We start from the raw sequence: 144179 nt of genomic DNA on the forward strand, positions 1-144179 counted from the left end.
CATGCATTGCTTTTCTTATTTAATCAAAAGAAAAAGGCTATGGGAAGTCATCATTTGCAGGTAGAAATACATGTGAACACTCTCCATCAATTATAACACATGAGACATGGTTTTGACAATTTAAACGTGGCGATTTCAAAATGAAAGACAGTGCACACTCTTGGTAGACCACAAATGTGCGAAGACGAGCAATTGCAGGCATTACTGGATGAAACCGTTAATGCACAACGCTATCGCCAACAAATGATTAATTTAAATCACGCATTGATTGAAAGACGACCGGAATGGGCCCAAAGACATTGCAAAGTGATTTTGTTACACAACAATGCGCCGTCTCGCACAGCAAAACCAGTGAAAGACACCTTGAAATCACATGGATGGGACATAGTTCAGCATCCGCCATACTGCCCCGACCTAGCGCCATCTATCACCCCTTCGCATCAATGGGGCACACGCTCGCAGAGCAGCACTTGAGCAATTTAGAGGAAGTTGAAAAATGACTCGACAAATTGTTTGACACAAAAGAAAAGCAGTTTTTCTGGCATGATATTCATAACTTACCTGAAAGATGGGCGAAGTGTGTAGAAGCCGATGCCCAATATTTTGTATAAACCAAAACTGAATTTCCCTTGAAAATTATGCGTTTTCTTTACCACAAAAAACGGCAAAAACCTATGCATACACCTGGTACTTGTTATTAAATAGCTATATTTAGCTGATAGGTCTGAAGCAGAGAACATAAAAATGCAAGAGTGAGCCATGTCTCATACTGCAAATAGAGCGCCACATACTAATAATTTAAAATAATGGTAGCCTAAGGGAAGTCAGGTGCATCACACCAGTGTTTTGGTGGGTGTTCTGCAGTATGCACGAAACAATACGTGGAACTCTCGGAGCAATTTTAACTTGTCTGCTTCCTTCTTGAGAGTAGCTGGGAGAGACTGAAAGGAGCATGTGCTGTCATGTGTGACCATTGTGACCATTCAATTGAGAAGATAATAATATTCAGCTAATCAACGCTATAGAGCGATAATATGAATATTGTTAATTATTGAAGGAATAGCTGCTTCTATTAAGATTATGATACATTTCAGTCATATCCTGAATTGAGAACATCAAAAGTCTTGTTAGATTTGGAAAGATAATGATTTTAACACTGTTTTAATAATGACTGAACAGATTATGTGATATTTGTAAATGTTTTAATCTCATCACACAATAACTTGAGAAACATTCTGTGAATTAGCACACAAGAGATTTTAGAAAGATACAATACTCTATAACCACTAATATATAGGCTTAAAAATTTCACAGACAGTAATTTACTCTAACTTTGAATTAAAATAATATTCCTAATTATTTGAAGAATGCAAAGATATGTTCTAAAATTGTAAGTATGTATCATTACAACTTACTGATTATCATTAATCTCAAAATAGTTGCAGTTTTCTTGTCTTTCAATGCTGTTCACTTCAAACAATTAGACACTTAGAGTAATTGTTTAGGATAATTTTAGAATACATGAACATCTTTGCTCATTATGCCACTAGGCTATCATACCCGGCTCAAGGACAATGAACGCAGACTGTTGAATACACACACTCTCTCTTTACAAAGAAGAAGTTGGTAGTGGTGGTGGTGGAGGTAAGAAGGTACTGCGAGGTACTGTTAAGCAATCCTTCAATAAACCGAGAGAGGAAAATGAAAAAGCGATACAATATAAAGAACGACTTATTGGAGAATAATACCTTTCTGCAGTTAACATGAGCCTCATCTGGTCATTGGTAATACTCAACAGTGTTAAAAGAACATATCCGTCTTGCACTGTAATTCCCTTTGCTTTCTTCAATGTTTTGTCTGGCATTTATCCATTTTTCTTCTATAAAATGTTTAGGTTATGGCATTTTACTAACGAATATCAAGTTGGGATCTTCAAATAACTTTGGACCCTTCTGGAAACACATCACTTGTATAATTTGTTGGTTTATTAAGTACGCTTTTACACTCTTGTCCGTGTGTACAGTCAAGCAACATATAACACAGGCTTGAAAAATAACCAAATCACTTTGATTCTCAAACTGTAATACCAAACAAAACAATCAGTAATCTGCATTTGTACTTACAAATAGTTTTGCAAAGCTAGTCATCTGATTATCAAAGTCAACAATAACATCCCGATTTCTGATTGCCTCAAGAAAATGGCGTATGGCTTTCAGTGCCAGGAGTGTCCGAGGACATGTTCGGCTCGCCAACGAAGGTCTTTTGATTTGACTCCCGTAGGCGACCTGCACGTTGTGATGAGGATGAAATGATGATGAAGACAACACATACACACAGCCCCCATGCCAGAAAAATTAACCGATGATGGTTAAAATTCCCGACCCTGCCGGGAATCGAACCCGGGACCCCTGTGTCCAAAGGCCAGCACGCTAAGCATTTAGCCATGGAGCCGGACTGATTGCCTCAAGTTTTATTCATATTGTTTCCTAATATTTTCTTACCTTGCTTCTTGACCTTGACAGATGACGACGGTTCTCTACTCCCCTTCTCTCCAGAGTTTTTCACGAACTGTCAGAATGTGTCACATCGCTACTACACCAGATCGCGCTCTAAGACAGACCCTCTGGACGGCACAGAATAAAAAAAATTTTCCAAATAAGAATGAGAGGCAAGACGTTCTGATCTGATGTCCACCATCTTATAACAATGGAGTCACCAAAGAACTTTTACCAAACAGTCAACACAGCGATTTTTTCTTTATAACCTAAGAGTATTACTTGTGCTTGTTGTCCTAATGTTTTTTCATCTTAATTTTTTCTTTATACAGCTGATGATGACCACTAAGTGGTCGAAACATGTCCTGTAAGTGTTAATATATATTCTATTTTGCCTAAGGCATAAAATAAAGTATCGATTAGGTGGTTCTTTATATTAACTTCTTGATATCCAAGTTCTACTGTCTCTAGCATTTTTAGTAAAGTATATCATGGTGTGCTGGAAGAGAAGAATAAACTCTTATAAAGCAACACCCCGAACACTTGTTTTTACTCCATATCATAATCAGTTTGCAATCAATATTTTAAATAGAAACTGATAAACAGTCCACAACTGCCAGTTATTAGCAACTTTTAATTAAAGTTATCTGTAGCTATACTGTAACAAGCCATGTGCTTGTGCATTTGTAGAATTACTTATTTTTTTCTCAAAAATTGATTAACATCATCAGCTAGCTATGCAGAGGGTGACATAAAAGGAACTCAAAGCCAACGCAAAAGGACTGGAGTCGTATGACATGAATATACGTAATGAAAAGGGAACACAAAAATGTACAAGTGAGGAGTGTCTGTTCAAAAGGTGATATTTCCATCATAAGAAAGTTGTGGGAAAACCCAAGAAACATAAAATGAAAGGCACATGGAATGTACCCATGATCGGGTATGGTACAACTTTTAAGGCCTGGATTACTAATGACATTTGATAGTATTGAACTATTGCATTGCATGTGGAAAAAATACTTAATTAATAAAAGTGGAAATAACACCTTCTGAACAGACATTATTCAATTATGCATATTCAGACAGAAAGTGGAGGACATGCACAAGGATAGATACAATGACTGAACAGGATAAGTCCAATGACTTGACTATGAACATGGACATTCTCATAGTTTTAAATTTGGACACTTGTTATTAGTAGGCTGTGTACCTGATCTTGTTACTCATTTGTTATGTTTGTTATATTTTATTATGAAAGTTTACATTTGTTAACACTAGAACGGCCGCAGCGATCAATTTGACCGATGGAGAACTTTAATACTTTGCCATGTCCATGATTTTTATTCTTATGACCGGAGGTTTACGAAATGTTCATGTGGTGAGCTGTTCTTCTCGTTAACGTTTTATTTAGACTGAAAACTTCAAGCAGTAGTGTAAAAATCATAGACCTACCTAGAACGGCCGGAGCGGTCAAACTGACCGGGAATATTTTATAGATCGATGGATTCGTGTTTGAGCTACGATATTGTTATAGAATAATACAGATTTATACACAATAATGGAGCAATGCACTTTGTTAGAACTGTACAAATAAATAAGTCTGTTACGACAATGGTCTTGATCCTGCTCAAGATTAACACATCCATCCCATTCTTTTCATGCACTGGTGGTTGTGTACTGGGAGTAGTATGTCTCACCGTTCACGTGGGCTCAGTGAGCAGGAGATACTCCGTAGACTGCAAAATATTGCAGAAAATTAGTCTGGCCCTGAAGAATCCGATGATTCAGCAGACAGTGATGATCTGGAATACATTCCACGTACAGTTCACAGTGATTCCGAGAGTGAAAGTGCGGATAGTGATGATGTCATGGAGTGTGATAATGAAATTTATGCACCCCAAAATACAGGAAAATCAGATTAGTAAAAATCATGATGTAATATGTCGTGATTTTTTTGTTAGTGCAATTATATGATTATTTTGTTCTAGTTGTAGGGTTTCACATACGGCTTTCGTTGTTCTGTTAGTTATAGGACCTTATTTTCAGTAATATGAGGGGATTATCAAATTGCTAAAATAGTTCTTTCCCTTTTTCCAATTGAAAGTGCACTTCAGCAGTTGTCAGCTCTTCCTGAAGCTCCCTGTGAACAATGTCAACAATCAGTTGATTGCTCGTGATGGTTTACTATGGGATGTTATTGAAGTATGTGCTTCTTCGACATCAAAACGTACTGAGCAGAACATCTTACGTGAAGCTAGTGGTCCTACTGCATTAGCTAAACACAGTGTTTGTGATAATGTAGCGAGTGCTTTTCGGCTGCTGATTGACGAATCAATTCTTTGTCATATAAAAAAAATGTACTGAGGCAGAGGCTAGGAGGAGAATTCAAGAGAATATCTGGACCATTTCACTGGAAGAATTGGATGCATTTATTGCATTACTTTACGCTCGTGGTGTATATGGTGTGAAGGGAAAATCTGTCGATTTTCTTTGGTCGAAAGACTGGAACCCAGCTTTCTTTAGTGAGACAATGTCACGGCAAAAGTTCAAAAGTATTATGCGTTACCTGCGTTTCGACATGAAATCTACAAGGTCAGAGCGTCTGCAGAATGATAAGTTTGCGCTTATGTCAGAGGTCTGGAATAAGTTCATAGGTAACTGTCAACTATGCTACAAGCCAGATGCAAACATGTGCATTGATGAACAACTATTTCCTACTAAAAGCAGATGTAGATTCACCCAATTCATGGCAAACAAACCTGACAAGTTTGGCATCAAATTCTGGGTCAACGTGGATGTAAATTCGAAATATATCTTGAATGCGTTTCCTTAGCTCTGAAAGGAAGAAACGAAAGAATGTTATCATTTTGAGTACGGTGCATCCAAATGTAAGTGTAGACAGCAGTCACAAAAATAAGTTGCCTGAAACAAATAAGTATTACAATGCAACAAAATACGGAGTGGACGTAGTAGATCAAATGGCACGCTTTTACACAACAAAAGCACCATCCCGATGTTGGCCGGTTCAGGTTTTCTACAATATGCTAGATTTTGCAGGGATAAATGTCCGAGTACTCTATACAGGTATCACTGGAAAGAAAATTAGTCGAAGAACATTTGTGCTTCAGTTGGCTCAGGAACTAAGAGACTCGTACGTAAGGAAGAAACCACAAAAGGCAACAATCCATGATCCAGAAATGTCACGAGGCAACAAGGAAGAAGCTATTACAATGAAAAGGCGCCAGTGTCAGATAGCCCGTAGCAGAGAGGGGTAATGGCAACAAAACAATGGATGTGTGCTCATTATGTAACAAAGCTGTGTGCGGAAAATGTACGCACAAGGTCAAGAAAGAGTTTGTGTGTGTGAATTGTAATGTCAAGTAGCTAATCACAGCAAGAAAGACTTGTAGACCTACCCTGTAGGATGAAAGGATTTAATTCATATCAATAATGTTAAGTTCTATATTGTTGTATAATAACAGTAAATAAAGCACAGTGATGACATAGTTTGGAAATATTTCCTGAGAAATTGTGTTATTAAGATATGCCGTATAATCTTCCCAAACACTAAATTTCAATACAGCGGTCAAATTGACTGCCGCGGCCATTTTAGGAGTGCCAGATTGTTGGCCGTTCTAGTATTAATTAGTCTGTTGACAGTATTTTGTGCTTTGTGGATAAACCATAATATCTAACACGCATTTTTTTTTCTCAAAAGTTGTTACGTGGGATCCTGGTAAGATGTGGTGTAGTCTACGGAGTCAGTGTAGTACAGATGCTATGCTCATCCCCACTGTGGGTTGGTTTCAAGTTCTGACACAGAAACAAATTTTTTCCAGTTTTCTAATGCCTAGCTTCATTAACAGTAAATGCTCTAATTCCACTGTCACAACTTCAAACTGTTTGGTCTAAAAGATATAGCTCACTGATGATTTTAATACATTTTTGAGAGAAAATATATATATATTTTTTTTTGCTAGGGGCTTTACGTCGCACCGACACAGATAGGTCTTATGGCGACGATGGGATAGGAAAGGCCTAGGAGTTGGAAGGAAGCGGCCGTGGCCTTAATTAAGGTACAGCCCCAGCATTTGCCTGGTGTGAAAATGGGAAACCACGGAAAACCATCTTCAGGGCTGCCGATAGTGGGATTCGAACCTACTATCTCCCGGATGCAAGCTCACAGCCGCGCGCCTCTACGAGAGAGAGAAAATAAGCAAGAAATCTGTGGTACCTCACATGGTACAGAAGTTCATCTTGCATTCCTGTAAAAGTGGTTGGTGAGATGCCGCTAAAAGATTTCCAGTGCTAAATGACGGGGTGTGCAATATGCTGTACACAGAGTCACAAAAGTCTGATCAGCTAGCTGGAGAGGACAGAATCTGGACACTGTAACAGTTGCTTCAACTTACTGACTGGGTTTAAGAGTGTTGCATGAACACCATCACCACAAGTTACCATGGCATCTGTCCTCTTGTGGAACTTATTGGTGCAAATTGGATCTGCTGCTCAAAATTCATCAATGAACGTTGACCAAAACACCGCACGCTGTTCAATGACTATTTATAGTCCTCCATGATTTTCATGTAACACAACAATGGTCTGATATTCCAGGAAGAAAATACCATATAGTCAGGTCTAAATTTCCAGAATGTTCTGGACTGCTCCAACAAATGGGGCAACCCACAAAGTCATTCAAGCGGTTATGGGATGAAGAGGGGAGAGAGCTCTATTGGCACTCGCGATCCTATACCTATAAATGCTATAGTCAATGAGTAACTGTTGAGGCAAATGGCTTAATCTCTTTTGAGGTGTCTGTCCACAGTGGAACCAATGCTACAGCCAGTTAGTGGATTTAGCTGTTTAACAAAAGGGCTTATGTGATATTACATACTTACACAGAACTTTTGGACTGGAGTGTATGTTTTAACATATCATAAAATAATTATACATGGATTAGAAAAATATGTTCCTTCACAAATGCAACTACACAAATAAATAGAGAAGAGGAATAGAGGGAAAACTTTGAATAAAATCATCCAATTTAAAATGTAATGGTTATATATATATAGATGAGAAAAATGACAATATAACAAATAATTAAAACAGCATTTGTGAGATCAACTCCTCAATGGTAACAACTTTGCAAGGCAATAAAATAATATAAAGTGTGCTTCCTACCAACACTGCTCTAGTAGTAAGTCTTTGGTCCAGACATGAGGCACGTGAAACAATTATATACTCTATTGTAAAAAATAATAATCATTCTTTCATTTAAGTTCACATCTTTAATCCAAGTTGTTGTTGTTGTTATTATTATTATTATTATTATTATTATTATTATTATTATTATTATTATTATTATCAGTTTCGTTGTAAGAGTACATTCAAAGTGATACAATATTTTACATTTTGCCTCTCTTAAATCGTTGTCTTGCTTGGGCTTTGGTGTATCGATGACTTCGTTCATTTCTCACAGGTTCATTACAACTTCTCGGATCAGGTTCCTTCGGTTCTTCTGAAAGGAAGAAAATAAAACATAATGTAGGGGGAACACACAGGTGCAGACACCATTCTGAACAAAATACTAGTTCATGGTGAAGAAAACCTATTAACATGTACTTCATGTGCATAATTACTTTTGTACCCATTATTTTAGAGTTAAAAAATTGTATTAAAGGTGTGCATATTTTTTGCACCCACTTTTTCAAACCTCTTGTTCTAAAGATAGCCATGGATTACGAGACAAATATTTATGACTAGGGCCTGGATTTCAATGACTTTGCACATTTTTTCTGGTGATGCCAGGGTAATGCTCTGTTGAAAATAAACGTGACTCAATCCAAGAGGAATAAAATGAAACAATTTTTATAGGTAATTGTTTACCATTTTTCTTGGTCTGGATACATTTTTTTTACAGTTTATAAGCAATCTTACATCCATTTTAAAGAAAAATCAATGGTTTTATCATTTTTAGTTGCTTTTGATTCATCATCATAAAATATTAGGAAAAAATTAACTTTCATAATCTTTAAAATTCATTGATTCACAATTCTTGGATTTTCAAACTTGGACTGCTCTAACTGCAAGTACGTGAAAGACAAGTGTCTTCGGTTGAGTGGTGAGGCTACTTCCTATTGTGCCATGTTTCATTTCCTTCACATTCCATTCTGCATAAGTGCATTTTCCGTTCAGTGTTTCACAAGTCTTATGTCTGTTCAGTAGTGTTCAATTTTAACTCCAACATGCCGAAAGTAACACAAAGTACTTCTACAAATGTAAAACAGCTTGTTGCCTAGTATGGTAATGTATCTTTTCAAGTGTTAGTAGTATTCTCTAATGCAAAATTTGCGACATGAAAGATGCAGCAGAGAAAAGATTCACAAATGAACAACATGTAGATAGAGATAAACACAAGCGAGGCCTTGAAGCACAAGATGCAGAAAGAAAGCAAGAGATGCTTCTTGGACAGTGAGTAGTGCAAGTACAGTCAACACATAATTTTAAGATGATCTATGTGAGACTATTTTTTTTCAACAAACAATCTATTTAATAAATTAAATAACAATGTATTATAAGGTTCTCTGAAGAAGTACACCAGAAAGTCTATTCCAGCCAAATCAACAATACAGAAAAATTATACTGAACAGTGTTATGACAAGACAATACACAATATCAGAACAAATCTGGACAACTACTAATAAAAAAACAAAGTAAAGTTTATAATCAATTTGCCCATTGTAGTGGTAGCATTTTTCTTTGGGTTTTGGTTTGTCTGTAAAAAGGCTTCATTTTCATTGCATTACTCTTCTCATTATGGTAATCTTCATTCTTTTTGAAGAAAATATCAATAGGAAAATGTTTTAACTTAGGAAAAATAACTGTACATGCAAAGAAATCGAGAATGGTCAGGAAGTCTAAAAGTCAGTCAGAGACTAAGAAAAAGCTTCCTGAATATCACACTCATATAAAATCATCAAATTTGCAGTCCAAATGAGCATGTCACTTCATTTAGGATTGTGAATATCATGCTCTTAGTAGATCTGAAGAGGACATCAATAGAGAACGATTGTGAACGAAATTTTCTGCACTATTCTGCTGCCTAATTCTGATAGAGACCACCACATGGCTTTTGATTGAAAACAGCATGCTCTACACAAGTTCACCAGGTCTGGTTCTGATAGAGAATGGTGTTTGATTTAGATCGCGAACATCATTATCTAAACCGTTCTATGAAGTACAATTCTGTTAGAGAACAACATCTGGCCTTAGAACGTAAATAGCTTGCTCTAAAAGGTATTCAATTCTGATAGACAAAGATGTTTGGTGTTAGACTGTGAATGACATACTCTGTATAGATCATTGGAGATGATACAATAACAATTGTATGGCCTCTGTTACCATGTGCAGACATTTTATGTCATCTGGCTGTCTACTTGTTAAATTTGACGTTCCGTTTTACTCTACGTCTACTAGATGGCAGAGTAAACCAAATTTTTCTTGGGCGTCTATGGCTAACTAAAACTATTTCAACACACAGAAAATCATACTTTAGCTAGATCTCCTGCAACTACAGAAAAACATGAATTAAACTGTAAGCCATTTGTGAAGGTCTTACCATTCCAATTACAAAAACTAAACTGTCAACAACAGGTATACAACAGTTAGTATATATTATGCGTGCAAGTAGTCTAACCTGGTAATAAATCTACAGGTGGCTCCAAGAGTGCTGTTCTTTGACACTTGACATAGTATCGAAATCCACGTGCCATGCCATAACCAATCATGGCTACAGCAATTGTCAGCAATGCCATCAATAGGGGGTGCTGGACAAAAAAGAAAAAGACAGCATTAGAGGTTGTGTAATCTGATACTCAAGTACCACAAACAGAGAAAGGTTCACTTACATAAATCACTTTTCTGAATGTAGTAGAATTCTAGGCACAATGACTAGTGTTCCCTATGATGTAAAAGGAAATTGAATTATTTTCTATTATTATTTAAGCGTATGGCTTTTACTGCCGGGAGTGTCCAACGACATGTTTGGCTAGCCTGGTGCAGATCTATTTTCATCTGGGTATGAGATGATGATGATGATGATCTGTTGAATAACAAGAGGTCTGCTCAAGGCTGAATATCCCCATCCGATGGGCAAAACACCATCAACAGTGTCATATGCCCTCTCTCCGTACTAACACTGGTGAGAGGTTTGGTATTGAATCCAGACTTTTGGAACGCAATCTAGTGATGGAAAATTGTATACCACCACCTCTCCTACCCTGCCAGCCAACCAATATTCTGATGGTGAAATATTTTCCACCAACGGGACTCGAACCGGCTAACAAAAGTATAAGACCACATAGCCTTAATGATCGTGGCCACTAGACAGGAAGGAAATGGTATTTTCTATTAAGCATTAAAAATGGATATTCTGAAATCACAGATAATCATAAAACATAGACATTATTGTAAATATGTAACACATTATTGCAAGATTATATAAATTGTAGCTGAATACACAGAAAGATCCCAAAAGTGATTCCTAGTATTAAGTCAAGATGTCCCATACCGGAGTTGGCCAACACTTCTGCATGTACCAAGTTCCTTCACAATGTGCTGTTAACTGTCAGGTATCATGAGCAGCTTATTTCCATGAGGTACCAAATCCAAAAGTAAAATTTTACAGGAGAGGGAAAATGCTTAGAGTGTAAAATTTCTAATGAAAATTCATTTTCGTGTTCAGATGGAATACATGCATTATTATATTAAGTATTTCTGTTAAAAATTTTGCAGTTTAAGGAATTTTCCAGAAAAAAAAAGATGGATTTATTACTTCTTTGCACTTTAACTCTGGAAGTGATCTTTAGGCCAGTTCACCCCGTGGGATTTGGTACTTTTTGGTATCAACTGTGATTTTCAACACACTGTTTGACATGGATTTAGGCCATTTTAGCATAATTATTTCTTTTTCTTTCATATTATGGAGCTTCCTACCAATGTATGTTTTCCATCATGTCAATTTTGAATGTTTTGGATTTGGTACCTTTTGGAAACAAGCTGCTGAAATGTGCACTCACTTACCCTCTCAACTGCTTCCTCCTTTCCATGACTTTGGTATGGCATCTTTATTTGTATTTTTTCATCTTATCTCACTACACTCTTCCTTAGTCTTTTTCTTAGCATTGTCCCACAGGTCCAGGGTCCAATCCTTAATAATGTTGTTTCTTTACGTCCCAATAACTACCTTTTAACACTTTTGGAGATGCCGAGGTACCAGAATTTTGTCCCGCAGGAGCTCTTTTACGTGCCAGTAAATCTACTGACACGAGGCTGACATATTTAAGCCCTTTCAAATACCACCGGACTGAGCCAGGATCGAACCTACCAAGTTGGGGCCAGAGGGCCAGCGCCTCAACCGTCTGAGCCAAACAGTCTGGCGGTCCAATCTTTGAGCCCTAAAACACCATTTTGCACAGTTGTGAGCAGACCTCATTTCTGCTTTTACCTTATCCTGCCAATGATTTTGGTTGCCCAGTCACATTGAATAGTGAGGTGGCAATTATGTCAGGTGCTGCAAGTAGAACATCACCATACCATCAGAGGCACCTTTCCCACATTTTCTCCGAATTTGCCGTGATTCACATTTGCTGCCGAATTGTGTCATTCCAGCTGTGGTGAATTAAGGAAATGCCTATTAACCAGCAGAGCATTTGCATTTCCACAGCATGAAATTGGCATTCAGTGACTTTGTTGGATAACTGGCATTCAGAACTATACAGCACAACTGGATGTACTGTTGTTCAATACATCTTCAACTTTAGGCAAAAAGGTATTCTTTTGTCACAAGTACAAAAGTGACTTCCCTCCACCGCATCCAAGTCGCATTTATCCTGGCTTGAATTTCATAGTTAACCACAGTCATTCTGCAGGTGAGACTCCAGGTAGCTGAAACTATCTTCTCTGACTGGTGCCATCAATTTGATTAGTTTCTAGGTATTCCATCTTCCTGGTGTTCAGGTGGAGAGGAATATGATTGAAAGTCTTCTCAAGATTGAGGAAGTAATATGAGGTGTGTCTATACGAGCATTTGAACTGCAAAAATAGCATCAGTTGTCCCAGCAAACAAAACGAAAGTCGAAGTAGTTGGTATTAATTTTGGTGTTTTCATGTATGCAAGGTATGCAATAGGAGGCGGATTGGGCAGTAGTTCAATCTGCCAGGTCACATTTGTTTTGAGGCAAACTACGAGGCAGCCTGGAAATTATTGCAAAGGCGTTACTAAAACAAACCCTCAAGACTCACAATTATTTTAGACTAAAGGCTGCCAGAAATGTTCAAGGATGCACAATATCTTGCTACATTTTGAAAACAGTGCAGACAACAGGAAGCAAGATCACTCTGAAAGTGAATTTTGTAAATAAAAAAAAAACAGTGTGCCTCATCGTTGTGCAATGTATTTAAAACTGTACAAGGGTATTTGCGTGCATTACAAGAATTAGATAAGCCGACTGAATCTTGGGACAATTTATTACTGTAATTTATTCAATTGCAGATACAGTAAAACTGACTTGCACACAAAAGGAGGCTGGGAAAAGCAGCAGATAAATGAGGATGGAATAGCAACTGTTGATGCAATCATGGCATTTTTAGAAGAGCCGTTTCAGTTATTGGAAAAAAAATTACAAATTAAGTAAAGTTTCAAATGATCAAACTCATTCTCAGAACTCCAGAAAACAACACTACTGCATTTGGAAAAAAAGGCATTTTTAACCCATGCATCAACTGTAAAGGTAAGCTACCCACTATGCAATCAATAATGTGAACTTTTTCATGCAAAACTTTTCTAGACTTACAAGCACACACATAGGTTTTACAAGTAAAATGGCATAAAAGATGTTTAAATTGCTTGTGAACAGGTCACATATCGATTAACTGTAAATCTAAAGGCTGCTGCAAATGTTCAAGGACGGAAAATACCTTGCTACATTTTGAAAACAGTGCAGACAACAGGAAGCAAGATCACTCTGAAATTGAAGCTCCCTGCATATGAATGCACGGCATTATTACTCGTAAATTTAGGACTCCAATCCAACTTTCTATCTACAAAATTGAGTCAAAAATTAAAATTAAATACAACAAAAATCAATCTCTACGTTTCAAGGTGAATCAATCAAAGCATACTATTTCAGAATCAATGAATGCCACTATCAAATCATTAAATATCAAATTAAATGCAACTTTACCACTTTTGTTACTGCCTAATATTATTCCAGACCTTCACAGTGAGCTTTCAGAAGTAAAGAAGCTTCAAATTCCTGAAGGTATCATCTTGGACGATCCAGAGATTTACCGATCTAAAAGGATAGTGGATTTATTTTGGGATCTGCTGTGTCATAAGTCTACATTACAACCTTATTTACATGAGCCAAAGTTTGGTTATGTTGTATCTGGGAGAATACTGTACCTCGACATGATCCTTCAAGGCAAACCACTGTTTGCATTGTAGCAAACCTTTTCACCATTTCAGATCTAATACAGGAATTCTAGGAAATTGAAGAGGGGTCTCAAACAAGAAAATTAATCTGGAGAAGAAAGAGACTGTTAATGGAATTTTGTACAAAACACAAAAGGGGAGTGCTGATCGTTGCTTTATCATTGAAATCCCTTTTAAGGGTTCATTAGAATCTTTGAGAGACTAAAGGGAACAAGCAGAACACTGATTTACTGCCCTAATGAAAATTGCAGCACAAAAAAGCACTGAGAGAAAGATACATTTGAGTTTATTCAACAGTATGAATGGTTAGGTCACATGTCAAAGGTTATTGAAAACCAACCTCCTATAGTTCTATTAAAACAAAGTGCGTGTTCTGACAGTTCCCAGCGTGGAAGTAAGAGGTGGCAGTTACTATGGCAACTGGCACACGCCTCCCGTTTAAGCCAATCCCAGCTATGCGCGTGCTCTCCCTTTTCCTATCCCCTCTGTCTCAAAGCTCCATGAAGCGGACGGTCCGAGTTCCAAGTTGCCAATCAGTACACTGTAACAGTGTCTACTTTGAGTGATATCATTATTATCTGTATAATGCGTTTCTGAAATCAGCTAAATATGTAGAGTACTACTGTGTTCATGTTAATATGTGTATTGTTATCCAGACTGGCATTTTAGTATCCAGTAGTGAAAATTATGGACAAAGCATGTGAAATTTTAGAAATCAAGAATCACGACCTGTAGTTAAAATACATAAAGTTTCTTTTGTGCTTCGAATTTCAACAAAAAGAGGTCGCATGTCTAATGATTGCGAGTTTAAAAGCATTCGAAACGAGAGATGAAAGTCGGACTTTCACCTATCGCAACTCTCATTTCAATATTATAGCTGGCACTAAAATTTGCCGACGCCTATGATAGGGTCCGACCGATTTCTCCTCTTCATACACAAAACTCTTAAGATATTTTTCCCATCCTCACCCGAATTTGAACCCCAGAGTGTTGAGCAGGCCAGTCAAAGTGCCATTCTGCTGCTGAAATCTACTTGAAAATGAAATCAATCGTCCGAGACAGGCTGATAAAAGCCTATGAAGAAGGGGAACGGAGAGTATGTCTTACTATATTTGAGCTGATAAAATTACTGTTGAGCCACTTTGGAATAGCAACAATATTTAATGTTATTCTAATGCTCTCATGATCCCCATACATGGATATTGTTTTCTGCAGCACCTAGCACAGAGCGAGAGGCTTTAATTGATCGTGTGGCAACACAGCGCTCCCACTCCTTTGCTCGGTGCCACGTGCTGCGAGAACATGCACGTTGTTTTAATAGCACTATAAATATGTCTATTATTTACCACATCTATATATATAAAATAAGAGTTTTGTCTGTACATTGCTCAGAATTTGAAAATAATGGTATTTCTGCATCGGTCATGTCCATAGTAACAAGAAAATGCACTTTTTACTTTTCCGTAATTTCTGTCTGTCTGTCTGTATGTACACGCATCACGAGAAAACGGTTGAAGAGAATTTAATGAAAATCGATATGTGAAGTCGGGGGATGAGCCTCTACAATCTAGGCTATAAATCATTTTACTCACGCTGAGTGAAATGGTAGTTTAGGGGAAGGCCTGAAATTGAATTCTCAACTATTTATGTTATTAGTGGTCTAATGAAAATCGGTATGTGAAGTCGGGGTATGATCCTCTACAATCTAGGCTATAAATCATTTTACTCACGCTGAGTGAAATGGTAGTTTAGGGGAAGACCTAAAATAGAATTCTCAACTATTTATGTTATTAGTGGTTGTATTTTAAAGAAAATAGGTATGCAAAGTTGGGGAATAAATTGCTACCACCTAGGCTGTCAATAATTGTATTCACGCTGAGAAAAATGGTAGTTTAGGGGAAGGCCTAAAATGTAATTCTCAAATATTTCTTTTTAGAGGTGTAATCGATGAATGCTACATAACTAAGGTTATATAGTATTCAATTTCCTATTATTCATGTCTTATACATTGTTACCATACTGGCTATGATCACAAAGATATTCATGAATTTGGATTTTTGTTACTACTGTAAGTCCATATCAGCGCCAAGTAACGAGGAAATGGGTAAACAGTATTTAATGAAAATCGGTATGTAAAGTCGGAGAATAAGAAACTACAGTTTACGGTATAAAATATTTTACAAATCACAGAGTCGAAAAAAAACTAAATGTGTAGGCCTACAATATAGAAACCTCATAACATTGATCAACAATAACATTACATTGACCATTGTTTGTCGTGATGTGCTTTGTGTCTCCTGTTGCCCCTCATCTCCGGTAGATAGAATTACTGCTGCGTACAGAGTATTTTTTATTTGATTTACCTTGCACCAACATAGATAGGTTTTATGGCGACGATGGGATAGGAAAGGGCTAGGAGTGCCTTAGGCCTTAATTAAGGTACAGACCCAGCATTTGACGGGTGTGAAAGTGGGAAACCACGGAATACCATCTTCAGCGCTGCCGACAATGGGGTTCGAATCCACTATCTCCCGGATGCAAGTTCACAGCTGCGCACCGCTAACCACACGGTCAACTCGCCCAGTCGTACAGAGTGTAACAGCCTGCCTGAATATTGATGGGAAGTAGCTGGGGAGTTAGATAACTTTCTTCTTTAGCATGCCATTCCCCTGGTTTATAAATTTTCTGATACTACTGGTACGTAACACACTGCATCATCATAGCATTTGGGCTATTCAAACCCTACTCTGAGGTACTGATTGGAATGAACAATGTGCATATTTAGCGGAATAATGGCAGATGAGTGTTCGTGGCAATCTGCGACCTGGTCATCCCAGCTCTGGAACTTTGGACTATTAGATTGGCACCGCAATCTAACCGCTGCAATGTTCGTTAAAAGTGATAAAACGTGCGGCTTTACATTTGATCGAGTATTTTATATGATAGCATTGCTTTTAATTGCTACATTCATAGTTACGTTTTTGTAATGACCTATGTCGATTTCAGTTAGGAAAACCACAAAGTCAGTCTTTCTGAGAATCCCGTAGCGAAGCACGGGTACATCAGCTAGTCATCGAATAAGGAAGAAAGTTTAACAACAAAGTTATGATTTACAGTATGTTTGACGATTCAACACCAACAAGTACGGGAGTGTCCATAAATGAATTTCACATGGTGGGTCCCACAATACAAGATCTTCAATCTATACTACTGCATTTTCATCAGTATTCTGTGGGAGGAGCAGATGTTTCTATGATGTACCGTTAAATTCTCGTCAATCCTCTATAAAGAACATTGCAACAAATTTTCTGGACACTTACCCTAATGGAGCCAACTGAAATGTTCAAACTAAACACTGTAATGTATGGGTTAGCTTCCAGCTCATTTTTAGCTGTAAGATGTTGGTCTTAAATCGCCAAAGAAAATAACTGTTGCACCCCAGGATCGCAAAAATCATTAAAATTAACTTGTACGTTGATGACTTGCTATATGAAGCAGTGTATAAGAAGCAGTAGAAATTCGAAAGGATATTTCAAATATTCTGTATTCTGGTGGATTTCAGGTGTGAAAATGAATTTCAAATGAATGAAAATTCTTTGATTATTTAAAATTTCACAGGAAGATTTAACATGTCCAACTATAAAAATGGGGGAAAAAGGAGATAGCCACGATAATCGGTCTATTTTTGGTCATGCTGTAGAGATGAACTAATATATGACATAAGCGTGAAACTAGACTGGGAATGTTGCTTGAAACGTAGAATTTTATCAATGATAGCTTGCATATATGACCCACAGGGACTTTTAAGTCTATGAGTCATCACTGCAAAGGTTATGTTACAGAAATTATGGGTTCAAATGTCATTTTTGGATGAGCCATTGTCCTTAAACTGTGACTCGAATGTCAAGCTTTTGCATGCAATCTCTTAGCATTGAAGAAATTACACATTGCACAGCAGACTTTTTGTGAATCACCAGTACAAATTGAAATTCACTTTCTCTCTGACGCAAGTGCAACAGCACATGGAGCCTGTATTTTTGTAAATTTACTGTATGCAAAAATCTACAGTAAACTATCACTTTACCCAAGTTAGAGCTATATGCTGCGACGGTGTCAGTGAGAATTGTCTCAAAGATTAAGAATGTACTAGATACACCAATTAATCATAAATGTATTGGTGTGATTCAACTACAGTTTTAAACTGGTTAAATTTGGAACCAAATTCACTAAAAACCATTGTAATTGCGTGTCCGAAATACAATCATCATCAAACTCAGAATATCAGAGAAACACCATCACAAGAAAATCCTACAGACTTGAATTCCAGACACATCAGTCCAATATCTTTGCAAGATTCAATTTTGTGGTGGAAAGGTCCCTCCCTCATGGTTATCATTACCTAAATAGGAAGCATCACCTGTACTTGAAAAAGTATATGATTTGCCTGAAATAAATTATACAATGCAAACAACTGCACTGACTGAGTGCCATACAAAATTCATTTTGTTTGAAAAATATTCTGATTTATCAAGGCTAGAAAGAATAATAATGTTATTTGCTTTACATCCCGCTAACTACTTTTACGGTTTTCGGAGATGCTGAGGTGCCGGAATTTAGTCCCGCAGGAGTTCTTTTATGTGCTAGTAAATCTACCGACACGAGGCTGACGTATCTGAGCACCTCCAAGGCTAGAAAGAGTCCTTGCTTATTATTTGCGCTTCATCAACAATCTGAAAGGGTCTAAAGGTGAACAAAATTTCCAGCCAATTAATAATGAAGAAATCTGCAATGGCAGGAATTCTCTCATAATATTTTGCAACATCAGTTCTTTCTATAAGAAATCAATAGCCATTCTCAAGGATTTGATATCAGATGTAACAGCAAAATCACATCCAATGATACTCACCTCTAAGAACCATCTGACAAAATTAATTTTAGTTCGAGAGCATCTGAGACTGCTGCATGCAAGTCCACAAGCTTTACTTTCTTGTGTAAGATATATGTACTGGGCCAATCTCTTGGAGAAATTTAGCACATAAAACAGTTCACAAGTGCATCACATGTTTCAAGGCCAAGCAAAAGACTTTATTCCATTAAAGGAAAATTTGCCCCATGACTGTGTAATTCCAATCCTGCCATCTTACATCACAGGGGTTGATTTTGCAGGTCCATTCCTCATAAAAGTTAAGAAAGGACATGGAAGCAAAACTTTCAAATGTTATGTCAACTTTGTTCATATAATACGCAACAAGTGGCATTCACCTTGAGCTTGCCTCGATTTAACATCCGACTGTTTTATTTCAGTTTTCCATAGATTTTTTCTTCTCATTTGGGAATGCTGACCACATTATACTCTGACAATGGAACTAACTTCATTGGTGAAAATTCAGAGCTAAAAGAACTGACCCATTTCTTTTGGATAATCAAAATTGTTTGAGCGACCAGTTCACGAAAGAGCTTTTTAATTGGAAATTCATTCCATCCTATTCACCCCCTTTTTGGCAACCTTTGGGAAGCAGGGATTAAATCCACTAAGTTTCGATTACGCCGCATAATAGGAAAGACATTATTAACTTTCGAAGAATTATATTAGCTTGCTTACACAAATATTAGCCAACTTAAATCCCGGCCATTGGCCCCATTGTCTTCTGACCCTTTAGACTTACACCCCTTGACATCAGCTCATTTCCTTATTGGAAGATCACTGACATCCATTCCTAATCCAGATGTCACTCATCTACCTGAGTCACATTTGTCCAAATATCAATGAATCCAACAGATGCAGCACCATTTATTGGCACGCTGGTCCAAAGACTTTATCTTAGAACTTCAATGTCGAACAAAGTGAAAATCATCCCAAAGTGCCATAAAGGAAGGTACACTTGTGGTGAAGCATGACAGTCTACCACCCATAAAGTGGCAATTGGAACGTAACAGAACTTCATCCTGGAAAGGAATTCAATAGTGCAAGTGGTCTCATTACAGACTGGAAAAGGGGTAATGCATAGGGCAGTGACTCTGTTACATCCTCTTCCCATCCTGGCTTCTGCTTCAGGTGCTAATTAATATGAAATGTAAGATTATACAGCGGGTGACATGTTCATTTGTATTACCTACTGTTGTTCCGGCCTAGCTATGGCTAGACCACCTAGTTGCTCGCTATCACTTTCTAGGACAGATAGCAGCACCCTTCAGCACCCAGCTGGAAGTGGTGTGGACGGAAGGGGACGAGAGACGGTTATGCTTGGGTGCCTCGTGCGAGAGGAGACGGGAACATGTGACTGACTGTTATCGAGGGCATCTGCCCATCAATACGCAGTATTATGTATTTATAATGTGTTATATTAGTGTCTTAAATGTAATAAATGTTGTTATTTAATCAAGTGAGTGAATTATGTTCAAAACATGGTCCAATTACCGGGCCGGATTATCTACACCACGAGGACCTCGTGAAAGCAGCGTGGCGTGTAGTATGGATGACTAGTTTCTACAGTAACATGGAAATACTTGGAAGTTCACTTTAATGACATCATCTGGCAGTCCCAGGTTCGATGTTCCAGCACCAGAGGTAAACTAAACTGAGAAGGCAGGTCAGTACTATTCATTTAAGGCTCTCCTTTTCTCCTTGTTATTGTCTTACCCCCTCCATCATGGAATCCTCAACAAGGCAAAAGCTTCTTAAGCAGAGGTCGCGATTTAAAGCGCAACTTACCCGCTCGGAAACCTTCGTTGAGAATTTCATCGCTCAACAACATTCGAATTCGCATGAAATTAAACTGCGATACGAAGACATGAGTGCATTAATGTCTTCGTTTGATGACGTACAGTCAGAATTAGAATTAGGAGACGTTGAAAACGAGCAAGCTCATGATCAGGCGCGTGCCGAATTCGAAACCAAATACTAAAGGTAAAGGGCGAAATGAGTAAAATAATAGCGAAACTTGAAGAGTCATCACGCGACACGGTAGATTCAGGAAGAACTCAGGTCAGCAGTGTCGCGAGTTTAAAGTTACCGGCTATTAACATTCCACATTTCGATGGAAAATACGAAAACTGGCTCTCATTCGCAGACAGTTTTCAAGTTATGATTCATAACAACAATAATCTGCCAAGTGTCCAGAAATTTCACTACTTAGCATCTGTTCTCAAGGGCCCAGCCAGCCAATTAATTCAAAATTTACCCATCACAGAGGCAAATTATGAGGTAGCGTGGAAAATGTTGAAGGACAGATTTGAGAACAAGAAACTAATAGCAGCTACTCATGTTAAGGCATTCTTAACTTTAAAATCAGTCTCCAGTGAAACAGCCACAGAACTGTTAAGGTACTCTAACACTTTTAATAGTCATTTGAATGCACTCAAGGCCCTAGAACTTAACATTCCACTGCATGAAGTTATTTTGACTCAACTGTATGCTCAAGGACTTGATGCTTGCACTAGACGAGACTGGGAATTATCACAGGCAGACACTCGGGTTCCATCATTTGATGACTTGTCGTCATTTGTTGAGCACAAACGGCAAGCTCTGGAGAACTTCCCATCATGTTTTGAACGTAATTCACTCACTTGATTAAATAACAACATTTATTACATTTAAGACACTAATATAACGCATTATAAATACATAATACTGCGTATTGATGGGCAGATGCCCTCGATAACAGTCAGTCACATGTTCCCGTCTCCTCTCGCACGAGGCACCCAAGCATAACTGTCTCTCATCCCCTTCCGTCCACACCACTTCCGGCTGGGTGCTGAAGGGTGCTGCTATCTGTCCTAGAAAGTGATAGCGAGCAACTAGGTGGTCTAGCCATAGCTAGGCCGGAACAACTGTTAATGATTTATTTACTTTCTTGCAAAACTTAAACTGATAGTTTCCAACAATATTTCTACAGTTATCATCATCTGTTAACGAGCCCGTTTATGTCTAGTTATCCATAGTACAGTTACTGATTTCACAACCTCTTCTGTGCAAATTGTTAAAACAGAAAGAGTGAGGGCTGGAAGAGAAAACCAAAACTGGAACTGTAAGGAGTTTTGTGGTGGAAAGAACAGTGAGGTTTAATCAGCTTTAAAACTTCTCATGGTGAGCGATCTCTGATGTGACAAAAGAACAACAACTTGCTGAGAAAACAGAAGATGATGATTTAGTAACAACAGAAGGATGGTTTTATCATTGGAAGAAGCGAGAGAACATTGTGTACAAACAAATGCATGGTGAACAGAAGGATGCTGAATTCTCTGGTGCTGAAAGATTGATAGAAGATGAGTGACCAAAAATTATTTCTGAATACTCTCCGGTTTGTGTGCTTAATGCAGATGAGACCAGACTGTATTATCACACCTTGCCTGAGTGTTTGGTTTCTGTAGGACTGTATATAATTAACAATACCTGAAAACTTTGAAACTTTAATGTTAACTTTTAATGCATAGCTTGAACAATATTTTGTGACTGATAACACAGACATCTTTACATGCAATGAACAATGAGAAGAATTGAGGGTGCTAACATTGGTACATGATCCAAAGAAAATCACAACATATAGGTATAACTAAGCGTAAACATAAACTTGAAAAGTACATTTTTCAATATAAACTAAATATATAGATATGAACAACTGAACAATTTGCACAGAAGAGGTTGTGAAATTAGTAACTGTACTGCTGCACTGCATTGACTCATTTTTAGCAATTTGTGGTAGCATTCATGATTTAAAGTTTTTCTTTACAGTTTAAAATATTCACATTTATTCTCCACACTAGTCATAATTTCACTGCAATAATGTAAACTTCAGAATGTAAAAGCTGTAGCTATACTGAAGTGTTGAACCTAGGTTTATTTTTTGAAAGTGAAAACTTAATAAGCGAATAGCCAATTGCAACTCCTTCTACATCGCCCTTCAGAACTTCTGAACACTATAAACAGAGAGAAGGGTTGCAGACAGTGTAACTCATTTTGTGAATGCAGAACAGTCACAGATGTTCTCAAACAACAGCTTCACAAAGCAAAAGTGTGAAAAAAAACTGAAATACTGATTACAATAAAAAACATCGTTTTATTGTTTTAATATTTGTCTGGACAGTGATAAGAATATCGGAATGATAACACTATCCATGATCATAATAAGTAGTGTACACTGTAATAAGGCTCCATTCAAGTATTTGACTCAAGGAAGTGGGGTTTAAAAAAAAGAGAGTGAGAGAGCTACACTAATGATGGTTGAGCACCAAAATTAAAGTCTGCCATCTTCAAACAACTACAGCTATTTAAATCTGGACAGTGCCAGTAAAAGATAGAATTTCATCATTTACAAACAAATATTATTAATAGTACTTACCCCTAATGTTGGTTTGTGGGTTAATATATGATCTGCAATGACAATTATCACTCCCATTATAATTCCCACTCCAGCACCTAACCAAGGAATTTGATCATCAGCTGAAAAGTAAATCACGTATTTCAGTACCCAGGGAGAAAACAACTGACTTTTACAAGAGACATAGTTATAAGCTTTCATCATTCTTAAACACGCAAACATATTAAGATAACATTTTCCTGTTTCTCAAAGAAAGCTGACATCTGATAAGCTGGATGTGCTTTCCCATTAAATGAATGTTCAAACAGCATTTCATTCTACACAGTTATCAATGTACTATATATGCAATGCTAAATGGTGAAGACAACATATCAATCATGCTTCTATTTACCACATAATGGTCTAACAATGGCTACTGAGGGTAGAGTTCATTTTACATCCCGTAAAATACAGGATTGTCCTATATTTCAAAACTCTGTCCTATGTCCCAAACAATTTTGTCGGAATACCAAAATGTTCATACTTTGTTAAGCATGTTAGATAACAGTTTTGAATATACTACAACCTCTATTTATAAAATGTGAAGGATTTGTCTGTTTATATTCAGAGGTTGGCAGAACATGTCTATCCAGAAGTTACCACACTACGATGACTAACAAGACACTTTATTTCTCTGTTTGAGATTTGTAGTCTATATATGTAAATGTTAGTGTTGTTTTGTGGTGTAACGAATCCAGCCACAGAACACATAGCATCACGTGGATACAGATAATAATAATAATCTTCATCTCCTACAGGATGTGTCCGTGATGATGTTACAAACTTTGAACGATTATGGACGATGGCAAATGGATCAATTTGAGATAAAGAAGCATATTCCAGTAACGATAGAGTCAAAAGTTAAGCAAAATTCTACTCATTTAAGTCTGTTTACCTCCAGCTGCTCCATTTACAACAAATATTTGAAATGGCATCCTTCTGCGTCAATGCAGGCATGGCATCATCGCACAAAGTTCTGCCGTACCCGTTCGGATATCCCGGTGTCGTTTGAACAGCGTTGCAGGCACCGAGAATTCTTGTCAAGTGATCCTATTCAGTCACGACAGGTGTCTCACCCACAAGGTTTTTCACATGGCCCCACAAGAAGAAATCAAGTGGAGTGAGATCAGGTGAACAAGCGGGCCATGAAACAGACCTCCTCTTCCTATCCACTTTGCAGGGAATGTCTGATCCAGGTGTTCACGAACCCTCATCCAAAGTGAGGTGGGGCTCCATCATGTTGTAACCACATCCGTTGAAAAAGGCCAGGTGGGATATGCTCCAGGAATGTGGGTAGTACATCTCTGAGCACCACTGTGTACACTGCTGCATTTGGGCAGGGAGGAAGAAGAAACAGGCCTACTACATAATCACTGATTATGCCTGCCCACACATTAACTGAAAGTTTGTGCTGATGGCTCTTCACAACTATAGTGGGGACTCTCATCGGCCCAAACATGACTACTGTGACTATTTAGCACTCCATTTCTGGTAAAACAGGCTTCATCTGTGAAAAGCATATATGCAGGAAAGTGAGGATCGACTGCAAGGCACTGCATGACCCTTTGGCTGAACACGACTTGAGGTGCGATCAGTAGGACTCAAAGCCTGCACTTTCTGTGGATAGTAGGGATGTAGCTTGCATTTCTCGTAATACCACCACACAGTCATATGCGAAACATTCATTTTACATGCAACTGCTCGAGTGCCAATTGCAGGCGTAACCGGGTACAACTCCAACTGGATGGGGCCGATCTTCGTACCACTTCAACCCGTAAACATAAGACTGAAGCCTACAGTACAGACATCGCACACTGATCACATCAGTACACAGTATGCCATCTGCATTGGAGTCGTTGAGTTATTATCCTAGCCTCCTCTGTTCGTCGGGATTGTCTCCTCTATTGTACTATTAACAAAATATCGTGTACAGTACAGTCGAAGGTATCAGACTGACTTTTGCTTTAATGTTTAACTGCCGGCCACAATGGTGTAGTAGATACAGCGTTGGTCTAATAATCCCAAGTTAACAGGTTCAAAGATGAGTAAGGTTGGTGACTTTTAGGGGCGTTTAAAGGTGACAACCCCATGTCGTTGGCTTCTGGCACATTAAAGAACTACTATGGGACGAAATTCTGACATCCCAGCATCTGCTAAGAATGGACAGATGTTAAACAACTTGGATTATTAATATCTTTTGACACAAATGTTTCCGGACAACAGTTCTTTATCTCAAATTGATCCATTTGCTGTCCTCCATCATCCCTGAAAGTTTGTATCATCATGGATATACTCTGTACCTGCTGTACCTGTGTATGCCTTGCCCAGTTTCCCAGATGTTGGTGATCAATATGCATGGTATCCTATCATCAACAACACGAATTGTGCGATGGTTTGTATTCCAGTCTTGAATATTCTTGAGACATGATGTTCTTTATCTACCTACTCCTCACTATCCTTCAAGTTTGCCTTTTAAAATGAAATGCAATACTGAATCATCTTTCACCTAATAACACATGCCTAGAGGCAAGTTTTTTTTGCAATAATTTATTTTCTAGTTTGCAAAAAGGAAACAAGTTTTTATGTTATTTTGCAAAATAGGACTTGACCCATCGCTTGAATTTCACTGTAATCATTTTCTATAATAATAATGTTATTGGCTTTATATCCCACTTAAGGTTTTTGGAGACGCCGAGGTGCCAGAATTTAGTCCTGCAGGAATTCTTTTATGTGCCAGAAAATCTACCGACACGAGGATTAGGTATTTGAGCACCTTCAAATACTACCAGACTGAACCAGGACTGGACCTGCCAAGTTGGGGTCAGAAGGCCAGTGCCTCAACTGGCTGAGCCACTGAGCCCGGCTAATAATTTTCTAAAATTATTTATAAAAAATCTCGTTCATGCGATTTGTGAATTATTTATGTAAAAAATAGATATTTAAAGAGAAACAATATTGATAATCATTCATTATTCCTTATGTAATCTTGATTAGGACTATAATACAGTCTTTAACAAATTACCCTTTTGCCCTATATGGCCATACCATTAAGGGATTTCCTAGAATATTAGAACTTACAGGTACATTATTTTTGTCAAATCGATAAATCCTAATTCTGTCTTCCAATTGTCTTCACACAGGTAATATTGAAATACAATTTCAAGCTCGTTATTTTCCATGAATTTCACTGCAGTTTTGCACTTATCACAAAATAAGTAAACACTGCTAACTTTAATTTGTTGTAATTCACCAAAACAAAATCACTATTCTCTTAACCAGAATCATAAATTTTGTTAAGATATGTCAGAATTGCATCAAATTGTTTGTCGCGTTTATCATTAATGCGAATAATCATGCATCTACACATGCCCCAGGTACGCACTTTTTTTGCATTTGGTAGTAGTAAGCAGTTCTCTTTTAGAGTTTGCTCTCTGCAATATTTGTTCATTAGAGACATGCTCTATCCAGGAGACTTAACATTCATCTATGAAACCACATTTCGAGAGCTTCCAGCCTTTTATTTTATGGTGGCCGTTTTCAAGTCCAAGCTTCATAAAGCAAAACTGACCAAACATAACATTTAACCATGCACTGTTTCAGTTTTAAATCTGACCCATTAGCGCCCACTGATACCATATGATATCAGAGTGCAGTAGAAGTTTAACCGAGCTGGTACTAGTTTGAGTTGCAAGAACGGTTTAGTCGGGGTCTTATACGTTCTTAGGCTTGAAGTGACGCACACGTCTGAGGAAGCTTCTAACACTTACAAGTTGTTTGTTAACTGGAGCAATCACGCAAATTCAGGGGTGATTCTCAGGAGTGATAATCATGGACTTCGATATGTGTAAGTAAAATATTCCCCGTGATACCCATTATTTCTTTCTGATCGGTATATTATAATATTAACAATGAATCAAAGAAACCTTGTGTAATATTTGAATTTCAACAATCTTAATGGTGACAATACAATAACATCCGTAAGTTCATGATACCATATGGCATCACTGGACGTTTATAATATCAAGCCATTGATAAAAGTAATTTTACCGGGCGAGTTGGCCATGCGCGTAGAGGCACGCGGCTGTGAGCTTGCATCCGGGAGATAGTAGGTTCGAATCCCCCTATCGGCAGCCCTGAAGATGGTTTTCCGTGGTTTCCCATTTTCACACCAGGCAAATGCTGGGGCTGTACCTTAATTAAGGCCACGGCCGCTTCCTTCCCACTCCTAGCCCTTTCCTGTCCCATCGTCGCCGTAAGACCTATCTGTGTTGGTGCGATGTAAAACAACTAGCAAAAAAAAAAAGTAATTTTTAAATATTATACCTGATTTGTTATATTGTACACTCAAAGACTGCATATGTAGTAAGTGTATTTGGTTACAATTTTTTAAATTTATTTTTTATTATTCCAGGGGTGGATTGACCTTATCAGTAATGGATACAAGAAGCAGAAGATGAGTTAGGACATCAAATTGAGGATACATATATTGAACCACCGGATGGTAATGTTGACACAGATGAAGATTCAGTCAACGAAGAAATTATGACAATATTTAGAGGCGCAAACAACGCTGAACATTACTCCTGATGTCAACAAAATATCTCTTTAACGACTAACACGAAATTTATCTCGCTAGCCAGCAATTCATTCCGCTAGAAAAACGAGGAAATGATTCAGTATTGCTGACATGAGTGCATATCAACACTTCAGACTGATATCAGAAGGAAAACTGGCGACTAAATATATATGGCTCAGCTGAGACATACGTGTGGCCGGCCGCTGAGTACATAGCAGCTAGCACAAGACAGCGGGTTTATGATGCTACTTTGGCAATGATTTACACTAGATTAGTGCAACATGTTATTATACAAACTATTTCATGATTATGACCGGACATTTCTCCTTTGATTGATTCATAATTAGCACATTTCGATAAATAATAATTTGATTATCAAAATAAAATAAAGAGCATGTCAAAACGCCTGATATCAGGCACTGCCACTGGGCAAATTCATAAAACGCCTGATATCAGGCGTTTGCCACTTTGAGGGTTAACAGTGGTACATCTTTACTGAAGATGTCAGAAGAGACTAGTGATGAAATTAGGACAACTGCTTGTCCTCCTTTCGTTCAGCCATCTGTCAATTACCACTTTCATTGACATCACCATTAACGATAATGAATGGTTCAGTTTCCATTGTCTCCTCACTAGGGTGTAACTTGGTAAATGAACACTCCGTCGATGGTGAGCCATTTGATCGGGAACAGCGGACTTTCTTCTTGAGAGAACTGGGTTCCCCAGAAAGAGACCAAGAGGCCCTCTTGCTCTTGTTCAACATTTCTGCACACTTTGGATGAGATCCAGTGGGTGGTTGGCCAAATTCCTTTGAGGATGCGGTGACCCACGATTGGGTTGGAGTAGACTTCAACTTTTTTTAAAATTCTTTTCATTCTGGGCATTGGTAGGAGGACTCGAAAATTGTTCAGCCCTAGTTAGAGAAGTCTCCCCCATCCTGATAGGGTCAGACTTCCCAGCCAAAGATGCCTGTTATCTTCCCAGGAGGTATGATACTTTCCTGGGATCTCCAGTTTCCTCACTCAATTTTTTTGGTGGTTCGGACTTTTCCTGGTAACTGGTACAAAGCTTTGTGGTGAAATCTGTAGTAGTGCGATCTTTTCAGCAAGGGAGATGGAGAACTCCGGCACAGCCAGAGATTTGAACTTTCTTGGGACATTCCTTGGAGATTGGAGCATGCACACCTGGGTAGTTAACACACACACAGGTGGTGGTGTGCAGTCTACACCAGCACACTCTCATTTCCCACACACCTTACAGGTTGCCGAACCTTGACATCACAATGAGGTGTGACCAAATTTATGACAGTAGTGACATCTCAGTGGAGCTGGAATATATGTGCATAGTCAAATGGTAAATTGCTACCTTCATTTGTTTGGGCAAGGTCTGGGCTTCGAAGGTCAGGATGATATTGCCCGTATCAAGCGGATCACACACATGCATCTTTAACCTCCTCACGTTGGTTACACCCCAACGAGCAAGGTTTCTGATGATGTAATCATCGGAAGCCTTTACCAAATCTCTGCAGGAGTTCAGAGATTTGTGCTTCTCTATGTTAACATCAACCTTCCTGAATAATTTGGCATTAAAGTAGCCATCTATACTGTTCAGCTGACAACATCTTGATCAGTACAGATTCATCACAAAGCTTACACATCTTCTCGGCTTCACCACCAATTTCTTCCACAGAATTACTGATTAAGAAAGCACTTCTTCAATAAAACTCTCTCCATCAACCCTGGAAGCAACCAGAAATTGAGAGAGTTTTTCGACACTTTCATAATCTATGGGAACTGGGGTGTATTTCTTTAGTTTCTTGCCTATCTTGGACGCTGTTTTGAGGGTGCTACCTAGTTTTGAAAATGAAGAAGAGGGTTCCATTTTTGGTTCCACAAGTAGTTAGAGATATAAATAGTTAATGCTCAACTGAGCCCCACATACCAAGGTAAGGCTTAATACTTCAGAGGGCACCTGGTATCTGGAGGCGGGGTTCTAGCGACTATTCTACCAGTAGCCATTCAACACCTCATCACGACCGGAAACTTGTGATTGGTGGAGAAAGATACCTCCGTACAACCTTATTACCCGAGGCAGAAAAGCTGACCAGACAGTAAGAAAAATGAAAATTAAGGAGCTGAGGATATGAGGCCAATCCAGCATCAGTAACCCTGAGCTGGCACAGCCCTCGGGATCTACGAACATACAAGCCCCCATACCAACGTCAAGGTCCTGGTGTCCCTACAGGGGTTTGGTCTTAGGGCGTTGGGTTCAATTCCCAGCTGGGTTGTGGGATTTTAATTATAAACCTATTTCCCCTGGTTAGGAGACTGGGTGTTTGTGCTCCCCCAAACATTCCTGTAACTCAGTGGCTCCCACATCTTCCTGTCCACAGACCCCTTGGAAAAAATTAAATCACGGACCTCCTCTCAGTTTTGAAATATAACAAACGTAAATATGTACTCTTATATTTCAATTGATAAGCCAAAATCACCGACATCAAGTACTGTTTAAAATGAACTATGAAGCTGCTTTTGTACAATTACCTCTGCAATGTTGGGTTTAATGTCCGATAATTTCTATGTTAAATCGCTCTCAACTTTGAGTTTATTACTTAGATTTCAAGTATATGAGGTGGGAAAATGTAGTTTCACACAAATAAGTAGTGAGGAACACAGGTAAGCTCCTCAGAGCTTTTCTCAAGAGTTCAGGATAGTCAGTCACGATATAAAACCAAAGATCAGGCAACTGTAACAGTGAAAACTGAAATTTGATTAAAACTGCCAGTTTGAAAATTCTGCCAAAGACACTCCCTTTCTTGCAGCATAAAAGAGATTTTGGTTGATAGCTCATCAGTAAATGGATTCCTTACCCAAATATCACTTTCATCCATCACCAGTAAATACTCTCAGCAGTAAATTCAGCTGCTTCAAATGTGACTTAATAACTTGGAGGAACTCCTATGGAATATTTTCTCCAAACATGTGAATTAAATTGTCACTGTAAAGGCCAAGAATGCTTTAGATTTTAATATTGGGAAAATGGCTGTATATTCTATTTTTCTTAAGAGGTCTGTGAACACCTTGAAACACTGCCGCCTATGCTGCAACTCGTACACTATACAGAGTTTCCTGTTCATGGCAGATACTGTCCACCCTTGTCAGAGGGTCTGTGTCTCAAAGGCTGCAGCAGGTTAGCAACAGTTATTCATAGCACCCTCACCATTACGGCGTGGAATGACATTAGTAGACAAATGAGTTTGAATGGCGTTTATAAAAGTAGGAAAGATCACAATATGAAGATAAGTTGGAATTCAAGAGGACAAACTGGGGCAAATATTCATTTATAGGAAGGGGAGTTAGGGATTGGAATAACTTACCAAGGGAGATGTTCAATAAATTTCCAATTTCTTTGAAATCATTTAGGAAAAGGCTAGGAAAGCAACAGATAGGGAATCTGCCACCTGGGCAACTGCCCTAAATGCAGATCAGTATTGACTGATTGATTGATTATCCTTGGGAGTACCTCCACTCAGACCCAATTCCATTAAACAGGCTAAGGATTCCGTAGAACAATTTTGCAGACGATATATAATTCATTGAGGATGGATCAAAATCAAAGGAACTTATGCAAAAAAAAAATAAATAAATAAATAAAAAAAAAAAAATCATCAAACTTCATCTTCAACATACGTAATATTCTGTTTCAATGGTGATATGTTTTCAACTGAATGCACGTGCCATCAATATGTAACAGACATTTTCAGTGGCACATGTTTGACATTTCTTGAAGTACCAACAGAACATGTTGCAAATTTACTTGAGGAGTACATTTATATTTGATACTGACCACTTAATTCTACATCATTGTTGAAGAGTGGTGGTGTTGCAAATGCCATAAATTGGGTGACATCTGTGTCACACACTCATTGCAAATTTATAATTATTAAAAATATTTAAATCAGTCTTCAGCTTTTGAATGATTTTGATTCAAAACTACAGTTTTCCAAAAGGAATTACAGCAGTTCCACATGTGGCATACATTATTCATCCCCATCTCGTACTCATTTCCAAGAATACAAATTCTCCTGCTTACAATCCACTAGCCTCAACACTGTTTGTGCTTGTATTTCTGATGACTGAACAAGCCAATTTTAGCATGAAACATGCTTCCACACACATTGCATTCAACGGATGGGGGAGGATGAGGCTGCATCTGACCGAGTATGCATAACTGTCGTTTAACCCCTTCATGGCTAAGAAGCTCTTGCTCAAACAGTTAAACGTCATTAGACGTGGTTTGGTGGCAAAGTGAGCAATTCTTGACAAGTATGCCAAGAGTTTGAGGGTTGATGTGTGTGACCTTCATGGTTTGTTTAAGCTAGTCTTTATAACTCTTCAGAGGGGCACCATGGTATCTTGTTCACCATAAAATAAAATAAAAACTGACAAGAAAGTCTGGTGTCATTCATACAGCATACATGCCCAGTCCACGGAAGCCGATGGCCATTGATAGAGGCTTCTACACTGTTAATGCACACTTTCTCAAGAACTGCAATATTTGAGACATGGTTCACCCATTTGATATTTAATAGGTCTTATGATGACAATGGAATAGGGAAGGGCTAGGAATGGGAAGGAAGCAGCCATGGCCTTAATTAAGGTACAGCCCAAACATATGACTGGTGTGAAAATGGGAAACCATAGAGAACCATTTTCAGGACTGTCAACAGTGGAGTTCAAATCCATTGTCTTCCAAATGCACGTTCACAGCTGCGTGCCCCTAACCGCACGGCCAACTTGCTTGGTACATTCAAATTTCTTGATGTCCTGGCGGTACAGGGTCCAGGTTTTACATCAAGAGTGTAACGTGATGATGACTGCTTTATACACCATGAGTTCGGTACAAACGGTTAGGTCTTTATTCCTAAAGACTCGCTTGGTTAAGATGACCAAATGAGCACCAAAGAGTAGTTTTCCACATCCTCCTCTGAGGTGCATCGTTTAGACAAGATGTTCCTAATGTATGAGAAGATATTATAATAATAATAATAATAATAATAATAATAATAATAATAATAATAATAATAATAATAATAATAACAGACTAAAAACTAAAGGACAAGAAAGCATCTAATAGTTTAATTTCCCATTTTAAATCTTAAGTTGAATTATAATTTGCCTTGAAGAATTTTAATAATAATAGTTAATGTTATTAGTTTTACTGAAGAACTTCACTTCGGATAACTTCTCATTGCACAATGTTTTAAGTGTGATGATTGAACTATGTATATGGCAGTTACCACTGAATTATTTATGTATACAAATGAAACATTTTTTTCAATGTAACCTTTCAATACATAACAATTCCATCATTAGATGGAATAATAAAATTCAAACATGTTTCGACTCGTTTCGATAGAGTGATCGAGGGGGCAAAGAAGAGTGCAAACTTCTAAATGAGTTTCATATAGTTTGTGGTTCAGAAGAGATTTCTTCTTATGCAGAAATTTGATTTCATCTTTAATCCAAATGTTAACAGTTTTAAGCTGAATTGCACAAGTTTTTGCTGTGTTCCTATGAGTTTTCTTCGTGAGTTTTAAAAATTTGGGGGTTAAGTTATTGATCAAGCATTTTTTCAAAAAATGTAAGTCTTGCCCTAATTTGGCAAACTTTATTTTGAGATTGCAATAAAGGTTGTATTTTTTGCCTGCCTGGATGGCATTATTAATGTGTTGATCCAAAGAATCTAACACAATGAAGAATCCCTTAAAACAGGATGAAACATGTATATGTAAGTATTACTAGCTGATGTCCCCGTGCTTCGCTACGGGATTCTCAGGAAGACTTACTTTGTGGTTTTCCTAACTGAAGTCAATATAGGACATTACAAAAATGTCAGTGTAGCGATTAAAAGCAATGTTATTATTTAAAATACTCTATCAAATGAAAAACCGCACATTTTCTCACTTAATGAACAGTACTACGGTGCCGATCTAACAGTCCAAAGTTCCAGAGCTGGAATGACCAGACCACATACAGCCGTGAACACTTCTCTGCCAATATTCCATTAAATATGCACACTTCTCATTCGAATCAATGCCTCAGGGTAGGGATTGAATGGCTCGAATGCTATGATGAACCAGTGTGTTACGTACAGTAGTATCGGAAAATTTATGAAACAGAGGAATGGCATGCTAAAGAAGAAAGTTACCTAACTCCCCAGCTACTTCCCGCTATTATTCAGGCAGACTGTTACACTCGTACGATCGGGAGAGTTGGCCATGTGGTTAGGGGGCGCGCAGCTATGAGCTTGCATCCGGGAGATAGTGCATTCAAACCCCATTGTCGGCAGCCTTGAAGATGTTATTCCATGGATTCCCATTTTCACACCAGGCAAATGCTGGGGCTATACCTTAATTAAGGCCAAGGCCGCTTCCTTCACACTCATAGCCCTTTCCTATCCCATCATCGCCATAAGACCTATATGTGTCGGTGTGACGTACGGAAAATTTAATTAAAATACTTGATATGCAGCAGTAATCCTATCTATCGGAGATGAATGACAACAGAAGACAAAGCACATCACAACAAACAATGGTAATTTGTAATGTTTATTGTTGAACAATTTTATGAGCTTTCTTTTTATGAGCCTTCACATATAATTTTCTTTCGACTCTGTGATATTGGGGCATCTTATAAAATTATTTATAGCATAAACTGTAGTTCCTTATTCTCTGACATTACATACCGATTTTCATAAAATCCTGTCTACCCATTTCCTCGTGACTTGGTGCTGATAAGGACTTAGTAACAGTAACAAAAATCCAAATTTATGAATATCTCTGATCATAGCCGGTATGGTAACAATGTATAAGACATAAATGGTCAGAAATATAATACTATATAACTTTACTTATGTAGTATTTACCGATTCGACCACTAATAACAATTATTTGGGAATTAAATTTTAGGCCTACCCCTTAACTCCCATTTCATTCAGCGCGAATAAAATTATTTATGGCCTAGATTATAGCGACTTATTCCCTGACTTTGCATACCGATTTTAAGATAGGACCACTAATAACAAATATCTGAGAATTCCATTGTAAGCCTTCCCCTAAATCACCATTTTCTCAGCGTGAATACAATTATTTATAGCGACTTATTCTTTGACTTCCCCTACCGATTCTCGTTACGATACGACCATTCAAAACAAATATTTGAGAATTAAATTTTAGGCCTTCCCCTAAACTACCATTTAACTCACCATGAGTAAAATTATTGATGGCCTAGATTATAGCGACTTATTCCCTGACTTTGTATACCGATTTTCATTAAGATATGACCAATAATAACAAATATTTGCGAATTAAATTTTGGCCTTCCCCTAAACTACCATTTCAGTCAGCGTGAATAAAATTATTTATGGCTTAGATTGTAGCGAATTATTACCCTACTTTGTATACTGATTTTCTTTAAATCTCTTAAGACGTTTTCTCGTGATGCGTGTACATACATACATACATACATACATACATACATACATACATACAAAGAGACAGACAGGCAGACAGAAATTATGGAAAAGTAAAAAGTGCATTTCCTTGTTACTGTGGGCACAACTGATACAGAAATACCATCCTCTTTAAATTCTGAGCAATGTACAGACAAAACTCGCATTTTATATATATAGATATATAATGCCTTTGCTGGCAAGATGTAGTGTTTACAGTGCACTATGTCTTCTGGTATGGGCTATATCAAATTTGTTACTTTCATTGACCTGTCCCAGTCTCATCCTTGGCTTTGACAATATGAAAGTGACTGAGGTATGAGTGATGCTAGTAATACCATTCCTTACGCAGCCAGTCCCTGTTATGAATGGTGTGAAAATATCGCTCATAGGATCGGTTGTTGCATGCATTTCAGTGGGCTTGGCAGACTGATATGTCATAGCAACGGCTGGTTCGGTGAGGAAAGCAACGGGAAACTACCTCACTCCTCATTTCCCTAGTACGCCTCTTCAGTGACGCCTAGGCTATTTATGACAGCTGTTGGCGGAGTTGCAGAGGATCAAACCAGCCTTCGGGCTGAATACCCAACATACAACATAGATATATAGATGTAATAAATCATATTGATTGGCTGTTTAATATTAACTTTTATTTAAGACTAGCTATTATACCAGTTTTTGACAGGTCAGCCATATCCGTGGTTCATGCAAATGGAGAAAAGCAATCTAATTCATAGCTGTAAACTTCCCATTCCTATCAGCACTTCCATAGTCTGGACTAAATAGCTCAAATACTCTGATGGACCAGTGTACCAGTAGTTTTCCAAAATATGTATGATCCAGAGGAATGGCAGGATCAAAAAAAAAAAAAAAAAAAAAAGAAGTTATCTAACTCCACAGCTTCGACCTACCTCACACGTCATGCAGACAACCACTAAACGGTCTGCTTTGGGGCAGAATACATTCAAGTATCGGGACCGGTAACTTTTCTACTACTACTACTACTACTACTTAATATATGAGGCATGGAAGATCAAAATTTACTATTCCTCCTGTTTTTTGTTACAAAGTATTTTACGGTAAGATTAACATTAACAGCAAAAGACTCAGAATCTTTCAAAAATTATTACTTATTATTATTATTTAATAATTATTCATACTAGAATGAATTCGTTCAATGCATAAGACTGAAATTTTATTTTCTGTTTTGTAGCATTTATCAACAAGATCAGTGTTATATTATATCAATATAAATGGTCCGTTATTGGACATTATAAATTTTCCAGCTAACTCATTCCTGGTTGCCAGCGTTTCACCCCCGTGAGCTAGGTTGGGCTCGTTAGTTGGTACCTAGCACACCAACCAAGACGCATGGCTAGTGCATACCGTGGAGGCCACTGCGTAGGCTACTTGAAGCCACCGGCAGTGCCAACGCACTATGAGAGACTTTGTCTCACTACCAAAAATTGATGCCTGCTTGGCCATCAGATGATATAGATGCACTAGACCTTAGGGAGGAGCTCTGCCTTGGAAACCACCACTACCACAACTGCTGCACAGCCAACCAATCAGGAACAAGCCAGGTGTGTAAGGCAAGCCGGATGAGCTCAAGTATGTTCTCAGTCTGATTTGAGGGTCAGTTGAGCAGAGCAGTGCAGTGCATGTCCTGTCTGTGGAACCAAGTTTGTCATTGAGAAGTTTAGTCTCTTATGTCCAGCAGCTGTAAAGTGAACATTATGTGTCTGGTGCTGGTGTGGGAGAGTTCGACAAGGGATCTGCAAGGGACAATGAATGAAGACTGTTGTGTCTAGACAAGTGTACAATGTACAGAACTAAGTGGCTGAGATAGTGTACAGCAAGTATTTGTGAAACTGCTTTAGAGTGTAAGTGACAGTAGTGGAACAATGTGTAGTGTACTATGTAGCTAGCGTGATTGTGTTTCTTTGTAAGTGGTAGAGTAAACAATCAGTATGAGTGAATTAGCAAAAGTAGAGAGTGTGCAAACTTGTGTAGTGTGTAAGAATTAGCAGTAACTAATAAATTTTAGTCATAGAATTTAAATTCTATTCAGCTGTTTCCTTGTGATTCACATAATACATTACATACAAAGGATATGAGAGAAACTTAAAAATTGCACTTCTTTCTCATTCTGTACGTGACCAACCTACCAATACCAATTTTTAAAATTCTGACCAAATTACAGAAAAAAAACTTCTTCTTCGTGGCTACTTTCCCAATTTATTGGGGTCAGCAGACAAAACTTATTTCATTTAAATAGGAAAATCAAGTGAACACATTATAGAACCTAGAGAATTGCTGGATACTGGAAGGAATATTTTGAAATCATGTTCTCAATGCTGATAATTGGGCCACAATAGGAACTGATAATAGAATGGGTTCTTGGTTGAAAGTAGTTACAAGGGTTAGACAAGAATGTGGTTCTCAAAGCCTTGAAAGGTTCGTTGTTAATGATGAGGCATCATCTGAACAGTTATTAATAATGAATCTGTATATTTTGTCCTCATGGGCATCCTCCTCATGGAGAAGTGTTTATTCTCTCAATAAATGTATGTATAAGCAATGTAACCATTAATGCAGTGAATTACAAGAAAGGAAACATTAAAAACAAGAATTGTTCATAGTTGTCACGTATAGCACACTGCCCCCTGCCCGATTACAACATAATATTATTATTATTATTATTATTATTATTATTATTATTATTATTATTATTACAGACATGAATGTGGACTGGATAACATCAAGGTGATAGGCCTCATAATTGGTGCAAGAGGAACAATACCCAAGTTGTTTGAAGAAAATTCCACTTAATATTCTACCTACCAGTATCATTGACATAGAATGTGGTTCTCAAAGCCTTGAAAGGTTCATTGTTAAAGAAAATATTAAAAAGAAGAATAGATGCATACGACTACACCAGATATTGTATAAAAAAAATTGAGGAAGTGAACGGGAGAGTGCATAGGTACATTCCTTTTGCATCTTGATACTCTGAGCAAAATAACTGAGATTTAAGAAACCCAATTTAAAATAAGACAAACATACTGTAATTACCTAACTGAATTTACAAATAAGAGTGGTATTTAAAAGGTTAGCTTATCTGGTGACATGAACTTCATAATTCAGAAGAAACTGTCAAAAAAGGTTCATTTTAACAAAAATGCACTGAAAGAGAAAAGGCCTGGAGAGTGGTCCAAGAAATTAGAATTACTTTACATTATGATACAAAGCTTAAAAGTCATTACATCTTACCTAAGGTTCAGCTAAGGCTCCCAGTGGAGCAGGTGGTTCAAGGAGCACCTCCACCTCCTTCAAGATCCACCCCAAGAAGTGATGCATCAGGAAAGTGCTTGCTAGCGTGAGGCAGGAAATCCAGAGTCAGCAGATCTGGCTGAGGGCCAATAGAATTACACAGTTTAAACCAGGCTCTTTTCTCTACCAATGAAACTCAAATCTACTTCCACTGCTCTAGAATGTTCAGTGTTTCACCTGCACTGTTGCCTGAAAGGCGATGTGAAATCACACAAGGGAATGTGGTGTCCCAAAATTTTATGCGTTAGTGCACAATGCTGTGTCAAACTTGTCGAAACCTGATACAACACAGATCATTTACTGAAAGGTATTAAATGGCCAGGTGTGATTCAAGTAAATGGAAATGTAGTAAGCAGTTTTGCTTATGGTGACAACTTGGTCTTAATGGTAGGCCATGGTGTAAGGCTGTAATCTAATATCTTGGAGATTGAAGAGAAACAGAAGTTTGACAGAAAAATTAGCATTTTCAAGACTAAAATGATATCAGTAGGAAAGAAATCTAAGAAGACTGAATGTAAGATATGGAATAAAAAATTGGAGCATGTGGATTTCAAGTATTTAGGATGTATTAATAAGGGGTATGTCCAACCTTAAACTTTATTACAACTTGAACTCTGCATGGGAGACTGTCTACCAGGAGTTAGAATGTATCCACGAGAATGGCAGACTATTCTTCCAGCAGTGCTATAGTAAGAGTAGTTAGTGATGTGGGTGGTTGGAGTCTGTAGCACAGTCGCCATTCTAGTTCTTCCCAGAGGTCGAAGACTCAACACTGGTAAGTCATTTTTCAGAACCTTATTGCCCACAAACCACTCACAGACTATGTTTTACGGCAGGGAGTATTATCATGCTGAAAGACATTCTACAATAGACATGCAGCTGGTCAAAATGTCTTAACACAATGGTGACTGTCTCGGAATAGAGGCTGCTACCCCCTGTTGACAGGATAGTTCAAGTTTGTAGGACCAAAATTACGCTGCTGCACTCGAACTACTGTGACTCAGAAAGTATTCAAGATATTGACCTCAAATGCAGAAATGTTCTCACCAGGCTACTTAGTAGTTCTGTATTTCAAAGCAGTACCCTTGGAGAGGACGGACCTACATACCTATGTTGACTTCTTCATCAGCTGCTTCTGAGTCACTGTTGTATTTCAACATACAAAATTGCTGTCCACGATTTGATGCCGAAGTTCCTAATTCACTTTCAGAATCACTAACATCATTAGAAATATCCAATTCACTGTCACTCTGTAGATCTGATAACCGGTCTGTACATAATTCATCACAAACAGCTGCATGCACAGCGCTATGTTGACCCAGGAATTATTTTGTTAACTACATGAAAGGATAAAAAAAAAGAGAGATGCAGCAATAGCTGCCTTACACTCTATATTCTATGACTACACCACTTGAAACTTATAATCCTGTCACAGGAGGGATCACAAAAATGTGAGGTGCATAAAAACAAGATTTCTCAGGGCTTGGCACCAACTGTTCATGAGCGTACTGCAAGATTTCTTGGGACCTGTCACCAATGTATTAATATCTTTCTGCCTTCAACATGCTCTATAGTATTACGTCCCTTCCATGAAAAACAACATCCCACCCCTGCTAAATTTCAGTGTGGGCACTGTACTGGCTCGCTTGTATTGTTTGCCTGGGATTCATCACACAAAGACCCTCTCATCTCACTGCTACACAGCATAGCATGATTCATCGCTCCAAATCATGTGTTTCCAGTCGTTCACAGACCAGTGGTAGTACTTGTTAAGCCACCACATGCAATGCTCATCGTTCACCAGCGAAATGTGCAGGTGCCTGAGTCTTGAACCCCAGTCTTTGCATCCCGTAGCAAAGAGTCATGGTGCCAGCAGCACAATTAATGGCATTTCATGATGTTACACAATTCTTCCCGTACAACCTTCAATACTTGAAGGTCCCTGTCATTCAACACATGTAGCCTGTCTAACCATGATTTTTGTTATGGCTTTGTCTTCCAGTTTCCACTGATTCTCCTTTGTTATTTCATGACATCGGTAAGTGTGTCAAAGGGGAGATCCTGTGCTTGCATCGATCATTGAGGCTCTTTCTTCCGGGGAACATGCTATCCTGTATGTGGTGTCTTGTGTTGTCCTTCCCGTCATCTAGTTTATGTGTACATGTCCAGATATTTCCAATCAGACAGTGTATGTTTATGTACAGTATGTGCATAAGGTTTGAAATTATATTCAAGACTTCCTGCAACTAATGATCACTATCTGCTACTCACATGCATCACCACCTCAAAGGCAAATTTCCTGGAGGCTTGAGTGCTTGAATGGCTCTTAGACCTATACCTATGGGAATACGAGCTCCTGGAAAGGCCAGTCATGCCAGATACGTCTAAGGAGATGAACCAGTCTAAGAGTGATACCTTGGTCCCAGGTCCTCCACATAGGGGTTGGGCTGACAATTCTATACTATAAAAAACCTGTCGAGGACTACACACATACTATAAATGGAAAAGACTGAGCTATTTTCATGCACAGAAAGTGAGAAGTGTTTACCAGGCTGGAACAAGCAAAAATATTGCAGGAGAAGTTACTCAAAAGTGAAAGAATGGACAGAGTGGCACAGCAAGAGATAAGATGAAGAGAGACTGAGGTGTGTGGCCCCCTCTGCTATCAAGATGAATATGGTATGTGGTTGTGTTAGTCCAGCCTATGTTATTCTTCTCTCATACCCATGGCAGGATTGGGCACGATGAGCACCGAGGAATAAATAACCGGAAAACACAACACATACCCAGGCAGAAAGATATCAAAAAATAAAAACAAAATAATCAGTGGAAGTTCAAATCAAACAGAGCTAATGGGGTGAAAAATAAATACTTACCTATCATAGTTTGCACGGATCGGATCAAAATGATCAGAAACAAAAGTCATGAACTGAACTTGAGCCTATTAAATCAAGAGGGGAAGATTTAAAAGGCTGCCCCTTCTACTCCTACAATAACAACACTGAGTAGAAAACAAAGTTTATTAGATAAACATAAGATCAAATAATATCAATGGCCACACAAAAATCAAGAACAAATAAAATAATGAAAGAAACCGGTCCAACAGTTTCAACCTTCATAAAATAAAAATATACAAAATTTAGGGAAATAACTTGTTACCTTAGGAACAAAATAACCTTGTTGCATAACGCAGACCTCGGCCCAAAGCAATATAATAATACCAATATAAATGGTCCGTTATTGGACATTATAAATTTTCCAGCTAGCTCATTCTTGGTTGCCAGCGTTTCACCCTCGTGTGCTAGGGTGGGCTCATCAGTTGGTACCTAGCACACCTACCAATACGCTGGCTAGTGCATACCGTGGAGGCCACTGCGTAGGCTAACTGGAGCCACCGGCAGTGCCAATGCACTAAGAGACTTTGTCTCATCACTAAAAATTGATGCCTGCTTGGCCATCACATGATATAGATGTTGATTCCCATAGGGAATTTGAAATATTTGTCCTGAATGAGCAAATTTATAATACCAATATAAATGGTCCGTTATTGGACATTATAAATTTTCCAGCTAGCTCATTCTTGGTTGCCAGCGTTTCGCCCTCGTGTGCTAGGGTGGGCTCATCAGTTGGTACCTAGCACACCTACCAATACGCTGGCTAGTGCATACCGTGGAGGCCACTGCGTAGGCTAACTGGAGCCACCAACGCTGGCAACCAAGAATGAGCTAGCTGGAAAATTTATAATGTCCAATAACGGACCATTTATATTGGTATTATAAATTTGCTCATTCAGGACAAATATTTCAAATTCCCTATGGGAATCAACATCTATATCATGTGATGGCCAAGCAGGCATCAATTTTTAGTGATGAGACAAAGTCTCTTAGTGCATTGGCACTGCCGGTGGCTCCAGTTAGCCTACGCAGTGGCCTCCACGGTATGCACTAGCCAGCGTATTGGTAGGTGTGCTAGGTACCAACTGATGAGCCCACCCTAGCACACGAGGGCGAAACGCTGGCAACCAAGAATGAGCTAGCTGGAAAATTTATAATGTCCAATAACGGACCATTGATATTGGTATTATAAATTTGCTCATTCAGGACAAATATTTCAAATTCCCTATGGGAATCAACATCTATATCATGTGATGGCCAAGCAGGCATCAATTTTTAGTGATGAGACAAAGTCTCTTAGTGCATTGGCACTGCCGGTGGCTCCAGTTAGCCTACGCAGTGGCCTCCACGGTATGCACTAGCCAGCGTATTGGTAGGTGTGCTAGGTACCAACTGATGAGCCCACCCTAGCACACGAGGGCGAAACGCTGGCAACCAAGAATGAGCTAGCTGGAAAATTTATAATGTCCAATAACGGACCATTTATATTGGTATTATAAATTTGCTCATTCAGGACAAATATTTCAAATTCCCTATGGGAATCAACATCTATACCAAAGCAATATACCATTTGATATCCATAACAACAGATTGAGTATTTATAGATCGTGACATATAGTCATAAAAATAAAATGCAATTCACAACAATGGTTTCCAACAAACTTCAACAAAAGATGGAAAGATAAAATATGGCCAGACCAACGATCAAAACAAAGGGAGGGTCATGTGCAAGTATGGCGCCCGGGATCAGGGATAAACAAGGCACTGTTAAGGGGAAAAAAAAAAAAAACAACACACACACAAAAAAGCAAGTGGCCAAGAAAATGCAAAGATAAGAACGACACAACTAGGCAATATGATATGCGTCCTACATATCTCACATTCAAACTCTCACGCAATAGGATGAAAGGGTCCAAGGAACAGGGAACGTATAATGAGCACAGCGGTCAGAAAAAAATGCAAAAATGTATAAGTACGGTTCATAAATAATGCCTCATGAGGATATGCAAAGCCAAACCCACACAAGATCGGAGGCCCAATTCACATCATCTAAACGTCTCTCATATACAACTCAAACGCCAATACAGCACAAGCCTTCTGATACAGAACTATATAGTGGGGACATCAGAGAGCAAATTGGTACGCGAGTAATAAGATAGAGACCTCCACAACATGAACCGAAGAATAAAGTCATTGTAACACACATCCAAAGTGCAACAGAACTCATGGGCGCAGAGGGTGTCTGTATTGCGTGATGTAAAACCTGAAATTTTATTTGTCATTGATCAGTACAACATTATTTTATCTATCAACATTTCATCACTCCACCATTTCATATGTACATTATCGCATTACATACACAGTTCACTCTTTTAATTTTTATTTCCACAATGTAATTTTGTTTTAGGACATTGGCAAAACCATAAGTGTATCTTAGTTAGGCTGATGATGACCCACATAGGGTCGAAACTAGTCCCTTGATAACATATTGTAATGTATTTATAGACATTGCAATTATTGTACAGTATTGAGTAGGTGGAATAAACTTTGTAAATTATATGTATTGGCAGATATAGCAGGGGTTCCTTTTCACCCACATGAACAGTCCTTACATGAAGGTACCACCACCACTAGCTGAGCGGTAACCTACTGGCAAGAGGAACTCATTGTCTCATGTGCTGGGTGACGCACTCGTACCCAATCATTGTTGTGTACCAACTGGTACCTCGACTCATGTGTCCAAGCGGCCTTATCAAAAAATTCTAAAGGCGGAGTTCCTTTGCCCATGTCAGCCATGCTTTCTGATGTGCGGTGAGCAAAGGTACTCCTGTGGGATGGTTACTCCTGTACCCAACTGTGAAGAGAAAGTTCTGGATAGTATGGCTGCTGACACTTTGTTGTTGTTCAAGATTAAATTCGCCACGTCATCCCTATATTCCCAGTGTACACTGATGAGCAATTGAATTAGAGACAGCTGGTGTTCTGGCAAAATGGCGCTGTGGTGAACCTCCACTGTCCACAGAGATAAAGAATCTCTCCATTATGTCATCCAGAACTCCTTCATTTTCCCAGGCTTCCTCAATAACTCTGTTCACATGATTCACTGCAAGTGCTCACCTTTCAGCTGTTATGTTCACCTATTCTTGATTCATTATATTTTCTCTCTCTCTTAAACGGTAAGTTTTATTGTTTCAGGCCTTGAAATCTTTGCCCTGAGCCCAAATGAGATCAACAGCATTGAAACAGGCAGAGTTCGAAGTCTGTCGTTTCACTCAAACTCCCATAAAAAATATACTTCAAACACGCATACCAATTCCATAGCTCAAAATACTGCAATACAAAAACTACACAGCTGACCAACAGAAAAAGAATCAATAATGAAGATAACAATGAATAGAATGTGCAGATATAGCCTAATGAGAAATGCAAAATCAAAACCTTACTACAATTAATTAACCTAACATTACTCGCTAATAAAACTGAATAAAAGCACTGGTAATGGACGTGAAATAGGGAAAGTGATGTTACATAGCAACCCTCAAGAGATATTTGATGTACAAATGTTTAAAAAAAGGCTTCAAAAGAATAGAGTGAAACATAATTTTTCAAGAGTCCAATTCCCACAGCTAAAGCATGTGGTGTAAATAAATTCACGTCATGTACATTTTCAGATGTTGTGAAGTCAAACTTGCCATGTAGTCCCACTGTATTACATTGCTAAGGCAGGTTGTGTTTAACACGTTGGGTGCCACGTGCCACCATATGGCGTCATGCTGGTCTTCAAATTTGAGATGGCGTAACGCCATATGGCGGCACAGTAGAGTTTCAGGCAATGCGCCGTAGATAATCAGCTGCGACATCTATGCGCGTAAAATTGGTACTACGTGAAGAGTGAACTTCAGGATCTATTCCAGCTATGTATTTCTACCGTGTGCCACCATGCGGCGCCATAGTATTCTTCCGAAGTCACTCACTGGCCAGAGGTCATTGTCACAAGTGAAAGCGCACCAGGCATTGTTTATTCCTCGTTTACGTACGTATTATCACTCAGTTTGTATAGTTGTGCAAAAATATAAAAAATGGAAGACAATGGTAATAATCTTAGTAGAAATGGTAAGCAACTTGCAAAGAAGAGAATTAGTGAAGTGGTTATTTGTGAATTACTGATGGATTCTGATGGAGAGGAAGATGTAAGTGTTGACGGCAGTGAATATAATGCTAGTGATGATGAGTGCAGTGACAATGACAGCATGACGGATGTATGGAGTGATGCGGAAGACGATGGCGATACCGATAGCAATATTATAGGTGGGGACGGTGCTGGTGCAAATGGTGTAGACAATCATGTGAACAATGATGCCTGGGGTCCTTGTGTAGGGGCACAGAAAGATATTCGATTTACAAGCCAGGAGCATCTAAATCTTCAAATTGATACTTCAACAGCCACACCATGGGAGTTTTACCGACTGTTCCTAACAGACAAAGTTCTTGATTTTATGGTACTACAAACAAATATCAATGCAAATCAAACACTAGCGTCTATGCATATTAAGCGGTCTAGTCGTTTGAAGGAGTGGGTAGACACTACAAAGGAGGAAATGAAAGTTTTTATACGTTTGAGATTGTGGATGGGTCTTGTAAGAACGCCTTCATTATTAAATTACTGGAGCCAGTTTTCTGCACATGGAAATAGTGTAGCTGGTAAGGCAATACCAAGAAATCATTTTCAGTTACTACTTTGATTCTGGCATTTTGGTCCCAACGATGCTTTAGCTGGAAAGTTGCACAAGATTCAGCCACTGTTAGGTATAATGCACATGAACAGCAAGAGTGTCAAAACTCCAGGTGAAAACCTCGTAGTTGATGAATCAATGATTCCGTGGAGGGGTCGTTTATCATTCCAGCAATTTATGCCTGGTAAGGCACACAGGTACGGTGTTAAACAATTTAAGCTGTGCGACAACATGGGCTACACCTACAAAACTGAAGTATACACTGGTAAAGGTACCTTGAATGCTCAGAATACACTGAGCATGGCTACTCAAGTTGTAATGCAACTTATGGACACGTATCTGGACAGTGGTCGCTTTCTCTGCACCGACAATTATTACTCATTAATTGAGCTGAGGTGCTACTGGATCGTAAGACACATTTTATTGGCACACTTAGAAAAAATCAAAAAGGTTTACCAAAGGATGTTGTAAATGCAAAGCTTAAGAAGGGAGAACTCATTGCAATGGAGAATGGAAATGGATTGACAGTGATGAAGTGGAGAGATCAGAGGGACGTGCTGATTATGTCAACCAAATGTTCTAATGATGTAATTGCTACGGGCAAAAAGAACACGAAACACGAAGATGTGGTTAAACTGAAAATGGTAATAACGTACAATAAAATGAAAGGAGGAATTGATATTGCAGACACACTTTCTTCGTATCACACTGCAATGAGGAAAACCATCCGATGGCATCATAAAATTACAGATGACATTCTTTTTGGTACTGCCGTTGTAAATACACTGCTTCTGTACAATAAGACGCAAGTTACTGGACATTGGAAAATGTCTCTTGCGGAGTTTCAAAGGAACGTGGTCAGCACACTACTTTGTCTAACTAGCAACCCTGTTAGACGTACTCCTAAGAGGGAGAACCACTACCTTGGGGAAGCCAACAAGATGGAAGAACAGAAACGTACCAGGTAAGTGTTATCAAGTTCATTATTGCACTTCTGAAGGATGTCAATACTAATTATAAAATTATTTTTTATTTCTTCCTTTCAATATTGCAGGAAAGCTCTAGGTCAGTGTTGACGCTGCTATTAGCAACTATGCTAGGTCATGGGCAGAAAGGCTGCTGCTTCTGCCACAAAAAGGGTGTCAACTGTCTGCACAACCTGTCCTGACACACCTTTCCTTTGTCTGAAGTGCTTTGAATTATTTCACAACAAAGAGTGACTTAAGGTTAATTGTTGTTGAAAGTCTAATGCTTATGTTGCAATGCATCACTGCCTGCCAATTGTGCCGAGACTCATATTTTCCATTGTTTCAAGTATGTTCACAACAATATGTAATGTAATATAAGCACTTGTTTTGCATTTTACTAGGTTTTCATAAATATTGCGTTAATTTGAATTAGCAAATAAATCTCCCGTATTTGAAATTCATATTACACATTCCGGTGTCACGCTATATTTCATCTTTCATAAAAATTGATGTGACACCATATGGCGTCACACATGACCTTGGTATGGTGAGATAAAATTTACTTAGGACATCATATAAATACATTCCAAGATTACATAAACAGCCTACAACACGTACAATTGCTTTGGCACCAGCGGAATACTATTCAAATACATGCCTGGCACCAGTGGAATAGTGTGCTACAATCGGCTCAGCACTCAATGTGTTAACCCTCTGTCGGTCGCACTCTAATTTTGACACGATAAGTCGCCCAGCATCTAGAATGTGCCACTGTGTTCTTAGTTTCGAAAATACGTTTCCTGTAGACATGTTTGGATATCATTGAGTTAAATATGTGACATTCCTTTTACTCTTATTTCCATTGTTAACAGCAACAATAAAGTCCTGCAGGTTGTTTTATCTCGTCTCAAATATTACAAGAATACTCAGTGTCATATCTCTTAAGTAGTTTTTATTTCACACACAATAATATACCCAACAACAGTATTCAGTATTCGGGAGATAGTAGGTTCGAACCCCACTGAAGATGGTTTTCCGAGGTTTCCCATTTTCACACCAGGCAAATGCTGGGGCTGTACCTTAATTAAGGCCATGGCCACTTCCTTCCCATTCCTAGGCCTTTCTTGTACCATCGTCGCCATAAGACCTATCTGTGTCAGTGCGGCGTAAAGCAAATAGCAAAAAAAACCTCAAACTCATACTATTTTAGCTATTAAGATGGTTCAATTTAAGAATATCGTGATCCCGATAACATTTGATTCTGAGGAGGAAAATTAGGCTGAAGATGCCCACAACTAGGGCGAAACATGTCCCAATTTGAGTGGCATGTATAAATTATAAACATTCTTTTGAATGTATTGTATTGAATAGGCTGACCATTTAATAAACTTAATTATTTTAAGATAATATACTCAGCAAGTACCTGATGACCTGAAGAATGTTACTAGCATCAGCATATTCAAGAAAGGTGATCGCAGTATGTGTGGCAACTATCGCAGTATATCCCTGTTGTTCACAGCTGGCAAACTTCTTGCAAGGATTCTATTTAGCCGTCTCCAGGTTGTCTCTGAGAAAATTTTCCCTGAGTCTCAGTGTAGTTTCCGTACCTGAAGAGGCACAATTGACATGATTTGTGCCCATCAGCTCACAGAGAAATGCAGAGAATAGCAGCAACCTCTCTACTTTGTGTTTTATGATCTGGAAAAAGCCTTTGACTCTGTCCCGAGGCCTGCTATGTGGGCAGTAATGAGACACTTTGGTTGCCCTGAAGGCTTTGTTGCCTTGGTTCAAATGCTCCATGATGATATGCCTGGACAGGTTCTCCATCAGAAAAACATCTCCAATGCTTTTCCTATCACACATGGACTGAAGCAAGGGCTTGTACTTGGCTGAACACTCTTTGCTCTGTATGTGGCTGCTATGCTTTGTGATTCATCATGTACCAACACCTCTGGCAATGATTTAAAATATTGTGTTGTTGGAAGTCTCTTCAACTTAACAAGACTTCATTCATGTCACTTAACTCATATGACTCATATAACTGAATTGCAGTACGTAATGCTGTTGATACTACATCACTGGCTCTTACCCCCGAGGACCTGGAGCAGTCAATAGTTTCAAGACTGCATATGATAGTTTTGGCTTCACCATCAAAACCAAGGTCCTTGCCCAACCTCCTCTGCTGCCAGCAAACAGCGACAGTGCTGCCGCTGGTGGAAGGACCACCACTCTCTTCAGTCTGCTTATATGTGAAAGGAGAAGAGCGCACACTTTTCCTTCTATACACTATGACGGAACGTCGAAACTGACAAGCAAGCAGCCAGATGGCATCAAATTAAAATGCTTGGATACGGTAGCTAAGGCCTTACAATAATAATAATAATAATAATAATAATAATAATAATAATAATAATAATAATAATAATAATAATAATGCAGTAAAGTGTCTGAAAATGAAAATACAATTGAGAATACAATTTGTGAATCAGACTATTAGTGAAGGAACTTTAGAATTCAGATGAAGAGCCGTATTTCATGTCAACCAAAAATTCAAACAGAAAAAATATATTCAGACGTAGACAGCTTTTCTAGTATGTTCGAGAGTTCAAGTAGTGTTATAAAGTGGAACTTGAAGAAAGGGAAAAATAAAAAATAATAATAATTGCAGTTTCCAGTTAATTGTGTCCAGGTTCCATCTAGTCAATATAATTCAGAATGTATTATTATTTAAACTATCATTTATATATACACTTACAAACACAGGTACATGTTTTGAGAAAACAAAGTCTCTTCTTCAGCTTCTTAGTAAAATCACACGTATCAAAGATCTTATTTATAATGAACTATGTGCTGATAGATTGCGGACAAAATGACAATACAACAATGTTAGAAAATTCAAACTGAAAATCCTTTCATATTATATCCCAATTCTATGAAATGTCTGTGTATGTTAAAAATTCAAATATGAGAATCTTTCATTTTAAAATACAGCTGGTTGACTGTTGACTAATTGTATTTAAATGTGGCATTATTATGGTCTTTCATAGTCCCACAGTTTGGTGTTGAGACTGTCTGCTATCATTACAATATCTTAACGGAAAGTAAATCTGTTAATATGTACTGTAGATCAAGCCTGCCAGGTTAAAATGGACTTTTTATTTGTATGTAAGAAAAAAGAAAAGAACTTTTTTTTTTTGCTAGTTGTTTTATGTCGCACCGACACAGATAGGTCTTATGGCGACGATGGGACAGGAAAGGGCTAGGAGTGGGAAGGAAGCAGCCGTGGCCTTAATTAAGGTACAGCCCCAGCATTTGCCTGCTGTGAAAATGGGAAACCACAGAAAACCATTTTCAGGGCTGCCGACAGTGGGGTTTGAACCTACTATCTCCCGAATACTGGATACTGGCCGCACTTAAGCGACTGCAGCTATCGAGCTCGGTAAGAAAAGAACTAAAATGTAATGGTATTAAAGGCAAACATGACGGGCTGAGAAACCAACGCTGAAATAGAAAGTAACTTTAAGATGCAGAGGTCTTGCAGGTGTGTGGGCACTATGAGTTCAAACAGCAGACTGACTAGCTAGTGAGTTGAACGACTGGAGGAGGGGGGAGACCCGGAACATTGACAATACATACATTCTGAATTGTATTGACTAGGCAGAACCTGGACACAATTAACTGTTATAATTAAGTCAATATCGACCATTAGTGGCCATCATGGTCAAGTTAATAGATATTGCAGTTATCAATCGAAATCAGAATCCTTTCAACAATTTAAATGAAGAAGTTATAGAAGATTCAGATATTGCACAACAGAATGAAAAGAGAAGGATGCGAACATCACAACCCAGCAAGTGGTTGAAAAATAAGTCAAAAAATCTTAAACATTTGGGCAAGTCCAATGTCTGAGCTTCAAAATAAAAGAAAGTCTATCCTAAGAAGGAGATGAAACCACTGTGTGGATTGAAATGTAGGCTTCAGTGCTCCTCAAAAATATTTTTACTAAATAATGGGAACTGGGAAGCTTCCAGCACCAAGGAATTTTATTGCTTCCCACGTGCAATTCATACAACCCCCTTATTGTTAGAAAAAAAAAAAAAAGATAAAATAAAGGTATCTTTAGAGTTCATTTTTTTTTAAATCAATGGTCAACGTACTTATGTATGCAAGGATTAATTCAAAAGCACGCTAGATAGTACTGACAGACCAATAATGACTTAAGGAGAAGAGAAGAGACTGGAAGATTTGTGGCAGACGCTCTGCATGGAAAGTGCAACAATTGCACGAGTTGATGAAAGTATAAAAGAAGGAATCGTAGACATATTGAATCAATACCGAGAACTAAGTCACTGCTCCACTGCACAGATGGAGGGAAATTGATAAGTAACTTATACAGTGATTATGACAATGGGTGCAAAAATCCTCCAGATGGCAATGAGCACCCATATGGTAACTTTGTGATGTATCCCAGAACATTTATTCAGGAATTTAACATATCATTATTCACACCCGAGTGAGTTGTGTCAAGCCTTCACTACTGATGAAGGTGCTGATAAAGAGGAACTGAAAGAACAATTTGAAAATCACATTACTGAGAAAGATTTATCATGCACAGAGAAAGGTAAAGATAAGAACAGGTAAATCAAAAGTCAATTGTTGCATGTTACGACGCATGAAGCGTCAGTGTTAAAAATTATAAATCTAAACTAAATAAGTTTAATTTCACAATCTGTGAGCTGAACAATGATTCAGTGTCTTGCTATGTTTGGTATGAGAGGAAAGGTTATCGTGGTTCCTCTGAAATTGATTCTTGTGTACTTAAATTCATCGAAGAGAAAATGCTGAATGCAGAGAGTGATAATGAGATAGTATTCTATTGGATAATTAACTTGTTGTGGGCAAGTATGCTGTCTAAGATAAAATTCTCAAAAGAATTTAATTGTATAAAGTTCACCTGTTCAATACGCGTTTGCCATTTGATAAAGGGTCTGTCTAAAAAGCTACACAGGACACGTTTCAACCTAGCCTAGAGGTCATCATCAGCTAAAATAACACAAAGAAGAAAGACATATACAAAAATAGTGATACACAAAAACTTGAGATAAAATACAATCACCAAATGCAATGAAAATCTATGTTTAAAATGTTCATAGCTTCAATCTTGGACGAATTTAGTTGTAACAGGCGTGGGTCCATCCGTATTTAACACAACTATTGGTTGGCTGGAGGAATACTTTTAAACTTGTGAAGACTGTTAAATGTTGTTCTATTTGTCATGCTTCTGGAAACAGAGTGAAGTTTTAAAATCCATAAAATTTCTTCATGGAGAATACAAGTATAGCCAGGATCTAAAAATGAAACGAAACAGCCAAATGTGAGGACGAAGAAACGAAGCAGAAGTAAGAGATAATACGAAGAGTCACAAAATATTACTCACTTTCTCTTTCCTCCAGCCCTGTGCTTGTATACTACAGATCATGTTGGGTCGGTGTTGACCTTGACACTGACTGGCAACTGTTCTGACGTGTTGGATGGAGGAAACAACGGGTGAGGGGAGGGAGAGCGAGTGGAAGGATGGGAGGATGGAGCAATATCGCATGTTGCAACAGACTTAATTGAGAGTTGCTTCAGATCTTTATCGATTATTGTGTCAACTAGAATGTCTGCTTTTTTTTTTTTTTAATTATAGATGGGATTGGGTTTTTGATTGAGGTTTATATAAATATTTTCTAAAATGTTTAATAAAGATCCCTTTCTGGTTATATGTAGAATATCTAGATCTTTATCTATGGTGGACAAGCGATTGTGATCTTTCATATATTCACTCACAGCGGAAAATCTTCTGTATTTAGCTGCATTAAAATGTTCTTTGTAGCGGATTTGAAAGTTCCTACCAGTCTGTCCGACATAACTTGCGTCGCACTGGTTACACGTCAACTTGAGACCCCTGATTGCAAATATTTCTTAGATTTTTTAATTGTGTTTGTGTTATAGAAAAGTTTAGAAGTAGTGTTGTTAGTTCTAAAGGCGACATTGAGATTCTGTTTGTTTAAAAATGTTCGAGATTTAGTATAGGTTATTGCTGTTGAAAGTGAAGGTGACAAAGTCAGTATTCTCTTTCTTTTGCTTTTTAAGTGTGGTGGTGGTGGGGGGGGGGGGTGGTTCATTTGTTATTTTATTGAGAATTCTGCAAACAAAATTGCTATTAAACCCATTAATGTGTGCTAAAGTGTGAATGGTGTTAATTTCTTTCTTATAAGCTTTCTTGGACATAGGAATGTTCAAGGCTCTATATATCATAGTATAAAAAGAGGCCTTTTTGTGAGAGCCTGGGTGCAGTGAATCTTGTCTGATCATGTTGGCTGTTAGGGTGGGTATTCTGAAGACTTCAAATTTTAGATGGCTGTCACTTCTCCTAATTTTAAGATCTAGAAAATTTAAAGATCTATCTGTTTCCGATTCAACTGTGAATTTTATGTAGGAGGGTTGTACTGTCAGTATACATTGATCAATAATGGTGAAAATATCATTTACGTATCTTGACCAATGGAATATACCTGGTGAATTGCTGAGTATCTTGGTTTTTTCCAGACTGTTTATATAAATTTCTGCCAAAATTCCAGAAATAGGGGATCCCACAGGGAGTCCTCTCTGCAGATAAATTACGTCATTAAATGCTTTAAAAAAATAATTAATGAGAACAAACTTCAGAATATGTAAAAATTCTTCTTTTTCAAGTTTACTTAAAAGGTTGTTTAGGTTATCTTTAACTAGGTTTATGGTTACAGCTATGGGAATATTAGTGTACATATTTGTAATATCGAAAGAATGCACAGTATAATTTGAATTTTAGTCCATTTGTGATGTTACTGAATTCTACAGAATTTTTGACAGAGGATCTACTGGGAAATGTATAATATTTAGCCAAGAAGTTTTGTATGAAATGAGAAACATTGTAACAAGAACTACTTTTGAAATTAATGATTGGTCTGATTGGAACATTGGTCTTATGAACCTTTGGTAAGGATCTAGCTGTGACGAGTTTGGGATTCATTAAAGTAAGTTTGGAAATTTGTTGTTCATTGAAAAAGATTACAATATTATTTAAAATTCCTTTAAGGCTTTTTTTAATTTTATTGGTGGAATCTTTAGTTATGACAGTGAAACTCTTACCGGAAAAAGAAAAGTTCTGTTTTACTGACGTAATCATTCTTATTCATTAGAACCGTGGTGTTTCCCTTATCTGCCTTTGTAACTATTACTATTAACTCCATCCACACTTTAGCACGCCTTAATGGGTTTAATAGCAATTCAATGGCAGAATTCTCAATAAGATAAAAAATAAACCCACCACCACTTAAAAAACAAAAGAAAGAGAATACAGACTTTGTCACCTTCACTTTCAACAGCAATAACCCATACCAAATCTCGAACATTTAAAAAAAACCTCAATGTCGCGATTAGAACTAACAACACTACTAAACTTTTCTATAACACAAATACACTTAATAAATCTAACAAACATTTGCAATCAGGGGTCTACAAGTTGACGTGTAACCAGTGCGATGCCAGTTATTTCGGACAGACTGGGAGGAACTTTCAAATCCGCTACAAAGAATCCGCTATGAGTGAACACACAAAAGATCACAATCACTCTTTCTCCACCATAGATAACTAGATATCCTATATATAACCAAAAAGGGAACTTTATTAAACATTTTAGAAAATATATAAACCTCGGTCAAAAATCCAACCCCATCTATAATCTTAATGAAATCCAAGAAAAAACATCCTGGTTGACTCAATAATCGAGAAAGATCTAAAGCAATACTCAATTAAGTCTGACGCAACACGCATTATTGCTCTGTCCTCCCATCCTTACCCTCACCCGCTGTTTCCTCCACCCAACACATCAGAACGGTTGCCATTCAGTGTCGAGGTCAACACCGACCTAACCTGATCTATACAAGTACAGGGCTGGAGGAAAGAGGAAGTGAATAATATTTTGCGACTCTTCATGTTATCTTTACTTCTACTTCATTTTTTCGTTCTCACACTCGGCTGTTTGGTTTCACTTTTAGATCCTGGCTACACTTGTATTCTCCATGCAGAAATTTTACGGATTTTAAAGCTTCACTCCGTTTCCAGAAACATGACAAATAGAACAACATTTAACAGTCTTCACAAGTTTAAAAGTATTCTACCAGCCAACCAATAGTTGTGTTAAATATGGTTGGACCCACGCCTGTTACAACTAAATTCATCCAAGATTGAAGCTATGAACATTTTAAACAGATTTTTATTACATTTGTTGATTGTATTTTATTTCAAGGTTTTTATGTATCACTTTTTTTTGCATATGTCATTCATCTTTGCATTATTTTAGCTGCTTATGATCTCTAGACTACGTTGAAACATGTCCTGTGTAGCTTTTTAGACAGACCATTTATCAAATGGCAAAAGTGAATTGAACAGGTGGACTTTATACAATTAAATTCTTTTAGAATTTTATCTTAGATATTTAAAGGAACTGGAATGAAGTTCATTACTTGTATGCTGTGCTAAACTTCTGGTGAAGGCAGTAATTAACAAGTTCTTAATCAAAGGGCAGAGCCAGAATAAGGGAGATAATGTTCATTCCATTTTAGAAAGACCAGTAATCTTTGAAATGAGGGTGATAATCTGCATGGCAAAGAAGAACGGCAATCCATATAAAAGGTATGAACTGATCCATAACTTGAAGGAATTCGGCTGTCACATAAGAAATAACTTTCAGAACAGTGAAAATGAATGACATTTATGTAATAAGAGTGAAAAAAGAAGACCCTTTCACCCTGATGTACAAACTTTCACACCAAGAGAGTCATTTTTTCAGCCTGAGAAACAAGAACAAGTTTCAAGAACCAGAAGGTCTGAAGGAAAAACACAAGCATTCGTAAACCAATGCTCAAACATAAGTTGCAAGCATCTATATATATGACTTCCCGCAGCTGAAAGGAAGTCTAGACTTGCTGAAAAACATATCCCAAAATCATGTCAGAGTTTTCTGAGCTTGTAGACCGTAGTCCAGGAGCATGTGATGGCCCAACGTTTCAAAGACTGTGTCCGGCTCCATGGCTAAATGGTTAGTGTGCTGGCCTTTGGTACAGGGGTCCGGGTTCGATTCCCGGCAGGGTCGGGAATTTTAACTATCATTGGTTAATTTCGCTGGCATGGGGGCTGGGTGTACGTATGTGTCGTCTTCATCATAATTTCATCCTCATCACAACGCGCAGGTCACCTACGGGCGCCAAATCAAAAGACCTGCACCTGGCGAGCCAAATATGTCCTTGGACACACTCGGCACTAAAAGCCATACACCATTTCACTTCATTTTTCATCGAAGACTGCGCTCGGCATTAGCCTGGTTTCCAGTCCTGAAAGCTTTAAATCCTGGAGGACACAATGGCTGCGGCAGACCAGAAAAAGCAACAGGTGATCAATTGCCTGTCTCCACCAAGGCAGGTCAACATACATCGGGCTCCTAATGCTTCAATCATTGGCCGAAAAACAGCCAATCAGTGACTGCCCGTCCAACATGGCGGACCAATAGGCGAGCAGCGCATTGTAGCCTGCATTATATAATGAGGTGGAGTTGCAAAACATTCCATTCACTGTGAGCTTTGCTGCAATCGAAGTATCAGGTGAAAGTGTTTTAATAGGCCTATATTGTAATAACAAAGTAAGTCAGAACCCTTGATAATACCAAGCGCAGTCTTCGGTGAAACGTCGGGACTTTCAGAATATGTGATCTTCACGCTCGTCATTTGCCACGTAGTTGTTGTTCACTGTCAACATATTAGCGCTTCTATACGTAACTTCAAGGCACTGTATTACCATAGTCTATAATGTAGTAAAAACTCCTGTACTACTGCTTAGAAGCCAGGAAAACACTGACATGATTTGTAACACCGGCTGTGAAAGCCTCAATTGCTATATATCCCAAAATATTTTCTTAACTTTATGAATCATTATTTTTCCACAAACTAATCATTGTAGAGGAAGTTGTACCAAACCTGAATTGTATCTTCCCAGCAGTTCACTTCATATTTTCACAATTACTTTCCTGTTTGACATGATAGAATATGTGTAATACTGAACCAATTTATTTTGTAACTTTATGTTTATTTCTCATTATGTCACAATACCTTTAATGTGGTTTTTTTATTTTTCTCCTTTCATATTTAACAGTATAACACTGAATCCTTATTCTGCAGACATCTAAATCCAAATGTTAATCCAATGTGTGTTAGTTTCTTAATAATATAAAAGAAGTACTACTTTTGTTCCTAATAATTATGGTGTATAAGCACTTGTTGACTTTGAACACTGAATTATTGTGCCTTAAGTGTTAGTAATTAATGTTCTTTTCTATACTGCATAGCTATGCCAATGAACAATTTATTATTTTGTGAAGGGATGTTTGCACATCATAACTTCAATGTCTCCATATTGTACCATTCTAGTAAATTTCAAATAAAAAATTAAATTAAATCCAGTTGTAAACTGAAATATCTGAAATTTTCTTTCAATGATCCAATGAATTTTTGGGAAAAACTACATAGGGGTAAGCCAAAACAATAAGTTTCATTCATGAGGAACAAAGTATTAAAGAGGACTCAACAACACATATTTCACATCTGATATGATTTTAACTTATACAGTTTGTAAATTCTGCTGTGTGTAAGTTACGAGTACACTGTAATTTTTCTAAATCTTATTTCTGCTTTCTTGTAAACTTGCTGTATTTTGACTAGGGTCACTTTTCTCGCAAAGGGACAATATTTCACACTGTATGTAGTACATTGTGGTTTCTCTTAGTAGGGTGATTGCGGTAGTGATATTTGTTTTATGAGGAGTACAATTACACATGTACAGTATGAAGTGTATTTTATAAGTTTTTCAACAATATCAGGTGAAAATGAATTTAGGTTTCAATTCAATTCAGACATAATTCAAGTAATCTTCACGCTGGTCATTTGCCACGTAGTTGCTATTCACTGTCAACATACTAGCGCTTTTATATGTAACTTCAAGGCACTGTATTACCATAGTCTATGATGTAGTAAAAACTGTATACATATAGAGTTGTGACTTTGAAGAAGAAAGAGACTGGAAGATTTAACTCCACCAATGCTGTGTCTAAAGCCAGATCTAATAGGATGGGAAGCTTTGCAAGAATGCAAAGTACTAAAATATATGCAATGATATTTGACTAAACTATACATTTTAAAAACAGCAGTCAATCTGTCATGTGTCAACAACATGAACAAATTTGAGCGAGAAGAGGACAGAAAATATCCTATATAGCAGGCAGGGCCAGCCACCCCTAGAACTCATCCTCAAGACTACGCTTCCATTCTCGCTTCACTGAAATGAAAAGGTTAAGGTTTTACGCCGAGTATAGTTCTAACACTGCCCATTGGAAATTTTTGAGGCAGTAAATTCCCTAGCATCAATGAAAGAGCACCCACGAGAGAGTCTTAAAGAGGCAAATTTACCGTTAGTTTCAAGAATGTACTGGTTACTAAGACCTCTAGAAGAAAATAAAGCTTTTGCATGGTTTTTAGCACTGTTATTAACTTGTAACAGTAATTTGATATTCAAAGAACATGGATTCTTTTTAAGTTTTATGGTGAGAATGGGATAGGAAAGCGAAGGAAGCGACTATGGCATTAATCAAAGTACAAGCCAGCATAAACCATGGAAAACCATCTTCAGGGCTGCCAACAGTGGGGTTCGAACCCACTATCTCCCGAATGCAAGCTGACAGCTATGTGATCCAAACATTTGCTTGGTCCATGGAATTTTCAACAAGGCTCTTGTGTTAAAACAAACTGAGGCAAAAAAGTGAGACAAAATATATATTGTATTGTGAGAATGAAATTACTTAATCGTTAGCTGAAGATGCTGCACAAATATTCATAATATAGTAAAGGAATTAATAATGTACAAAGAACAATCAAATTTTAAGACTAGCTCAATGGGTAATTTGTTAGGTTACCTTACAGTATTGTTAAGTTGCACACAATGCCTATTTTGTCAAGTGAGGGGGAAAGAGTTTCAGTAAAACATATGACACTTGATGAACAAAAATATTATGAGCCCTTGTTATATATTTTTCAAATTTTTCAAATTTTTTTGCTAGTGGCTTTACGTCGCACCAACACAGATAGGTCTAATGGCGATGATGGGATAGGACTAGGAGTTGGAAGGAAGCGGCCGTGGCCTTAATTAAGGTACAGCCCTAGCATTTGTCTGGTGTGAAAATGGGAAACCACGGAAAACCATATTCAGGGCTGCCGACAGTGGAATTCGAACCCACTCTCCCGGATGAAAGCCCACAGCCGCGCGCCCCTAACTGCACCCGGTCCAGTGTTATTTAATGATGCAAACTGTCCTACAGGGATTTTCTTAAATCTGTTAAAGAGACAGGATAATACAAAAGACAAAAGAAACAAAGATTCTCCATGTTGGGGGACACACCTTTGCAGCAGTAGACAGCTTCATATATCTCAGCTTGGTTGTAACATCAGACAACAAAGTGGAGGCATATATAACTAATCACATTAAGGCCACCAATAGAGCATTGTGCTCCCTGCTTAATATATGGCAGTAAGGTATGGGTACTGACAGGCAATGAAGAAGAAATTGAATGTCTGGGAAAATAAAGTGTTTAGAAAGATATTTGACCCAGTGAAAACAGGACAGATATGGAGGATTAGAAACGATGAAATAAGTCTTACATAAAGAATTTGACACGGTAGCCTCAGTCAAAAACGGAAGAATAAGATGGTTAGAACATGTACAACGGATGGAAGGAGAAAGACACCCAAAGGAGGACCTAACGGCAGAAGAAATGAGAGGTCTACCCTGTGTGAGATGGCTGGTTGGACTGAGAGCTCCTGGAGTGAGAAGATGGCATAGAAGATAAAGTCTCTACTGGAAATCTGTGATCAAGGAGGCCAACGTCCTCAGAGGACCATAGCACCATGGAGTAAGTTAAAAAAAAAAAAAAAAGGACATTATGCTGCAATGGATCCTGCAAGATCAGTCATGATCACCACCAGGCATGTTTATGTTCATGTAATTGACTTCCAACCTGGAGGTGCTGAACATAACTTTGACAAGTCATTATATTTCATATTCCTTTAAATTTTAATGTTGCACCCTGTTTAATCTTGAAACTACTTGAATGAGTTAACTTCATGTAGAATAAACCTCCCACATTATTATTATTATGTTTTGTTTTGTGAGGGTATTACAGCCAGATGCAACCCTTATAAGGCAGGCCCTCCAACATAGTGCGGGCAGCATCTGCCATGTATTGCAAACTGCATGTTGGTGTGGTGAAGGATAGTTTTGTGTGTGGTGTGCAAGTTGCAGAAATGTTGGGAACAGCACAAACACCTAATCCCTGAATCAAGGGAATTAACCGTTTATGATTAAAAGCCCACAACTCAGCCAGAAATTGAACCCAGGCCCCAAGGACCAAATGCCAAGAAAATGACCAATCAGCCATGGAGCTGGCTCCAGATCAGTGTAAAGTATATACTCATCGTTAAGTAAAATAGTGAGAAATTATGTTGTCAAGTCACTGAATTATAACTAGGGCCCGGATTTTTAGGTGGCATACTTTAGGTTTCTTGTATTCTCAAAATAGGTTATTTTAGGTTTTGCCTCCAGGATCAATACAGGCAGCAATAATTTTCTGTTTTCGTAGTTCTGTAAAATTTATTTATGTAATTATTTCACAAAAGTTTACATTGTCATATTCATATTCATATTAACACACAGAGAATTCACTTTCCTGTTTCCTTTGTAAGTTCTTTTTTGGCACTGCAGTAAATAACAACGTACATATTGTAAATTGTCTGGCGTAAATGATTTCCTGTTGTCACGTAACACATTCTTATATGACGAAAAAGTTCTTTCAACGGAACATGACGTCATTAGAGCGTAGTACATAGATTCTAATGCAGCAGGTTGTAGGGGTAATTTTCCTGAATACTTTTCTCCCTGTAATACTGAATTGATGACTTTCATATCTTCAAAACCAGGATTGCATTGAAGAATCTTCTGCAGCTTCGAAGAACATGCTACTACCAATAGCCCAGGTATTTATCTTCTGGAAACATTGCCAATGATATCCAGGGAATCTTTGAGTGGCAAGGTTGCACTTTCCAACTGGAGAATAGCTTCTGGTATAAAACGAAAATGTGTCTTAATATATGCTAGAGAAGCGACGAGGGATGGGCACTCGAGCGATTTCTTGGCCTTGGCGATGCAGGAAGCTTTTGTTTCATCCAAGTCGTTGACGATATTTTTTATTCCTTCTAGGTGCTTAGCATAGTAAATAGCAGCAGACAGCCAAGTTCCCCAGCGGGTAAGTATCGGCTCAGGTAGAAGAGGTATTGTTGGTAGTTTCTCTTTGAACAACTGTATACGTGTTGGAGCATTTAAGAAAACTTTCTTGACTGAAGAAACCACGCTGTTCACGTCACTGAAGTTGCTTCTAATCTCTTCCGCAAGGCGGTGCAGGCCATGGGCCAAGCACGTAACGTGTAGCATACTCAGGTAGAAGGACTGTAGAACCTGCCCTGCCTTCAACATGTAGGCAGCTCTGTCTGTCACTAACAAAAGGAACTTACTATCTTGATTCTCTGATGGCCACAATATGCGTAAAGCATCCCTCACTCTGCAGGCTATTGTGCTGTTGTTAGTTTGTTCAATTTCTTTACAAAGAATTAGATGAGGATTACCTGGTTCATTTTGATCCAGCTTACCTACTACCACATTCACAATGAAGCGACCGCAACTGTCAGATGTTTCGACAGAAGACCAAATATAGTGATCGCCTATATCTTCTCTTATTTCATCTAATGTCTTCTGGTAAACAGGATGCAAATAATTCTTCCTCCCATTCACATACCATTTAACTGAACTTATTTATGCCTTGGTGTACCATTTATTATCATTACTTTATGTTATTACTGACACTGAAAAAGCATGCTTTACAGCAATTTAATGAGAAGAAATATCCAAACTACTGTCAGATGTACTTTGTGAAGTCTTTATGTGTATGGTAGATCATAAAATAGTCATATACATGCAGCACCACCTTGCACCAGTGGCATTCAAATGAAGATTCCTTCCTCAGACCCCATGTCGCACATACTTTGCATCTCCGTGATGGTATAACCTTCATTGTTGGGGTTATTTTGGTTGGAAAGAGTCCCCAGCGCTTCCCCTGAAGTCTCAGGGGTGTATCTCCAGATCTTGGGCATCCTCATTTTGGATAGTCAGGCAAGGTCACACTTGCCAACAGCTGTTCGGCCAAATTGATCTGGAAGTTGGTAAAGCCTACTCGCTTCTTGTCAGGGTTGAGGCGGCGATGAATGATGGAATTCCGAGTGTCATGTCTAGCAGTAGAAGTATACTTTTTTGTATCGTTTTACATACTTCCTCCTCAAGAGGAATGATGCGAGTGTCTGGTCATGGGAATCAACACCACCTATTTCACAGTTGTATTCAACAAGATTGGGTCTGAATTTCTCTTTTCCATCATACTTTACCACTTCAAGGTAATCTGGCCTTGATTTCATCCACAGATACAGGAAACCAGTGTTCCTTTTCATATGATGCTACGGTACCCTATTTATTTCCTCGGCAGCTGATACAAGACATTTACTTGCATAAGCATTTGTCTCATTGGTTAGATGTTCCCAAAAGTCTGCTGCTAGAAATTCGTTCACAACTTGGAGTTCGTTCGGGCATTGTCCTAGGCACCTTTGAACAACACTATTTATTTAACCAGTTGCAATGCATGAATGATACTCTGGAGTATCACTTACATGTTCCCAGTTCCATTCCCTATCGCATAAAATATAATTAGAAGCCGTTGGTTTGGCATCAGTCGTATGCCTAAAATTCAGTGACATATCTGACGGCAAAACAGCCCTTTGTTCACCCCTACCAGCGCTCACATCACTATCACACGAACTACTTTCACTACTTTCATTTCCACTCAATTCTTTGTCGCTTATTTCTATATCAGTATCATTCTTTTCTAAAAATTCCCTTATAATCGCTTCGTCACTCAACTTGCAGTCAGCCATGATTTCGATTACGATGAGGTTGCTACGATACTGGTTATTCTTTCCACGGAATAACTGCACAGAAGTGTTTATCGAATAGATCAATGGATTAAAACAGTTCTTCCATCTGTCAAGAGGTTACCTTACTAATATCAAATCCTTTTACAAAGGAAACCGGCTTGAAGCGGGTCCAGAAATAAACACTATGCGCGGACGGAGATATCCGTCTTCATACCGGAGTGCAGTCGAGAGCCAGGACAGACACATCCGTCAAAGTACGTCAAGTGAAGTGGATTCATTAGGTATACTGCGGCCGCTGACATCTCCTAAGAATGTTTTCATGGTCGGGTTACTTAGCACGTTCCATGGGACGTTTGCAGACACTAATGCCTGACATAGGCGAATGTTAATCTTCAGGCTTGCCAACTGTGGAAGAAATAAACGTTTACTTACTGTTGCTGCTGGACTTCTCCTTGCTACGCTAGCCATATGAACAGCTGCACATTTATGCTGCTCAAGATGGGATTTCTGCTCGCATTTAACCTGAAGTGAAGAATCCAAATCCTAAGCAAGCAAGCTAAGGTATTGTAATACAGGTTTTAGATCAGTTACGGGGAACTTACTTCTTTGGAGCATGCCTGACAGAAGACTACTCTACCATCTGTAGTGAAGTGTCCATCTGCAGTAATCCATTTTCTCAATAAGTGCGATTTAGGCATTGTTTTGCTATATAACAATTATGGTTAGAAAATACTGCAGGAACCATTCACCACACACTCTGCCGGCTGTACTCTCTGTGGACGACTGGAGGCAAAACTGTTTACGTTCCTCCTGACCTTCTATCAGATGCATCAAGGAGCCACCAGATATCACGTGTAGAGGGAAGCATGGGACGTGCTGCATTTAACAGTAGTAACCTGAACTATCTCCGTCCTACTGCTTGTAGTGTTGATAAACTTAACCATAATAGGTATTATGTTTGATCCTGTATTGGCTTGTCTGAATCTATTAAAGAACTGATGAAGGGAATGGATGATTTTCCCAAAACATGTATGGTAAAATAAATAGTTTTCTATCATTATAAGGTGTATTGACAAGGCGGACTCAAGTAAAAACAATTTTAAATAGTTCTTTAATAGATTGTACTGCTTGTATCACGGTGGAAACCATTTTACAATGCAGGGAAATAACATTCTTTACTTGAAGAAGGTAAAACAGCTATTTAGGTTATTTTAAGTGTCGACCCCTCATTTAGGTTTTTATAAGTGCAATGAAATTCATATATTCTGTTCCAGGAAGTGTGAAACGAACAAATATATTGAAATTTTTTAAACAAATAGCGAAGAAAAAAAAACAGGTTAAAACTTAATAATCCGGGCCCTAATTAAAACATTTGCTGTGAAATGAAGAGTTTTAAGAATGCAGTCTCCTTCACTAAACTTTTCTCTGACTGCACATTGTACGTAAGATAAACACTTTATGCTGTACAAATCCTGTAACCAAACAACAGTCTCCTATTACTGATTGAACATTTTAAATCACCAAAAGAATAGAATGCAATATTACAACTAGTAAATGAAATTTAATTCCTCTACTAGTTCAGATATATCAGTATTTCAGGTTGTGACAATGTCATGTATAAACTGTCAGGTACCATTGGTGAGAAAACATATTATTCTAAATAACATCAACAGAATAGCTCAATGTGTCTCCCTAAAATTGTAAGATGTAGCCTAAAGACCTATAACATAAAAATTTCACAAAACACCAGAGAGAAGAAAAATTCCTTCAACCTCAACTGCTCTTTTACTCACTCTAAGGGTGCATGCATACTGCTAGCAGAGACAAGCTGGGCTGGCCCGAGCTGACCTGTGTGAGTAGCACAAGCCAACACGTTTAGATGGAGCTGTTCACATTGACCGTTGGACCAAGCGATAGAGCCAAGTTGAACAGAGCAGGTATCCAAAGCTCACACAAGTTAGTGTTTTCCGCTTCAAACTTTGATATCACAGAGTTTCATTTCATTTCCAAAGATGTGAAAATTAACACAGAAATGCTGTTTAATTTATCAAGATTCCACCTGGCTACTCAGGATCAGAATATTAAGTACCGGTACTACCATAATAGAGACAAAACTTCAAAAATGTGGAAAGAAGTGGCACAAAATGCATTTCAACAAGCAGGTGCACTTTAACAAACATTTATTTTATATGGTTTACAACAGAAACTGGCAGCATATAGAAAATAATAATTTTGTGTGGCTATTTCTAGCAGAGTGCAGCACTTGTAAGGCAGACCCTCCGATGAGGGTGGGCGGCATCTGCCATGTGTAGGTAACTGCGTGTTATTGTGGTGGAGGATAGGGACAGCACAGACACCCAGTCCTCGAGCCAGGGGAATTAACCATTTAAGGTTAAAATCTCCGTCCCAGCCAGGAATCGAACCCGGGACCCTCTGCACCAAAGGCCAGTATGCTAACCATTTAGCCATGGAGTTGGACAGCATATACATAGGTAAACATCACGAGTACATAATATACTTTTCCTACCCTTCCTGGAGATACTTAATCTCCAAGCGAAGACACTTTCCAGTTGATAACTAATATAGTATAGCATTTGAAGATGTCATTTTTGTAATATTCACTTTAGAACTAACCACACAGCAGATTCTCCACTTGCAGTGTGAAAACTTTCCCTTCAACTAGTCTCCATTTCTCTTGGGTCAGCCCAGCCCAACTTGTCACAGCCTGCAGTGTGAATGCAGCCTAATAAATATTATAGAATATTCTTTAAATACCCTTTCTATCCTTTTGTCTCTCTTGGCTTGCTCTGAGCATTGCTTCCATAATACTTGGATCTTTTGGCTGCAACTGAAGAGCATGGCCATAAGACAACAGAGCATCAGAAAAATGAAATGTTGAAAACTCCACCTCAGCTTTCCGAAAATAGCCCTGCAACAAACACAAGAATGTAAATAAGGATGGAGTAAACTACATTTCCCAGAATACTTACATAAGCTGAATATGGAAGTTAAGGCAGTTATAACTTTAAAAGCTTTTCAGTCAGTCGAAAAAAATAAGTAAACACTATAAATTAACTGTAAAAAATGCACACACACTAATAGACAAAGAATGAAACCACTTTAAATCATGTATATACAGTAAAACTTGCTCAAAGCGGAACTTGAATAAAGCAGAAACTTGTCCACTACAGATTTTTTCTTGGCCCCGGCGAAGCTTATGGCGTTCTAATATTTTTACTTTCGTATAATGCAGAATCTCCTCAACGTGGAAACCGAAATGAATAATGAACTAATGTACTCAGCTCAGGGCTGCTTACAGAAAGACATGATTAGAAAGAAGAGGAAACAAGGTTCTTAGCTTAGTGTTGTGAAGTACTGTATAGTGTGTTGTGATTGAAATACATTTAAAGAGCGTACATCCAGAGTTGTGGTAGCGTCAAAATTACGTAGCATGTATCAAGCTGTATGTAATAATAAGGCACAGTAATAATAATAAACAAATCAGTGTACTACAGTACCACACACATCAATCTGGACAGCCGAGCATCATGTGTAGGCAGATACAGGTAAGCTCTAAATATTATTATTTAAAAATACCTACTGTATACTGTATCATGTTTTGTGTAGCAGTGGTGGTGATTGGTGTTTTAACCTGTTAGGACACACGTATGGGTAAAAATTACCCATCGGAAATTGAAATGTATATTTCAGTTATTTCTAACTGAAAAGACATGGCTTCAAATATCACCAAGTCAGTCTAGCATCTCGTCTCCCTACTCCCAAGTCTTCCCAGTCCAAAGTTTGCAACATTGTCATAACACTACTCTTTTGTCAGAAATCACCCAGAATAAATCGTACTGCTCTCCTTTGGATCTTTTCCAGTTCTCATATCAAGTAGTCCTGGTGTGGGAGGGTCCCATACACTGGAACCATACTCTAATTGGGGTCTTACCGGAGACTTAAAAGCTCTCTTCTTTAAATCCTTACTACAACAGCTAAATACCCTCATAACTAGTAAGAGACCTTTCTTCAAAATATCCTTAATGTGATTATCCCAATGAAGAGCATTACTTATATTAATACCTAGGCACTTACAGTATTCCCATGAGGTACTATCAACCCCATCAACATAGTAATTAAAACTGAAAGGACTCTTGGTGAAACAACCTGATTTTTCATCCCGTTTACCATCATACCATTGTCTGCTGTCCATCTCGCAAATTTGTCTAGGCCATTTTGTAGTTGCTCACAATCCTGTGACTTATTTATTACTCCATACAGTATAACATCATCTGCAAACAGCCTCATTTCTATTTAACAAAACTAAATTCTAAAGTTTGAACTTATTAAAACAATATCTTTATGTGAATGTTGAGATTTTAATTCCTACCCACAGTTAACTAGCAATATTACTATCTACGAAATATTCCGTATCAGTGTTGAGTTTTGTAGAATGTTTCACAAATGACTAATTATTAGAGAGAGCCTGCTAGTAAGCAATGAGTGATGCATGATGATGTGCAGAATAGTGCACGATACTTGTAAAATCTTATTCGTCTTATACAGGGTTATTCACCTAACATGTTACACAGAAATAACTTCTAAACCATTAAAGATATCGGCATTCTGTTTTCATATTCATAAATAGTACCCAGGGCCTTGTAAAATAACGTGTTACTTAGTCTCATGGGGTGATTAATAACAGAGATATTGATACTAACTCCATATTTTTAAATGGAACGGCACAAATTCGTCCAGCTGGCCTTGATCAACTGCTTACAAGTTCAAATATGTAAGTATTTTCAAAATCAGACAATTACTTTTTGAGATATAAATAAGAACAGCATGCACGGTTTTGCTGCCGCATCAGACGGCGTGAAGTCGGGCAAGGACATATTGAGGCGCAAGCTGCTTCCTCGCCTTGATTCCAGCAACAGAACAGATACCAGGCATATACTGTAAACATAATGTGATGTACCATAACATACCCTGGGTGTGCAACGCTACTGTATGACTAGCGAACACACAACGGGGAAGGGAGATAAAGTTGTATCGTTTTGTTTTGACATGTAATAGGTTGCGCTCAGTTGAGCATTTTTTCTCATGGATGGAAATGGGAAGGATTTGGAAAGGAAGTCGGCCATGGCCTGTCACAAAGGTACCCATCCGGTATTTTCCTGGTGTTGAACATGGGACACCATGAAAATCACTTTCAGGTTGGGCGAGACAGGACTCAAACCTACGCTCTCCCGAATGCATGCTACTACAGTCGCGCTGGAGCTCTGTGGAGATTAATGCGTGTAAAATAAAACATAAATAATAGTGTTGCTGCCATCTCACCACAATCAGCTCCGAACATTTGCTTTTCTAGAAGGTCTTCCGGTGTTTTGTGTTATGTTTATTTCTCAACTCATAGAGTAGTATGAGCTGTACACTAAAACCAGTGACAATTATAGCTTTCGTTATGTTCCTTTCAAGGCAAAGTACTTACTTTATTCCTTTTAAACACATCAACCCTTTCTGTTCTGTCATGCGTTTGTCTGTCATATACACTTTGCAAACCCATCACATGTGTACGAGGTGCTTACATGCCTGGTATCCATTCTGTGGCTGAACTCACTCCCAGGAAACTGCTTGCGCCTCAATATGTTCTTGCCCGACTTCACGCCGCCTGATGCGGCATGCAAAACAGCGCATGCTGTTCTTACTTATATCTCAAAAAGTAATTGTCTGATTTTGAAAATACTTGTACGTAGATGAACTTTTATATCAGCTGTATGAATTTGTGCCGTTCCATTTAAAAATATGGAGTTAGTATCAATATCTCGGTTGTCAATCACCCCATGAGACTAAGTAGCACATTATTTTACAAGACCCGGCGTACCATTTACGAATATGAAAACAGAATGCTGATATCTTTAATGGTTTAGAAGTTATTTCCGTGTAACATGTTAGGTGAATAACCCTGTATATAGGCTTACCATATATATTTTGAGTCTAACCCAGGGCACATTTGTGATTTGTCTTGTTGCTGCTGAATTTACTTTCAATTTCTTTTAAAAGCTCATAATGACTGTTCCTGAAGAAGAGAATTTTTATTCTCGAAACATGTACTAATATATATATATTTTTTTTTTTTTTTTGCTAGGGGCTTTACGTCGCGCCGACACAGATAGGTCTTATGGCGACGATGGGATAGGAAAGGCCTAGGAGTAGGAAGGAAGCGGCCGTGGCCTTAATTAAGGTACAGCCCCAGCATTTGCCTGGTGTGAAAATGGGAAACCACGGAAAACCATTTTCAGGGCTGCCGATAGTGGGATTCGAACCTACTATCTCCCGGATGCAAGCTCACAGCCGCGCGCCTCTACGCGCACGGCACTAATATATATTTATGTATTTGATGGTTTAGTATATACTGTATACTAGATTTTGAATTGTAATGACAAGGCGGACCTTGACATATAATTAATAACAGCTCTGGCAGTGCGGAATACTTTAAATCAGGACGTTGAAAGCAACATCATCGAGCTAGTCAACTACACCTTCGACGTGTTGAACTCGAGGGCACCTAAATATGAAAAGAATCCTGTTAGAAGTGGATATGGCTTAATCTTAAGAAGCCAGGAAAATACTCTGAAGCACTTTCTGAAGATGATTTCACAAGTAAGAGTTGGTAAATGGAAAACTTGACTTTGTTTCAAAAGGGGTTCGTAATTTCTATAAACTCTCTCTTGGGACTTTTTGAAGACATGAACAATGCAAGTATGTCTTATATTTTATCTGCCAGATTAAACAAAGTATGCTTGGAGAATTTTTTTCACATACCTGTGGCCTAGGAACTTTTAATAGCAATCCGTCCCCTTTTGAAGGTCGTAACAGAATTCACTTCTATTACTTACAGACAGTAATGAAATCCCTCTCTCCAGCAGTGTGTCAGTGGAAGCTGAAAATTATCCATCGCTTAGTGATATGGGTAGTTTTCATCCTCATGCTGATAATGAAGATGATTTCTTTAACTTCATAAGCAATGATGCCAAAAAGTTATGCAGTTTGAGGTACTGTTTGGCAGTTTCCAAGGGCTTTAAAGAATGACAGATTTTGACTTCTGTACTTAAATTATGCATAGATGTTTTTGAGAGACTTTTACATTGAAGACATAAACCAGGACGCACTTAAATATCTTGCAGGCTACCTGGCATTCAAATGTTGCTCTGTAGATGACAGCTTGGGTAAATAATGGCATGAGGTCTCGGGTAGGCCTCGTGCAGGTATTTCAAGTTGACACTATATGGGCGACCTGCGCGTCTGTGAGGATAGGGCTCTACCAAAGATTAATGTTGAAGATGGCACAAACACACAGCCCGCAAACCATAGGAATGAACTTGTTGTTGTTGTTGTTTGAGTCACCAGTCTACAGACTGGTTTGATGCAGCTCTCCGTGTCACCCTATCCCGTGCTAACCTTTCCATTTCTACGTAACTATTGCATCCTACATCTGCTCTAATCTGCTTGCCATATTCATACCTTGGTCTACCCCTACCGTTCTTACCACCTACACTTCCTTCAAAAACTAACTGAACAAGTCCTGGTGTCTTAAGATGTGTCCTATCATTCTATCTCTTCTTCTCGTCAAATTGATATCCTCTCGCCAATTCGATTCAGTATCTCTTCATTTGTGATTTGATCTATCCGTCTCACCTTCAGCATTCTTCTGTAACACCACATTTCAAAAGCTTCTATTCTCTTTCTTTCTGATCAAGTTATCGTCCATGTTTCACTTCCATACAATGCCACGTTCCACACGAAAGTCTTCAAAAACATCTTTCTAATTCCTATATCAATGTTTGAAGTGAGCAAATTCCTTTTCTTAAGAAAGCTCTTCCTTGCTTGTGCTAATCTGCATTTTATGTCCTCCTTACTTCTGCCATCGTTAGTTATTTTACTACCCAAGTAACAATATTCATCTACTTCCTCTAAGACTTCATTTCCTAATTTAATATTTCCTGCATCACCTGCCTTCGTTCGACTGCACTCCATTACTTTTGTTTTGGACTTATTTATTTTCATCTTGTACTCCTTACCCAAGACTTCGTCCATACCATTCAGCAGCTTCTCGAGATCTGCAGTCTCAGATAATATAAAAATATCATCAGCAAATCTCAAGGTTTTGATTTCCTCTCCTTGGATTGTGATTCCTTTTCCAAATTCCTCTTTGATTTCCTTTACTGCATTTTCTATGTAAACATTGAAAAGGAGGGGGGACAAGCTGCAGCCTTGCCTCCCTCCTTTCTTGATTGCCGTTTCTTTTTCAAAGCCCTCGATTCTTATCACTGCAGACTGATTTTTATACAAATTGTAGATAATTCTTTGTTCTCGGTATCTGATCCCAATCGCCTTCAGAATCTTAAATAGCTTGGTCCAATCAACATTATCGAATGCCTTTTCTAGATCTACGAATGCCATATACGTGGGCTTGTCCTTATTGATTCAATCCTCTAAAATCAGACGTAAAGTCAGGATAGCTTCACGTGTTCCTACATTTCTTCTGAAGCCAAATTGATCTTCTCCCAACTCAGCTTCAACTTGTTTTTCCATTCTTCTGTAAATAATACGTGTTAAAATTTTGCAGGCATGAGATACTAAATTAATGGTGCGATAGTTTTCATACCTGTCAGCACTGGCTTTCTTGGGAATAGGTATAACAACATTCTGCCGAAAATCGGATGGACTTCTCCTGTCTTGTACATCTTACACACTAAATGAAATAACGTTGCCATGCTGGTTTCTCCTAAGGCAGTCAGTAATTCAGAGGGAATGTCATCAATTCCAGGTGCCTTGTTCCTATTTAGATCGCTCACAGCTCTGTCAAACTCTGACCTCAAAATTGGGTCTCCCATTTCATCAGCATCAACAGCCTCTTCTTGTTCCAGAACCAAATTATCTACATCTTCACCTTGACACAACTGTTGGATGTGTTCCTGCCATCTTTCTGCTTTGTTTTCTTTCCCTAGAAGTGGCTTTCCATCTGAGCTCTTAATATTCATACACCTAGATTTTCTTTCTCCAAAGATTTCCTTGATTTTCCTGTATGCAGCATCTACCTTTCCTAGGACCATACAACCTTCGACATCCTTGCACTTCTCCTTCAGCCAGTCTTCCTTAGCTACCTTGCACTTTCTATCCACTTGATTATTTAATCGCCTGTATTATTTTCTGCCCTCTTCATTTCTAGCATTCTTGTATTTTTGTCGTTCATCAATCAGGTCTAGTATCTCCTGAGTTATCCAGTGATTCTTAGTTGATCTTTTCTTCCTTCCTAACAGTTCTTCAGCAGCCCTGCTGACTTCATTTTTCATGACTATACACTCTTCCTCTATTGTGTTTCCTTCAGCCTTTCCATTTAGTCCTTGAAACAATCACTCCTTTTTTTTTTTTTTTCAACTTGTCTAGATCCCATCTTTTTGCATTCTTTCCTTTCTACAATTTCTTCAACTTCAGATGGCATTTCATGACCAAGTTGTGGTCAGTGTCCACGTCTGCTCCTGGGAAAGTTTTGCAATCCAACACCTCGTTTCTGAATCTCTGCCTAATCATAATGAAGTCTATTTGATACCTTCCAGTGTCTCCAGGTCTCGTCCAGGTATAAAGCCGTCATTTGTGGTGTTTGAACCAAGTATTGGCAAGGACTAAATTATGATCAGTGCAGAATTCCGCCAGCCGACTTCCTCTTTCGTTCCTTTGTCCCAATCTGAATTCTCCTACTGTATTACCTTCTCTTCCTTGGCCTACCACTGCATTCCAGTCTCCCATCACAATTCGTTTTTTTTTTTTTTTTTTTTTTTTTTTGCTATTTGTTTTACGTCGCACCGACACAGATATGTCTTATGGCGACGATGGGATGGGAAAGGCCTAGGAAGTGGAAGGAAGCGGCCGTGGCCTTAATTAAGGTACAGCCCCGGCATTCGCCTGGTGTGAAAATGGGAAACCACGGAAAACCATCTTCAGGGCTGCCGACAGTGGGGCTCGAACCCATCACAATTAGATTCTCATCACCGTTTACATATTGTATTAAATCTTCTATCTCTTCATATGTTCTTTCGATTTCTTCATCATCCGCTGAGCTAGTAGGCATATAGACCTGCACTATTTTGGTGGGCATTGATTTGGTGCCTATCTTGACGACAATAATTCTTTCACTATGCTGGTTGTAGTAGCTTACTCGCTGCCCTATTTTCTTATTCATTATTAAACTAACTCCTGCATTTCCTCTGTTTGATTTTGTGTTGATAATTCGGTAGTCGCCTGATCAAAAATCCTGTTCCTCCTGCCAACGTACTTCACTTATACCAACTACATCTAACTTTAGTCTATCCATCTCGCGATTCAGATTCTCTAATCTACCACAGCGATTAAAACTTCTAACATTCCACGCTCCGACTAGCAGAATGTCAGTATCCATCTTCCTGATGATCGCCCCTTCTCGTGTAGTCCCCACCCGGAGATCCGAATGGGGGACTAGTTTACCTCTGGACTGTTTTACCCGGGACATCATTCGTACAGAGAGAGAGAGCTGCATGTCCTTGGGAGTTAGCTACGGCTGTAGTTTCCCATAGCTTTCAGCTGTGTAGCAGTATCAACAGAATTAACTTATGAAAGTTAAAATCCTCGAGCCGGCCGGGAATCGAACCTGGGACCTCTTGGATCAAAGACTAGCACGCTAACCATTTAGCCATGGAGCCGGACACAGCTTGGGTGATAAAGGTAAAGTGTTTGCATTGCCATGGGAAGTGCCACAAAAATGGTTATCAATTGTTTCAAAGGGAGACCTTATTCGTCCTACCGAACAATGTTGTCAAAAAGTTGTGTAGTTTGCAATTTTCATGGGCTTTATGTTTATAAATGTGAAAGAGTGATGCAGATTTTGAATTCTGTACTTAAATCAAAATTTCCTGAACTTGACGAGAATATTATCTCTCTGTACGTCAGATCTAGGACTTTCATTAGAATACACCACCTCAACAAAAAACATCGAACAGATGCTGTGAATGATGTATTCAGTGAAAAAGAGTCGACTGTGGGCACCTTCGGCTTCTTCAGTAACTTCTTAAGTCATCAAACTGTGAGTTCTAAACCAACAACTACTCCAGTGTTTCTATGTATGTACTGAACTTAGTCATCTTTTAAGATGTAATTACTTATTCTTCTATTATTTATCTACAGTATCATGACTGATTCCAGCAGGTGTGTAAAGTAACACTTTACTTTAACTTTTTATTTATTAAAGTTGAATTTATTTTTCTTAATTACCGACGTTTATGCTGCATGCAGGCGCACCCTTCTAGCCTTCCAGTCTCCGTAACGCGTGGTCGACCAATGACAGTGCTATGAGCGGGAATGGCCTACCTAATATACTCTATCTACCTTGGGGGTGAGAGTACCTCATGGAGATTGCTATATAAGTATCTATGTGTTAACATAAGAAATAAATAAAGGTTACAGATCTCTTCACATGGTTGTAAGGGTATTTAGGGTTTGTAAAGGAGACGGTTCATACGGTTCTGGAAAGAACCCAATTAGAGTATGGTTCCATTGTTATAAGACCCACGCCAGGACCTGCTATTTGCTTTACGTCGCACCGACACACACAGGTCTTATGGCGACAATGCGATAGGAAAGGCCTAGGAATGGGAAGAAAGCGGCCGTGGCCTTAATTAAGGTGGGTTCGAACACCACTATCGGCAGCCCGGAAGATGGTTTTCCACGGTTTCCCATTTTCACACCAGGCAAATGCTGGGGCTGTACCTTAATTAAGGCCACGGCCATTTCCTTCCCACTCCTAGCCCCTTCCTATCACATCGTCGCCATATGACTTATCTGTCTTGGTGCGACGTAAAGCAAAAAATATCAATACACCTCACTTCACAAGTGAAAATATCCAATATAAAAACATATTAAACATATCCTGGAACATGTTTCGTCTCATTTGAGACTTCATCAGCTATAACGTCTCGTAGTATTTTACAAAACTCATTGCTGCTGTCTAGTAATTGAAAAAAAATGGAAGAACCCATGTCCTTAAAGAACTATTTGAGAATACACTAAAGATAAAATATACAAATTATTTACACAAATTATCATCACTTCTTGAAAAAAAATTTTTTTATCTTCATTGTTAAAATTTGAAACACTTCTTGAAACATGATATGCCAGCCATAACGTCTCGTAACATAATACAATGTTCATTGTTGCTGTCTAGTAATATAAAACCATAAGAACCCATGTCCTTTACGAACTGTTGAGAATAACTAAAGACAAATATACACACTATTTACAATAAAATAGTTCAACACTTGCAAAAAATCTTTCCACAATGTTCAATTTTGAAAATTTTGAAAAGCTACAAGACTGGAAGCTTGTGGCTTAATGAAGGACAGAAGGACTTGGATTCGGCTGGGATTTCAGACATTTCAGAAGATTGTTCCAAATTTTGTGCTATGGTACAGTCTTGGACCCCACCACCTAGAGTCCCTAGAAGTCGGAAGCCCCTTTCACAGGAGAGAAAGGAGAAATTATCAGCAAGGCTCAAGAGATATTGGGAACGAAGAAGAGCAGCGACGAAGAACTGGTCATCAGCGCTCCTTAGTGGGATTAAATCAATAATAATTTGAATGACCTTTCTTGAAAATAGTACATGCAGTGCTGGTAGCTGGTAGTTTCAATTACTAGACAGCAACAATGAGTTTTGTAAAATACCACGAGACGTTATGGCTGATGAAGTCTCAAATGAGACTAAACATGTTCCAGGATATGTTTAATGTGTTTTTATATTAAATATTTTCACTTGTAAAGTGAGGTGTATTGACTGGGTGGCATGGGTGCCCATATGGTTTTCAGGAGGGGGGCCTATTCCACAAAAGTATGGTCTTGTAGATTACAAGTAAATTCTCCAGTAACTAGTACAAATACCAGATTTTCTGTTCCACAAAAGAATTTTCTACAGTTGTACTTTACTACTCCATACTTACATATTACCATATTTTTATGGATGTGTTCCATGGAAGTACTAGTACTTGTAACTTACTAGTGAATTGGGAAGTATTCTTTACCAGAGAAAGGACATTAATACGTAAATGTACTAGTGCTATTTAAATATGCTTATTTCAGATACATTTTGATAAATATGTGTTCTAGCAGTAGTGATAGTGATGGCGATGAAAATGAAAACTACCATCTGTAGAGGGAAAGAATAAACTTAACAGTTTAACACTGTATTTCAATACAATGAATGTTTTAGGTTAAGCATAATACAAGTGGAAGAACTTTTGATAGATATTGGGCATAGGTTAAAACATCCTACGAACAGAAATAAATCTCTCTCTGCTAAACAACAGTTACTAAAAAATCTTCGGTCTGTAGGACAATACATTCTGTGGTAGCTGCAATAAATGATGTAAAATTTCCTCAAATTGTTCGTTGGCCTGAAAATACTGAACAAACATGTTCCAAGAAGGATATTCCTGGAATCATTAATGAGCAGAATATCTCTTACATACGCCCAACTTTTCCCCTCAAAAGCTCCATGAGCTTTTCCCAAGTCAAATATTTCCATCCAACCATTTATTTTGTCTTGTTTTTTCAGAATCTCGCTGAATGCACCGAAATGAATATCTTTCCTTTTTTCTATTTCCTTCAAAATGAATAACTTCGTTTTTCTTGACATCATTTTAACAATTCATGCAGAGTTTGCAATTTCGTAACAATTAAGTTTGGCGGCCGAATATCGTTATTAGCGGCAAGGCAACTGATTCCTAATGACAGACCAAGGTTATGTCAGACTATCGTGGAACATATGCGAGGATCACGGAAGAACAGGATGGGTGATAATAATGGAGTAATTTTGTATCATCAAAGAAATAAACTGAAAAATGTTGTAGCATTAAGAAATTCACAGGAATATTATTTCTTTGAATCTTTGCTGCATAAGTTACCTTAAAATACGATATTACGATAAATGCGGCAAGCATAACCTAATTCAACGAATGGAATACGATGATAAACAGCTGATTCATGCTATGACGTAGTGTGTTTATTGATATGTCGTCACTTGTAAAACTTGTAACAATTCACTGGTAATATACAAGAGACTTTCAGTCGTTTGCGGAACAGAAATGTACAACTCCATACATTACAAGAACCCACACTAGTAACTTGTAATGTACAAGACCATACTCTTGTGGAATAGGCCCCAGGGTGTATGTAGTATTTTTAATATTTGGCAGATGGATGGCGACTTGTATTCCGCAGTAAAATAACACCCACAGTATCCCCCGCCTATTGGTGGAGGCGGTATTACCACTTCTACGTAATACAGACTTTTAAATAATTTTCTTGAAAGAAAAACACCTGACTACATTACAACTTTTCCTTTTCCTGAGAGCTTGCCCCCGGGTACGGGCGCCCTTGTTGGGTGGACCATTGAACCTAACATTGTTTCTTATTTTAAGTGTATCAATATGGATCTACCGGTATATGATGAAGTTTGTAAAAGTGACATTAACAGACGAATAAACATGAGTAGAGCTTTTAAAAGTAGGAAATGTCAAAATATTAAAGTAGAGTTGCAATTCAAGATAACAAATTAGGGCAAATATCCATTTATAGGACGAGGAGTAAGGGACTGGAATAATCTATCATGGGAAATGATCAATAAATTTTGAAGTTCTTTGCAAACATTTATGAAAAGGCTAGGTAAACAACTGATAGGGAATCTACCACATGGACGACAGTCCTAAATGCAGATCATTGATGAATGACTAACAACGATCAGGTTTTACATTAAAGTATTTTCAAACAAAAAGGAATGAAAGCACAAAGAAGCCACAGTGCCAACAGCAAATAGAGCATTATGGAGGACCTTAGTAGTTCATTCTCAGGCTTAGTCTGAACGTTGGAAGTCGTCACACACCTAACAAAAAAACACACTACTTTTAATATACATCTGACTGCTCACCATTTTTTTATATAACTGAAACTCATGTCAGACAAACAGTCTGAAATTGGAGCATCTAAAGGCTAGAGAAAACTTCAGCACATCAATCAATTTTAATTGGTTATGCCTGAATGAAAAGTCAACTTCAAACTGATTCTGCAAAAAATCCTTTGTAGCCATGTCAGTGACAAGAAACAAATGTCAGGGAATACATTCATCCTAAGACCTAGCAAGTCTCCTGTTTCTCATTAAATCTTTAGCTGTTTCAACAAAATGAGAAAGAAACCTAAGGTAAAGAATTAACCACATGATAGGCTAATTATCATTTGTCATAATGGATTCTATTATTGTGCACAAATCCTATTTCAGGGCATTGTAAACATATAGGTCTACCCAAAAAACCATGGATACAGTACGAGTTAAAAGTAGCTTTCATATTTGAAATAATATATGCAAGTGGAATTCTCAAACAAATGACATACTTTGGCCCAATCAGGTTTCAATCTTATAGTTTGTTTAGCATCTTCCATTGCTAGGTAGAACTGCTGCATCTTCAGAAAGGCCAGAGATCTGTTGCTGTATAAAGAATAGTTTTCTGGATCTAATTTTATCCCATGACTGTAGTGTAAGACAGCTTCTGCATAGTTTTCATTTTTGAAACAAGTGTTTCCTTTCATTTTTAATTCCTGTACCTGCAAATAAAAATAATAAATAAATAATCAGACAGAAATGAATATTGGGCAAAGCTAATTGAATGGCACAAAACTTACCTCCGCACTTATATCCATTTTGACGACAAACTAACAAACTGATTTTACAGAGGATCACTATCATTACAGTCCTTTCTTCTCAGTCTAATTTACAAAAGTTGCAATTTCTGACAGCTTCAAAAGAGGGGTGATTTGACACACACAAATTCCTGTAAAGAGCAATGTCATGCCTTCACTTTACCGGTTCACCCTACTTAACCTGAACCAAAGAGGATGTGTAGCTGAACATTCTTGGTTCAGTTCAAGGATCATGTAAGAGAAGTTCAGTTCGTCCCAAACTAGAGCTGGCGTGTTGGGACTTGGGCTAGAGCAAAGCCTACTGGATTAGCGTAGGCAACGGCTAGAGTAGGGTCAGAGTCGTTCAAAGAATGGAGCACGCTCTTTGGCTCCGCTCTCCAGATGGAGTCAGGTCCGGGGAGTCGTTCGAAGGAGCGGTTTGCTCCAAACATCGCACGGATCGAAGAGCCTTCAAGTGTATTGTATTTACCTGTATTCAGTCTGTGCTTAACAAATTTGCCTCCATATTTCCTCCGCTTATTGTGTTCCGTAGATAATGCAAAGCATATTAGATAATATAATTAGATAGTAATTGTGGTATTAGTTTGACATATAATCCCATTTTAGATGGTAGGTATTCATGTTTTACAATATTTAAAGGAATTTAATAAATTTTTACATAAATGTGTACTACAAATGCCACGAAAACTGTCTAATGCATGGCAGTTCTTTGACATTACTGATGACAAAAATAAGTAAAATGCAAATTTTGCGGCCGCATTTACGCGACAGGTGGTGGTATAACAAATTTGTGGGATCATATCAAGAGGCATCACAAGGATGAATTAAGCAGGTCAGCTTCTGCAGCAGAAAACAACATTGTTGTATTAAGCAAAACAGTTATGTTTTGAGAAAAGGCCATTGAATAGACGGGTGAAATACCTTTACGTTGTCATACCAATAACTAGCGCTGTGAAGAGGAGGCGGACCTCCTGTTGATTGAATCGGATAATACGATTACAGCGCTCCTCCGGAGACCTCCGGTAGTCCTCCGATTGAATTCACTGGCGGAAAATTCAAACGCTTTGATGTGGGCAATGTTGCAACGGTGATCTTAGGAGGAATTACAATTTAGATTTCAGTACTAATTCCACAGATGTATGTGTTCCCCTACGTTTGTCATTCAAATGATGTAGTCGTTTCAAGATCGCCGCATTATTTGTTACGTTATGAATAACAGATTTTGATCTGCTGACGTTCAGTTTGCAATAGGTGCAGGTGTACAGAATACTGTAGATTGAATATTGGCATATATTATACTGTTGCAAATGCGTTAACAATATTATTAATACTGGTAGTAAAATAGTTTAAGTGGTAATTATATTCCATTGCATGTAAACATGTATTATATACGATGTTCTTACATTAATTATACTCGTAGCTCATTTATTACGGAACAGTACATCCGGCTCCATGGCTAAATGGTTAGCGTGTTGGCCTTTGGTCACAGGGATCCCGGGTTCGATTCCCGGCAGGTTCGGGAATTTTGACCTTAATTGGCTAATTTCGCTGGCGCTGGAACTAAGTGTATGTGTCGTCTTCATCATCATTTCATCCACATCACAACGCGCAGATCGCCTAAAGACGTCAAATGAAAGGACCTGCATCTAGTGAGCCGAACTTGTCCTCAGACACTCTCGGCACTAAGTCATACGCCATTTCAATTTTTACTGAAGAGTACGAACTGATTGAAACTGGTTATATGCTGTACCGGGCTGAGTAGTTCAGACGGTAGAGCGCTGGCCTTCTGAGCTCAAGCTTGCGGTTTCGATTCCGACTTTGCTCGGCGGTACCTGAAGGTGGTCAGGTGTACCGGCAGTAGCGGCGATTGGGAATTAGAAGTAGGGGGGGGGGGAATGTAAAGACAACAAAGTACCCCAGTTTGTGGGATATAGCGGGGGGGGGGTATATACGTTATACATTAAAACTGAAAAAAAGCTACTAAATGGAATTTCGACAGAGAGGTAAAGATTCTCAGCCTACCAACTTACCTGTGTTGATAATATTTATTTGAGATTTTGATTCAATACTATACAATAAAACTTTCACGAGAGGAACAATATTACACACGTATTACAATTAAATAGACGTACGGCGTGATTATATAATTAAAATCATTTAGTATTTGACTACAAACTAAAAAAAAAACTAACTGACACTAAATAGACTGCCAGACTAACGAATGCACGCGTACCCTTCCTCACAGCACATACAAAGTCTCCACTACAGTACTCGCTGTGGCGCTATACAAATCGGTTAACCGCGTGAATGACTTTGTTGCGTATTTCCGGCTAATAATTTCGTTATTAATTAAAGCAAATAATAATGTACATGGCTTGTACAAATTGCTTGTTTTAATAATTCCTATAATACCTTGTTTCATCCAGCTAAAATGGAATACAAATGCAAAGTTTTCTCCACAAAGTAGGGGGGCGAGACTGTCCCCTCTCGCCCCCCCTAATCGCCGCTACTGTACCGGCACATGAAAGAACTCCTGTGGGACAAAATGTCGGCACCTTAACGTCACAGAAAACCACAGAAGTGGTTATGGGAGTACAACAACAATAATAATAATAATAATAATAATAATAATAATAATAATAATAATAATAATCCTTCCATCAATTTACCCTCCAGGGTTGGGTGTTCCCTCGGACGCAGAGAGGGATCCCACCTATACCGCCTCAAGGACAGTGTCCTGGAGCGTGAGACTTTGGGTTTTGTTTTATGTCGCACCGACACAGGTAAGTCTTATGGCGACGATGGCATAGGGAAGGTTTGGGAGTGGGAACGAAGCGGCCGTGGCCTTCAGTTAGGTACCATCCCGGCATTTTCCTGGAGGAGAAGTGGGAAACCACGGAAAACCATCTTCAAGGCTGCCGACAGTGGGATTCTATCCCACTATCTTCCGGATGAAAGTGGGTTCGAACCCCACTGTCGGCAGCTCTGAAGATGGTTTTACGTCGTTTTCCATTTTCACGCCTAGAAATTACTCTCCTTAGCCGTTCCTATCACATCGTCGTCATAAGACGGCATGACGTAAAGCAAATTTTTACAAAAGTAATCGACAAATGAAACACGAACGATAAATGAGAATGTATATATTTCCTATATTCTCCTTCGTCATACTTATAAAGCAGTATTTACTATGTCGCTAGCACATCCGTTGCGCACCACGGATGGAACGGCAAGCGAGGCACACATTCAGTACTGTTGCTCCGTCCTCCGCTCGCCCTCCGCTCGCGTGCCGAAGCACCGATTGGTTTCCCAGCAACAATTTACTACCGGAGAATACCGGAGGGAGCGCTCACTCGCACTACCGATTGCAATCATAGGAGCAACTGCTCCGTTCCCAACTCTATTCGCAACAGTAGCTCCGAGTGTAAGGACTTAGTGGGCTGTAATTTCAAACGTCCATGAATGTAGGCGCCCTATAAAAATCGTTACCTACATAAACAAAAATTGATCTATATCACCGATATTCCATACAATACCCCTTAACAAAGAACGTATAGTCATTCTAAATAATTAATGCATCCTCTCAGTTGTTATCAAGAAAATGCAATTATATCGACATGTAATACATACCCCATATACCTGTAGGTATAAACCCTGTAGATACAACAAACAATATATCTTAATAGGTTCAGTTGTTCCTCAGAAAAGTACAGGCCCTACCTGTGCAGAACTTACACAGTGGTTCGTTCATTATTATTATCATTATTATGGAAATATTCCCATTATATTGGCGCTAGAATACAGTAATTTCAAGTTAAATTAGAATTCGTTTTTAATTTCTGGACATACGTAAAACACGTGAAAGACGTGGCAGAAGTAAGGGATGATTATTTACGAGCGGAGGGAGGAGTTCAAGCGGTTCAAATCTGTAAATGCTGCTCTGTAAAACATGGCACAAATGACTCCTAACCACTGGTCTTGCGGTGTAGGTGGCAACGCGTCCGCCTGTCACCCGGCGGCCCCGGGTTCGATTCCCGGCCAGGTCAGTTTTTTAATTGTACATTATTAATATCCCTGGCCTGGGGACTGGGTGTTTGTATCATCCTTAACGTTCCTTTCCTCGCATTCAACACTTTACCCTACCGCCATTTGCATAATACACGCAGGTTTCCTCATATATGGTGCAAATAGGGGCAAAGGATCTTCATAGGTTGATGTCCCGAACAAATAGCATTAAAAGAAGTTAAAGAAGGAGTGTAGTTTCACGCAAAAACAGCGACGTCATAAATTCCTGTGAAAATGCTCGTTCATTCCTCCCGTATGAAGTTCACACTACGCGCTTGTCATTCAATGTTTTTTTTTTCTTTGCTAGTTGTTTTACGTCGCACCGACACAGATAGGTCTTATGCGACGATGGGATAGGAAAGGTCTAGGAAGTGGAAGGAAGCGGCCGTGGCTTTAATTAAGGTACAGTCCCGGCATTTGCCTGGAGTGAAAATGGGAAACCACGGAGAACCATCGTCAGGGATGCCGACAGTGGGGCTCGAACCCATCATCTCCCGAATACCATCTTCAGGGTTGCCGCCAATGGGGTTCGAATCCACTATCTCCCGGATGCAATCTCACAGCTGCGCGCCCCTAACCACACGGCCAACTCGCTTGGTCGTACCGACTGTAACAGCCTGCCTGTATATTGGTGGGAAGTAGCTGGGGGGTAAGATAACTTTCTTCTTTAGCATGCCATTCCTCTGGTTCATACATTTTCTGATATATCTGGTACGTAACACACTGGTTCATCATTGTATTCGAGCTATAAAATCCCTACTCTGAGCCACTGATTGGAATGAGTAGTGTGCATATTTAACGAAATAATGACAGAGGAGTGGTCACGGCAGTCTGCGACCTGGTTATTCCAGTTCTGGAACTTTGGACTCTTAGATCGGCACCGTAGTACTGTTCGTTGAAAGTGAGAAAGTGTGCGGTTTTTCATTTGATCGAGTATTTTATATGATAACACTGCTTTCAATCGCTACATTTCTACTGACGTTTTTGTAATGACCTATGTTGAATTCAGTTAGGAAAACCACCAAGTCAGTCTTTCTGAGAATCCCGTAGCGAAGCACGGGTACATCAGCTAGTAATAATAATAATAATAATAATAATAATAATAATAATAATAATAATAATAATAATAATAATATTGGCTTTACGTCCCACTAACTACTTATAAGGTTTTCGGGGACGCCGTGATGCCAGAATTTGGTTACGCAGGAGTTCTTTTACGTGTAATTAAATCTACCAACACGAGGCAGACGAATTTGAGCATCTTCAAATATCACCGGACTGAGCCAGAATCGAACCTGCGAAGTTGGGGTCAGAAAGCCAATGCCTCAAACGTCCGAGCCACTCAGCCCGGCATGCAATGATAATAGTATTAATTATTTCATAACGAAGTAATTTACAGTCACGGACAAGGCCTAAATTATAACATGTTTATATTTAAGAAAATACATAATTATGTTTATACGTAAGAATGCTATGTGCAATATCGATAAATAGTTAAGGTATTAACTGAGGAGCCTAGTTTCGCACAATAGTAGCGACAAGTTTTAAATTCCTGAGAAAATGCTCTTCCATTTCTCCCGTACCAAGTTCACACTACGCGCTTGTCATTCAATCGGAGGTTCTGTTACATAATTATTATGTCTGTACGTAAGAATGCTAGGCCTATTTGTAAAATCGCCAAATAACTGAAGTATTAACGGAGGGGCGTAGTTTTTCACATTAATAGCGACAAGTTATAAATTCCTGTACAAATGCTCGTTCATTTCTCCCGTGCCAAGTTCAAACTACGCGCTTGCAATTCAATCGGAGGTTCTCCGGAGGCAAACGATTGAAAGCGCCCGGAGCCTCCGCTCCGTAAACAACCGCTCCGTTAACAGCGCTACCAATAACGTGTTTAAACGTGCCGCTGCAGTATATTCACTCGGTAGTTCACTCGGTACAACTGGGTGATGACGTCACAACAACTGCACCGCTCCGTCCCCACCATCAGCCCAGCCAAGACCAACACCAATACTCAGACCTAAAGGCAGGTTTCGATAGTGATGGGCTGCGAATGGACTCGCGAACAATCGAGTCTGGGACAGTAAAACTCGAGGTACTCGAGTCCGGACTCGAAGCCGAGGACGCTGGCAGGATTATCTGCGAGCTGTGTATGGAAACAACACGATGCATAATATTGTAGGTAGGCCAAGGACAAGTATTTGTTCCGTTTCCTAATAATGCACAGTGATATAACGTAAAAACGAATGTTGAGATGCGGTAATGAACATCACTTTAAAGAAGTGTGTACACAGTCATCCTCTGAAGCAGTCGTTAATCCCGTAGCATACATACAGCACGTTATCGAAAAGATAAGTACGATATTATACGGCAGGACAAAATCCCGGAGGTGGAAACAATATAATTATGTTATTCTTGGATACCTCACCAAATGCTCAGAGCATTCCTTCAATCAATTGAACGTTGTGGACGTTGAACTAGGGCAAATGTTGTTCTACTGCACAACAAGATATACAGCCGAACATTTACATTACGCCATATTTACATGAATGTATAGGCCTACGTCCACCTCTGTGGTGTAGTGGTTAGTGTGATTAGCTGCCACCCCTGGAGGCCCGGGTTCGATTCTCGGCTCTGCCACGAAATTTGAAAAGTGGTACGAGGGCTGGAACGGGGTCCACTCAGCCTCGGGAGGTCAACTGAGTAGAGGTGGGTTCGATTCCCACCTCAGCCATCCTGGAAGTGGTTTTCCGTGGTTTCCCACTTCTCCTTCAGGCAAATGACGGGATGGTTCCTAACTGAAGGCCGGGGGCCGATGACCTAGATGTTAAGCTCCTTTAAACAACAAGCATCAACTTAAGGCCATGGCCGCTTCCTTCCCTCTTCCAATCTTCCCATCCCCCGCAAGGCCCCTGTTCAGTATAGCAGGTGAGGCCGCCTGGGCGAGTACTGGTCATTCTCCCCAGTTGTATCCCCGACCCAGAGTCTGAAGCTCCAGGACACTGCCCTTGAGGCGGTAGAGGTGGGATCCCTCGCGGAGACCGAGGGAAAAACCAACCATGTAGGGTAAACAGATTTAGAGGAAGAGAGAGAGAGAGAGAGGTACAACAAAACCTTATTGTAACGTAAACTAAGAAACGTGTGGACACAGGTGCTTATGTATGCTTATCTCCGGCGCACAGTCCAGTTCCATGTCTAAATGGTTAGCGTGCTGGTCGCGGCAAGGTGGCGGGGGCTGGGTGTGTGTGTCGTCTTCATCATAATTTCATCCTCATTACGACGCGCAGGTCGCCTACGGTGGTCAAATCGAAAGACCTGCATCTGGTGAGCTGAACATGTCCTCGGACACTCCCGGCACTAAAAGTCATACGCCATTTCATTTTACTGATCAGGTAGGACAAAAGTTCATTTTCGACTAATCTATTTCTATTATAAAGGGCATTATTTTACGCTCTTGACTTCCTTTGGCCAATACCTTTATTCTTCGACGTTTCGGATCCCTTCCATTTTTTCTCCCTGATTATTGTTATATAGAGGATGATTGCCTAGTTGTACTTCCTCTTAAAACAATCACCACCACCACCACCACCACCACCACCACCCTGAGGGAAGAATGTAATACCTACAATTAATAGTTAAATTATGTTCCTAATCTTCATTCCGTATCTCAAATTACCAAAGGCTAATCTAATGGGCGATATAATGCAAAAATGCAAACTCATATGTCCTCATACCGAGGTGGTGCAGCACATTTCAGGAAAACCCCCATTGCAGGTGAGCTGCACGTACCATTTCAACCACATACCAGTCCTCCTGACATTCTAAAATTTCTGGCAGTACCGGGAATCGAACCCAAGCCCCCAAGGATGGGAGCTAATAACACTAACCGTTCCGCTACAGAGGCGTTGTAATGAAGGAGCCCAACTAAATACACACGAAGGAGAAAAAGAAGAATGACATTGTGTGACGAACTAAACGAATGGCATTTCGAAACAAATATGTTACGGTCTTACGCTCGCGTGTTTCACGTTGTGGTCAAGTAAATGTACTTAGCTGTTGTAATAGTACTTAATGATTGGGGTATTTATTCTGACTGCTCCGCAACAGGTCGCAGTTACGGATCGTGACGTCACAGTGGAGACTCGAGTACTTCGCACGGCTTACTCGGAGAGGCTCGGACCAGAGTCCTGCAGAGTGGCCCAGCCCTTGAGCTGCTTCGGCAGTAGACTGCAATGGGCGGCAATGGGCTTTGAAAGGTTCGAACATACGAAGCTCGTGACGTCATCGCACGGGCCGGTCTGGGCAGCGCTCTGTCATTCGTACGCGGTGAGCCAAGGATAGCGCTGTGGTAGTTCTATGGGCTTGACTGCTTTAATGTGTACAGTGTATTGCGTGTCAGCGAAGTGTGTTGCATTATGGTTGAGTGGAGCCGATCAAATTTGCTGTGGTTTTCAGTTTGACTTCTCCGTCTATCCTGTTATCGGAAACGAATTTGGACTGTTGTTCCAAAAGAAAAGAAACCGTGGCAAAAAAATCGTGAATTAGAGAAAATAAGCAACAAACGAACTAAAAACCGCACAATACAAGACTTCTGAACAGGATCCTAATCTTAAAAGTCGTATTTGTTTGGTATTCAAGCCTGCAATTGACGGCGATAGGAAAGACGTTTATTTTGTGAGCTGTACGATCTGCGGTGAACTTTATGTACACACTAGCAGTTACCCGCGGCTTCTCGCGTGGATTTCGTAATTTGATAAAGGTAATCGTTCCTCGGCACTGTACTAAGACATTATCTGAAAATGCCTGAAGTATAAAACGTCACTGAAAAACTGAATTTCATTTACCCCAGAAACTCTTTGTAAACCAAGTTGGTAGTATTGCCTTTTGGAGCTGAGATGACCATGCGACATAGAACTGTACACATGAGAAAGTCTTCTCTCAAGTAAAAAAAAAGTTGCTTTATTTTTAAAGGAGATTACAAATACATATTTCCACATCTGTAACATCTTCAGGTTTTGAGATATAAGTATCCGCATAAAAATAATTCAACCCCTTTATCAGCCCTTCCTCCACCCCCACCTACGTGGATTTTCCGAAAACAAAAAAGAGAGACAGGTTTCTTCATTTTTAAAGGACATTCCAAGTACCAAGTTCCATGTCTGTAACATATAAAGTTTTTGACATACGCTGTAGATATACCGGTAGTCATTTTAAAAATTCACCTGCTTTTTCAATTCTTTCCTTTCTCTTAAGTGGTTTTCCGAAAACAAAAAATACGTGTTTATTGATAAAGGAGTTGCCAAATACCAGTTATTACGACTGTAACATCTTCAGTTCTTGAGAGATTTGTATCCTCAACCCCCCCCCCCCCGGAGTTAATTTTACCACCAAAAAATGAGTGTTCTTTTATTTCTATTTTCACTTCTGAAACATCTTTAGGTTTTTAAGATATAAGTATCCTCATACAAATAATTCAACTAATATTTCAGTCCTTTCATCCCCCTTAAGTGGATTTTCCAAAACCAAAAGAATACATATTTCTTTCTTTTTAAAGTAGACCCTAAATACCAATTTTTACGTCTGTAACAACTTCAGTTTTTGAGATATCAGTACCCTAATAAAATTAATTCAACCCCCTTTTCAGTCCCTTTTACCCCCACGTTGTGGTTCTTCAAAAAGTAAAATAATACCTTTTTATTTTTAAAATATTAAAAATATCAGTGTTCACATCTGTAACATGTTGAATGTTTGAGAGATATTCTGTAGATATGCTCAACTTATAAATTCACGCCAACCCACATTTCAGTCCTTTTTAACCCCCCCAAGTGTCTTTTCCGAATACAAAATAATACATGTCCCTTTATTTTTTAAAGATATTATAAATACCGCTTCACGTCTGTAACATGTTAAGTTTTTGAGATATATTGCAGATATGCTCAGGGATTATGTGTAAATATTTTGGTTGGCAGCTATGCCCAAACGTACACGCATAATCTCGCTGCTGTAGAATCCTGGAGCTGGCGTTGTCATGGTTACGACAGTTCATTTCCTTATCCGATTCCGAGAGCAGGGGTAGTGTGGTGCCAATATCTCCATAACGGTCCGTTTTAGGGCCTTAAAACATGGTTCTCGGGCCCGTAGGGCTTACCGAGATTTGTTCTTTGGGTCAAGGGGCTTAAAATGAGCTTAGTCTCGTCCTTGCACGACAAATTCGATATTTCGCCTATATTAGCCTATTATTTTTATATCTCCCCCGTCGCACCCCACTTCGAATTGTTTTGAAAATAAAATGCAGCCCATGTCCCTCAGGGATAATATATATTTACATTAGTAAAAGGATTTTTAGAATCGGTCCAGTAGTTTCTGAGATTAGCCTCCAGATATACACAAACTAACAACATTCGCGCTCTCTATTATATTAGTATATATTAAAGGAGTCGAAATGATTTTGTCTTTTTATGATTAAATAAAAACTTACGATGAACGAATATGAAAATGCTTCGTGGTATTTAGATTCACTTTGAGTTAACTCGATGCCAGTTACAAACGAATATAGTTTATAATAAAGTTTCTGTTTGTTTTCAATTATTATTATTATTATTATTATTATTATTATTATTATTATTATTATTATTATTATTATTATTATTATTATTATTATTATTATTATTATTATTATTATTACAGTGCAGGAGAATATAATTTTAACTGGCCATATGTACTTACAGCAAAGTTACAGACTGATAGTTTGGAAGGAATGTTTGGAACCTGTAGAAGGTTAAGTCGGTGTGCTTATAATGTTTCAGTTGAACATATTCTTGAGTCGGAAAGAAAATTGAAAGTGCTCAGAGTACTAAAAATGCAATCTGGTAAATTTGGTGAATTAACACTCGCAGATTTTTTAACTGAACTACACAAAGTCCAGAAGAATCAAGTTCAGAATTTAGACAAGATAGTTGACATAGAGTGTGTAACAATCCCACCCAACTCACAGAGGATTCTCTCTTGTATTGCCAGCTATACTAGTATGAAGGTCATTGAGAAGCTTAAGAAGTATAACAACTATGCTGATTGTGTTGAGATGCTACAGTCCGAAGAAGAAATGGTGATACACTGTTATGTTGATCAAATACTCTCATATTTTAGGCAGTTAAACAGAGGTGGCTTGAAGTTCCCATCACCGATCATGGTTTCTATGTGTCGTAAAACATTCATGCTCTTTCAGGCCCTCATAAGTAGTGCTTATAAAGCAGAATTTTCAAAATTAGAAAACCAAAGGGATGCAATAGTTGCTTTACGAGTTGAAGCCTTTGAAAGTAATATTGATAATGCAAGTGATGTGTGCAAGTGTGGCTTTCCTTTGACCAGAATTTAGAAGAAGTGTGTGAACATTCTGGCCAATATCTTTATTAACAATTACACAAAGATCTTAGATGAAAAGAAAATATCCCAAGAAATTACCAAGAAACTTTAAAAGCAGGGTGCCAAGAAAAATAGTGATAAAACAACTCTCGGTCAGAAACAGCACATTAGGAAAGAGTTGAAACTAAGCAGCAAGTAACTTTAAGGTAATAAATTAATTAATTTTGAGTCATTAACTAATGTTTACTTTCTGGAGTTGAAACGTTTTTTAAAATCTTTTGTTGGGTATGCACAGTGCTAGTTTTGTTCGACTGCAATATTTTGGTGAAGGGTGAATAATGAGCTAATGTGTATGTTATGCTAGTAAATAAGTTAGGAGGAAAACTGATTTTTTCTTCGATTGGTAACAAGTATTTGAGCTGGTCTTCAGTAAATTACGTTTTCTACGTTAAGTAGGCTAGCTAGGTGTACCTTGTTTCGAATTTAGGTTTAGGAAATACTTTAGGTAATAATATTAATAGGTAATAATATTAACTTTAAAAATATTTGTAAATATCAGTAGGTTCGTTGGTGTTATGACAGTAAATGTGGTACTTCGGTGAGCACGAGAAACACAGGGCGTGTACCAATCTGTTGAAGTGCATACAGAGGGAGAGGGTTTATTTTAGAGAAAATCTTTCAAACATTTCTTTCCTGACTTTATTAATGAGTTCAAAATCATGTCACCTTTGTACAAAAGACAAGTAGAAAGTGTTTCTTGCCCTAGGGTTGGCGATGTCCTTGGATTCCGACAGCTCCTCTCTTTTCCATACCAGTGGACCACCATTCCTCCCTCGATGGAAGTTCTAGAAGATCCACTCTACGTCTAGAAGATCCATACGGTGCTGGTGAAGGGCGTTGTAAATGATGAACGTAAATGAACACCGTTAAGCCTTGGGGCGAGTTGATGCAAAAACTGCTTTCGAATGAGCATATAAGTTTAACACTCATAAAATGAAAATCTACTCGAAACTTATCGTCAAATTTCAAAATAGTCACTTAAAGTTTGTGGCACTTGGCATAATGTGAAGTTATGCCACACGACTTAGTTTTTAGCTTGAAGCACCATTCAATGTAATCAATTGCACTGGAAAAAATAAGGATGTTTCACTCGTGAATTCAGACTTGTTCACGCATTGGTAATGACATGAAATAAAAATATAACGAAATTAATCATGTATTAACAGTCCTCGGTTCGACTGTTCATAGAATCGAAACGCACAGCTGAATGTTCGTAGAATTGAAATATACAGTTCTTAATAGAATTGAAATGCACAGTTCACATACACAGCCTACAGTTCATACCTATAAATATTTACACAGTTCATGAAATGGTAAATTAGTGACGTAGTCATGCTTGCAATTTGAGTAATTCTGAATTAAAGCACAGTCTCGTTAACTTGAAGTATTCAGTGCTTTGTAAGGAGCAAACTGTTCCAAATCCTGTCCACAACATTAAACTTTATATTACGAGTGCTTGAAAAATATTCACAAGTCTTAGACACTCGTGTAGAATAAACAGTCACTTGATGACGTTCAGATGAAGCACAATTTATATCACGCCCCGTTGGAGTAGAAGTTTATCACTCACAGTTTAAAGAAACCCGTACAAGTTCATACTCGTCGCGTTTGAGTTAAAGTCCACGGACTCGAAGTATGACGGCCGCTTCACGCTATATCGCGGTCCTCGCGAACCAACTGCACGAACTCCACTGCCATGCGTGCATATACACACACTGGTCACACACTGCTCAGCTAAGCGAAGCAGTACTGTATTTATATCCGATCCGTGCCTTCACATCTCATTCCATAACTTCGTCGTCTCATGTCGGATTTACGTGAAATTTTGCAGGAACGTAGATAAAGGATTGGGCTACACGATGATGTGGTTAATTTTATTTAATTATTATTGTGGGGAAATTTATTATCCATAGAAACTCGAGGAACATTCCACACTAGTCTAGGCCCTCTGTGTTGCGGTGAGGTGGGCTGTGACGTCACACGCACACAGTTGTTGCTTGCTGTTCAGTCAGTCTTTCGCTGCCGGTCTGGAGCGTAAAACGCGTAAGTTTTAAATTTCCATTACGGGGACTTAGTTTTGTACCGCCATTACGGGTACAGTATAATACTTACAAAGGCCAATTATCATAAGGAATAGTACCGTAACTTCCGCCGAAACTTCTCCGGTATTTCGTATAGATATCCGTTCAAACTATCGCGAAGGTAATAATTTACTACATTAAAAAACACGATCGCCTGTAAACTTCCATATAAAAAGAAGTTAAAGAGATTACACGGTAATAGTTAACAGTCGTTGTATTGTTATTGATTATTGTGGCTCTTCATATTTAAATATTGCAATGTTGGCTACAGTTATGAGCAAAGGGTGTAGTGTAGTCAAGTAAATATAAATAAAAATCAGCTGATCTTGTATTCCAATCATTTGTAGTTCTGAGTAGGTAGTTATAGTATCCGTAATTTATATATCGCTCCCTCGATCTTTCAGTATTTATGAGCGGTTAGCTGATAATAATAAAGTTCATATATCCCAGTAATTGCAATTCAAGTCCCAGGAGTAGTAGGAGTAGTTTTGACAGAAATATATTTTAAAATTATTGTAGACAACCTCGTATTTTTCAGTAGGCCTAATTAAGGACACTTTTATTCTCCGTCCCGTGGAGTAGGGAAAATAATAGTAATCCACCAGCTGTAATAATCACATAACCACATTTCAGTTGAGAATTGTAGTGAAGATAAGGTAGGCATAATATATTAGACTAGCAGTTACCCGTGGCTTCGCTCGCGTGAACTTCGTCATCCGACAAAAGTAATTCTCCCTCGGTACTGTATTAAGACATTATCTGAAAATCCCTAAAATGTAAAAATTCACCGAAGAATTGAGTTTCATTTAACCCGGAAAGTCTTTGTAAACCACGTTTGTTCTATTGCCTTTTGGGGCTAAAATGCGACTTAGAACTGTAGGTGTGAAAAATAGTCTTCTCTCAAATCGTAAAAAAAAATTTACTTTTGAAGGAGATTCCAAATACATATTTCCACGTCAGTAACGTCTTCAGTTCGTGAGATATCAGTATCCCCATAAAAATAATTCAACCCCTTTATCAGTCCTAACCCCACCCCCAATCCACCTAAGTAGATTTCACGAAAACAAAAAATACATCTATCTTTACTTGTAAAGGAGATTCCAAATAAAAATTTTCGCGTTTATAACATCTTCATTTTTTGAAATGCAAGTATCCACGTAAAAAAATAATTCAACTAATGTTTCAATTAATCCTACGTATGTGGATTTTCCGAAAACAAAAGAATCGTGTTTCTTTTTTCAAGAAGATTCCAAATACCAATTTTCGCGCCTGCAACACGTTTAATATTTTAAATATAAGTATCCTCATACAAAGAATTCAACTAATTTTTCAATTCTTTCACTCTTTCTCTTTCTTTCTGAAAACAAACAATACGTATTTCTTTAGTTTTAAAGGAATCTCCAAATACCAATTTTCACGTCTGTAATATCTTCAATTTTTGAGACATCAGCACCCTAATAAAACGAATTCCACTCCCTTTTCAGTCTTTTTTACCCCCTCTCTTAAACGTTTTCCCGAAATCAAAAAATGTAGGGTTCTTTATATTTAAAAGAGATTAAAATACCAATTTTCACGTCTGTAACATATTAAGTTTTCGAGATGTGCTGTCGATACGTTCATTTTAAAAATTCATCCACTTTTTCAGTTTCCCTTAAGTGGATTTTCCTAAAACAAATTACCTGTGTCTCTTTACTTTCACAGGACATTCCAAATACCAATATTCACGTGTGTAAAATGTTACCTTTCTGAGAAATACTGTAGATATATACAGTCTTTAAAAAAATCACCTACCGAGCTCGATAGCTGCAGTCGCTTAAGTGCGGCCAGTATCCAGTAATCGGGAGATAGTGGGTTCGAGCCCCACTGTCGGCAGCCCTGAAGATGGTTTTCCGTGGTTTCCCATTTTCACACCAGGCAAATGCCGGGGCTGTGCCTTAACTAAGGCCACGGCCGATTCCTTCTAATTCCTAGGCCTTATCTATCCTATCGTTGCCGTAAGACATATCTGTGTCGGTGCGACGTAAAGCAAATAGCAAAAAAAAATCACCCCTTTGTCAATGCCATTTACTCCTATAAAACTGGATATTCCAAAAAAAAAATTTAAAATGTTTATTTTCAAAGCAGATTCCAAATACCAATTTTCACGTCTGTAACATCTTCAGTTTTGAATATATAAGTATCCTCGTTTTAACTTCTTTTTAAACTCTTTTCACCGCACCCCCTTTAAAAGGAATTTCCGGAAACAAAAATATACCGGTACGTGTTTCCTTATTTCTAAAGGAGATTCCAAATACTAATGTTCACGTCTTTAAACTGTTAAGTTTTTGAGATTTAGATACTCATTCTAAAAATTCGCTCTCCTGTTCACCCCCTTAGCGGCGGAATATCCGGAAATCCTCCCTTAGCATGCACCTACATCGTACCGTAATATAAATTTAACATACAAAATTTCATTTCTTTATGTCCAGTAGTTTTGGCTCGGCGATGATGAATCAGTCAGTCAGTCAGTCATGACAGAGTCATTTCATATACTGTACGATTCCGCCCGTATGTGTGTCTTACCCTAGTTTTCTTTCCCAAACTGTAAGTCATAATATGTTTACCATACCGATTGGGAACGAACTTCGACTTAAACGGCATTCAGAGTGTCACAGTTCATCTCAGCTACCCCAAAAACTATGAATTCGTCACTAATATCGTCATTTTCGTATTTTTAAGTTTGCGACATTTCTTCGCAACAACTTAAGGCAAGCAGGTATAAGTACCAACATAGTTGGGATGTGTGGGTGATTGGGGACTTAAATGAGACTATGGAGTGTGTATGTGGCAAACTGGGAGTGAGATTTCTAGATCCTAATGGGTGGGTAGGAGATAGGGATCTGCGCTCAGATGGCCTTCACTTAAACCGCAGGGCTACATGTAAGTTAGGAAACTTGTTTAGAAGGGCTATAGGCAGGTACATTCAGGGAAAACGGGTGGCCTAGGGAGCAGTGTTAAGCGAACAGGAAACTGGAAATCAAGTAGGGACGACATAAAAATGTTAGTGCTCAACTGTAGAAGAATTGTAAACAACGGAATCGAATTAAGTATTTTAATATATATATATAGTTACCAGATATTGTAATAGGAGTTGAATTATGGCTGAGAAATGATATAATGTATGCAGAAATATTCTCACGTAACTGGAGTGTGTATCGTAGAGATAGGATAGGAATGGTAGGAGGGGGAGTATTCATTCTGGTGAAAGAAGAATTTCTAAGCAACGAAAAAGTTAAAGATATTGCATTGTTGGATGCGCTTGAGAACGGTTGGCTGTTGAGAGAGCTCTTGCATTATCGTAGCGATAAAGTTGTTAAAACCTATTGAAATAGCTTAATAGCTTACTTTTTGTATTTGTGATTCATCTAGTGCTGTTTATCTAGTGGTGTTTAGTGCTTGTTGGTAGAAATTGGGAGTAGTGATATTTACTTAAATTTTATAACAAGTAATTCAGTTGGTCTTCAGTAAATTACGTTTTCTAGGTTAAGTAGGCTAGCTAGGTGCACCTTGTTTCTAATTTAGGTTTAGGAAATACTTTAGGTAATAATATTATCTTTAAAAATATTTGTGAATATCTGTAGGTTCGTTGGTATAATACTTACAAAGGCAGATTATCATAAGGAATAGTACCGTAACTTCCGCCGAAATTTCTTCGGTATTTCGTATAGATATCCGTCCAAACTAACGCGAAGGTAATAATTTACTACATTAAAAAACACGATACGCCTGTAAACTTCCATTGAAAAAGTAGTTAAAGAGATTACACGGTAATAGTTAACAGTCGTTGTATTGTTATTGATTATTGTGGCTCTTCATATTCAAATATTGCAATGTTGGCTACAGTTATGAGCAAAGGGTGTAGTGTAGTCAAGTAAATATAAATAAAAATCAGCTGATCTTGTATTCCAATCATTTGTACTTCTGAGTAGGTAGTTAAAGTATCCGTAATTTATATTTCGCTCCCTCGATCTTTCAGTATTTATGAGCGGTTAGCTAATAATTAACAAAGTTTATATATCCCAGTAATTGCAGTTCAAGTCCCTGGAGTAGTAGGAGTAGTTTTGATAGAAATATTTGAGAAATTATTGTAGACAACCCTGTATTTTTCAGAAGGCCTAATTAAGGACACTTGTATTCTCCGTCCCGTGGAGTAGGGAAAATAATGGTAATCCACCAGCTGTAATAATCACATAAATACATTTCAGTAGAATTGTAGTGAAGAGAAGGTATAATATATTAGATAGTATCTTGCCAGTTATATTCGTGTTTTTCTTCGTGTACGGCAATGCTTTCGATACTTAAGCATTTAACCAAACGCAGTGTAGTGTAATGTAGATACATTGTAGTATAGATACAGTACATTTATATAGTGCCGTATCTTGTCTGCTATATTCGTGTGTTATCTTTCGTGTGTATCTATTAGACCGTAATACTAATAAAAATTTGTCTAAGTATTTAGCACGTTGGTAATCTTTGAGTACAGTAGTTCTTGCAAATTTCATTCCTGTTGTGCTTAGTAGTGACATACGGTACCGGTATCGTAATTGGGATACATCTGAAAGTAGTTTAAAAATTACTGTAGTGTACTGTACAGTAGTATACGAGTAATATCCTATTAGAATTTAGTGTGCTTATTTTATTATTGTAAAATATTTGTGTAGTACCAGTATAGTAGAGGTATCTGTAGAAACTCTTACTAAAATTCTGTTGTAATTAGGATAGGCTTAATTGCAGTTTGGAATTGTGTAGTTCTTGTGTATTACTTTCGATATTCAGTAATTAACAACAGTTTTTATCCTGTTAGGGGTTGTAGGATTAAAAATAGAGCACGACTAAGTAGTATTGTAGTGTTGTAGTCGTATATTAATTACCATATTGTTGTGTGAGCTTTGAGTAGGTACTATCCCAGACAATATATCCCTCCGTTCATTTTTTGCAAAGAAGTTATTTTATTTTTTATTTCATTTTTTCCCTGTAAAGAATGGCTAAGGAGCGCGAGTGTAAGAACTGTGGGTGTGGCGAGGCATTGAGGGGTATGAGGGAGGAGTTGGAAAGTTTGAGGGAGATAATTAGGATTCTCACAGAAGACAGGAAGGAAGATAGGACTCCCTCAAACAATGTACAGGTTACAGTAGGTGTACAAGAGGGAGGGGAAGGAAAGGGGGGAGTTGTAGAAGACAGGTGGACTAATGATCCAAGGGGAAGGAGATTGCAGGCTAAGGGCTCTATTCAGGATCAGAATTCAGGATAGGTGTCTGTGCGAAATCGGTACGAGTCACTCCAGGTAGAACAACAGAGGAAAGATGAGGGACAGGGAACAGTTGCTGAGATGTGTGGAAGTAAGAGGAAGGGAAAAGGTAGGAAAGGGAAATGTAGAGTAGAGGATAGGAAAAGACAGGTGGAACAGGGTCATGGGAAGGAGAAAAGGGAGGAGAAAGTAGCTTCTACAGCTATCAGGAAAGATAGGTCCGACCAGGAGGGGAGGGGATCAAATGAGGTGGGTAGGGTTGAGGCTCTGGTTATGGGGGATTCCATCATTAGACACGTGGGGAAAGTGTATGGAGGAAAGGGAACCAGGGTAGAATGTTATCCAGGAATTAGGTTGAGGCAGATGTTGAGGAAAGTAGAAGAGAGGGAGGAGGGGAAGGAGAAGGTGGTAGTGTTTCACGTTGGTACCAACAACGTAAGGCAAGCTGATATAAGTACCAACTTAGTTGGAGATGTGTGGGATCTGGTAAATGCAGCACGGGTGAAGTTTAAGAAAGCGGAGATTGTTATTAGTGGAATACTGTGTAGGAGGGATACTGACTGGAGTGTGATTGGGGATTTAAATGAGACTATGGAGTGGGTATGTGGGAAACTGGGAGTAAAATTTCTAGATCCTAATGGGTGGGTAGGAGATAGGGATCTGCGCTCGGATGGCCTTCATTTAAACCGCAGTAGTACGTATAAGTTAGGAATTTGTTTGGAAGAGTAATAGGGAGGTGCATTCAGGGAAACGGGATAGCCTAGGGAGCGGTGATAAGGGAACAGGGAACTGGAAATCAAGTAGGGATGACATAAAATTGTTAGTGTTGAACTGTAGAAGTATTGTAAAGAAAGGAATATAATTAATGTAATAGATATATATTTACCAGATATTGTAATAGGAGTTGAATCATGGCTGAGAAATTATATAATGGATGCAGAAATTTTCTCACCACACTGGAGTGTGTATCGTAGAGATAGGATAGGAATGGTGGGAGGGGGGTGTTCATTCTGGTGAAAGAAGAATTTGTAAGCTACGAAAAAGTTAAAGATGAGACACATGATATTCTAGGTGTAAAGCTCATTTCTAAAGATAATAGGCAACTTGATATATTTGGAGTGTACAGATCGGGAAAGGGTAGCACTGACGCGGATTCGGAATTATTTGATAGGATAGTCGGCTATGTGGGAAACGACATGGAAAGAAATGTGATTGTAGCGGGAGATCTGAATTTGCCAGATGTCAATTGGGAAGGAAATGTGAACGACAGGAATCATGACCAACAAATGGCAAATAAGTTAATATGGGAAGGACAGCTGATTCAGAAAGTGATGGAACCAACCAGAGGGAAAAATATCCTGGATGTGGTGCTGATAAAACCATATGAGATCCATAGGGAAACTGAAGTAATAGATGGTATTAGTGATCATGAAGCTGTTTTGTGGTAATTAAAAATAAATGTGATAGAAAGGAAGGTCTTAAAAGTAGGACTATTAGGCAGTACCATATGGCTGATAAAGCAGGCATGAGGCAGTTTCTAAAAAGTAACTATGACCGGTGGAAAACGGTAAATAAAAATGTAAACAGACTCTGGGATGGGTTTAAAGAAATTGTTGAGGAATGCGAAAAGAGGTTTGTACCTTTAAGGGTGGGAAGGAATGGTAAAGACCCACCTTATTATAATAGAGAAATAAAGAGACTAAGAAGGAGGTGCAGACTGGAAAGAACTAGAGTTAGAAATGGCTGTGGAAGTAAGGAGAAATTGAAGGAAATTACTAGAAAATTGAATCTAGCAAAGAAGGCAGCTAAGGATAACATGATGGCAAGCATAATTGGCAGTCATACAAATTTTAGTGGAAAATGGAAGGGTATGTATAGGTATTTTAAGGCAGAAACAGGTTCCAAGAAGGACATTCCAGGAATAATTAATGAACAAGGGGAGTGTGTATGTGAGGAACTTCAAAAGGCAGAAGTATTCAGTCAGCAGTATGTAAAGATTTTTGGTTACAAGGATAATGTCGGGATAGAGGAGGAGACTAAGGACAAAGAAGTAATACAATTAACATATGATAACAATGACATTTACAATAAGTTACAAAAGTTGAAAACTAGAAAAGCGGCTGGAATTTATCAGATTTCCGAGGATATACTAAAGACAATGGGTTGGGATATAGTACCATATCTGAAGTACTTATTTGATTATTGTTTGGTCAGAGGAGCTATACCAGATGAATGGAGATTTGCTATAGTAGCCCATGTGTATAAAGGAAAGGGTGATAGACATAAAGCTGAAAATTACAGGTCAGTAAGTTTGACATGCATTGTATGTAAGCTTTGGGAAGGCATTCTTTCTGATTATATTAGACATGTTTGTGAAATTAATAACTGGTTCGATAGAAGGCAATTCGGTTTTAGGAAAGGTTATTCCACTGAAGCTCAACTTGTAGGATTCCAGCAAGATATAGCAGATATCTTGGATTCTGGAGGTCAAATGGACTGTATCGCGATTGACCTGTCCAAAGCATTTGATAGGGTGGATCATGGGAGACTACAAGCAAAAATGAGTGCAATTGGACTAGACAAAGGAGTGACTGAATGGGTTGCTATGTTTCTAGAAAATGGATCTCAGAAAATTAGAGTAGGTGAAGCTTTATCTGACCCTGTAATAATTAAGAGGGGAATTACTCAAGGTAGTATTATTGGACCTTTGTTTTCTTATATATATAAATGATATGAGTAAAGGAGTGGAATCGGAGGTAAGGGTTTTTGCGGATGATGTTATTCTCTATAGAGTGATAAATAAGTTACAAGATTGTGAGCAACTGCAACGTGACCTCGAGAATGTTGTGAGATGGCAGGCAAAGGTATGTTGATAAACGGGGTTAAAAGTCAGGTTGTGAGTTTCACAAATAGGAAAAGTCCTCTCAGTTTTAATTACTGCGTTGGTGGGGTGAAAGTTCCTTTTGGGGATCATTGTAAGTATCTAGGTGTTAATGTAAGGAAAGATCTTCATTGGAGTAATCACATAAATATGATTGTAAATAAAAGGTACAGATCTTTGCACATGGTTATGAGGGTGTTTAGGGGTTGTAGTAAGGATGTAAAGGAGAGGGCATATAAGTCTCTGGTAAGACCCCAACTAGAGTATGGTTCCAGTGTATGGGACCCTCACCAGGATTACCTGATTCAAGAACTGGAAAAAATCCAAAGAAAAGCAGCTCGATTTGTTCTGTGTGATTTCCGACAAAAGAGTAGCGTTACAAAAATGTTGCAAAATTTGGGTTGAGAAGAATTGAGAGAAGGAAGAAGAGCAGCTCGACTAAGGGGTATTTTCCGAGCTGTCAGCGGAGAGATGGCATGGAATGACATTAGTAGACGAATAAGTTTGAATGGCGTTTATAAAAGTAGGAAAGATCACAATATGAAGATAAAGTTGGAATTCAAGAGGACAAACTGGGGCAAATATTCATTTATAGGAAGGGAAGTTAGGGATTGGAATAACTTACCAAGGGAGACGTTCAATAAATTTCCAGTTTCTTTGAAATCATTCAGGAAAAGGCTAGGAAAGCAACAGATAGGGAATCTGCCACCTGGGCGACTGCCCTAAATGCAGATCAGTATTGATTGATTGATTGAAGGATGAAAAACATGAAATTCTGAGTGTAAGGCTCATCCTTAAAGATAATAGGCAACTTGATGTCTTTGGAGTGTACAGACCGGGAAACGGTAGCGCTGACGCGGATTCCGAATTATTTGATAAGAAAATCAGCTATGTTGGAAATGATATGGAATGGAATGTGATAGTAGCAGGTGATTCAATTTACCAAATGTCAATTAGGAAGGTAATGCGAACGACAGGATGCATGAACAACAAGTGGCAAATAAGTTAATATGGGAAGGGCACCTGATTCAGAACGTGATGGAACCAACTAGAGGGAAGAATATTTTGGATGTGGTGCTGATAAAACCAGATGAGCTCTATAGAGAAACCGACGTAATAGATGGTATTAGTGATTACGAAGCTGTTTTTGTCGTAGTTAAAAATAAATGTCAAAGAAAGGAAGGTATTAAAATTAGGACTATTATGTAGTACCATATGGCTGATAAAACAGGTATGAGGGAGTTTTTAAAAAGTAACTATGATCGCTGGAAGATGATAAATAAAAATGTAAACAGACATGGGATGGGTTTAAAGCAATTGTTGAGGAATGTGAAAATAGGTTTGTACCTTTTAAGGTGGTAAGGAATGTAAAGATCCACTACATTGTAACAGAGAATAAAGAGACTTAAGAAGGCGGTGCAGGTTGGAACGAAATAGAGTTATAAATGGTTATGGAAGTAAGGAGAAATTGAAGGAACTTACTAGGAAATTGAATCTAGCAAAGAAGTCAGCTAAGGATGACATGATGGCAATCATAATTAGTGGTCATACAAATTTTAGTGAAAAGTGGAAGGGTATGTATAGGCACTTTAAGGCAGAAACAGGTTGAAAGGAGGACATTTCAGGAATCATTAATGAACAAGTAGAGTGTGTATGCGAGGATCTTCAAAATGCAGAAGTATTCAGTCAGCAGTATGTAAATATTGTTGGTTACAAGGATAATGTGAGTAATAATAAAGAAGTATTAAAATTTACTATGATAACAATGACATTTACGTAAGATACAAAAGGTGAAAACTAGAAAAGCAGCTGGATTTGATAAGATTTCTGGGGATATACTAAAGGCAATGTGTTGGGATATAGTACCATATCTGAAATACTTATTTGATTATTGTTTGGTTGAAGGAGCCATACTGAAAATTACAGGCCAGTCAGTTTGACATGCATTGCATGTAAGCTTTGGGAAAGCATTCTTTCTGATTATATTAGATATGTTTGCGAAATTAATAACTGGTTTGACAGAAGGCAGTTTGGGTTTAGGAAAGATTATTCCACTGAAGCTCAGCTTGTAGGATTTCAGCAAGATAAAGCAGATATCCTGGATTCAGGAGGCCAAATGGACTGCATTGGGATTGACCTACCTAAGGCATTTGATTGGGTAGATCATGGAAGACTACTGGCAAAATTGAGTGCTATTGGACTAGAAAAATGAGTGACTGAATGGGTTTCAGAGAATTAGAGTAGGCGAAGCTTTATCTGACCCTGTAATAATTAAGGGGGGAATTCCTCAAGGCAGTATTATTGGACCTTTATGTTTTCTTATATACAGTATATCAATGATATGTGTAAAGAAGTGGAATCAGTGATACGGCTGTTTGCAAATGATGTTATTCTGTACAGAGTAATAAATAAGTTACAAGATTGTGAGCGGCTGCAGGGTAACCTCGATAGTGTTGTGAGATGGACGGTGGGCAATGGTATGATGATAAACGGGGTTAAAAGTCAGGTTGTGAGTTTCACAAAAAAGAAAAGTCCTCTCAGTTTTAATTACTGCGTTGATGGGGTGAAAGTTCCTTTTGGGGATCATTGTAAGTATCTAGGTGTTAATGTAAGAAAAGACCTTCATTGGGGTAATCACGTAAATATGATTGCTAATAAAGGGTACAGATCTCTGCACATGGTTATGAGGGTATTTAGGGGTTGTAGTAAGGATGTAAAGGAGAGGGCGTATAAGTCTCTGGTAAGAATCCAACTAGAGTACGGATCCAGTGTATGGGACCCTCACCAGGATTACTTGATTCAAGAAGTGGAAAAATCCAAAAAAGCAGCTCGGTCTGTTCTGGGTGATTTCCGACAAAAGAGTAGCGTTACAAAAATGTTGCAAAGTTTGGGTTGCAGAGACTAGGGAGAAAGGAGACGAGATGCTCGATTAAGTAGTATGTTCCGAGCTGTCAGTGGAGAGATGGCGTGGGAGGACATCAGTAGACGAATAAGTTTTGAGCGGTGCCTTTAAATGTAGGAAAGATCACAATATGAAAATAAAGTTGAATTCAAGAGGACAAATTGGGGCAAATATTCGTTTATATGAAGGGGAGTTGGGGATTGGAATAAATTACCAAGGGAGATGTTCAATAACTTTCCAATGTCTTTGCGATCATTTAAGAAAAGGCTATGAATACAACAGATAGGGAATCAGCCATCTGGGCGACTGCCCTAAATGCAGAACAGTAGTGATTGATTGATGTTGCTTAGTGTATAATTTGTTTTTGATGGTGTGCAGTACTGGTTTTGTTCGACAGCAATATTTTGGTGAAGGTAAAATAATGAGCTAATAGGTATTAAAGGAAAACTTATTTTTGTTGGTGTTATGTTACTTAGTCTGTAATTGTCTTGAATATGTATTTACATTTAAAGAAAGTCGTACTTATAACTTATTGTTTGTTGTAAAGCTTTCGAAGTCCGCTCTATGTGATATGATGGGCTATTCCTCGTTGACGAGTATGATTGTCGTCCCGAAGAACTTAGTTTTTGTGAGTTCTTAAGTGACTGTAGAGGCAGATTTTTTCGCATATACTCCTCTAGGTAAAGCGCAATTAAAATTACCACTGTTATTTTATGGTTCAAATATTGCGTGTTGGGTAACCATGGATAAACATTTCCGCACTACAAATTTCCTACGACTATTATTAGGTTATTTTTCTCCATGTCAGCTTTGGGCCTGTACGGCAGCCGTGTTTTTTCTGCATTATGGTCTGAGTATTGCATTTGGTCTTGTTCCAACAAGTAGAAATATGCAAAAAGTAACACAGCTTTTATTTTGGAACTGTTCCTGACTCGCAATTGATCCTCAAATGAACAGTACGCTGGAACATTTTAATCCGAAAGAACAGTGCTCCTACTGTTCGGTATCGCCTGCACTCTAGTGAGATTGATCTAATAACACTCTGTTCCTAAATAAGAGTGTTCCGTATCGCCTGCACCTCTATCTCTATCTCCTTTGGCCTGCACTCAGCTGGATTGTTCCAAGAGCAAACACACACATATCGATTTAGACTGGCAATTAGCAGAAGGATTCTGAAGCCGGAAGCGTGCGGCCGCCGCCATCTTATGTCACTACACTGTCCCAATGCATTAATGTAAAATAGAGGCCGAAACGGAATATTTCACAGGAGATAGTTAAAAGAATTAAAAGCACGCCGAAATGATAACTATAATACTGATTAATTGGACCTATTAGATACTTTATTTTGCTGTAAAAAAGAAACATTGATATATCAATTTGCAAATGCTTAAAAATAGCCAACCTCTTAAGAGCGATCTGTGGTCAGATCTGTTTCCATTCAACTCTCTTACAGCATGATTCACACGTATTTTCAAGAACATTTATATGAAATTATGCAAATGAGGCGACAAAAAGTATGCGTATCCATTGAGTTTAAATCTAAAGCATGTGAGCTTAACCCTGAAAACAAATTTATTTCGTACAAATGGGCTGTGACTTCATTAAGTATGTTCCCTTTAATGACTGAGCTTAAATCACTACATGTATTCTCACTGAAATACATCTCAGTACGTTTTCACATATGAACTAACACTTCCACTCTAATTTTAACAAAAAGTTTGACTTCCTTAAAATATATCCTTAAAGATTAGAAGTGACCAAGGCCACTATTATTTCGATAGAATTACAAAGGCCGGTCTCCACTGTTTAACATTTAACACCAACATGTTAAATTTAACATGTTACAGTTGACATGTATATTGTGATTGTGTCTTCCAATTGACTTTGCATGTTAACTCAGAGTGTTGAGTTAACACTTTTAACATGTCAAGTCAATTCGTTGTTTGTGCGATGTCGACAGAGCTTCGGCAACTCCCATGATGTTTCCATGCCAACACATAACCTAAACGACGCAAACGACGTGCTCCTCGTGAAGTAGGATTATAATTACAACACTCCGCAACACTCCTTTTCTTTGTTATAAGCTACAAATACAGTACACGCACGTGTGTCGTTCTCTCCGCACTATACTAAAATGTATAGTCAGAAATGGAGTAAAGCAAGGAGATTACTCTGGACTTAATTAATGATATAATAGAAAGGCCTTATTTGTGGGATGTCTCATGCAGATATAAAGCGAAGAAAGCCGACAGTTTCCAGGAACTCGAAAATATCTATAATTGTTCCTGCGAGTAAATCGAAAAGATAAACTAGCGTCCCTCCGCTCCCAGTACAGTCGATAATTGCAGAAAGTTTATAAAATTCGGTAGTCGGGAGCGAACGAAAGTTTATACTTCAAAGTGGTTTGCTTTTGAAGCAAATGAGCAGGGTGAGGGGAGGAAATGTGCCTAATAAAACTGCATTTCAAAATCATAACAAGAAGCAACAGTGGCAATAACAAAGGCCAATTCCTCTTCATCTGAGTCCAATGTCCTTATTTAAAAATACTAGACACCATCTAAATGTATTACGATAAATTCATATGATGAACTACCTGTATATAAACAAAGGATGTCAAGTTTAACATGTTTATTAAGTGTGGACACAATGTTAAATGAAACAGTTTTTGACATTTAACATTTAACATGCTGATGGTGTCACCAGTTAACATTTAACACTTTTAACATTAACATGTTGTTGTTAAATGTTAATCAGTGGAGGCCGGCCTTAACCAAAACAAAAACCTAACCTATAACCAAGTATAATAATAATAATAATAATAATAATAATAATAATAATAATAATAATAATAATAATAATAATAATTATTATTATTATTATATATTATTATTATTTTATTATTATTATTATTATTATTATTATTATTATTATTATTATTATTATTATTATTATTATTATTATTATTATTTTCACTCCATCAGAAGAGGGCTAACGCCAACAAATGTACATTGGAAGGAAGTTATATCTGTCTCTCACACAACTAGGCATCTTTAAGAGTAAATTTAATAAGCATTAATAACTAGACAAGTGTACATGAAAACATGTGAGCCACTTACCGGTGTATTGAAACTCCTGTTCCTTTGTTCTTCTTTCTTCGTGAATGGGAAAAACCACACCCAAATACTACGCAGTTATTCACTATTCCACCACACATTGGTAGTTTGCGGAAAATAAAAGTGAAATATGCACAAAAGCCAACAAAAACTACACGTAACACAGTAACATATATGTTTACAGTGGATTTGTAGGTACGCAAGATGGCGGCCGCCGCAATTTTCCGACTTCACTACCACGAATGCTAGGAGATACGGCGCTGCTTGTCTATTTACTATATGCCTGTGTCCAAGAGCGGCTCCAACGTTCTTGATTGGTCTAGGTGTTTGAGAACCGCGCATGTTACGCTGATTGGCTTATTGTTCCGACTCCGGGAGTATGTAAAAAGTAATGTACCAAGTAATGTACAGTGGCCTTATATTTTTGTAAGGGTTTCGTCTTCTCTCAGACTGTAACGCATTTAGAAACAATGTATTGTATTGTAAATATTTTGAAAATTCTGCCAATATTTTATCCTTACATTACACGTTAAGAGCCTTGGCTCAGGCGTCCTTTTTGAGTAAGTATATATATATTTAATGTGAGTGCTAATTCTCTACAACAGTTACGATATTCTTTGAAGCTAGTCATTGGCTGCAATGAACAGCATGTGAATATCATGGGAAGGGGAAGGGTATCCAACCCACAAAATATTAAATTGTAAGAGGCGCGCATCTTAGCATTTTGCCAGCGAATCCGTGCTAAGTATGCATGACACTGATTTTTAATCTTTGTTCGTATGAATTCTCGCTGCGTTAAACAACGCGCATCGTCCAAGCAATCTTTTACTCTACTTTACGGCTGTTTGTGTTGTGCTATCCATTGCAATTTGTTATAACTAGACTATATACTTTTCGGTATATAAAAATATGGCAATGTCAATATACCAAATGTTATTGATTTAGGCCTACATGCTTCTTCTTGTTTTTTTGTTTTCAACATGCTTTATGTCGCACCGACACGGATAGGTCTTATGGCGACGATGGGATAGGAAAGGGCTAAAGTGGGAAGGAAGCGACAGTGGCCTTAAGTAAAGTACATTTACCTGGTCTGTAAATGGGAAATCACGGAAAACCATATTCAGGGCTGCCGAATGCATGCTGATAGCTACGTGACCCAAATCACGCGGCCACTTGCTTGGTTCTACATGTTTCATATTTTCCAATACCTGCCTTCTTTTGCAAGATAAAAACTTAGTTAACTAATTTATTATTCAATGCCTGAAAATTAAGCATTTAACAACAGAACAAACCTGAGTATTCATTTCTGTATTGTTTTTCGAATTGAGCCTCTATGGTCTGCATGTTAACAACCAGTCTCATTTTCAGCGTCTGTGTCTGGTTCGTCTTCCGCCTTTGACATCCTGCCAGTATCTCTTGAGCACATCGATTCGCGCTCTCTTCCGCTCCTCTGGTAAAGGGCCTCTCCGTCTTCTGGGTTCTGTCTCCACCATAAAACCCTGTAGCTTGTCACCATACTTTCTAAACTAACCCTGTCGTTGGTTTTATCCTCCGTAATGCCCACCTCTCTCAGATCTTTCTTACGCTCTTTTAACAATCTCAACTTAAATGACTTTGGTTTTAAAAAATACCAGATTTTCTTTCAGAGCCGGTCATTATTCATACAGAAGACGTGCCCAGAAAACAGCGATCGTCTCTTTCTAACTGTTGTTATCGGTTCCATCGTGCTGTATACTTCTTTATTGGACTTCAGTCGAACCTACCCGGCAACCCATCTGTTGCCCATGAATTTCCGTAGTAGCCTGCGTTCTCTTTTAAGTAGTTGATTGACTTGTCCTTTTCGATTCATGCACAGGGTCTCCGAAGCATATAAGCCTTCTGGTCTAATAAAAGTGGTGTAATGTCTTAATTTGACTCCAAAACTCAGTATTTTCTTATTATAGATGTTTTTAGTAAATTAAAATGCTCTCTCTATTTTCCATATGAGGGTAATGGTCGCTTCTTGTTCTAGCCCAGTCTGTTGGATTACATCACAAAGGTACTTAAACCATTCTGGTCTAAGCAAGCGACAGGTGCAGACGTGTGGATTGGCGAGTGCAGAGAGTCATGGTGGGAGTGGAGCAGTACCGGGCGGCCATCGGGAGCTGGCAGAGGAGGTGGAAGGAGACTACGAAGAGGACGACAGGCAAAGGGGGAAGATGGGCAAGGTGCTATTGCTGGCGGCGGTAATAACTTTGCTACTGGCAATCGGGGGATGGGGTGGAATTGAACCCCGGCCCTAATGCCAGCGGAAACATTAGTTGGAAAAACATGGAGAAGACTCGCGAGGTGGTGAAAGATGTGGTAAAAGAACTCTGCCCTTTTGATAAGTTAATGGAGATGATGCAAGCTCAGATCAAGGAGCACGGTGGTCTGAGAGAATGGATCAAAATAAGGTGGAGGTAGAAAAATGTAGGAAGTAATGAGAAATAAATTAAGGCGTTAAGGGAGAAGGTTAAAAATCTGGAAGAGGAGGTGTTTAAATTGAAAAGGGAGACAGAAGTCAGCAGCCAGGAAAGGACGAAGAAATGTTTATATATGTACGGGTTGCAGGAAGAAGGGATAGGGAAAAAAGTGGATATTATATACAAAGTAGTAGACGTTATGCAAAATAAAATGAAAATTAATTTTAGTGAAGTGGACATAGATGACGTTGAAAGGATAGGTTAAGTGAAGGGGCATATACCAATAAAAGTTAAGTTGCTATCTACTCTAATGACGGATATAGTAATAAGAAATGCGAGCAACTTACAAGGGGAAAAACTCTGGATGAAGAGGGACATGGGAAGAGAAGGGAGCGAGATCTTGGGAATATTGAAGAGACATAAAAAGAAAGCCAGATTGCAGGGGCTGAAGGCGTATTTAAATGGCCATCAGTTGATTGTATCCAACGGGAAATGGGGGCGAATCTGGAGTGGCAGAATTGAAAGTTATGGAAGAGAAGCTCAATAAGGAAGAGGACCTGGGTTGAAGGCAAAATGGAAGGCTGTTCGCAGATCAAGAGGAGCTAGGCGATGAGGTAAGAACTGATTCCAATGAAGGAACAAGTGATCAGTGCAGTTGTGATGTTTGGAACATCACAGCATGTGATAAATTATTGAACTGTCTAATTAATTGATAATATGTATATATTTAATCACTGATAGGTCATTTTAAAATTAACATGTATATATAGGGTTTTTATCCTCCATTTCACATCATTCCATTTCTTTGTATCGCGGCTATAACGTATTCTGAACGAACCACATATTGGGTAAAGTATTTCAGCATCATTCATATTAATAGCTTGCAGTAAATTTTCCAACAGCCGTTGTGAGGTGACCAGAGTCAGCAGGCTAATTTCAGCCCATTTACAGGAAAAGTACGTCATAAAGGTTACGAGAGACTTTACCCTCTCCACCTTCTGAAGAGACAGTTGAAACATTATGAACGCCGACTTTTCGAAGTTCGCCGCTACCTGACGCTTTGATTTCGCGGGAAAGTTCAGCCTATGTGAATGGACGTAATGAAGCAACGTGATGGATTCACAGCAATACATAGGAGAAGGGATGAGACCTCGAATCTTACTGGACCATGTGATATGGCTGATGGAGGGAGACTTTTGAACCGATATACTTCGAAGACAAGAGCTGGAGAGGACATTCTTTTTCTTACTCTGAGACACAGAGACACTCTTGGAAGATACTCTTACTACGATTCTACGTCTGCACATCGGAGAAGATTTTAACTTAGTTCACTTCGCATCTGAGTATATACTCCTCAAAAGTTACTCTCATTGGTACCTGCTATCTCAATGACGAGAGGTAGTCAATGGGAGACCGGTTTTGACTAGTATTGGGGAGGAGAGCTTTTATTATGAATTTAGCTACGCTACTGTTCCGTTACACGGAAGAATACAAGTGTATTCTCTCCATGAACATAACCCATGGTGGTTTTTCATTTAAAATTAGGACTCATTACGACTTTATGTAAGGAGTACAGTAGGAAGTGTTAAAGGCAGGAAAAGCATAAGTAGGACTGGAATCCAACAACAGATGAGGCAGTCAGTACGAGAGATCCATCGATCATCAGCTTCAAGACAACAGAGTCTACAAATGGTTAGCTTATGGCATAAGTTACTGCAAGTATTCGCGCAACAGTTCATTTTCTTAGAGTTAATTTCATTCAATTTTTATTTTGCTCCCGAACGTTCAGATTTCGTTAATACGCCGTTACGTCACGTTGTTCATCCTAATAAATAGCTGTTTTAATTTGTATTTTCTGAAATGGTTATTAATGATCCTTAAATTCCAAGTTAGTGTACTTAATGGTTAGTGTCCCGTCACTCTACCCCTGGGAGTTTTTTGAGTCTCATGACGTATTATTATTAATTATCAACTATCGTTTTCAAGCCATAAGCCTGAAAGCTGGCGCCCATGGGATATTGTTTATTGAGAAACAATTAGATATCATTTATTTATATTACTATTAAAGTGTCCCGCCACGTTATAATACTGTCACACATCTGTGCGCTGAGTGGGTACGTCACGAGCAACTTACGATTGAAAAACTCTGGATGAAGAGGGACATGGGAAGAAAAGGGAGCGAGATTTTGGGAATATTGAAGAGACATCAAAAGAAAGCCAGATTGCAGGGGCTGAAGGCGTATTTAAATGGCCATCAGTTGATTGTATCCAACGGGAAATGGAGGCGAATGTGGAGTGGCAGAATTGAAAGTTAGGGTAGAGAAGCTCAATAAGGAAGAGGACCTGGGTTGAAGGCAAAATGGAAGGCTGTTCGCAGATCAAGAGGAGCTAGGCGACGAGGTAAGAACTGATTCCAATGAAGGAACAAATGATCAGTGCAGTGTGGAGCTAGATACAAAGATGCAGGAGGTGGGGTAGGAGAGGGAGGCTCAAGAAAAATCAAATACCGAGTCCAGGGCACATGAGCATACTATTGGAGGTGGTTGGTCGAGGGGTGATAAGATTGGAAAAATACTATGACGAAAGGAAGAAGTAGGAGTCTAACAGATATGTAGGGTAAGAAAAATAAAGGTACAGAGGAAAAAGATAGGAAAGAACGCCATAAAACATCAAAATATGAGGGAAAGGAGTTAGAAGGAGAGAGAGAGAGAGAGAGAGAGCGATTGATACGAGAAGTAAAATTAAATAAGGAAACGGAGAAGGAAGGGAGGGCAAGTTATAACTAGACTGCAAAGTAGGCTTTGTAAATATTGAAGGCTTATTAAGTAAATTAGGTCATATAAAGGTGATAAATATGCTGGGAAGTTTTGGCATTGTGACAGTCTTGGGGACTTGGATAGAAACTGGAAGAGAGGTAACTTGGATGGGTGGTTACGGTCAAGTATAAGTAAAAACAGTGTAATAAAGGGCAAACGCCAGGAGGAATAGTAGTGTTAATTAAAGAAGAAATCAGCGAATTAGTATAGGATATTGAGAACGATTTGGATGAAGTTATTAAGATTTAACATGGGAAAGGAGAAGGGAAGAGAAAAAAGGTATGTTTGGCTTGTTCTTACTGCCACCCCAAGGGATCTCCATATGTCAATGATAAGTTTTTTGAGGAGTTATTATTAGAAACCATTATTATTAGTGGGAAGTTTGAAGAATATGGAATATTATTACTTGGAGATTGGAATCCCAGAATAGGTGAACAATGCCCAATGTTTAGTATAGACGCTGGGATGGACTTAAGGGTAAATAGAAGAAGTAAAGATAAGGAAAGAAACAATTATGGTGGAAAGCTCCTGGAATTTTGTGAGGCAGGAAAATTATATTAAATTGTTTTTCGGAAGGGGGCCTGGAAGGTAAACTGGCATATATTACAGCGCAGGGAGAAGTGTTATTGACTTAGTAATGTGTTCGGAAGATATGTTAGGGAAAATCACAAGGTTAGAGATAGAAGATTGGTTGGAATCGTACCATGCACCGGTAAGGGTAAGGATAGAAAGAAGTGTAGGGGAAGAAAGGGAGGGATATACAAAGAGGATTTTAGAGAAGGGCAAGAGTTATTTTAAATATAAATGGTCGGAGAATACAAAACGAGAACTAGATGACCTTATGGAGAATAAGCTACAGTTAATCAGATGTGGATAGGAAGTAGCGTTGAAAGAAAATAATATAGATAGAGCTTTGTTCCTAATTGAATACCCAATAAAGAGGGTTGCACGAATAGAGCAAGGCACGAGAAGGCAAATGAGAGATGGGGGAGGATGGTATAATAAGGAATGCGAGGCATTAAGAAGTTCAGTGATGAAGTCATCAAAAGAATATAGAATATACGGAGGGGTTGAATAAAGAGAAGCGTTCTGTAGATTAAGAAAAGAGTACACAATTAAAATTGTCCAGAGAAAGAAACTATGGACAATGGAAAAACGGAATTAATAGAAAATGCAGGTTGAACCAAGCGGAGAGAGTCTGGGAGAGAATAAACAAAATTGATAAAGGAGGGAAAAGGTATGATAAAGCAAGAATTGGTTATGACCAGTGGGTCAGCAAATTGTTAGGTGAGAGGGACAAATGGGAATTTGGGGATGGGATGAGGGGTGCTTGGAGAAATATGGAAGTTAGTGTATATGAACCCGATAAAGAAATCTCAATAGAGGAAGTACAGGTTGTGATAGGTAAACTTAAGTGCAGATCGGTGGGGGGAAGAAATGGTATAAACAATTTATTTTTGAAAGAAATAAGCAAATACAGACAGATAGGGGAGGGAATAGTAAAATTATTTAACAGGATCTTCAATGGTGGTAAAATACCTAAAGAATGGGAAGGTGGAATTATTTGCCCAATTTACAAAAAGAAAGGGAACAAAAACCTGGCGTGCAATTACTGTGTAAGATCTACACAGGTGTTTTGACGAATATGTTAAGGGTTTGGGCCCAAGAGTTTTCGATAATATCAGCGTTTCAGGGCGGATTTCGAAAAGGAAAGAGGACAACAGATAACTTTATGACAGTAAAGATAATAGAGAAATACTTAAGCATCGACAGAGGAAGATGATAAGGGTGATTGAAGCGATTTAACAAATGTATATTGTTGTATTAAGCTGGAAGGAAATCTAATTAGTAGGCCGATGTATTGCAAGATTGGGTTGAAACAAGTTTGTAAACTATTGCCGATATTAATTTTATTATTCATTAATGCCATTCTGAAAGGGCACGGAGGAGAAAAATGGGCAGTGCCGGTCGTACGCACTCTAAAGATTCCAGGATTGACATTCGCAGACGATGTAAATCTAATGGCTCTAACAGGAGGGGGATTACAAAGAAGTCTGAAGGAGTTGTCAGAGTTCGCAAGAAAATGGGCTCTAAAACTTAACAGTAATAATTCCATGGTGCTAATTGTACGTAAGAACAGGAGAAGGAAAAACCAAGTAAAATGGATGATACAGGGTGAGAGCATAGAAGAAGTGGGTTAGTTAGAATATCTAGGGGTGCTGTTAAATAGAAGAGGGGTGGGAAGATCATATTAAGAGAGTAAAGTGGAAGGGGGTGAAGCATTATCTGTGGTAAAAATCCTAGAATCTAAATTCCCAGGGATAAATTATAAGATACTGAGATTAGTCTTAATGACAGTAGTACTAAGCAGAGTTTTATATGGGGCAGAATTATGGATACTAGAAAAAAGGGATATCTTAAACCAAATTATATACAAATATAGTAAGATAATTATGAAATTACCACAGTGTACAGCAAATGTGGGAGCGTTATTATTATGCGGAGAGTATTTCGAAGTATAATGCTTTAGAAGGGTATTGAACTACTGGATGCGACTGAAACGAGGGGAGGGTTGTTTAGTGCTGCAAGAAGCTTACGAACAGCAAGTGAAAGGTACGTACGCTGAGAGCTGGTTGGCTAAAATTAAAACATATATCGAGTGTCTCGGAATGGGCTATATTTGGTTTGATACATGGAAAGGTAAATGAAGTAGTAGCCAGAAGGTTCTGATAGCAAGAATTAAGGATATTAAAACGCAAAGACTGTTAGAAGAATGCAGGAATAGAGCTTCGCTTGGTTTATTTTATAAGGTTTTCCAAGTCTCCAAGATAAGTATAAGATATGGGGATATAAGATAGAAAGGGGGATTAATATGGTGGCTCCTGGGGTTATATAAAACAAGGGATGGATCAGGAGTAAAGAAAACTCACAATGTATTTTGTGCAGGAACAAGACAGATGACCTACATTTAGTAGGTTATTGCAAAGGTACAAAGAAGATAAGGGGGAAGTTTCAAAGTGTTAAGCGGAAAGAGATGTGCAGACAAGGTGATGAACAAAAAATTACAGCGAGGGTTTCGAAAGATTGGAGTAACGTGGGGAACTTGAACAAGTTCTTAAGTTCTGTGAAAAAATTATATTTAAGAAAAATGAAAGAAAAGGTCTCATAGCATAGTGGTTAGGGTGATGGCAATGTGTAGATTAACATGTTTTGAAGGTGCAAGAAGTGATTATGTAAGTGCTCAGGTGGTCCGGAATTTCAACAGCAAGAATGACAGTTTAAGGACAGCAGAAAGAAGGGCAGCGCACTCAGCGGAATGTAAGGTTGTGATAGAGCCAGCTGTAGTGGTACATCGCAATACCAGACAAGCTGGCTGATGCATAGAAGATGTGGGTCAACACCAGGTGTGAGCTTGCAACTATTAATGACGTAGCCTTATTTCCTTTACTTTTGTTACCTACGTAACTTAAGTAACAAGTTTCTTAACAGTTTTTCACTTTGGTTCATTTGCCAAATTGCCGACTGCCGTAATTTAATAGTTGCATTTATTTGCGTTGAGGGCCAAGTTTGCGGTTCCTCTTTTTACGTTGTGATAACCTAGTTTTGATTTGTTCTCCCGTACTACCGTCTAAAAATGGAGGAAACTCTGTATAGACTTATTAAATAAATAAATAAATAAATAAATAAATAAATAAATAAATAAATAAATAAATAAATAAATAAACTATTGCGTGGATAGTCAAGCTAGGAACATGTAAACTCCGATGTCATTGATGCAGTTATGCCGACAATAATGAATATGTAACGTTTAAATATATAGTTTTACAGTATTTACATTGACTCAAATTTGTATTAAAATTATCTAACCAGCACATATCTTTGTTATATTGGCAGGGCAGTGTGTAAAAACTGCAGGGCGGAGCATCCATTAAAAAGGTCCTAGGGAGAACACTGATTCTAACGATAAAGTACAAAGGTGTGCCAAGTGTTAGAAAAAGATACGTAGTTTCGTTAGAAATACGTAGAAAGTTGCAAGTTTTGTAATGGTAATGCGTAGAAATTATTTTTACCAGGGCACTTCAAAAACTAGATCACTACCTTTGTCTTTGTAACTTAACAAAATTGAATTTTTAAAATTATTTAGTCGTGAAAAATACGTAGTTTCGTTGGAAATACGCAGAAAGTAGCAATTTTTCGTAATAGATATGCGTAGAAATGATTTTCACTGGCGCAACTCAAAAAGTAGATCACTACTTTTGCCTTTATAAGTTAACAAAATGTATTTTTAATGTTATTATTTAGAAGGGAAAAGATCGAATGAAGGTATTATGCAGTGTTCCTTAGTTTTCCTCTTTCGTCGCATCGGCTCGGAATATTTAGTTTTTCAGGTAAGCATGTACCTTTATAATTGATCGAATAAGAATTAATGTTCAGGAAGTTCTAAAACGTAAAATGCGACTTTTAATTTTGAATTTGGAAGACATTTTCTTCCCAAAAGTAAATAGAAGGCTTCCGCTCCCTTTAGTAGACTCGGAAGCATTCCCCCGAATCTCAGGGAAAGGTAAAGATCTAATGTATTAGATATTCTTCTTTCAAGAAAATGATTTAAAAGTTGGTGTTGCCTAGAAGTGATTCAACACCAAAATATTTTTATATAGCGATTTTTACATATACTGTATACGGTGCTTCATTCTTTTTTAAATATGAGTTCAAACATGAGTAGTTGCCGCTGCGGTCACAAGGCGCGGTATACAGCGAGAAAGAGCGTGTAAGCGCAACGTCCTTGACGAATCATCCCCCATCCCCAATCCTACTCAAGCCCACGCGACAACATACCACAACAGTCTTCGACTACTCGGAGTTAGACCACACGACTGTCGACATGTGCTTGTAGACGGCGCAATGTTTTGCAACTTTTCCGTCATATTAATGCTTATGTTTACTGTTAACATGTCATAACCGAGTTTTTTCAATATAGATCTATAGTTTACTACATCTGGTTTAGTGTATTCATTCAGTGTTAACAACTTTTAAATAAGTGTAAATAAATCGGCGAAAAGTGTGAATATCAAAAACATAGTTGTTATTATGCGATGTTCCCTAGTTTTCCTCTTTCGTCGTATCGGCTCGGAATATTTATAGTTTTTTGGGTAAGCATACACCTTTATAATTGATTGAATAAGAATTAATGTTTAAGAAGGTCTAAAACGTAAAATGTGAGTTTAAATTTTGAATTTGGACGACAATTTTTTGGCCATAACTAATTAGAAAGCTTCCGCTCCCTTTACTACACTCCGAAAAAATTACTCTTAAATATTATGAAGTTAAGTATTGGATGCCCTTAAGAGCATGTTCCACTGGATTGCAAACCCATGTTACCCACATTACAGATTTTAATTAATTTTTCACTTCTAAACAATAACTTTAAAAAATCCATTTTGTTAAGTTACAAAGACAAAAGTAATGATCTAGTTTCTTAAGTGCCCTGGTGAAAATAATTTCTACGCATTTCTATTACGAAAAATTACGGCTTTCTACGTATTTCTAACGAATCTACGTACCTTTTTCTGACATTTGACACACCTTTGTACTTTGTCGTTAGAAATCAGTGTTCTCCCCAGGACCTTTTTAATGGATGCTCCGCCCTGTCGTTTTTACAGACCACCTTGCTAACATAACACAGATATGCGCTGGTTACATAAAATTAATACAAATTTGAGTCAGTATAAATACTGTAAAATTGTCTCTTTAAACGAAATATATTCATTATTGTCGGCATAATTGCATCAATGACATCGGTGTTTAAATGTTTTAGCTTGACTATCCACGCAATATCGTGCGTGAGTGGTTTCTGGATTAGCGTAGAATCACATGCGAGCACTCGATTCCGTCTGATGTCACAAACCTGTATGGCACTCCACAGCAACCAAGTGTTAAGCCCCGGTTTTTATATGATTACGAACGAGCAGTAGAAGTTCAAGATATTCTGTTATGTCTTGCTCATGGTAGTAATACTAAAATAGTTCAATTTTGCAGTTAATGTTTGCCTTTTTGACATTATTATTATTATTTTTATTATTTTATTATTATTTGCTTTACGTCGCACCGACACAGATAAGTCTTATTGCGACGATGGGATAGGAGAGGCTTATGAGTGGGAAGGAAGAGGCCGTGGCCTTAATTAAGGTACAGCCCCAGCACTGGCCTTGTGTGAAAATGGGAAACCACGAGAATCCATTTTCAGGGCTGCCGATAATGGGATTCGAACCCACTATCTCCCGGGTGCAAACTCACAGTTGTGCGTCCCTCACCGCACAGCCAACTCGTGCGGTATTATTATTATTATTATTATTATTATTATTATTATTATTATTATTATTATTATTATTATTATTATTATTATTATTAATGCCCTGAAGGGAGTAAATTGAACTTTTACAATATTTTACATAGTATTCCCCGCCCGGCTACTAATTCCTGCCGCCCGACTGATGAAAATTTCTGGGGAGAACACAGGAAATGCTTAATAAATTACTGTACGTATTTCGATTTTTCGGTAGAATGAAAGGTAAAAATACGTACTGTAGTTGTTTTACGCATTTCTAACGACAAAGTAAATAGGTGTGTGCTAGTAGTTTCGTTAGGAATACGAAGAATCTCGTAATTTTTCGTAATAGAAATGCGTAAAAATGTATGTAAACCAGGATGGTAATAACGAGGTTAGTAAATACATCGTTATTTAATAATAAAAACTTTTTTTATTTTGTATCATTTTCCTAAGAATGAAGAATAGTTTGATATATTTTATCATGTAAAATATTGCATATTACTGTTTCTAATAAAAGACACTAAAGTCGTGAGCCGGTTTACAATGGCAGGTTAGAGATTCTCTTAAGGGAATTACTCTTAAATATTTTGTAGTTAAGTACTAACAGGTTTTTAAGTGTTGATACTGATTTCCTTGCATTTATTTCAGAGATGGATATCAGGAATTTCTTTGCACAAAATGGTGTTTCAACTACACAAAAAAGGAACCTAAATGGCTCATTAAAAGCTCCAAGTCCAGTACCTTCGAAAGTGCGTCCCACAACAACTTCTAGTTTATACTCAACACAAGCTTCTAACTTAACGTTATCCGTCGAGCCTAATCTCTAGCATTGCCAGTCATCAGGTGTGTCATTGCCACAATGTTCTTCCACCATTAGTATTGAGCCTGCCGAGTTTGATTTCTGTCAGCCGTCAACTTCAATTCGTCAAAGAGAATTCGCCTGATGAATATAAACCGTGCCAGACTTCAACATCGTCAGTTGATATCTCTACTACTGACGCTGCTGAGTGGGATGACGTCAACCCATCAACTTCAGTTTCTACTGTCAACAAGCCGGAGGAACTAGATTCATTATCAGTTAATCACAGCTTTGGTTAGGCGAATATATAAACCATTCAGAGTCAGACGAAGTCAAGTATTAGTTACTAACAAACCTACGTGCTCTAAATTCGTCTCATGATTTCAAAAAATGATATTGATGAGAAAAACTACAAGAGGACTTTTCAAACAGCTAGGCTAGAAAAGTACTCATGGCTAGTATACTTTCCCAAGTTGAAGGCAGGGCTTTGTAAGTTTGTACTCTTTTCAAACCAGTTTTAAAAAGAGGAATATTAGGTGCTTTTGTGATAAAGGCTCACCAAGATTACAAACACTTTCATGAAGATGCTCGAGGCCATGAAACGAGCAGTTGGCATCTCAAATCTACAAGTAAGGCCAAAAGTTTTTGTGAGCCGTCAGAAATGAGAAAGAAAAGCGTGACCGAACAGTTAGAAAGTGGAATCACAGAGCTTGTAGATAGCAATAGAAAAAACTGAAATTAATTCTTGCTACTTTAATATTTTTGACACTTATGACATATCCATTAGAGGAAAGAATTCGAGTAAAGGAAATTTTCAAGATTTTTACTCTTGTTTTGTGTAAATGCGGGCGACAAAGTGTTGGAGAAAAATTTACAAAACCATACTGGAAAAGCAACCCATACATCACACAGAGTTAAGAACAATTTAATAAGCATATGTGGATCTGAGCTACAACACGAGAGTGTTGATGAGGTGAACAGATCAACAGTTTTCATTACTGGCTGATGAAACGGTTGACATTAGAGGGGAAGAACAACTGTCGGTGGGAGTAAGATTTGTAGACGAAAAATTGAACTTTCCAGTATAAGAAGAAATTTTAGGGTTTGCGGAGCTAACTACATTGGATACTGAGGGAATTTCTTCATCTATTTTTAAATGTGTTGAAAATTTGGGGCTTGATACGAATAAGTTGATTGGCTTGGGCATTGATAGCTGTTCGTCAATGACAGGCCATGAAACTGGAGTAGAGGATTTGATTAGAGAAAAGTTTATTTCCACTGCGCATCGCACAGACTAAACAGTTATCAATGACCTTAACAGAGTCCAGAAAATTCGTAACACTGTCGGAACAATAAAATAAGTTATTAAGTTATTTAGCGAAAGTGTATTGCGTAGGAAAACAATACCTAACATTGCAGTGTTTTGTGAAACTAGGTGTTCACACAAATATACATCAATCAGGGTATTCAAAGAAAACTTCTTGGCAATAAAGGATAGTCTCAATCATCTTACAAATAACCGTGAAAACAATCAAGACACTAGATCACGAGCCAGCCAACTAGATAGTGCAACATCGTCAACTAAATTTATTATTTGTCTATACATCATATCAAGGTATTCTTCATATCTAGAACCGATAGTGAACAAACTCCAGTATACTGATATGGATCTCCACTCAGTCTACAGGTATGTCAACTCTGTCCTGCTAGCCAATTTTCAAAAGCAGAGAGAAAGCGATGACGAATTCAGAAACATTTTCGAGGCAGTAAAAGAAGATTGTAAGGAATTTGACATAGACATAAAAATCCCAAGATTGGCTGGAAGGGAGACACACACATGTAATATGAATAACCAGTGCTCATCACCCGAAGACTATTTCCAAGTGGTAATTTGCAACCACACATGGCTTCTATAATCGCGTCACTTACCAAAAGATTTAAAAAAGATAAAGACACACCTTCCAAAGGTGGAATTCTTCACCCACATTTAATTAAAAAGGAGAAGAAAGAAGATTTCATGAAGGACATACAAAGTTTACAAAACTTTTATCAAATTGAAAACTTAGAAGGAGAAGCCAGATTGTGGTATGACGTCTGGACTAATAAGGAGTGTTTGGAAAAACAAAACTCCATGATATACTTGTAGAAACTATGTTTCTCCCAGCATTAAGGAGATTACTTATATTCTACCAAACCATACCCCCCAAAAAACTTACACCGTAGAGCGTTCCTTCAGCACACTGCGCAAAGTGAAGACGTGGCTGGGAAGTACTACTGGCGAGGACTTCTGTCATTCTTGTGCCTTTTTAGTCCACAGGAAAAGAGCAAAAATCCTGGTTTCGAGGACAAAGTGATTGCCTTGTTTGGCAAGAAGAAAATAAATTTACAGTTTGTTTTTCGGATAAATATTAGTGTCAAAACCATAAACTAACCTATGCATAATAATTTACCTTACAGTTTGCTTTTTACGTCAATACCAATGTAAAATCTTATGAGGTGTGCGCTTTTAGGTTTTCTGTATTAAAGTATAAGAACTTTGCTCCTGCATTTGTGTTACTAAATATTCACTGTTTTCAATAAAGTAGTTAAAATTTTTGCTAGGGGCTTTACGTCGCACCGACACAGATAGGTCTTATGACGACGATGGGATAGGAAAGGCCTAGGAGTTGGAAGGAAGCGGCCGTGGCCTTAATTAAGGTACAGCCCCAGCATTTGCCTGATGTGAAAAATGGGAAACCACGGAAAACCATTTTCAGGGCTGCCGATAGTGGGATTCGAACCTACTATCTCCCGGATGCAAGCTCACAGCCGCGCGCCTCTACGCGCACGGCCAACTCGCCCGGTAGTAGTTAAAATAACGTGTTATTCTTTATGAGTACCATGGCCTAGTATTTTAGTAACAGGACAACGTTTTTAACTGGGTCGGAAATGGAAATGTTTAATTGTTACTTACAAGTCGCCATTCATGTTCCAAAATATTAAAAATACTACACACCCCAGGTCTAGTCCCCACTAAAAACGATCATATGGGCACCTTTGATCACTGATGTTCGTCATGTAGGCCTATTTCGTCTTCTCAAAGGAAATTTGTAGTCTTACTTTCTCTGCTGTTTCTTTAAGAAGGTTCATCTTCCTGATTGCTGAACTTATGTCGTTGGCTGATATGGCTAAGTCATCCGCGAAAGCCAGACAGTCAACATACACTCCTTAGTGTTTGGGGCCTAATCGAAACCGATCGTTTCTTTCTTCTTTGTTACGCGAATTTCTCCATTCTCGGATCACCTTTTCAAAGGTATAATTGAAAATAAATGGAGAAAGTCCTTCCCCTTTTCTGACCCCAGTATTTATCTCGAAGGGCTCTGAGATTTCATTCTTGAATTTCACCTTTGATATTGTGTTGGTGAGAGTCTGCTTAATCAAATTTCTGGACGTAACATCCACCCCATACTCTTCCAGAACATTCAATAACGACTGTCAGTCAATCGAGTCGTATGCTTAAGGTATTCTTTTTTAGGTTTCATTAATACCCAATTTTTGTGAGATAAACCATGTTTTATCGTTTTCTAGAAACAAGAAAATTAAACTATGAAACTAGCAGTGAGAAAACAATTTTCGAATTAGCATTTATGAGGTTCGTTGACATTTCCTTAACTCCTTACTGCCTCAACCTTCGACTATTATTTTGGAACTGTTATTCGAAATATAGATTTTTTTCGGAACACGAACAACCGGAACTGCTCCTGATAAAGAACAACTTCACCCATATCTACAAACAACTGTATTTACCAGGGGGACCTAAGATTCACCGCCACCTAGCACCGCGTTTAACGTCACACACAGCCGAATCGTCGCCTACTATAGTACAATATCACGCACGCCTCGAGCAGAACATACCGACTCCTCTCCGAACCGAAACATTATCTTACTCTAGCGCTCTAGCATCCTACCCGTTGGTGGTCAGCGACAGCTCGTGCCCACTGGGACTGCAACAATAATGTAGAAAATACGGAAATATACACTTCCAATTGTAGTACCCTACTCATTTCGTTATTAACCCTTTCCCGCCCATATTAAAATGCATGTTTTCCTCAGAATTAAAGCAATTTTTTTCAACCATCATTAACGCAGATATTTATTAAAAAATGTATATTGTACAAAAGCTTTTTCTGGGCAATTAAGTCGAAAATGTTTTCATCAAATATAAGGGAGAAATACTCTAATGCTGTACTACTCACAGGAAGAGAATGGCAAGGTCCTACCTCTTCAGTAAAGTCCGCCGGTTCGACGTAAGACAATGTATTTGTCCACTGAAAGTTAGGCCTACAATCTATGTCATCACGCATGTGTACGTCGTCATTTCCTGAAATATCGGCACTTTCATTTTCACTTTCCAGTTCACTGAGTTCCTACTAACAGTTTCACAGTCAGAATTATCGTTCACCGAACGTTCAATGTCGTTATCGCGCGTCGATATGTTTGTTTACAATATGTCACTGCCTTCCGTATTTCGTGTTCTAATACGCCTGCTAAGGTTTTAAAAGAAGAAAACTAATATCTTTGGTCTCTAGGAAGTGCACATGCTAGTAACAGTAAGTTATATTTGTCTATCGGCCGATATATGGCTCATACATGTGACTACAATTACAAGTACGCTTTACTGCGCTATCGGCGGGAGGCCCTAAGCTTTCGCGCTACGCTTTACTGCGCTATGGGCGGGAGAGGGTTAACATGGATTAAAACTTAGCTAAAAATGATGACATGAGACCATCTCCATTAGTCATAATTATTGAAAATAAGTGGAAGTATATTCTAAAATTCGAAGTTCGTTTTTCTGTAACTGAAGTACAAATTAATGAATTTGATATTAAATATATACTTTTTGTGTAATTTTTCTGAGAGAAACGCAGTAGACGAGGAAGAGGAATGGACAGTCCTAAAAAGGAGGTCAGTAGGACGCTGAAGAAAATCTGGAGGACCGAGATACTGACTGCGTGGTTTGCTTCACGTAGCTGCCAGCTTGCAATCGGGAGATAGTGGGTTCGGACCTCACTGTCGACAACCCTGAAGATGGTTTTCCTTGGTTTCCCATCTTAAAACCAGGCAAATTCTGGGGCTATTCCTTAATCAGAGCCACGGTCGATTCCTTCCTACCTCCCTTTCCTACACCGTCGTCGCCATAAGACCTGTCTATGTCGGTGCGACGTAAAACAATTTGTAAAAACAATTCTGAAGAATGGCAATATCAACTAGAAATCAATGGATAACTCATAACTGCTCATGACTATACTTGGTCCCATGAGAGTTGGAGTTGACGTTTGAGCGGAGAAGGCAGTAACTACGAGGAAATGCTACATTGCCATATTTTAAATACGCCTGCGGTATATCATCCACCACTACGCCTGCGGTATATCATCCACCATCCTCATCTACTTATTCCCATCCTCCCATGATTCTGGGAGTACGTTCCTGAACTTTATTGTATGGGAAATTGTACAACTAACACTGATTAACTAACAAAAATATAAATAATTCACTAAAGCAACTCTAAAAAGCATGATTGGTCATGTTTCCTTAAAGATTTTGTGAACAGATTTAGAAATAAAACTGCATATAAAATCTTTCTCAGTATCACTGGATGGCTAGAAAATACGAAACCGATTCGTAAATATTTTATTTGCGAGGCGAAATATTATTTACAAGTACTGAGAAAGCAACTGAAATAGTTCGTGTTAAGCACAGTGTTATTATATTAGTCTGCAGCAGTTCGGGACCTCCAGTCGTCGCAGTTGCTATGCCACTGGACAAAGGCTCTGTAACTGTCAAGGGTCGTGTGTCTCTTGGTGTGCAGCAACATTCCCACTGTTGTGGTGTCCTTCGCCTAGAAGCACGCAACCCGCTCGCTCATCGAGTCTTCGGGAATGCACGTGGTATTTCCAGCCGGTGCGCTGATGCAGTGTGTGTGTGACGTCAACCACCTAGTATATACACAGGCTGGACATGACAGGGGGAGGACGAGCTTGAGTGTCGTAGCGGAAGGATGTATTCCTATCACTGGCTCTCTCTCTCTCTCTCTCATCGCCAGGCGATCTGTACTTTCTAAGTACTATTCAGGCAGCTGTACTTGCTGGTACATCTCCGAAAGAGCATTGCCTACTGTGCGTACGCAGTACGAGCTTTTCAGAAAGCACTTTTCAGTGCTATTTCTCTTTCAGGTTTATATTTCAGGAAGCAACAGGAATTATGGAACTGCGAGACGACCATCCAGAGAACTACTAGGAAGCAGTGGGGGAAATTATTCAGTGTGTCGACCACAGGACCGTCCCACTGAACATGGCCCTCCCTGCTCTATTGGTGTAGTACCGACAGGGACGCGGCGTCTACAGGGAGGCATACCTCATTATCGACCTCCTCACTAGGCTGGGGAGGACTTCAGGGAAGAACCTCTCTACCAACGACATCATGGACACCCTGAACTGGCCGATAATCATTCGCCCCATGGACCCAGGTCAGACCAGACGCTACGAGAGGAGCTTTTCTGCTTACTTTCAGGTCACTCGACTACCAGGATTGAGAAGATTCTCTACCGGCATCGGCAGGCAGGAGACAGCCACCCAGACGTCACAGGGGACGTCTACAGTTGGGACGCAGACAGCTAAGAGGCAAAGGCACAAGCAGGTGGGAACGGACCCACGCTTTTTGGCTCCTCCGGAGCCGAGGACCAAGGACGGCGGCGGCGCTCCCGAGCGCTGCGATGATGTGACCCAGGTTGATTTGCTGTACTTCACGAAGTACACGCAGACCAACAAGGCCGCCAACCAGGAACGTCCACCACCTGCCCGGGCCACCCAGGAAAGGCCTACCACCCGGGCACAGACTAGGAAGGTGACGCGGACGGCGGAATGCGGCATGGACACGGACGCCCCCGGGCGTTCAGAGGCTGCTACCCAGATCCGGCCTGCTAGCACCTCGTTCACGATGCAGACATCCATATGCGCCCTACAGGACAGGGAATGCACAGAGATGCCAGCAACGAGCGACGCCGCCACCAGCCAGGAGGGAGAAGACGGCACTGCAGTGGGGCCACCCGCCACACCACGGTCACCAGGTCAGGTGGAGGAACGCTCCCAGGACGCGGCCTCTTCCCCCGTCGAGAAGATACCACCACCGCCAGGAAGTAGACGCCGTTCCCGGACCAGGAGGGGGAAGAAGACAACGACGTCGGTCCACCAGAAGAGGGCCAATCAGCCGCAACCCAGGAATACTACAGGGAAGGCAGCCGAACGAGGAGCAAATCAGGAGTGGGCCTCAACGTGTAGCGGCAGACAGGTGAGAACAGAACGTCCCTCTCAGCAGCTCTTGCAAAGTTTCCGCTGTCTGAGGTGGAGCCACCGTGAGGTTAGCTGTGGGTTCCAAGTGAGGTGCAACCGCTGTGGTGGTGATCATCATTATACGGCCTGCGCTACACTTAGGGAGGCGCCGGTGTGCGCCAACTGCGCGGGGTGCCACCCGGCCTCCCATCGCAGTTGCCCTGTTTACCGAGTCATGGCGTGGGCAGAGAGGAAGGAGGCCCGGCGCCTTGAGCCGCATCCATCCAGCAGGTCTCCACCTCGGCGGGCTTGGCCTCATTCTCCTGGATCCGAGACTGGGTACGAGGGACCCCAAGGAAGTCGGGCGGTGCGACAGGCCCGCTCGGCAACCGGCAAGACTCGGGCTAGCCACAGCAGTGCCCAGTAGAACTGATCCCCTGAATAGGCTTATGACTTATGCATGATGCCTATTCCCAAATAACGCAATTACCTGGACCTTTCGAGAACCACATCATTGCATGTGCTATTTACAAAATGTCACGTTTTACATGTAGCCATTTCCGCCTATGTGGTTTTGTCCTGACCCTTATCACTCGATTACACTACTATTGATATCCAACACCACTGCTGGCCTGGTAACATGCTGAGCATGGGGAAAGGCAGATACTCCTGTAGTATCACACTCCCACTCCTTCCTGCTTTCTCTTCTTAGAACTGTAGAATAGAGTCGATTGCTATGCGGGGAGAGCGGGCATCGTCCCCCCCTCCTCCGATAAAAAAAAAGACAGACAGGGGGCAGTCAGCTGTTGTCCAACGATCAGCTCTACGCCGTAGGTCAGCCACGGAGGCATCCTCTTGAAAATGTGGACTGAATAGGCGGACGGAACGCTAATCGGGGGGTATCACCTCAGGACTCGCTACAGCTTCATTAGATCTCTCCTTCCTTATAACTTAGCCAAATTAGATAGCATTTTTCTATAATAAAATATTGTATACTATTCAAGCTAGGATTATATTAAAAAACCTGAGAGCTCTTACCTATCAGTAGTCATTCTATAATTCCACAGTGTATTCAAACGACTAGAATTTCAGATAGTAGATAACTATCAGCTATTAAAGTCGTTCACATGTTCATTACATTCTACATTGTTAATGTAATTCAGTTTGTACACAGTAGGGCAAATCTGTATAAATGCACATACTTCTCAGTACAGCATCAAACTTACTCACTGTGTAATTTAACGTGTGCTCAGAATAAGAAGCAAGTTCAAAGACAATTTGTTCTTATGTATCGTATGAAAGATCTCACAAAAATAAACTTTTAAGTTTGTTTGTATATTGTGCTTCTTGTGTACAACACCCACAATAATAGATGTAACTCACAGGCGTCTTTCAAAGAATTGTAGCATCTCTCCACGCACGACTGTAAGCCCTGCAGCAATCGGGGTCTCGTGACGGGAGCAGGATTGTGTTACCCGGGAGCTTCTAGCAAAAAGCCGGAACGTAGGCGGCGAATGTGTGACTTTCGCTTTGCTGGAGGATGGACTGTAGAGCAATTCGTATGCTGCATTCGTGACTGAGCGGACCTGTTTTAAGATCCACTCTGCTTAACCTGAATGGGGAGGGAGGAATGGTGTCCTGAACATAGTCAGCCTAATACCAGCCGACTGGATAGACGCGTCCAACGGGTACACTACTTGCGGTCGAACCAAAATAAGAACGAATTTTGCTATTTGGAACATACGTACTCTGATGGACAGTGACACTGTCAATGGGCCACCAAAACGAACAGCGATTGTTGCTCGTGAACTGAAAAGGTTCAACATTGACATTGCTGCACTCAGCTAAACAAGACTTGCAAATGAAAGACAACTGAAGGAACATGGAGGAGGTTATACCTTCTCTTGGAAAGGGAAGATTTCGGATGAGCCCCGTATCCATGGAGTTGGTTTTGCTATCAAGAAGAAATTGCTGATCATCTTGATGAGCTCCTATGTGGTACAAATGAAAGACTCATGGATATTCACCTTAAGCTCACTAATAACCAGTGAGTCCGATGACGACCAGAAGGAATAATTTTATTTCCAAACCGATGTGATTCTAAAAATGGACCAGTCAGATAAAATTATCTTTCTAGGAAATTTCAATGCCCGAGTTGACAGGGATTCATCATTATGTTCTGCTGTAATTGGTAAATAAGTTGTCGGTAATATCACTTCTAAAAAAACTCTTCCCCTAACCAATTGTTCTGAACATAACCTTGTAATCACGAGCACACAATTCCGACAAAAGGTCAAAATTAAGACTTCGTGGCAACATCCCAGATCACAATACTGGCATCTAATCGATTACGTAATTGTTCGTGCCCGAGACAAACGTGACGTCTTCATCACAAAGGCTTTGATAAGTGCTGATGACTGGAATCAATCAATCAATCAATCAATCAATCAATAAATCAATCAATCACCACTGATATTCATTTAGGGCAGTCGCCCAGGTTGCAGATTCCCTATATGTTGTTTTACTAGCATTTTCTTAAATGGTTTCAAAGAAATTGGAAATTTATTGAACATCTCCCGTGATAAGTTATTACAATCCCTAACTCCCCTTCCTATAAACAAATATTTGCCGAATTGTTCTCTTGAATTCCAACTTTATCTTCATATTGTGATTTTTGCTACTTTTAAAGACACCACTCAAACTAATTCGTCTACTGATGTCATTCCACGCCATCTCTCCACTGATAGCTCGGAACATATCACTTGGTCGAGCACCTCGTCTCGTTTCTCCCAAGTCTTTTCAGCCCAAACTTCGCAACATTTTTGTATCGCTACTCTTTTGTCGGAAATCACCCAAAACAAATCGAGCCTCTTTTCTTTGGATTTTTTCCAGTTCTTGAATCAAGTATTCATGGTGATGGTCCAATACACTAGAATCATACTATATTTGTGGTCTTACTAGAGACTTACATGCCTTCATCTTTACATTCTTACTACAACCCCTATACACCTTCATAACCACGTGCAAAGATCTGTACCCTTTATTTAAAATCACATTTATGTGATTACCCCAATGAATATCTTTACTCATATTAACACCTAGGTACTTACAATGATTTACATAAGGACTCTGGACTGATCACCAACTTATACGGTCCGATATAGCTCTGCAATTTAATCATAAGCACAGGAAACAGGAAAAGCATATCAGATATAGGGTGAACACCGAACGTCTCAAAGATGGTAGCGTTAAATCGAAATTACACCAACTCCTTAATGAAAAGTGCCTAAGAATTATCCAGAGAATGTCGAAGACCATTGGCAAACGTTCAAGTAAGCAGTGCTCTCAGCCTGTGAAGAATCGGCTGATTTCACCAAAAAGAATCATGCAGATTGGTTTGATGAGAATGATTTAGAAATTCAGCCTCTCATATAAACGACACGGAAAGCATTCAATGTCTGGCGAAATAACCCAAAATGGACCTCCAAAAGGCAAATGTATCAAAATGCAAAAGCTGAAGTCCAAAGGAAAACTCGGGTCATGAAAAGCCAATTGTGGTTATCTAAATCCCGCGAAATGCACCATCTAGCTGACACAACAAACACCCTTGCTTTCTTCAATGCAACTAAATATATATATGGTCCATCTCACCATGGAATAAATCCCATAAATTCGAAAGATGATACTGAATTTCTTAGATACACAAACACCATCAACTCCCGCTGGAAAGAACATTTTGAAGAACTACTAAATAGGGACACACAAATTGATGGCAACATCTTTACCCAAATACCTCAGAGCCACCTTGATGAAGTTCCCAGTATATTAGAAGCGAAAATTCCCATCTTTTAACTCAAGAATATTAAGACACCAGGCAGCGATGGAATTCCCGCTGAGCTCTTCAAGAAAGGGAACACATCACTAGTTCACCACATATACAAGCTCATTGACAAAATATGACAAACTGGAACCATATCCGCTGATATAAGGGATGCCTTGATAGTAACCATATTTAAAAAAGGTGATAAGGCGCAATGTGGCAACTATCGAGGGATTTCGTTGCTTTTTGCTGCTGGAAAAATTCTCGCCAGAATACAGACCAACCGCCTGAAACCACTCGCAAAAACTACGTTACCGGAAACTCAATGTGCCTTTAGACCTAATAGAGGCACAATTAATATGATATTCTATGCCAGGCAATTGCAGGATAAATCTAGAGAACAAGGTCAGTCTCTGCATATGGCATTCATTGATATCGTTAAGGCCTTTGACTCAGTCGATGGATAAACTCTTTGGAGAATCCTATCCATAATTGGTTGCCCTCCAAAATTCATACAGATTCTTCGATTACTGCATGATGATATCAATGGTGCACTCCTTAACAACAGTGGACCTGGAGAGCCATTGAAGACCGCAACGGGTGTAAAACAGGACTGTGAAATTGCCCCACACTGTTTTCCATATACATTGGTGTCGTACTGATCAAAGACAAAATTCCAAAGGGGGGTAGAAATGTTATATATGGCAGATGCAGGACTATTGAATCTTAACAGACTGCGAGCAAGCAGAGGATAACGTTATATTGGCAAACTCAGAGGATGATCTCCAGCATGCCCTGGATGCAATTAATGAGACACATAGGAGCATTGGTCTAGACATGAAAACCAGTAAAACGCAAATTTTATAACAACCTGCAACGCTGCTGCTACTGGTGTCATGATTAATGGAACTAGCTTAAAAAGTATTGAACACTTTCCCTATGTGGGCTGTCACCTTTCAACAAATGCTAAAATTGACGCTGAAATTCAATATCATGTCAAATGTTCCAGCACAGCGAATGGTGGTGGTGGTGGTGGTAATTATTGTTTTAGCTAACAATGACGCTGAAATTCAAAATCGTGTCAAATGTGCAAACGCAGCCTATTGCGGTGGAGGTGGTGGTGGTGGTGATTATTGTTTTAAGAGGAAGTAGAACTAGGCAACCATCCTCTATATAACAATAATCAGAGAGAAAAATTGAAGGGGTCCCACACTTCGAAAAATGAAGGTATCGGCCAAATAAAGACAAGGGCCATGAATGGCTGAAATTGAAAGACTCCCAAGGCCTCGATGACTAATACCTTCGGGGTCGGAAAAGAACAAGAGTTGACCAAGGGAGGTCGAATAAGATGGAAGAAAGTGAGGAGCCTGGCATAAGTAAGTGGAAGCAATGTCACGACTCAGTTAAGGGCCCCGTGTTCGTCAAACCACGCTCTCAAGTTGAAAGAACCTGGGGCCCCTTATGGTCACCTCTTACGACAGGCAGGGGATACCGTGGGTGTTATTCTACCGCCCTCATCCACAGGGGGCAGCCTATGGTCGTATGCGAAATTAAGCTGTATGTATACCAAAGCCGTTGTTGTTGTTCTACCCTATGGTTGTGAAACTTGGGTTACATACAGAAGGCAGTTACTATACTTAGAAATGTACCATCCACGCTGCAACAGACGAACTAATGTAAGTGTTTTGGAACAAGCTAATACAACCAGGATTGAGGCTCCCATAATAAAAAACCAGCTTCGATGAAAAGGTCGTGTAATTCGCATGTCTGTATCATGTCTCCCAAAACAAATCATGTTGAAGGTCGAACACAGAAAACAGGGTGGGCAACAAAAACTCTATAAAGACGTTCTGAAGGAGACTCTAAAGAAATGTCAAATTGACCCTGAATATTGGGAGGTTGTAAATGCCGGCGCCTCGTCCATCAAGGGTATCTATCCTTTGAACTACACCGGAGGAGACTTTTGCCCGACAGAACGCAATTCTAGGAAAGAGCGTATGAATAGAGGATCAGTGGCTACCCAAGATACCGTGTGCCAACATTGTGGAAGAGTCTGTGGTTCCAGAATTATATTATACAGCTATCAAAGGACTCACGTGATTTGAAATTTACCTCTGGAAGACAATCATGCTTGTTAACAAGGGATAGCCTATTAATAAGTAATAATAATATTATATTAGTTGTAAGATTCTGAAAAAATAATTAAATAAATTACAACATAGATAAATGCACAGATATAACAACTGACAAATATACTTGATAATTCTAGCAAATCGTTGGCAGAAACGCACAATTATGTCCCAGCTGACATCACGAGCCAAAACGATCCGACGCGTGACCCCTACCGTCTAGTCCAGTCTAGTAGTTTCAACTCTAGAAAATATGATAAATACTTCTGCTATGCAGTGGCGGTTCGTGACATTTTACTCTGGCAGGGCTGTGCCGCCATCTGTTCCTCATGCTCAATCGGTCCAGTTTTCACTGACCAGCACCACGATACTTTTAGATGAATAATAATAATAATAATAATAATAATCTGTATCCAGCAAACCCTGACTAACACCATCTCCAAAGTGAAGTTCAGAGGAGAGATGTCTGATGCCTTTGAAATCAGGACAGTAGTGAGACAAGGGAGACGGGCTATCACCTCTTCTCTTCAACTGTGTTTTAGAAAAGGTCATCCGGGAATGGCGGAAAGAAATGAAAAGTTCAGGGATAGAAAATGGGGTAAGGCTAGGCTACAAGTATATGAATCTTACAATCGACTGTCTAACCTTTGCAGATGGTCTAGTGATCTTTTCAGACTCCATTGATACGGCAGAACAACAGCTTAACCAACTGAAGACTCAAGCATTGAAGGCTGGGCGTCAAATCTCCTTTGAGAAGACGCACTTCATGACAAACATAAAATCGGCGCCAAGGGAACTGGACGTCGGACTAGGAAAAATTAAGCAGTCAGAAAAGTTTAAATACCTCGGTGAATGGATAGAGCCTAACCTATCAGAGAAAGAAGCCTTCGTGTCATGCATTAACAAAATGGAAATGGCCTACTAACTAACAAAAGGCATTTACAATAAGAGATCGATATCCTTAAACGCCAAAATTGGACATTACTGCACTGTTATTCGACCAGAGGCTCTGTGTGCAGCAGAGACTCTTACATTGAACAAGAAAGGTCTATAGGAAAAACTAGAGGTGGCAAATTAAGAAATACCGTCGTTATTTGAGAAATATGAAAACATACTTAAGGCTTGTAGAGAGGACTGGTTTATGTTGTACTACGCTGCTGGTGCCGTCTTTTGTTACTTTCTTCAGGTCCAGGGCTAGCACCGTGGAATGGGAGTGCTATGTCTGTGGATTCTCATTATCTTTGTCCATTCGCTGCTGGTGCCGTCTTTTGTTACTTTATTCAGGTCCAGCAACGAGCTAGCTCGTTGAGGTCCAGGGCTAGCACCGTGGAATGGGAGTGCTATGTCTGTAGATTCTCATCTTTGGCCAGTACAAACAGCAAAATGGAGGTCAAAAGAAAAATAGCATGATCCCTGGACCAATAAATATTTTTATTTCTGTTCGAACGAAATCACTAGTCCACTGAATTTTTCTTATGTACATTGGCCATATCATTTTCTCGCCTATTAAATATTGCATATCGCGATACAATTCATGAAATGATGTCATTGACAAGTGAAGAATGAAACGAAAGCAAAGAACTTCAGTGAACACAGATATCACACACGAAATTGTTCAAAGTGTAAGACAAAAGACATACGTGTGTCACTGTGAGCGCAACACAAAATGTACTTGTAAAGTAGTAAAGTACGTATTCATATTCTCCAAAAAACATATATTTCTTAATTTGCCAGGGATTTTTCACTTGATATGTGTAAAAGTGATTATTATGTTCCATTTGTGACAAATTTTATAGTGATATTTAGGTGATACCAATGCGCACTATACCCATAATAATAATAATAATAATAATAATAATAATAATAATCTGATGACAGAGGCTGAATAGAAATGTGCTTGCACTACAACATGAATTAATAAATTAATTAACTACACTACAATGGCATTTATACACACACATTAACATGCTAACAGCTAGTGCACTGCTGGCACTGCACTGTTTCACTGATCACGATCACAAGTGATATCAGGGACAAATTATTTTTTCTCTCCCTTTTAATGAGAAACATTTGAATGGTAAGAAATTTAAAAATCAACAGTTTGTCATAAATTGTTTGAAACATAGATGTTACACACCCAACTTTCCAACTTATCCAGTTTTAGTGGCTGTAAACCAATTCAGAGAGGAATTATTACCCTAAAAATGTAATCACCACATATGTGCCAATCTCCCTGAAGAGGTTAACGACTTTCATGAAAACAAACAGTGCCCTCCCGAATTTCACTCTCCTTGCTTAAATTTCAAAGCATAAAATCCTATTTAACAATTTAACCACCTACAAATTGTACCGTCACGTTATGGTTACATTCTGAATCTTGATTTTTAACTTCTTTATAGAACTGCATTGTTTAAATAGTCAGTATAATGGAATCCATCGTTTTGTAAAATGTTTTGGAATTAGTCTCTTGCAACAATTAATGTAAGACGTTGGGGAAAAAGCCTAGCTACATTGTAAAGTTTTATCATTTAGACTTTCATGGCCCGTGTAACTATTCATGAGTTGTATTTTTGGGCTTATGCCGTGTAAATAATTATAAACACACTCAACGTTTCAAAAGGAACCTTGCCTTTCTTCATCAGGAGACAAAAGAGAAGAGAGACGACGTATTGATGGTTGCTAGGAGAAAGCAACAAGGAAGCTTCAAATGGTGCCCAAAGATGTAAAGGGGACGCCATTTTAGCCCAATGCTAGAGACAATGAATAGTAACAGCAAAGCATTACTCTCTAATGGTTCTGATTATAGGTAGCCATGATTCACTGAGGTTGTAACCTGTATCGCGGTTGAAATTATCTGGATGTTTACGTATTTCAACCGCCTCCCTGATAATTCTTGGGCGATATTGCCACTTCTTGGAACAAGACATCATGACCAGGTGTTAGGGCATGATCAGCAACAGCTGATTTATCAGGTTGGTTGAGTCTGATACATCTGGTATGTTCTTTGATGCGAGTACGCACCGTTCTCGAAGTCTGCCCAATATAAACCTTGCTACAAGTACAGGGAACTCTGTAGATACCAGGTTGTTGTAATTTAGGCAAACTATCCTTAGTTGGTCGCAGGAGTTGCCTAATCTTAACTGATGTTCCAAAAACAGTTCGTACATGGTACCTACGTAAGATTTTAGCAATACGATCCGTCGTGTTATGTATGTAAGGTAGGTAAGCAGTTCCTTTTACATCTTTTTTCTTAACAGACGTCCGATTATGTGCCGATTTCAGAACCCTTGAGATCAAAGCTCTGCTGTAACCGTTGCTCTCAAAGGTGGTTCTCAAGGTGTTAATTTCCTCTTGTAGATCTGACGCTTCACAAATCCTCCTGGCCCTGGTAGTCAGAGTTGTAAGGATACCATGTTTCTGGGCAGCGTGATGGTGAGAATCTGCGTGGAGTTATCTGTTGGTGTGTGTAGGCTTACGATACACGCTGTGTCCTAAAGATCCATCCTCTTTCAAATACGACCGTCAAATTGGTCAAGCAATCTTCTATTCCAGAAGATACAGCAAAGAGTCTCCTTCCAGGGGATGCTATTCCTCCGAGACTGTATGGCCTTCCCAAAATACATAAGGAGGGTGTTCCTCTTAGGACTATTGTCAGTACGATTGGTTCCCCGACATATGCCATTTCGAAATATTTAGGTAGTCTTCTTCAACCACACCTGGGTAACACCCCTTCATATATTAAGGATTCCACACACTTCATTGAGAAGTTAAAAACTATACCACTTCAGCCAGGCGATATCTTGGTGAGTCTCGACGTGGTGTCTCTGTTTACGAGAGTACCTGTTGATGGTGTTATGTTTCTCATTAATGATATTTTTACTGAAGAGATCGCAAGGCTTTTCTATCACTGCATGACCTCCTCCTACTTTCTATGGAATGGGAAATATTATGAACAGACAGATGGTGTGGCCATGGGAAGTCCTCTCTCTCCTGTTGTGGCCAATTTCTTCATGAAAAACTTCGAAGAGAAAGCTTTGTCGTCGGCACCTTGCAAACCGAAGATCTGGTGGCGATTTGTGGATGATACGTTCGTCGTATGGACAGAAGGTGAAGACAATCTTGGTCACTTTCTGGATCACCTTAATCGCCAGCACCCTTCCATTTGTTTCACCTTGGAAATGGAATCTGACGGCAAGATACCATTTTAGATGTTCTCGTCACCAAGAAAGAGGATGGATCTTTGGGACACAGCGTGTATCGTAAGCCTACACACACCAATAGATATCTCCACGCAGATTCTCACCATCACCCTGCCCAGAAACATGGTATCCTTACAACTCTGACTACCAGGGCCAGGAGGATTTGTGAAACGTCAGATCTACAAGAGGAAATTAACACCTTGAGAACCACCTTTGAGAGCAACGGTTACAGCAGAGCTTTGATCTCAAGGGTTCTGAAATCGGCACATAATCGGACGTCTGTTAAGAAAAAAGATGTAAAAGGAACTGCTTACCTACCTTACATACATAACACGACGGATCGTATTGCTAAAATCTTACGTAGGTACCATGTACGAACTGTTTTTGGAACATCAGTTAAGATTAGGCAACTCCTGCGACCAACTAAGGATAGTTTGCCTAAATTACAACAACCTGGTATCTACAGTGTTCCCTGTACTTGTGGCAAGGTTTATATTGGGCAGACTTCGAGAACGGTGCGTACTCGCATCAAAGAACATACCAGATGTATCAGACTCAACCAACCTGATAAATCAGCTGTTGCTAATCATGCCCTAACACCTGGTCATGATGTCTTGTTCCAAGAAGTGGCAATATCGCCCAAGAATTATCAGGGAGGCGATTGAAATACGTAAACATCCAGATAATTTCAACCGCGATGCAGGTTACAACCTCAGTGAATCATGGCTACCTATAATCAGAACCATTAGAGAGTAATGCTTTGCTGTTACTATTCATTGTCTCTAGCATTGGGCTAAAATGGCGTCCCCTTTACATCTTTGGGCGCCATTTGAAGCTTCCTTGTTGCTTTCTCCTAGCAACCATCAATACGTCGTTTCTCTTCTCTTTTGTCTCCTGATGAATCCTGATGAAGAAAGGCAAGGTTCCTTTTGAAACGTTGAGTGTGTTTATAATTATTTACACGGCATAAGCCCAAAAATACAAATCATGAACATTGTAAAGTGATTGGCAATGTTGCAGAGGGCTTCGCCGTTCAGCGCTTACACCCGCCTGCACTCTTCCTTCCCCTGACAAGCCCATATCGACCTTCCAGGCTCTTCCCGTACCCCGCACACTTGCTAACTCTAGGGACCTATTGAAGGCTCTGTCGGACAGACCATACACCCGCCTGCACTCTTCCTTCCCCTGACAAGCTAATATTTTCTTTCCAGGCTCTTCCCGCACCCCGCACACTTGCTAAGTCTAGGGACCTACTGAGGGCTCTCCTGCCACAGTCCGAGAGCCTCTAAAGAGAAAACATTGTGCTTGCTGGACAGTACCCACAGTTTGAAAACCTTCGCCATTTTCCTGAGAACAGAAAAGCGAAATGTTTACAGCCGAAATAATAAGGATAGCATTGTATAACTGAATAGCACAACACCTAAGTTCGTCTTCGCTGCATTTGTCCATCTCTTTATGTAATCAATTACAGCGTGAAATACGTTAGATGAGTTTAAAAAGGCGATGGGGTGGCGCCATAATCCCTTCATGCACGATCCGCCACTGCTGCTATGTGCGTAGATTTTAGTTCAGAATCGGATTCCGAAACGGTATGCTACATCGATCTCATTGAAAAAGAAGGAAGAAGTGCTGCATGAAAAAAGAATAAGCCATGAGGAATTCGTTTCACCTAAGGAATTTGATGATTAAAAAATCACGAACTACTTTAGATTAAACCGTTATCAGTTCAAAGAAGTGCATGATCTTAACAAGAATGAAACTGAGAGAGAGGGATGCAACACTACAAGGCTCATTGGAACCGAAGAGAAACTAGCTGTGCCTATGTCCGTCACCTTTGCTACTTCTTCCCACTTCTCTGCTTTCAGCTTCGTTTTCAAGTAATCTTTGTGGATTGTAAAAAACAGTTTGCGAAAACGCACAGCTTCAATTAGTTGTTCTTCCATTTCTAACTAAAAACACAATATGAACAATTAAAACCACCGTGAAAGTTGGAGAAAAGAGCAGAAAATATATTGCGGTCCACGGAGTCGCCACGGGCAGCAACTGTGTCATGTCACAGTGCGCTATAAGGTCCGTCGACCCAGTCAGTTCTGTGGTTCGCAGAAACCCACCGTGAGTCAATCTACGTCACTTCACGAACCTGCGTCTCATTTTACGGCCAGCCTTAAACGCGCCGCAGATTTTGCTAATTGTTGGAGCAGCCAATGTAGCTAGAATGTACGAATGTGTGTTGGATCGTTGAAGAGAACAAACATATAGCCTAATATCAAAAATTAAGTTCCCAGAAGAAAACCGTAATTTAAATTCATCGATTGAAAATATTAAAATCATTCAAGTTGTTTAGGTCTATACAATCGTGAAATTACCAGCGTTTCGCCCCAGTGTAGCAGCGGGCTTATCAGTTGGATTGCTGCACCTTTCCAAGACGCTGGCGGCTGATGCGCCATTGAAACATCACTGCAAGTATCCTACGAAGGACAATGCAGCGACGGTGCACAGCGGGAAGCATGTGCCTCCGGTTAACTCTTCTCCCAGGGTAAAGTTGTAAGTTGTATTTGTAACGTGGGTTCCAGAGGATGCAGTGACGAAATCGAAATATTCCCCCAACTTTTCAAAATTGCATATGGATGTCTACAGATAACGCATCGCTTCAAAATTCGAATAAAACATTTAGCTATTCCTTAATTTTAAATTCTATCACTGCTTGCAGGTCCAAATAATACATCAACGTGTCTCAAATACTGTCATTTATTGATAAAAAATATGAATTAATAAAATAAAAATGTGAAATTGGTTAAATCATGAAATTGCTATGGTGTTTTGAGTTTGAGGTGTTAAATATTCATATACCAATGTCATATTCATCATTCGTTATGTACAATATTTTATAGAAATTAACTAATATATTACATCTCATCAATAAAAATAAAATGTGAATTACTTGCAGATAATCGTGGCAAAGTTAGTAAAAATCAATCATCAAAAATCATAATTTCTTAAGTTTGCGAGTTATTTCTCATAATCATCTTCGTCGACTCATAAAATTGTGCTTAACAGAAGCAAGTTAGGTTTCATATATCTTTGTAGCAAACATTGGCTACTCGTCATTTAAGTTACTAAATTAACTCTGTTGCGTTCAACATCAACCTAATCTTCAAATCAAGACAAATATGTTTCAAAACTAACCCTAGAAATTCATAACTGCAATGGAAATTCAATCTATAATCTTCTACGATTTAACTAGATATTATGGAATACCGTTGTCAAGGATTGCAAGCGACTATTGTCCAATATAAATAATGGAAGGACGTACGAATGTTTAATCGTAACTATCAACATCTATCATAACACAAATTTTAGAATACAATACACTATTATAGGATTATCAGGTTGAAAATATGGTATTACGTGACTAATTTACCCCAACAGATTCATTTCGATTATTCATTCCTGCGATATCACCATATAAGTGTCACGCCAAGCTATCTTTAATATCTGATGTGGAATCTCCATCAATAACATGCAACTATTGCTCCCAAAAATACATTTGATCCGAGTTTAAGCCAATTTTCTTCATAATCTCCTCAAAATATTTCATATTCTTTCACGAAATCATCGTGGCAACATACTCATTCCATTTGTTCATTATTATTATCTTATATCGTCGTTTCATAACTCTCTCTTTCCATTTCATATCATATCTCTTCGAAGTATATCATATATTCATCTCAGTTACCTCATGTCAACGTATAAGTAACTTCTTTCCACTTTAAATGCATCTTCGAATCATTAACTTCACTTATTATACGCGAACCATTTGATCAGCCCGATTTTTACGGGGTGAGGAGTAAGAAGGGAGCGCTGCCGGTTCCGGATTTACTGCTAACTGGATGGAAATGAAATCAAATACAGTAGAGATAATACGCGACACTTACGGATTTAGCCTTGCTAAAATGGGGGACAATTCGACGGTGGCGCTCATAGTGACTTACCTGAACAAATCGCGCTAAATTCAAATATCAATGGAAATACGTCTAGAAAGAGAGTGTTATTGAGATATTAACTTCGAAGTTGCTAACGCAATTCTGGATAAACGAATGAAGAATTATTTAAAAGGTTACTATTCACAGACTGAAATTAGACATATAAACAAGATGTGAAATGGACTGCTGTGAAATGGCCTGATCCTTCATTTATGCATTACGTTTTTAGCTTTAGCATTCCTGCCTGAACTCTTATGGCTGGATTTGTCCTTTTTTCTCATTTAAAACTTTGAATCATCACATTAAGACACTTGTCAATAAAAATATCGGCACATTCCTTACACATATGATGCAATGAATTGACATTTAATAGCTGGACAATTTTCCTCATAACATGAAGCCTACTAAGAGAAAGAAAATCTATAAAATCCCGGCTTTAATCTGACAAGAGGGATAAAAGAAAGAAAACTATGAAAATGTTGTCGATAGTGATGCTTTGAGGAATATTTACGTACAATTAGAGTAAAAATGTAACATACCCTTGGCTGCATAGTCGTGGATTTTTAAAGTCGCTGGCCTGGAAATGATCTGAACAGATCTTATAATTCTTATATAAGCGTAACGTCCCTTCTTTCTTGTACACCTTATCCAAATCACTTCTGTGAACTTCAAAACCCACATATCACACCTACAACAACACATCGGTATTGAAGGTTAACTGCTGCACTATAAAATAAAATATGCGTATTACTTTTTAAGTCATTTAAAATATGGGTCGAGCAGGTCAGAAGCTTATGAAGTACTATAAAGATCTCTGTCACTGGAAGAATATATATGCAAACACAATATTACTCACATTTTCTTGTCACGAGGGAACCTGAAGAACGACCGCGCATTCTCTACTTCATAGTTATGCAGCCAAACACAGCACATACCTTTACTCTCATGTTGAGAGGAGATATCAAGGAATGACACACGCTACTATTTAATTATGTCAACACACTTAAAACGCATAAATAACACCAAAAACTTCACACAAAAATACACGTGCTCTTATGATAGAATCAGTAGTTTTCAGGTCTACTCGCTGGAGAGAGCTCCAATAGCTGTCCCTCGATATCTCGCTCAGTGTCGCGTATTGTCTCTACTGTATTTGATGAAATCTGAATTGAATCGATACTACGATCGATCGATATAAATTTTCTAAACATTTATTATCTTACGCCAACAACTGTGTCACGCATACATTGTTTATCATTATATAACATTTCTAGATGCGAATCTTGTTCCTAGCATGAATTATATAGTTTGGATTTGCTGTGTAAACGACAACAGTACTAGTTCGTAAAGTGTACGCCAGATGTCGCACAGCGATGCATAAGCTATTCATAGTTTGTGTTTCAAAGGTTGCCTATACGGATGCCGAAGATAACCGAGGTCTACCAATTTAGCACTAGGGAGGTCAGGGCTCAAGGAAAGGTTCGCGTAAGGTACAACATAAATATGTCTTTATATTGTTTTGATATCCATATCTAACCTCTAATCAATTACGTGTGACGACATAACATTCGCATGTTACAAACATATCCTACATTTCTTTTAAAATATTACTGTTTTCTATTCCTAATCATTGCCTTCATATCATGGCAAATTCTGATATGATCATATAACATTATTGAAATAACCAGCTACCCACATATGCATTTTCCTTAATAAAATCAAAACCTACAGATCACACCTACAACAACACATTGGTATTAAAGGTTAACTGCTGCACTATAAAATACGCTTATTATATATTTAGCCAGTTAAAATATGGGTTGCGCAGCTCAGAAGTTTAGGAAGTACTATAAAATATCTTTGTAACTGGAAGAATATATATATGCAAACACAGTATTAACTTACATTTTCTTGTCACGAGGGAAACGGAAGAAAGACCGCGAACCCTTCTGCACTTCATAGTTATTACAGCCAAATACAGCACATACCTTTTCACTCATATTAACAGGAGATATAAAGGAATGACACACGCTACTATTTACTTATGTCAACTTAATGCAAACATATAAATAACGCCAAAAACTTCACAAACAAATACACGTGCTCTTATGACGTAATCAGTAACTCCAGGTCACTCCACTAGAGAGAGCTCTAATCGCTGTCCCTCGATATCTCGCAGAGTTGTGACGTACCCACTCTTGTCCACAGATGTGTGACAAATTTGTGACGTGGCGGGTCACCTTAATTTTAATATAAATAAATAATATCTCATTGTTTTTCCATAAACAATATACCATGGACGCCAGCATTCAAGCTTATGGCTTGAAAACTATAGTTGATAATTAATAATGATAATAATAACACGTAATGAGACTCTATAAAATCCCAGGGGTGGGGTGAGAGAACACTAACCATTAAGTACACTAACTTGGAAGTTAAGGATCATTAATTATAATTTCAGAAAATACTAATTAAAACAGCTATTTATTAGGATAAAAAACGTGACGTAACGGCATATTAACGGAATCTGAACTTACGGGTGCAAAAGATAAATTGAATGAAATAAACTCAAAGAAAATAAACTGTTACGCGAAGACTTGCAGTAATTTATACCATTAGCTCACCATTTGTAGACTCTGTTATCTGGATACAATATATGTAGCAGCTGATGCTTGATGGACCTCTCGTACAGGCGGCGTCATCTGTTGTTGTGGATTCCAGTCCTACTTCTGCTTTGTGCATACTACACTATGGATTTCGGTAGCTGTTGTATACATCTTAGGTTTGGGTCTGTGCCTTTGTTCTCCGTCCTTGATGTGGGATAGTACCAAGCAGAAATCGTGTTACAGAATACCCTATTGCCTAGTCCATGGACAAATAACAAATAAACTTCAAATCACATCCCAACATTGAGTTGCAAGAGCATTTTAAACTTGACCCTACGGAATCCACCTTAAGTAATACAATAATTATAACAAGTCAACCAATGTTTTTCAAACACGCTTCGAGCAGAAGCATGAAGGATACCTAAAAAGACTTTTAATTTGATGTTGAACAGATGATTAATAGTTTCAGTTAAGGAAAAGTTTCTAATTACACCACATTCACACCCATTGCTTTTACAAACACGCTTTCGAATAGAAGCACGAAAGAGGTTTCAAAATATTTTTTGTAATTTTAATTCGGAGCTGACCAAATGTTTAATAATATAATATAATATAATATAATATAATATAATAATAATAATAATAATAATAATAATAATAATAATAATAATAATAATAATAATAATAATAATAATAATAATAATA

The 144179-nt window shown here is 38.7% G+C and overlaps 1 protein-coding gene across 1 annotated transcript; it reads right to left on the reverse strand.

Moving 5' to 3' along the window:
• Positions 1-7538: 7538 nt before the first annotated feature.
• Positions 7539-79514, reverse strand: LOC136875702 (stress-induced-phosphoprotein 1). Its single transcript, XM_067149270.2, has 6 exons — positions 79278-79514; positions 78990-79199; positions 66294-66447; positions 23328-23428; positions 10192-10321; positions 7539-8013 (listed from the first exon to the last, which is right to left on the reverse strand). The coding sequence occupies exons 1-6, from the start codon at positions 79293-79295 to the stop codon at positions 7901-7903; spliced, it is 726 nt and encodes a 241-aa protein (XP_067005371.1). The 5' UTR covers positions 79296-79514; the 3' UTR covers positions 7539-7900.
• Positions 79515-144179: the final 64665 nt, after the last annotated feature.

Source organism: Anabrus simplex, chromosome 1, assembly GCF_040414725.1.
Source record: "Anabrus simplex isolate iqAnaSimp1 chromosome 1, ASM4041472v1, whole genome shotgun sequence".
NCBI lineage: Eukaryota > Metazoa > Arthropoda > Insecta > Orthoptera > Tettigoniidae > Anabrus > Anabrus simplex.

Bases quoted from the DNA above. Each gene is read 5' to 3' on its own strand.
- LOC136875702 (XM_067149270.2), bottom strand. The intron at 66,448-78,989 runs GTATGTCATTTG...TGTTTGTTGCAG, and splicing joins TGAAACCTGATTGGGCCAAA to GGCTATTTTCGGAAAGCTGA. The intron at 8,014-10,191 runs GTTAGACTACTT...TCTTCCTTTCAG, and splicing joins ACCTGTAGATTTATTACCAG to AAGAACCGAAGGAACCTGAT.